General features: G+C 42.0%; 2 protein-coding genes, 2 long non-coding RNA genes and 1 other non-coding gene across 12 annotated transcripts; 3 read left to right on the top strand and 2 right to left on the bottom strand.

Annotated features, from left to right (window-relative positions):
• Window positions 1-4,521: 4,521 nt before the first annotated feature.
• On the bottom strand, window positions 4,522-12,963 carry LOC119826290. 2 transcript variants are annotated; one of them, XR_005287394.2, is made up of 5 exons: window positions 12,735-12,963; window positions 12,490-12,647; window positions 9,333-9,402; window positions 6,161-6,232; window positions 4,522-5,281 (listed from the first exon to the last, which is right to left on the bottom strand). It is a non-coding gene; the product is annotated as an uncharacterized LOC119826290 (long non-coding RNA). The 2 variants fall into 2 exon arrangements; XR_005287395.2 differs by lacking the exon at window positions 9,333-9,402.
• Window positions 12,964-20,942: 7,979 nt separating this feature from the next.
• Window positions 20,943-92,639, bottom strand: Lin54 (lin-54 DREAM MuvB core complex component). Of its 5 annotated transcripts, none has more exons than XM_038339988.1 (13): window positions 92,507-92,639; window positions 70,453-71,168; window positions 65,507-65,630; window positions 48,713-48,855; window positions 41,676-41,892; window positions 33,864-33,937; window positions 33,385-33,582; window positions 30,752-30,843; window positions 30,075-30,146; window positions 28,866-28,968; window positions 28,572-28,709; window positions 26,571-26,773; window positions 20,943-23,539 (listed from the first exon to the last, which is right to left on the bottom strand). In XM_038339988.1, the coding sequence occupies exons 2-13, from the start codon at window positions 71,134-71,136 to the stop codon at window positions 23,338-23,340; spliced, it is 2,250 nt and encodes a 749-aa protein (XP_038195916.1). In that variant the 5' UTR covers window positions 71,137-71,168; window positions 92,507-92,639; the 3' UTR covers window positions 20,943-23,337. The 5 variants fall into 5 exon arrangements, with proteins under 5 accessions (XP_038195916.1, XP_038195908.1, XP_038195932.1 ...); XM_038339980.1 differs by lacking the exon at window positions 92,507-92,639 and adding an exon at window positions 90,351-90,676; XM_038340004.1 differs by having other exon boundaries at window positions 20,945-23,539; window positions 71,116-71,168.
• Window positions 51,158-51,282, top strand: LOC119806111. The gene has a single exon (XR_005284142.1). It is a non-coding gene; the product is annotated as a small nucleolar RNA SNORA40 (small nucleolar RNA).
• Window positions 92,640-92,808: 169 nt separating the features above from the next.
• Window positions 92,809-94,236, top strand: LOC119805953. Its single transcript, XR_005284045.1, has 3 exons — window positions 92,809-92,927; window positions 93,748-93,840; window positions 93,939-94,236. It is a non-coding gene; the product is annotated as an uncharacterized LOC119805953 (long non-coding RNA).
• A 13,137-nt stretch (window positions 94,237-107,373) lies between these two features.
• Window positions 107,374-135,788, top strand: Cops4 (COP9 signalosome subunit 4). 3 transcript variants are annotated; one of them, XM_038310560.1, is made up of 10 exons: window positions 107,374-107,517; window positions 115,955-116,034; window positions 116,701-116,852; window positions 118,259-118,362; window positions 121,376-121,529; window positions 122,105-122,255; window positions 127,073-127,243; window positions 129,479-129,594; window positions 132,278-132,362; window positions 135,176-135,788. In XM_038310560.1, exons 1-10 carry the CDS (start codon window positions 107,444-107,446, stop codon window positions 135,307-135,309), a joined length of 1,221 nt encoding a protein of 406 aa, XP_038166488.1. In that variant the 5' UTR covers window positions 107,374-107,443; the 3' UTR covers window positions 135,310-135,788. The 3 variants fall into 3 exon arrangements, with proteins under 3 accessions (XP_038166488.1, XP_038166500.1, XP_038166494.1); XM_038310572.1 differs by lacking the exon at window positions 132,278-132,362; XM_038310566.1 differs by lacking the exon at window positions 115,955-116,034 and having other exon boundaries at window positions 107,404-107,517.
• Window positions 135,789-136,239: the final 451 nt, after the last annotated feature.

Genomic DNA, 136,239 nt, shown 5'->3' with positions numbered 1-136,239 from the left:
TCGAGAATCCTGCAGCCTCTTCTGGCCTCTAGCAGTATCTGCATGCACGTGGGGCACAATCATACATATAGGCACTCAACGCATAAAACACACAAAAGAGAAATTGGTTGCTGGAATTCCCTATTAATCTAATAGTTAATGAGCCCTATCTCTCTACTTAAGCTAATTCTATCATCTTTCTGTAATTTTTAACCAAACGAGGCTGGGTTCATATGGTCCCAAACACTTCAAATGAAGGGATATTACTCTCTTCCTTAGAGCTCCCAATCCTAATAGTGCCGTCTCATTGTACTTTTCACTTAGGGAGGAAACCTCTTGCTATAAAGTATTAGTACCTGGACTGAGTTCCCCTAACTTTATATCACACCTGTTGACCACACCAACTCTTCTGTAACACTTTTCTTAGCCTCCTTAAAGTAATATTTTTGTTGCTGTTTTATTTTATTTTTTTGAGACAGGGTTTCTCTGTGTAACAGCCCTAGATGTCCTGGAACTCACTCTGTAATCAGGCTGGCCTCAGACTCCCAAAGATCCACCTGACTCTCCTGGGATTACTGAACACAAGCGATAAGCAAGCTGGATTTTGGGACAGAGGCAGGAAGATTGTGAGGCCCGCCTAAACTATATGATGACACCTTGTCTCTACAGCTGAGGATATACTTCTAAGAGTGTTTCCGTAGTGTATTAGGGTTCTGTTCGATCCTTAGCCACAAGCCAGTACTCCTAAGTACTGGAAAGTGAAAATGTTTTTAATTTACCCTCAGTATGCTACATATGTATTTCACTTAAAAAAGCAAGGTTACTGTCTGAGAAAATGGTAGCCCGCCCCACCTCCCCACCTCAGCATGAGGACAGGACCTGCAGAACAGCTTAGGGCAGCAGCCAGCATCTGTAACTCCAGCAGTGGAGGGACAGTGATAGGTTCATAGACACTGACTTCCAGGGTGAGTTAAAGGGCAGGCCCACCCTGTGTGGGTGGCACGATCAAACGGGGTGGGGACAGGTGGGTTAAAAAGGAGAAACAAGGCACAAAGCAGATAAGTGCATTGCCACCAAAAATATCTGCAACTCATTTTTATTGAGACAGATTTTCGCTAAGCTGTACGAGCTGGCCATGAAGTTGATAACCTTAGTTTCCTCTGTAGCTGGCGTTACAGTCCAATACTGGCATTGACTCGTGCAGAACCAGAGCTTGCAAAGGACCACCTGCACCTAAAAATGAAACTTGTATCATTCACAAGTCTACTTTTAGTGAACTACATACCAAGCCTTATTCTGGATCAAATGAAAATGGAAGCTTTCTGAGACAAAGTTCATTCCCAGACTCTGAAGCTCAGAAAATAGAGGTAACCAAACACATGTGATTTGTGGAGTCACGGGCAGTAAAACTCACCCAGGGAGCCGTGGCAGAAACGCCTGTTGCACACAGCTTTTTGAATCCTGGGATGCAAATAGAGCAAGTCTGACTGGTTCATGTTTCCTGGACAAGGGCTGGACTCTGGCATTGCTGTCACGTCCTACACACCTAGGCCTGTTGTAGGCCAGTCGTGGCAGTTTAGATCCCTTCTTGAGCTCCAACCAGCATGAAATCTTTTTCTTCTTTATTTCTTTTCAAAGGCTTATTTTTAATTACGTGTATATGGGGGGTGGACATTGAATATCGGCACCTGTAGAGGCAGTGGTGTGTCAGTTCATCCTCGTGGGTGCTGGGATCCGAAAGAACTGTATTAGTTCTTAGCTCTCAGGCCATACCTCCAGCCCCTGCATGAACTCTTAATGCTGCCCTTCCTGTTGAGGAGTCAATGGATGACAGAACAGTCATGAAGGGACAGTTAAGAATGGTTGTCAAAGAGAACCTAGACAACAATGAGGACCCTAAGAGAGGCATACATGGATCTAATCTACATGGGAAGTAGAAAAAGACAAGCTCTCCTGAGTAAATTGGGAGCATGGGGACTATGGGAAAGGGTTGAAGGGGAAGGGAGAGGCAGGGAGGGGAGCAGAGAAAAAAGTAGAGCTCAATAAAAATCAATTTAAAAATATTTAAAAAGATAATGGCAAAAAATAAAAAGAATGGCTGTCAAGAAATCCTGGTGGCCTCTTCTAAAGGGCCTGCTGATTATCCATTCTTTGAGGATACTGGCTAGAATCCATACTGAAAATCAGCTGAACCTAAAATTGCTGAATCATAGAGATGAATAAGAACCTGAAAACACCAAAATGAAACCTATTACTTTATATACTAACTTAAAGATAAAAATAGATAAGGACCAAATCTAAGATGCCAACAGCCGTAAGTAGTTCTAGACAGAAAGGTACCTAGGACGGCCTTGGCCAGACACTTTAAAGCCCACTTATTCTGCCCCTGAGCATGCCCATTTTCTCTGAAATTCCAAGACATCAAATGTATTCATCAAGATTGGCTGATCGCCGGGCGACAGTGGCGTATGCCTTTAATCCCAGCACTCGGGAGGGAGAGGCAGGTGGATCTCTGTGAGTTCGAGGCCAGCCTGGTCTACAAGAGCTAGTTCCTGGGCAGGTTCCAAAGCTACAGAGAAACCCTGTCTCAAAAAACCAAAAAAAAAAAAAAAAAAAAAAAAAAAAGATTGGCTGATAAATGAGCAGTATTCTTCCTCTATCGGGGTAGGGCCCCGGCAGTTAATTTGTGAAATTTAACTGTTGCTTTCAAGTGAATTCGCTATATTGCTAAAAGTTATTGGGGTAGAGTATTTCTAAGTCCTAGGGACATTTGGGGCAGTAATAGTGGCGTTCACAAGCCCACTTCTGTGCCTACATTAAGGTTGAGGTCCCAACAATAAGATAGGTTCAGCTTCCACTCAGATGGGTATACAAGGGTTCCATAAAGGATAGGTGCCAGGCCACATGTGTTCTGTGGGTAAAGATAGGCACCAAGGCTATCAAAGGAAGCATATGGGGTCCTCAGGATTTCAACACAGTAAAGATTGTCTGAGGAATGCTTCCAGTAATGTCTGCTCAGGGGCTAAAGGGAGAATAAACAAAGTTTGAGCCCAGATGAGGTTGAGTGGGGTTCCTACCCTAGATCCCCACTGAACATGTAGTCTGCATGTTTTTAGGATTGAGCCAATTTAGTGGGGTTTGGACAAGCTAGGGTGCCAGTGAAGACTGCCCGGTTTTCAGATTTGGAGATTTTCACTGGCCATTCCTGATGTTGACAGCAGGAATCTCAGTGTAGGTCCACGGACAAGACGTGGAGTTAAGAAGGTTTGCCTACAGTTACAACTCGTGAGTACTCTTTCCAGGTTTAACTGGATTGTCCATAGCTGTCCTGGTCCTGAAAGAAAATCCTTCAGACTTTTGGTTTCATTTTTGGTTTTTGGAGACAGGGTTTCTTCTGTAGCTTTTTGGAGACTGTCCCGGAACTAGCTCTTGTAGCCCAGGTTGGCCTCGAACTCACGGAGATCCGCCTGCCTCTGCCTCCCGAGTGCTGGGATGAAAGGCGTGCGCCACCACCGCCTGGCCGACTTTTGGTTTCTAACTGGCAAGACTGGTGCGGGGCTCATTATGTACCTTTACGTCAAGCGATCAAGTGTGACCAAAAAAAATGACACCTTTGGAAGCTTCCTGCAGTTACTTTAGCACAAATTCTAAAACTGGTTTTGTTGAACCCTAGGGTTTCAGTTTTGCAAAATAAGGAGTAATTTAGGGGTGCAATGAAGGGAAAACAGGAGTCTTAATTTAAGAGATGGGCATGGTGGCACATGCCTGTATGCCAGTACATGGGAGGTAAGGGCACAAAAGATCAGTTTGAGGCCAGCCTGGGCTGAGATTCTCTCAAGAAAACAAAACAAAGACAATTTTTATAGCACCCTCAGTGAGTTAAGGAACATAAGCAAGCAGCCTGTTAATAATCAAAGACCTAAGACTTAAGTTTGTACTGTGGCATTTTAAGGAAGCTCCAGAAACTAACACCCCAATGAGTCTACAGCAACAGACTGACCCCTGGTGATAAAGGGGAACAGTGACCCTAATATCTCCACGAGAATAAGGGTCCAAACCATATCCATGCTACAACTCTCTAAAGGAGAGGTTCATCTTATTGAAGATTTCTGGCAAAGACCAACAGCTAAATGGCAAGAAACCTACAATTTCCCAGCTATTGGATCAGATGTCATGAAGAAATCACTCTCAGAATGCAGGCTGGTATGACAAGAACTGACAGGTTTGGAGACTGTTTCTCAGTGGCTGCCAACTCCAGAAAAGCCTGAAAAAGAGCAGCCAACGTACAGATTTGCCCCGAATGGGCTGCCTGACAAAGGGTATCAGGAATAACACTCTCCTACAGACACTAGTGATGGTAATTGAACAGCTGGGGAACCTTTCAACACCATCAAGGTTGCCCTGACCACAGGCCATGAACTGTTTCCATGACTGAAGGAGAGTCTCAACACAGAGAAACAGGAGGTTTGAGTCCCCTTTTTTTGGTGGCCACCCAATGTTGTGGTTTGGAGTAGCAGGCAGTAAAAGAACTCACCAAGTCAGAACAGTTGAAAACAATGTTTATTGTATACTACAAATGAAGCACAGGTCAGACAACAAAGTCAGAACAGTTGAAAACAATGTTTATTGTATACTACAACAAATGAAGCACAGGTCAGACAACGGCACAATCGGGTCTGCAAGAACAAACGCTTTTATTGGGCAGCTACCCTCACTTGGCACAGCTTCTGAAATGTTTAAAACGAAAGTGGGCTGGCCCTCTATCGGGAAGCAACAATTTATTTTGATTGGCAGCCATAATATTCCAACATGGCACATCTTACTCTTGCTTTTTCTCTAGAATGCAAAAGATTTCACATTCATAGCCACAAGAAGTTGGGCAGGAGAGGACTCAGTACTCGCTCTTCAGAGTTGAGCTTCCAGCACCCACACCAGGCAGCTCACCACCCTATCTGCTCTGAGGGCACTGCAAAATGCCATTACAAATAACGAGTTCAATTCCTTTGACAATTTTAATCCCTTTCTCATTTCGGAAAAGAGTAAAATTTTGTACAAAACTATACAAAGCATCCAGATGTTCCATAATCACTTGCATCACGCTTACATTTCAGTAAAATAGCATTCTAATGTTTTAATTACTATTTTGATTTGTAAAATTTACTTTAATTTTCTTATTGTGTATATGTGATCTGAAGATAACTTTCGGGAGTCAGCTCTCTTCCACCACGTGGGCTCCAGGAATTAGTTCAGGCCATCAGGCTTGTATGAAGAGCACTTTCTTAGAGCAGGAGGAGAACGGGACCTACAGAATAGGCGAGTAAGTATTTATCTGACAGGGTCTTGGGTCAGACTCTCCAAGAGCTTGGGCTCTGGTCTACAGGCTTTGTCCTGCAACATTTATTACAGGCTGTTTTGCACAGATCTTTTTACTTTTCCATCACGAGCAGAAACAATGGTTTTTTTTTTTATTTCAAACCAGCTGTTTCACAGATTTTAGTTTTGCTTCCCAATTGACTTAGTTTTCTCACCCCCCTTTATGCCCTCTGAACTCTTCTTAGAGGCATCATTTTTTTCCATATGGAAACAGGAGTGGCATCGGGAAAGGGTTCTTAGTGGATGGAGCCAGAGCGTCAAACGCCAAATAGTTTTGCTCTTGTCCCCCCCTTCAATCTGTCCCTTTAACTGCTAGGCCATCTCTCTGATTACTCCTGACTTGCTTCCACAGAAGTGACATTCTTCACCTAGGAAGAGACAGAATCTCCCTTCAGCAAACAGATTCTACCTCACCTATCTTGTAAAACACCAGTCCATCTGGTCCTGCATGGCCATTAGCAAACTGCTAAGAGATCAAAGAGGCCAGACCCTCCACTACCGTCCCAGCAGTGGTTCCTAATCCTGGCCTGACGAGGAAGTAAGTTTTCTTCCACATATAAAAAGCCCAGGTATGGATGACACCAGGGCAAGACAGTTACTAGCCCTTACACAGCCCAAGGTTTGGTTACACTGATCACCAGTCAGATGTCCTATGTACTGGTTGTGTTCCCTCAGTTATTTCTACATATCAGAGGGAGTCTAGGGAAATCCCAGGTAGCTGAAAGGCTGAGGCAGAATTAGAGATGAAAGCAGCCTAATAACTTACAAGTTCCTAACTTTAAATAAATAACATCTTAAAATCCCTTACCTTATATAAATCTTCAAATTATTGAATAAATTTGCAAATGGCACACTCTTAAGCAAAACATCCTTTTCTTTCCTACAAAAAAACCACATCAACAGGCAAATCAATGCAGAAGTTACACTGTTATTTAAATCATGACTTTGCAAAATGTCCTCACATACATTAATCACACAAGTTAGCATGTGAACAGCAGCGGAGAAACCTAATCACTACCATCTGCATCCGCTTTTCTTAAGCTCTACTTAGAAATGCTTTGTTCTTGTTGCCTGAGCCCTTTAAAATGTAAATACATGGTTTATAAATAAGTACTAATTATCTAATATAAACGTCAGAAAAATTCAGTTTCAAATGTATTATATTTATTTTGTTCAATCTCCTGTCTCCTAAGTGGTGTTTTCTCATCACCAAGCAAGCGTTATATGGGAAAACCTTACCATGTAATAAAACCACTTACTCTGTGCTTTAAGTGTGATATGTTTTCTTAAGTCTATTTACTATATTATAGGTAAGAGTGGCTTGCATGTGTATCATGTGCATGCCCAGTACCTGAAGAGATGGCTTTAGATCCCCTGGGATTAGAGTTGCACACAGACGGTTGTAAACTGCCATGTCAGTGCCAGGAACTGAAACCAGGTCTCCCGAAGAGCAGCTGACCCATCTCTTCAACTCCTTTAAATGTGTGCAGTATTTTTAAAGGTTTCCAATCGTCGAGAACTAAGATAAGATCTTCCTAGCAGATGTAGCCCACCCTGCAACCCCCATACGGCTGAGAATAGCTATGAATATAATCCAATTTACTTAAACCATTAAGAATCATGTGTGTTTCTTTTGTTTTTGGCAACTCAAGCATCAACTTTGAAGGTGACAACATTGTGCCTCAACTTCAAAGCCAAGCCTTATCCGTAAGTGAATCACTTCTGTGTCCAAGGAAGAGTGATGTTACTTGTGTCAGCTGTCTTGGGTTGCAGCCTGACTAGGCCAGGAACAACTAAAACCCAGCAGCTGGGCACACCTGAGAGATCTTCTGGGTGGGAAGGCCACACAGAAGCCTTTGCTCCACCAGCTTGCCCCACCTCTTGCCGGTATCAGAACCTACTTCCAAAGCTTCCCTGCCACATTGGAGCTGCTGAGATACCCAATCTCGGAACTGAACAACCACCAGATTCCTGGCCTCTCCATTGTTTGGCTAGCTAGACCACAGTCCCAGAGGTCCTCTACAACCAACCCTCTTTGATAAATGTCATCACTTCTGATCCTTGAAGAACGCTGACTGACACAGCGTTCTACAGATCAGGAATATTCTGATTCCCTGACAGTCCACCTTACTCATAGAGCTCACAAAGGGACAAATAAGCAACAAGGAAGAACAAGTACCATACTGCACACATCAGCTTTGAGGGAAACGTGAACATACTTCAGTACTGTTAAATATTTGTATAACTGAGCCAGGTGGTGGTGGTGTACGCCTTTAATCCCAGCACTCGAGAGGCAGAGGCAGGTAGATCTCTCAGTTTGAAGCTAACCTGGTCTACAGAGCAAGTTCCAGGACAGGCTCCAGAGCTAAACAAAAACCTGTCTCTAAAAACAAACAAAAACAGCAAATTGTATAACTGGACCACAGTTCCATCCCCAAAACCCCTAAGCATGAGGATTCCTAATTTTTAATTATAACTAGTTCCAACCAGCTTTTCCAGCAATCTCCAGAGTTAGGAGGAAATCTAACAGGGAATAAAAGAAAAAAACAAGGAACATTCTGACTGAAAAAACTTTAATGCCCTAGGAACTTCTTGTACTAAGGTACATAATTATATGTAAATGTTGGCAAGCAAAAGAGATCATGCACCTCAAGATCTGTAAACTGGAGGCCAGTTGGGGCTACATATCGAGTTCCGGGCAGCCAGGGCCAAAGAGAAAGAGATGGGTGTGGGACCACCAGGCTGGAGGGATGGCACAGCAGTTATGAGAACTAGATGCCCCAGCAGCATCTAACACCAGTTCCAGGGAAATCTAATGGCCCCTTTTGTCCTCAGGTACCAGACATGAATTTGATACACAGACGTACATATAGGCATAAAACCCATACACAGAAAATGCTCATTTACTAGGTTCAAATACTAAATATGAAACGGAAACTTTAATTTTAAAGAAGCTAGCTTATAGTCACCTCCAAGATACTGTCCCGACCTCTCCACCTCCTGGTATCCTTACAGCCTCTCTATAGTACTTAGATATGGCAGACTTTCTGAACCACATTTTAAAGATACTCTTCTACCTTGGCCTCTTTCCTCAGAGGAAGCTGGCTGCTACAGCCTATGAGAGGTTCATGAGAACAGAACTGGACTCTCCAGGTCACCAAGTTCAGTTTGGATGCTGATCAGACAATCAACAGCCCGTGAGAATACCTACCCCTGGGTACCTGACAGAGAATGTAATGTCTGTCACTTTAAAACACCCGATTTTAACTGAAAGGCTCAATTCATATTCATATCCAAAAAGGGAAATATAACCTCAGAAGACTTGGGACTATCTAAAATTGGTCACCAGAAACCCCAGATCTAATACTTTCTAGAGAAAGATGAGAAGCGGGGCACCTCGTGACCATCTGAGCTACAGAACACAGAGCAGAGCTAGCCAGGAATCCGAAGGACCAGAGCAGAGGCTCAGCAGGCTCAGCACTAAAATCCTCTAACAAAGTTGGTGGTGCCCCACAGGGCCACTGTGGGAAACAATGCTGCACGAAAGCACAAGCTGTAGCAACGCCTGTGCTTTTATAGGAAGCAGAGCTAGCCCAAGTCTTAGCCGGGTTTGCTGGAGACACCCACATAGCAGCTCCACAACTGTTTGCAGCTGCAGGGGATCTGATGTCCTCTTAGCCTCTGCAGGCACCCATGCATGCACACGGTGCAGACATACACGCAGGTGAAACACCTGTCACTACACTGAGGTACACTGAGCAGGATACCCGAGACCAAGGTCAGAGAAGAAAGCAAACTCCAGCTGTTCTCTAACCTCCACACATCAGCATGTACACAGTACATAAATGGAAAAGGGTTTTTTTTTTGCCATTTCAAAAATAGGAAAGTAAGATTTCGCCAAAGCCTTTAGAATTCCAGTTTTACTTCATTTCAGGCAGTATCTTCCAGAATATTTAATTCACACAAACAGATTACTGTACCTTTCCTGTGTATTTCACATCACCCTCCAACGCCACACACCTCTTCCAGACATCACCCTTAACACAAGCCCTGAAAGAGAGATTTCTTTTACATCACTGAGCAAGGCACAATGCCTGAGCAAGAGCACCTTTAGCAGAGCTTACATATCCTCATTAATTCCTCGGTAATCACAGCGGCTCATTATGTGAACAGCAGTGAAAGGTTTAATCATTGGATATGAAGCTACTAGAGGAAACAGTAGAGACCAAAACCACTTGATATAAATCTGCAAGTGCTCTAATATCTGGAGCAGACACCACTGAGTCTATGACATAATTACATGTGTTTTGCAATTCCCCATTTGTAATTAGTAATTACAAAAACACAGTCAAAATTCAGATAAGACGAGGAACGGTAGCAGTGTGTCAGGCTATCAGGAACCCCTTACCTGGCCTAGAAAATCCATAGCAGCCAGAGTCCAGTTAAGCACTGTAGATGCTAACCTGCCTTTCTGCTCAGCTGAATCCCCTCCCTTTCCCACCATGACTATCCTAGGTTATACTCCTGAAACGACTTAGCCTCTGTGGTGAGGATTAGCCCCCACAGGCTCATCTATCTGCATGCTTTGCCCTCAGCTGAGCTGTGAGGGAAGATTAAAAGGTTATGTAGCCTTGTTGGAAGAGGTGCCGCGGCAGCAAACTTAGGCTTTTCAAAAGCTCTCTGTTGGCACATCAGGATGTAAAGCTCTCAGCAACCGCTCCAGCACCTGCCTTCCTGCCTGGTTCCCAAGCCCCACTAAATGGTTTCTTTCCTAAGAGCTGCAGTGGTCGTGCCTCTTCACAGCAATGGAAACCCTCTGCTATGATAGTGTCAGAGTGCTCGTCGGTACCTCTCATTCTCTTAATACTTTTAACGAAGGTATTCAAGTACTAATCATTTCACATAGCTTTCTTCAATTATAATCTGTGTATTTTATGTTTATGTATAGTCATTTTACCTGTGCGTGTCTATGTACCACCCGCATGCCTGATGCCCAGAGGCCAGGTGTTGGGTTCCCTGGAACCAAAGTTTCGGCTACATGGATGCTGGAAACAAACCTGAGCCCTTTACAAGACCAGCAACTGCTCTTAACCACTGAGCTGTCTCACCGGTAACATAAGCAGTTATGTCTTATTTTTGAGACAAAGTTTAATTATGTAGCCCAGACTAGTCTGAAATTCTGCATGTTCTGAAGTGCACTCCAACCTCACCACCCAGAGAGAACACTGGGAAGGGCAGAGTCTCAAGGAGACAAGACTCAGAGGAAGTAACACAGGCAGTGTACAGAGTAAAGGTAATAAAGCCATTAGACAGAAAGTAGATTAATAGAAATGGGTTAATTTAAGTTATTAGAGCTAGCTAAAAACAAGCCTAAGCCATCACCTGAGCTTTCATAATTAATAAGTCTCCTTGTTATTCCTCATCTGTGAGCTGCGGTCCAGCTAGTCCTCCCCGCCCTCCTGTTCTGGAACTGACTCGTGCCACCAGGCCTGTGCCAGTGTTCTGACCAGAGCCGTCTTGCTCGCCCTTGCTTTTTGAGCCTGGCTTTTGTTCACTGAGCTACAAACTGAAGCCAACATGAAGATTTCCCCAGCAACAAAGATTTCAATAGAAGCACGTGTGCCCAGAAAAGAAACGCATCCTAGTGTGCCTGTGAGACAAGGCCTGCCTGGCTGTGCGATGCTGCCAGGACTGAGCTTGATCCACCTGCCTCTGCCTCTCAGGTTACTTCCCATAGGTTTCTTTCTCACAAGCTTCAGGGAAGGAGACTCACTACAAGCTCATTTCGCACCTATAAACATGTGACAAAAATGGACCGTTTACTCTCAGTTGGTAGCCAAGTGGGGACAGGAATTTGCGAAACAATTCCACTAACACAATCTAGAGAAAGAAATGTACCCACACTTGTTCACACTCTAAGCATCACTATTAGTAACACTCAAAAAATGAAAACAATGTAAATGCCTGGCAACTGATGTCTTACACATACAAGGTTACACCTAGGCAATAAAAAGAAAAAGGTCATCTTCCAACATTGTTTTACAGAAAAAGCCAGCCACAAAAATCCTATGCACTAGCTTATTATTCCATCTTAAACATACAGAACAGGTAATCTATAGGGCACAAAGCTGCTTCTAGGGACAAAAAGACAGGGAGTTTCTCTGGCTAGAGATGAAGCGCAGTTGGTAGAGCGCTTGCCCAATGTGCACGACGCCCTAGCAACCTCTAGAACCATTAACCGGGCTTAGCTGGAGCACACCACTGGGGAGGTGGACAGCCATCTTAAGCTACATACAAGCCTAATGGTGCCTAGGCAACACAAGGCCCCGCCTTAAAAGGAATAAAGTTGTCTTTAGAGGAGACGTAAAACTTCTAAAACTGACCTGAACCTTTATTCCCAGCCTTTCGGGAGACCCATTCAGAAAATTATCAGAGAATTGTAAACGTTCTAAAAACAAGTGCAGGTTGGGCACAAGAGCCGGGGATTGAATCTCAGATGTGCTGGAAGCTGCTTCTCTGAGGCTATACTACTGCACTGAACTGTAGATTTAACAGTGAGGTGAAATAACTCACTCAAGAAAACTGACACAAATGTGCCCTGATCTTAGCTATCAAGTAAATGATACACCATGTCCTCCCCCAGCAGCCGGTGTCCCCAAAGTTCATGGGCTTTCTTTTAAAATTAAAAGAGCCGGGCAATGGTGGCGCTCGCCTTTAGTCCCAGCAATTGGAAGGTTGAGGCAGGCGGATTTCTATGTGTTCGAGGCCAGCGCGGCTGAATGGGCAATGCCTCGATGATCTGTAAGTCGGCCAGGAGGGGGGAATCCTGTTTGACTTGATTAGTATCATTTGATGGCTACAAGGAAATGAAACCTTTACATGCTTCTAGAGCTGGCCTGCACCATTACTCAGAAAAGAGGTAACGAATACGCTATAGACCTTGAAAAAAAATAAAACTACGCCTTCAGCTGGCCGGTTTTTTCGTTCTGTAAAGTGTAAATAAGAGGAACTTGACTTGTTTTCTTGTAAGATCTTCTCAACCCTGAAAGCTATCCACGCTGCCCCATTCCCAATCCCAAACAATGTTCGGCCTGCCCTTTCTCTCATGTCTCCGCTCAAGGGCCCACGAGACCTTACCTTCTTTCATGAACTAATTCCCTCATCGAGGCAAAACGTTTTCAGAAAGAGATTCGCTAAATTAAGATTCCGGGACATCCTCGGTCAAGCTCCTGTGGCATCACATGCATAGAGCCAAGTCACACCAAAAGGTCCTGCGTCACCTCCGCATCAGTGAGCTACAAAAGAAGACACGAGGCAAGGGTTTAAATCTTTTGTCCCAGCTTGGTTTGCAACATTCAACGGACATCGCGCCCTGTCCCTACCCGTCTCCTGGTGTCGTTCACCAATCGGTCCTCCAGAGCGCGCGCCACCATCGCCAAAGCCAGCTCGGCGTCGGGTCGATTCCCGCCTCTCTACTATCCATTGCAGCACTCGCCCAAAACGCGATGGCGTCGGATTGCACGGAGCAAGCGAACACGCCACAGAAGCCACTGAGCTCTAACAAAAGAACTTCGGAGAAGGGAGAGGCAAAGGCCCACCGCACGTCTGAGAGGCTCCGGGCCTCTCCGATTGGCTGCTGCGACACGATGTGGTCTGCGATTGGCTAGACGGTCGAAAGCGGCGCCTACGGAAGGCAGGATTGGAGGTCCGTGCATCCAAAGCCCGCCCTTCCGGTCCTCCCGCCAAGCACTCGGGCGGAACCGAGTTTACCCCAGCGCGAAGTCTCGCGGGAGCTCCACGGGGCAGGGTGCACTGCAGAGGACTACGGTCCCGGGGAGTACGCGTGGAAGCATCGCGACCGGTCCTCGGGCCTCCTAAGGAAGCGCAGCCACCGAACTACTGCACGGCTGCGGGACCGAAAGGGTGGGGCGGTGGCACTTCGCGTGGCATCGGTGGGTGTGCACAACCGGAAGTGGGGCGGGGCGCGACGGCCACTAGAGACCTGTCTTGCTCGCTGTGTTGACCGGTCTGTGTGAGGTTCCTCCAAAGACTTTCGTTTGCCGTTTTTTAATTTAAAGTGAGGCTGTAGGCGGCTGTCGTGGTTGTGAGCGCCAGTAATCCCAGCCTTTCAGAGGTGTGGTAGGAAATTCCCGAGTTGGGGACCATAATGTGAACCCCGGTTTCTGAAAGTCATTCATACCTTGTTCAAGGCATACCGAGGAGAAAAGTAGGACCTTTTGTGTTTCTGTCTAGTGCCCCCCTGTGTAGATCAGGCTGACCCGAAAATACACATGCAGCCCAAGCTGGCCTTAAACATTACTGCATCCGCGACCCTACACCGTGTCCCACACGTTGCGCATTTTTTTTAGTTTCAGAATTTGTTGAGTAACAATAAATTCACATGTAAAACCAGTTTTGTTAGGTGTGACTTACCAAGTAGATAATTGGTAGCTTGTCATTGGCCATCACGGCTGCTTTGGTTTTATTCTTCGTGTGTGCGTACACGTATATGTGTAAGTGCGTGCCTGAGCACAAGTCAGGTCCCCGTGGAGGCCAGAGGTCAACCTCAGCTGTCACTCAAGGAACCAGCCACGTTGTTTGAAAGTAACTGAAGATCGACGAATTAGGCCAAGCTGGCAAGCCAGAGAGCCCTCAAGTTCCACCTTTCCCCACCTCCCAGCACTGGGTGTATACACAGCACGTTTTTAATATGATCAGCTCACGGTGTCCACGTTTATACTGTTCAGGAGTCCCCTCCCACAGTAGATGAGTCTTGCTGGTCACTGTAATCCTTCACAGACATACTCAGTTCCATCCCTGGATGATTCTAGATTGTGTCAACGTGACAACAAACAAATGACCATCAAGTACTAAATGTTACCTTCTGAACATTTCCTGCTTGAATCTGTTTCTGACTCCCTATTCCCCTGGTCCATCTCCCCCCCTCCCTGAAAATCTCAAGCTTCTCCATGCTAGTTGGGAGGTATGTTAGACCAGATCTGTGTGCTGCTTTGGGAAGCAGCTTTCTTGGCTCTTAATAAAAATAGCAAAAGATAATTTGGCTCTGGACCTGTAACATTCCATCCCTCAACAATCTTGGAAATTCACTCAGCCTTGTGGAATGTCTAAGACAGGTGAGGTTCCCCCCGCCCCACCCTCGGGACTTCAGTTTGTTTGGTTTTGGTGTTTGTTGCTGTTATTGGCCTTAAGCTCCCAGTATAGCTGAGGATGACCTAGAACTCTTGATCGACTTTTCAGCCTCCTGAGTGCTGGAATTAGATGCTGGTACCATTATAGGCGGCTGATCAGTGTTTCTAACTACTCTGAAATTTTTTGGAAAACCACATATATTTATTTCCTTACGAGCAATCAACTGGCTATTTCCTAGCTTTTGTGTAAAATCAACACTAACTTCAACTTATCAAGATCCAAAATAGCCCATGGAGTTATACAAATTGTGTTATCGTATCCTCCAACCAACTTTGGGTCTCCTTCTGATCTCAGCTCTTGATTTCTTGTAATTGCCAATTTAGGAATTCAGGTGAGACTCAAGAGCAAACTGCTGAAGATAAAGGGGTTCAATAGTGTATAATGAAGTACATACTCAAAGGAGAGTAAACCATGGCCCAAGGGACCACTGGCATAAACGCTCACTCAAAGGGGGTGAGAATGGACACTGGTAAGAGATTATTTTACCAGCCTACATTTTAGGAATGCTTTTATAAAAAGTCTCTACAACAGTTTATTTTTGTTCCTCCTCAGGTGATTGACAGGCCCACTTGGAGTAACTTGAAAAATGGGTGGGGATGATGAGTATACCAGACATGGCAGAGTATGCCTTTTGTCCCAGCATTTAGAAGACAGGCCGGTGGATCTTAAGTTCAAGGCCAGCCTGGTCTTCAGTGAGTTCCAGGATAGCCAGGGCTATGTAGATAGACCCTACTAAGTGCTGGCTAGTTTTATGTCAACTTCACACAAAAAAGAATCATCAGAGAGGAGGGAGCCTCAACAGAGAAAATGCCTCCAGAAGACTGGGCTATAGGCAAGCCTGTAGGACATTTTCTTAATTAGTGATTGACATAAGAGGTCCCAGTCTATGGTAGGTGGGATACCGCGTGACTAGTGGACCTAGGTTCCATAGAAAGCAGGCTGAGCAAGCCAATAAACAGCAGTCCTCCATGGCCCCTATCAGTCCTGCCTCCAGCTCCTGCTCTGCTTGAGTTCCTGTCCTGACTTCCTCCAATGACGGACCACCGTGTGCAAGTGCAAGCCAAGGAAACCCTTTCCTCCCAACTCTCTTTGGGTCACGGTGTTTCATCAGAGCCCTGCAGTTTCGATCCAGTTTTACATGTTGCTAATTGTGAGGGAGAGACCCATCCTGTGACCTCCAAGCCTATGAGTTTCTGACCAGCTATGAAACATGTATTAATTATCTTTTATAGGTAAAGACATAAATGATTGTAGAGCTTAAAGGACAGCTAAGAAGTGAGGAATCAACTGGGAGATAGCTCAGTGGCCCTACAAAGAATGTCTGGAGTTTGGGTCTCAGAACTTAAGTAAAACCTGGGCAGTGGCTCCCAACCATCTGTAACTCCAGCCCGGGGATCTGATGAGCTCTTCTGGCCCTGGAGAGCACCAGGCACACGTGTGATCTCCAGACACAGATGCTGACAAACACCCATTCACATAAGCAGAACTGAAGAAAGGATAACGCAGGAGGTCAAGGAGATGGCGCTGTGGGTGAACCTCTGAAAAGCTGCATGTGACAGCTGCCATCTGTAATCCTAGCATGGCTCCCGCACCAGGGGAGGAGAGACAGGAGTCACAGGGGCTCTTGGACCTGCCTGCAGCATTGTGACAGAACAAGTAGCACCCTTCTTCCTAAGTGGAAGGAAAGAAGCAACTCCTGTAGTTATCATCTGACCCTCACACACGGACACCTGCACGCTTGTCCAAGGAACCCTGAAACAGAAGTAGCAGCAGGCAGAAGACAAGTTCCTATGTAGGAGAGCCAGCCTTTTATTGCGGACAGGCTGGGGAATGCAGAACACAGCGGTTATACAAGTTCCACCTTCAAGCATGTGCCACTATAATCAGCTCAGACAGATTTTTATTCTTTACTTTCAAAAGGGGACTCCTGTGGTCCAGGCTGACCTTGAACTCCTGATCTTCCTGTCTCCTGTCTGAAATTACAGGCTTTGGCTGCAGTGACTGGCACACCCCCTCAACCACCACTCCTCCCTGTTTTAAGATGTGGTCTTGGTATGCAGTCCTGGCTGGCCCAGAAATATCTGTGTAAACAAGTGGCCCAAAGTTTATGGCCGTCATCCTGTGTCTCACCTCCAAGTGCTGGGATCATGGGCTGTGCCCTACACAAACTGTGCTTGTGCTTTTATTGTCGTCTTCCTAATGGCTAACGATGCTGACAGCATTTCTTCTGCGGGGTTAACATTTAGCTCTTTGGATGCAAATGTCTGCTCAATCTTTTTATTCACTTTATTTATTTAGTATTCACATTTGGAAGGCTGTTTTCTTATTGAACACAATATATTCTAGATATACATGAAATTTCATGTGTTTTACAATTTTCAAGATTGTGCTATTTTCATGAAAATGTCATTTGGAAAACATTATTTTTATTGTAGGCCTGGGGGAGTAATTCAGTTTGTACAGTGCTTGCTGAGTGTGCACAGAGTTCTAGATTTGATCCCCAGCACCATATAGGAGAGGCATCCTTTCCCCCAAGAGTTTATCTGGTAAAGGCACCTGCTGCCAAGCTTGCCGGCCTGAGTCCAGTCCCAGAGACCCACATGGTAGAAGGAAGGAACCAGGTCCTCTGACCTCCATGCACATAGACAGAATAAATGAATGAACCTCTAATCTCAGCACTTGGGAGGTGGGGCAGGAGAACAAGAAATTCAAGGTAGAGGCTGGTGAGAGGGCTCCAGGAGTGAGAGCACTGCCCTCGAGCTGACACCCAAGTTCAATCCCGGAGCCCATGCGGTGGAGACCAGCTTCCTCTCACTTCACACTCTGATCTCTCCCTGTTCACATACACTGCAGCTCCCAGTACGCTCCAGGCCCACCTGGCCAACATTATATTCTTTAGTCTAATAAGGCACCAGAGACTTTTCTTATCATTGTTTTGCTTCTTACTTAGCAGTTTAGGCTTTACATTTAAATTACTGTTTTCTTTGTTTCTGTCAGTTTGACACAGCTACAGTTGTCTGGGAAGAGGAACCGTAAATGAGAAAACACATCCATCAGACTGGCCTGTAGGCAAGTATCTGGGGGCATTTTCTTGATTGACATGGGAGTGCCCAGTTGACTATAATAACCCCTGGGCAGGTAGTCTTGAGAGGGATAAGAAAGACACCGACCCATGAGTGTGGGGAGTAAGCCAGCTTTCCCTCACAGCCTGTTTCAGTTCCTGCTCAGTGGCAGACCTGTTGCCTGGAAACAGAAGATAACTTAAACTCCTTCCTCCTCAAGTTGCTTTTGGTCAGTGCTTTATGGCAGTAATAGAAAGCAAGTCATACAGTTACAATCCACTTCTGGGTAACTTAGCTGTGAGCAGACATGCCAGCATCAATCACTTCAGACTGCTTTCCACATGAACTTACTGTGCTGTCAAACGCTGACATGAACACGAGTCACGTCTGCTCCCCTCCGTCCTGCCCTGTCACCAACAGTCCTAACCACCGCGGCTTCGTACCAGCTCTGAGATCAGGCCTGAGTCCTCCTACTGCCTGGTTACCTGTTTGGGGCACTGGTTTTTTCCTTTCCAACTACTTGCTAATAACTACATAAATCCTACAGGGACTTGATCATAGTTCTACTCAATCTATAAATTTGAGAACTAGTAGAACACTAAATTGTATAAGACATGACGAACCTTTCCTTTGTTAAATCAATGTTTTCTAATTTTCAGCATATAGACTGTATCACACACACACTTCATATTTTTGAAGCTATTATAAATGATAATTTTAAAACTTCCATTTCTTTCTCTTTATTTTTTTTTTCAAGACAGGGTTTCTCTGTGTATCTCTGGTTGTCCTAAAACTCGATCTGTAGATCAGGCTGGCCTTGAACTCAAAGAGATGCGCCCCTGCCTCTGCCTCCCGAGTGCTGGGATGAAAGCCATGTGCCACCATACCCGTTTAAAACTCCCATTTCATAATGCTTATTTCCAGTTTATAGAAATACAATTGTCTCTTGCATACTTGCTAAATTCAGTAGTAGCTTTCATTAAACTCTTTGATTGTTCTGTGCAATCCATCCCATAATCTAACCACAGGCTTCTTATTCACTTTCAGTCTGTGGGCCTGCTCCTACCCCTGCCTTATTGAACAAAGGACCTTTAGGAAGTAATGAATAGTAATGTCTTGTTCCCAGTCACATAGTGAAAACACCTGACTTCACCATGAGTGTGGGTCACTGTAGCATTCTGTAAATACTCTTTATTTGGTTATTCTTAGTTTGCTAAAGAGTTATTTTTTTTATTAAATGGGTACCCATTTTTCTGCATTTTTGGCAAAAAAATTATGAAATATAATAATTCACGTGCCATAACATTCATTTGGATTTTTTCTATATTCACTCACCATCACTTCCTGCAACTTTTAGGATGCATGGTCACTGATATATTTTATTTATTTATTTATTTTTTATTTATTTTTTCACTGATATATATTAACACAGTGAACTGCACTGATTAAAAAAATACTGGCTCACTCAATCTTGGTATGATGTTTTCTTTTTATATATAGTCAGCTTTTATTTCCTTATAGAATTACAACTTGCAGTGATCTTATAATAACACCCTGAATATACTTAATATTTAGCAATTAAGAATGTCTTAAATGTTACCACAAAGCTTTATCATTTAAGAAGTATTAAAAGCCTTTGCGAGCATGGTGGCACACATCGTTAGTCCTCAAAATTGCAGAGCAGAGGCAGGCAAAGGTCTGGGGGTCTAAGGCCAGTCCAGTCTATACAGTTGAGCTGCCTGCAGGAAAGTGAGACCATGTCTCAAAAAAAATTTCAAATGGTAGATCTAGGAGCCTACCTCAGAGGGTAACATACTTGCTTAGCATGTGGGAAGGCCCTGGATTCAATCAAGGCTTTAAAAACCACTTGAAAACAAAAACAAACAAACAAACCAAAGAACCACACACAGCTAGGGCCAGAGAGAGCACTCAGTGGTTAGGAGCTCCTACTGCTCTGACAGAAGACTTGAGTTTTGGTGCCACCCCTAACTCCAGCTTCAGGGAACCTGACAACGCTGCTTTGGGGCCCTCATACCCATTCACATATTTCACTCCACATCCCCAGCCACATACACACGAAAACAAAACAAACAAAAAAACAACCCACACAACACACTGAGTGTGGCGGTACACATGTCACAGGCTGGGAGGTGGGAGAGAGGAGGACCGGGGTTCAGCACAACCCTTACTTGCTAGAGCCTGCCTGAGCCACAATGAGACGATGCCTCACAGTTATCAAATCAACCAAACAAAAAAGCCAGGTGATCGACTCACATCAATAATTTCTCCCAGAATCTTGGAAAGTTGAGGCAGAAGGACTGTCATGAATTTGAGGCCAGCCTAGAATAAATAGGGAGACAAAAGGAAGGAGGGAGGGTTATGGGAGGGAGGGAGGGAGAAAAGGAAGGAACAGAGGAAGGGAGGGTGGGTAGAAGGGAGGAATGGAAGGATGGATAGAGGGATAGGAGGGAGGAAGGGAGGGAAGGAAGGAGGAATGGAAGGAGGGAATGAAGAAAGGGAAGGAGGGAAGGAGGGAGGGTAGGATGGAGGGAGAGAGGAAAGGTAGGATGGAAGAAGGGAAGAGGGACAGAGGGGAGGAAGAGGAAGGAGAAGGAAGGAAGGAAGGGAGGGAGGGTAGGAGGTAGAGAACCAAAACCCTCACATCTGACCTACAGATAAAGAATTACACAGAAACTAAAGAACTAGAAGGTAAATAGCTTCACACCTGGGGGATGTAGTTCAGTAGCAGAACACTTGACCAACATGCATGAGATCTTAAGTTCAACCTGACAGAAGCAAGCTAATGAATAAATAATAACAACACCACAGCCGGGTGGTGGGGGCGAACGCCTTTAATCCCAGCACTCTCCCAACACTCGGGAGGCAGGGGCAGGCGGATCTCTGTGAGTTCGAAGGCAGCCTGGTCTACAAGAGCTAGTTCCAGGACAGGCTCCAAAGCTACAGAGAAACCCTGTCTCGAAGAAGAAAAAAAAACAAACAAAAAAACAAAAAACACCACATTTGGTGCTTAAGATAGGCTGCGGCTGCAGCCCAGTGACAGAGTGCTAGCTCGGCCTCCCAAGGCCCAGAGTTCATCTCCCACAGCACAACAACAAACCAGAAGGCTTAAGATTTGTCCCAGGAGAGCTGAAGGGCCTAAGTAGGCTTCAACGATGTGGTGAGTATTCCTTTTCTAATCTCCATTACAGAAAAAACTGAAAAACTTTCTGAAGCTATTTTTTTATTCACATTTTACATAAGATTGCAAAATGTCAGTTATGAATTACCAAAAACCGGGGACGCTAAGCCAGTCCATCCTCCTCCCTCAGCCAGGGCTCTGGACTTCAGTGCCTACAATGCCAAGCTTCCATCTCCATGACAAGATCTACATGCTGCTTCTACGACCTCAGAGCCACAGAACTAAGGAAGGTGGTGGTGACAGCATCCTGCATCTAACAGAGCAGACGCATTTCTGCCATAGACATGGGAAAGCACAGGCATATTCTCATTTCAGTGCAGTTCATGCTAGTGAACTGTGCAAAGATAAGAGCCTTCGAGTTTTTTCAGAAGTAATGTCAAATGTACTTGAAAATCAGGCAACTAAAAAGGCTTATTGCATGGTAAATGGTTAAAATTGGTATTATTGAACTAAAGAAAAAATGCAAAACCTTTTTTTCTTACAGAATAGTATAAATGTTTATTTTCTGTATGATTTATTCTTCTGCCCTGTTTTTACAATATAGAAAAGTGTACTTTTTGAATAGCTCTAGTAAATATAATCTTTCTACTTTGGGATGTAATAGGGCTTAAAAATTATATACCGAACCCTCCCCAGGTAATCTTTTAAAATTGGTAAATTAACGTGGCTATTAATTTTGTTCAGGATTTGATGCAAATGCCTAATACAAAAGGTTGCTTAGTGAGGACCAGACAGAAAGAAAGGGCTTGATACTTTAGAGAGCTTCTGAAAAATCAAGACTAGTAGCATTTGATTGCACCTTCAAAGTTTTACAAGCAAAACATTCTTAAGCAATGCCATCATACATAATCTACAATCATAATCAAAAATTCACAAACATTTTGTGCACACTGTATATAAATACACATCACAATTGTGCAATTAAAATTAACACATAATATATACAAAATGAACAAAGTTTAGGTTTAAACCAAAAACTTATTGCAGTCTTTTGAAAAATAACTTGATTAGATACTATTTTGTCCCTTTAGACTAATTTACATTTATACAAAGTTTACTTCAACACACTAGACTGAGGTGCTAAGAATGTCTGCATTATCTACATTTAAAGTTACTGCACTATAATTTATAAATCCACAATTTAAAAGGAGGATACTTTAATGAATAACGGAATCCTCTTTGCATTAATTTCTATTGCCTATAATATCTTTCATGTTCATATGAACATATATACACACTACATACAACTATAGAATCCTTGTAGGCAGGGTTATAAGCATATGCTAATAGTTACCGAGGATTAAGGTACCATACAAAATGCCTCAATTCCAACATAGTTTTTCCCATTGTCAAACACTCAAGAGTCCTATTACATTAGGCTCTTAAGATTATACAGTTTTTATTACTAAAAATTATTTAGGTTATTTTTGCAATTATGAGAACACACACACCTCAGCTTACCAAATCACTGGCTAAAAACAATGCTGTATTAAACTGCCTTTATAAAAAGATAGCTCACTTCAATCGTGAAAGCTGCTAGGAGGCCCACTCCAGTAAATCAGGTAACACACACTGATTCAAACTTAGTTCCAAAGTCTACAGAGAACTGTGTGGATAAAAACTTCATCGTACATAATCTCACAGCTTTGTACCCTTGCTTCTCCATCCAAGTCCATTCTCTACTTGATACTTATGAGTCCTATATTATCTTGGCATAAAATGTTTACTCCAATTCACACAATCTCTCATTTTAGTAGTTATCCATAAAGACTTTGACAATTATTACAAAACATACCACCCCCTTCAAAGGAATGAAGACACCCCAGAACACGTTAGGCATTCCTTATCATAAAGACACTGCCCATCCTCTGAAAATTACTGTCCCTTGATATTTTGTTTTCTTTAAAGAAAATACAAACTTCATAACTGAAAAGTATGACTGGGATTGTTTCCCCTTCTAATTTCCCAAAGACAAAAGATAATATTACAGAATCCACCCAAAAAGGCTGATTTTTTTCTTAAAAGGATGGTGTTTTCTAGACAAAATGTATGTTTCATTAAGAATCTGGTCATGTGACATTCTACCTGTGAAGACTCTGGATCTGGAGCCAAAGGATGGATAATACCCATGCTGCCTTGGCTCTTTCTACTGAACAAAGTCATACAACACCATACATCATAAATGGTATTACAATAATTTATGAATGTACTTTGTCAATAGAATCAGGACAGAACATCTAATTCTTAAGAAACCCAAGCAAATTAAAAAAATATATAATACAATAAAGGAAAAAATTTTAAAGAAAAAATTTAGAAGGGACATAGGCAGAATTAACTAAGATTTAAAATGTACCAATTTCTTCATTTAAAATTTCTTCTCATTCAATAGTATAGTTTCTGGTCTCTTAAAACAAAGGCTGAATTAAAATACAGCAATTGTTATCTTCTAGAAAATCAAGTGTCCTGGCACCTTAAATTTTCTGTACAGTTCCATGTCCGTCTTTTGTGCAAGAGTTAGCAGTGCATGGCACAAGGGTCACTTTTTGCTTTTCCTGCAGAGTTGATGACGCTCATCAAACACCGTCCAAATTCCTCAAGTATCATCCGTTCTGCCGCTGCCTTTGATTTCCCCTTCTTGTCTGCCTGCTCTGCCTGGGCAAGAAGGCAATTACACGTGGCTTCAGCTACTTCCTTAGTTACAAACGTAAATGGCAACCTGAAATGATTTTTGAGAGAGAAACACAGATGATCATGAAGTTAATCTTGGTTTCTACTGGCACCTTCATGCTGCACTAGCCTAAGGGACATCGGTTTGTGAGTCAAACACAGTCTCAAGAACTCTAAGATACAGGTTTGGCCTCAGCAAGCATATCTAACAATATTTAGCAGGAAATAAGTTTAACCTGAAACATATGATTTACTTCCCAGACAATGTTATCTGGCTAAATAAATGATGCAATGTGCGCCTGTACTGGGTGTCTCACCACTCACATCTTCCCAGTGAGCAAATGCTCCGCGAGTGCCGGTCTGATTTCTGTCCTCTTTCCTGACACACAAAGGGGTTCCACAGCCATTCCTAGGGACTGAAAGAACTCCTGACACCAAGTTCTACTACACTCTCTCATGTTAGCTATTAAAAAGAAAGAGCAAAAGTGTGTGGCACACACATCCAGTACCAGCACTTGGGAGACAGAGGCAAGCAGATCTCTTCAAGTATGAGGCCAGCTTGGTCTACAGAGCGAGTTCCAGGACAGCCAGGACTATTATACAGAGAAACTCTGTCTCAAAAAAACAAAACAAAACAAACGCAGGTATGACATCAACTGAGCATACTGGTGTAGCTTTTCAGTCTCGCCTTTCTCTTAGTGTATGCACATGGGCATTGATGTACGAATACATGTGCACACAGAGGCAAGAGGAGACAACCTGCATTATTCCTTGGGTAGTCTACCTAGAGTCTTTTGAGGACTCAACTGGCCTGAAACTCACCAAGTAGGTTATACCTGTTGGCCAATGAGCCACAGGGATTCTCCTACCTACTTGCCAGAGTACTGGGTTAGCAGGATCACCACGCCAGCCTTTGTTTTGTTTTGGTTTTGGTTTTTCAAAAACAGGGCTTCTCTGTGTAGCCCTGGCTGACCTGGAACTCAGAAATCTATCTGCCTCTACCTCCGAGTGCTAGGCCTTTAAGGCGTGTGCTACCACCACCCAATAAAATGTCCAGTTTTTTGTTTAAATGTGGGTTCTGGTGATCTAATTCAGGTACATCTTTCCTGAGCTATCTCCCCTGCCTTAAGCAATTCTTTTAAAAACATAGCTTTAATTACAGTGTGCAGTGTGTGTGTGTGTGTGTGTTTCAGGGAGTTAAACCCAAGACCTCCTCATACATACAAATGCTCTATCACTGAGCTGTATTCCCCACAGCCCTACAGTGTGTAACCTTGTGTTTACACTTACATTATGAACATGGGGGGTTTACTGTAGTAATATCTTTAATATCCAGAGATTAGATTTAGTAATCTTTAAGAATCATTAAAATATTATACAGAATCTATATCATAACCCTAACTAGGTATCTGCCCCTTTTTAACACACTTAAGAAAATTTTGTAAATGCTATTATCCGTTCTAAGAGGCTATCGTGATAGCCAGTCTGACAACCAAAGTTCCGTCCCTGGACACAAGACAGGCATAAAGAGAGAACCCACTCCACACGGCTTCCTCTGACCTCCTCAATATCACACTCATACACGTGAGTATGTATAAATGCACAGGTGAGTTGGGTGTGTCAGCACAGGTGTGTAACCCTGGCTGAGCTGGAAGGAGTGTGAATTCAAGGCCAGTACAGGGCTGCATAGTAAGATCCTGTCTCTAAAAATCAAAAAAGGAAAAAAAAACCTAATAACCAAACTACTTTATACCAAAAAAGTTACAAATATTGTACCTTTCTTCAACATAAGCATTTAATAGATCTTCTCAATCTTCCTAATGCTAAGACTCTCTAACACAGTTCCTCATGTTGTAGAGATTCTCCAACCACAAAATTATTTTCATTGTTACTTCATAACTGTAATTTTGCTACTGTCATGAATTATAATGTAACTATCTGATATTTAGGATGGTCTTAGGTGACCCCTGTGAAAAGGCCATTCAAGCCTTAAAGAGGTTATGACCTACATGCTGATTGCTATAATAGATCATTTATAAGGTTCATCTTCTTAATTTCTCAAATTAATCTCTAATACACTGTCTAATAATTTAAGTCCAAATTACTGTGTTAAAAGCAGACCTTGAAAAATACTGCCAAGAGAAACTCTTCATGCAGTTACCAGGAAGCTGAGACCAGAGACACAGTTGTTTTTTTCCACAGACTTATAAGTAACTCAGATAAAAAATACAGGTCTACCTATTTTTATCCTTTATTATTTATTTTTAAACACTCTGGCATATATTCTTTTCAGGTAATTATGTTATATACTTTATATACAATACCTTTATTTTTATTTTATTAATTATTTTGATTTTACTTATTTATTGGTTTTTCAAGAAAGGGTTTCTTTGTGTAGCCCTGGCTGTCTTGGAACTTGTTCTGTAGACCAGGCTGGAATCCACTTGTCTCTGCCTCCTGAGTGCTGGGATTAAAGGTGCCACCATGCTCAGATGTTTATTTTTTATTTTGTTTTGAGATGGGGTCTTGCTCTATTGCACAGGCTGCCCTGGAACTCTTAACTGATTCCTGCCTCAGCTCCTGAGCAGTAAAAGCAGCCAAGACTGTACCTACTGTTTGACTTAGGACAAGCTGCTCTACAACCAAGCTCAGCAGTCCAGAAAAGCAGAAATAGGGGCGTGGACTACAGAGGGCAATTCGGGGTCCACTAGCAGGAGGAAAAGTCAGAACATAGTCTCACAGTCTAGCCAAGAGCACAAGGAAATGAGGAGCAACACTGGAAAAATAAAACCCTGCTTTCTCAAGAGTTTCTCACATTGCATACTTACCTCAAGTTGGTAGGGAGAAATCCAGTTACTATTCATAGCAAACCAAAGAACTTCTGTGTGTTGTAGAAAGCACAGAATCTGAGAGTAGTTTTCCTTCAACTAACTTAAAAGGTAGGTAAGGTGGAGGGAAAATGGAAAATTCAGGTTGGCAACAGTGTAGAGTCCGAATTTAACCATCTCCCTCAAAAGAAACCTTACTAAAAGCGAACATCTGCGAAAGAGATAAAAAGGCTTTAAGAAGTATTGACTCACTTTCCTCCTCCACTGTTCAGAGCTGGGGTTGGCCTGGTCAGCAAATCTGAGATCTGAGAGGACAGCTTGGTCTTGGCTGCTGTCTGCTGCTGGACCCTCACTTCAGCTGCGTCTGCTAAGTGCATCAAGGTCTTCCGTTCTGGGCTTTCTTCAAAATTCTTACAGCCAATACATTTACAGATTGAGGAACACATTATTTTTGCCTGAAAGATTTACAAAAGTTTCCAAATCAAAAGGAGAAAATGTTATTTTAAGTAAGTCCACAGTAGAAAAGTAATAGCATTGTCTTGTCAACTGAGGTGAGCTTAGATGGAAGCATGTCTGCTAACAAAGGCTGTGCCTGCGGATAAATCAGGATTAGTTGAGAACAGTGCTTGTCTCAAGGCATTGCAGCTCTTTGACTCTGACTACAGAGTCTCACCCAGATAGGACTAACACTTTCTTCAGAATGAATATAAAGAAGATATGAAAATATTTTTAAAAGGTTGCTAAGAATCCAACCTCAATCAAATCACCATTAACACTCCAGTGACCTTAGTTATGCAGAGAAACTCACAATTTCACATTAAAGGGATTTCATGCCTAAGCTTGATCAGATGAGGCAAAAAAAAAAAAAAAATTGTCATGAATTTGAAGCCAGGCTAGGTTACAAGTGTGAGATCTCATCTCCAAAGGACAAAGGGAGAAAGGAGGCCACATGCAGTTTCCCCTCTTCTACTCAATCAGATTCCCAAGCCCTTCAATAATCTAAATCCATAAACTAATATGCTCTCCTATGTAAAAATATAAAATATATTTACACGAAAACACAGACTGAAGCTAGGTGTGATGGCCACAACTATAATCCTAGCGCTTGGAGAACAGGAGCAGGAGGATTAGTAATTCAAGGCCAACTTGAGCTAGCTAGTGATTCAAGGCCAATCTAGGCTATGTGAGACCCTGTCTCAAACACAAACACACACACACACACACACACATACACACACACACACAAAGTAACCCCAAAAATCCAGACTTTCAGTATACACAGCAACAGGAACGCAGGAGAGGGACCCATTAGCAGTACTGTTTGCCAAGTGAAAGGATGGGCTTTCTGTCAAAACTGGGGATGGGAGAAGTTCCTCTCTGAAAATGGCATTTGAAAGAATGAGAATGTAGACGATCTAACTATAGGAATGAATCAATACAGAGGGTTAATATCAGGCATGGGAAGATTGTCACATTTAAGCTTTGAAAATAAAAAAATAATAAGTTTATGACCATGTCTGAAGCAAGAAGCAGGTGATTTTACATGTGATTCTCCAGAGAAATCAGCAGGTCCAGGAACAAACCCAGCTGGCTGAGTGTCAGGAAGCAGTGGGAGAGGATTTGGTGACTCAGCAAGCAGTGCCTCAACTGGAGCAGTTGGGGTTCCTCCTGCAGAGCAGCCCTCCTAGGGCACTACGGCCAGGCTAGGAGAGACAACCTTTTATTTCAGGTTTGCTCCAGGATCCACGTCTAAAAAGCCCCTGGAGCTAGGTGGGTGATATTGTGCCGTGGCCTAGAAGCTCTGCTGTCATTATTCTGTGGCTATGTTACTATTTTAAGGGAAAAATTAGCACACTAGTATTCTGATTTACACAATTCCAAGTAATGACCTTTGAGTCATAGACTTGTAGCCCAGCTAATGAAAGTGACCATATGGAATGAGTCTAAGGAATGTCTCTTCTCTCTCTCTCTCTCTCTCTCTCTCTCTCTCTCTCTCTCTCTCTCTCTCTTTTTTGGTTTTTAGAGACAAGGTTTCTTTGTGTAACAGCCTTGGCTGTCCTTGAACTCTCAGAGATTTGTCTGCCTCTGGCCCCAGTGCTGGGATTAAAGGTGTGCACCACCACCGCCTGGTAGGAACAGCTTTCTCAAACCCTGCTTGAAAGGTCCCCCTGCACTAACTGCATCTTTTCAATGAAGCGGCACAGAGAAGTCCTGTCAGCAAGGTGGGTAGGCTGTGTCCACAGCCGCGCTTACCTCGTAGCACTCACAGTAGTTCTTAAGACACCCTGACCGTTTGCAGTTACACCCTTTGCTGTGCCTCCGATCCGACTCCCCCTCTTTGCCTTTCCCTATCTTCGGCTTAAAGGCTTCTGGATTTCTATCAAGGCATGCCTTTTGGAGCAAATCAAACACCAACTGAGGTTAAATCATAAATTCAATTTAAATACTTAAAAAGTATAGAATTAATATTTATCTTTATAAAGCAACAAAGTTCTTTAGAAATAGGCACAAAGAGATTTTTCTAAGTTAAATGAGAAAAAAAATCACCTTTATTGCTTTTTGTCTTTCATTTTCATGTTCCAAATTGTTGTAACAATTGGTACAATTGCAGTTGTTGCAAAACTCACCATTCGCAAAACAATCACAGTATCTGGAGACAAAAATCAGACAAGATTAAAAAGTCATTTTAAATAAAACAGCAATGCTCTGATTATGTATGTGTACACCTTCTCCACCTGTGATAAACGTAGTACATTTCAGGAACATGCTCAGAGCTCCTGAAACAGAGTTAACTAACAGCAGCGCATTCAGACTGCCAATCATGCATCAGAACTCAAAATCTAAGCAAGTCACCAACTCTGGAATTTTATCCTAAAAACTCAACTAACAGATGCCAACACAAGAGCTATGTAATTTAATGTGCCCTGAAGTGAGTTATTTCAAAATGCTGAGAAAAGGGGCCGGCCTTCACTCTTACTACAGACCCCAGAGGCTGGAACAGTGCTGCTTGGAATCAAATCTCCAAAAGGACTGAGCATTTCCATGTCAAACATTTTAGTTTAATCCTAATGAGAACATTAATCATCCAATTAACTTTTTCTAATTGGTTTTTTATGTGTTTTTGCTGCATGTATGTATGTGCCTGGAGCCCATGGAGGTCAGAAGAGGGCATTGGATGCCCCAGGATGGAAGTTACAGGTGACTGTGAGCAACCATTGGGTGTTGGGAATTGAACCCCAAGTGGTTGTTCTCTGCAAGAACAACTAGTGCTCTTAACTCCTGAGCCAGGTCTCCAGCCCTGCATTCAAGGACTCGCTTGGCGGACCACATAAGGTCATAAACAAGATCAAACTTGTTAATAAGGACACATAACCTACGTCTCATTGTGTTGGGTCCCCAAGCCCTACTGGTGTATAGAGGACTAAAATTAGTTTCTTCTGTTTTTGTTTGTTGTTTTTATAGACAGGGTCTTACACTGTGGTCTAGGCTGTGCCAAACCCACTACCATAGATTGTACATGATGGTCTTGAACTCCTGTCAATCCTCCTGCCCCAGTCTCCTCAGTGCCAGGATTATAGGCATAGGCTACCATGCTCGGATTAATTTCTTCTAAACCAATGGAAGGGTGGTTTTTAAGCTACAATGTATGTTCAACCATTCACATATTATGCACTTGTACTACCATGCCCAACTAGCTGCATTTAATTCCAACATTCTTAGGTGTATCAAATAAGCAAAGAGCAACAAACTACTCACAATTTCAGGCACAGGGACTTTGTACAGTTACAGGGTTTTCTGGGCCGACTGGCAGACTCTGATGGTATTATGCTATCCAGACACACAAAAAAATAATTTCAATTAATTAAAATAATTGCTAAAACTAGGAACAATTTCAATCTATAAATTCCTTCTAAAGTAAAACTATTAGATGCATCCATTTCTAGCACAATTTTGCTAGATTATTCCATTTCTATTTTTTAAAATGTTATCAGAAGCTGTTGAAGACTACATCATACACATTGTTCCCTCTAAAAGAACAGAAGTAGAAACCAGCTTTGAAAACTCTTAGGGTTTACTTATAAAAGGCAGGCAGGAAGGAGAGGTTGGTGTGTGGAAGGACAGGCAGCAGGGACAGACCGCACCCTCTAACTCACTCCACACTGCTCGCAAGCTGGCAGAGTAAAGGCAGCAACCAACAGCTACGCGATGACAGTGAAAAACAACAGCTCACGTCAGTTTACAATGTTCAGAGCGAGCGGCAGGCCCTCACTGATGGTCTCCAATCTTGTCCATTTGAAGCATTTCAGAACACAGTACTTTAGACAAATACACAGCTTTAAAGGGAAAACCAAGTGCAATGTATTTGGAATAAATCTATTTAATGCTGTACTTAAACTGATCTAATTTGATTTATATATTTTAAATATACTCACCCATTGAATGGAAGTCTTGCCTGTGTCTGGATACCAGATGTTCCAGTAAAATTAGAGCTGCTTGCTATAGACACATATGAAGACTGCTGTAACTGTAAGAAATAAATTCATTCATATAATATTTGCAAAAATGGATAGCACTCTCAGACATAATGAGTAAGAAGTACAGGAGAAACAGTGGAGAATCTCATATAAACCTCCTGGTGTGTTTCCAAAACCCTCCGTTAACACCAGTGAAACAGCCTGACTGCTTCTCAGCTCTGACTGTTACAGCCTGACTGCTTCTCAACACTGACTGTTACAGCCTGACTGCTTCTCAGCGCTGTTACAGCAGGACTATTTCACAGTGGTGACTGTTACAGCGTGACTCTTTCACAGTGCTGACTGTTACAGCGTGACTCTTTCAGTGCTGAGAGTGTGACTGTTTCACAGTGCTGACTGTTAGTGTGACTGTTTCACAGTGGTGACTGTTACAGCGTGACTATTTCACAGTGGTGACTGTTACAGCGTGACTATTTCACAGTGCTGTTACAGCGTGACTGTTTCACAGTGGTGACTGTTACAGCATGACTGTTTCACAGTGCTGAGTGTGACTGTTTCACAGCATTGTTACAGTGTGCCCACCTGTAAGAGAGGTGCTGTGTTATTTACCAAATTACAAATAATAAAAAAGGAATTTGCCATACAATAGAGAAGATCAAGCCAGGCAGTGGTGGTGTTCACCTTTAATCCCAGTACTTGGGAAGCAGAGGCAGGAGGATCTCTGTTGAGTTCCAGGCCAGCCTGGTCTACAAGAGCAAGTTCCAGGTCAGCCAGGGCTACACCAAAAAATACTGTGGTAGTCTGAATGTAATTTGTCCCCATAAACTCGATGGGAGCTGTAGTATTAGGAGGTGTGGCCTTGTTAGAGAAAGTGTGTCACTAGGGGATGGGGTTTGTTTGTTTGTTTGTTTTGTTTTGTTTTCTGAGACAGGATTTCTCCTTGTAACAGCCTTGCCTATCCTGGAACTTGCTCTGTGGATCAGGCCTGCCACAAACTCACAAAGATCTACCTGCTTCTACATCCCGAGTGCTGGGATCTGCCACCATTGCACAGCGGGGATGGAATTTGAGGTCTTTTTTTGGCTCAAGCTTCCCTCAGTGTACTTCCTGTTGCCTCTGGATCAAGATGTAGGAATTTCAGTTCTGTCTCCAGCACCATGTCTGCCTGTATGCTGCCATGTCCCACTATGACAATAATGGACTGAATCTCTGAACTGTGAGCCACCCAATTAAATGTTTTCCTTTACAAGAGTTGCCATGGTCCTGATGTCTCTTCACAGCACTAGAAACCCTAACAAAGACAAACTCTGTCTCAAAAACAAAATAAACAAAGTGTGAGGTATTAAATACCCAGTTGCTGAGTTCCTCTGCTGCCACTGATGCAATAAACCAAATCAAACCAAATTAATAAATTCAGATTTAATAAACAGGGCAATGCAAAGTAGAGCACCCCCAGGAGATTCTCAGGAAGGCAGGAAAAGAGAACACATGGCAGAACTAAGAGCCAGGTTATAAATAGCCGGTAGGCATGGTCCCATGCATCTCCGGGGGAGGAGCCACCAAAGGCAGACTTTCTCAGGGGCGGAGTCTGGAATGAGGCAGCTTCACGAAGCTGCTGCTAGGTGTACTGAAGGTGGGGTCTGGAACGTGCCCCACCCCCAACTGGAGATTCCAAACAAAAGGAGTATTGGAGTTTGGATACCCAGCACTGATGTAAATGCCCAGCAGTTGTGGTGGCCCAAGCAAAATCCTAGTGCTTGGAAAGTAGAGGCAGGATCCAGGGCTGGCTAGCTAGATTAGCTAATTTGCTACATTCTGAGTTCAAGTAAGAAGCAATGCCTCAATATATAAAGTAGAGAGGAATGTAGGACAACAGCCTTTGGCCTGAACACGTGAGCACACTCATGTGAAGTGCATACTCACCTGCAGACATGTGCGCCTCATACATGCACATGCATACCATATGCACACACAGTGTGTGTATGTGTGTGTGTTAGCTCATGCCCATCCTCCCAGCACTCAGAAGGTGGAGGCATGGTGAATTCCAAGTCAACCTAAGCTGCCTGTCTCAAAGAGTCCCCAAGTAATGTAACTTACAGCTATTTAAGCACAAGCCAGTGGTGTCGTATTAGTGTGTACAGATGAACATTCATGTGGGCACAGGTTCTCCTAAAACTCACTGGGATTTTGATTTTTAATGTCAACTTTGTTTGTTTTTGTTTTCTCAGACAGGGTTTTTCCGTTAGCAACTCTAGCTGCACTGGAACTCTCTGTATAGACCAGGCTGACCTTGAACTGAGAGATTCACCTTCCCAAGTGCTGGGACTCAAGGTGTGTGCCACCACCTCCCCAGGGCAACCTTTTAAAAGCCCTTGTCTATAGTCTTGTCCTTTTACCAATCTATTCCAAATTACCCAGCTTTTAAATCTTATTTGTGCTGTATTTCTAAATTCTAAACAAAGAAATAAATGTTGGTTACTATTTCGAGCTTTAGAGAGAGCTGTGTTTCTATTAACCTTAGAACACAGCAGAGCTAGACCCTGTAATGCCACAGGGCAGCTCCGAAGCATAGGTCTAGTCAGCCCACGTACCTGAGTAACGTACTGAGCTGGAAGCACTGCATAGCCCACGTTCCCTGTCCCTGGAGCAGGGGCCAGCACAGTTCCTGGTGGCAGGTTAGTGAGGTTGGGCTGGATCTGAGGCAGGGGCGTGGCAGGCATGATAAGCCGTTGCTGTGGCTGGCTAGTAGTTACAATTTGTGAAGCTGAATTGATTGGTTTTGGAACAACCTAAACAATAAAAAAGAAAGTTTAATTAATCAACTAAGGTTCTTAATTCAGTATAAATCTCTTATACATAATTTTTTTTTTCTCTCTGTAGCCTGGCTGTCCTGGAACTCATTTTGTAGATCAGGTTAGCACTGAACAGCAGAGATCCTCCTACCTCTGCCTCCCGAGTGCTGGGATTAAAAGTATGGGCCCTCGTGTCCAGCTGCTTATAACTCAATCCTAACTTTGAACTTAAAAAACAAATTGCCCTTTGGGAAACAGAGAAACTGTGTAATACTCACTTGTTTAACGGCCTGAGTTGGGACAAATGGAACCGACATCCGTACGGGGGTTGTATTAACAACCACTGGCTTTGCTTTTAAAAGGGGAAAAGAAAAAGAACAATTTATTTACAGAAAGCACTTAAGAACATTAACCCTTCAAGACATGCTGAAGAAACAGTGTAAAAGCGTTCTACTTCATTCTCATTTTGAGCAATCTTTAATCAAGATAGTTACCTTTCTTTGGAGGATCTCTGTGAGTTGGAGGCTAGCCTAGTCTATATCATGAGTTCTAGGCCAGCCAGGGTTACACAGAATGACCTGGTCTCAAACAAAAACAAAACAAACCTTTCAAAATTGCTTACCCCGCCCAGCAAATTTAAATCTAAGGTGAGTTATGCACCCAGCTAAGGGACCCTCTGCAGGTTAAAAGCACGGCTGGAATCCATTCCTTCAGCCTGTGCTCAGAAGGCGCATGCACAAACAAATGATCTGCCATTTCTTTTTTTTTAAAAAAAGATTTATTTATTATGTATACAACATTCCTTCCATGTCTGCCTGCATGCCAGAAGAGGGCACCGGATCTCATTATAGATGGTTGTGAGCCACCATGTGGTTGCTGGGAATTGAATTCAGGACCTCTGGAAGAGCAGTCAGTGCTCTTAACCTCTGAGCCATCTCTCCAGCCCCATGATCTGCCATTTCTAAGTTCAGCTGAGGATACCATTCAGCACTACCATTCCTCATTTCTGAGTTCAAGCTAGAGAAAAGATCATCTTTTTTTAAAATGCTTTTTTAAAAGATTTATTTATTTATTATGTATACAACATTCTGCCTCCATGTGTGCCTGCACACCAGAGGAGGGCGCCAGATCTCATTAAAGATGATTGTGAGCCACCACGTGGTTGCTGGGAATTGAACTCAGGACCTCTGGAAGAGCAACCAGTGCTCTTAATCACTGAGCCATCTCTCCAGCCCGAGAAAAGACCATCTTGTACAACTCAGTATTTAAAATCGACAGCAGGGCAAAAGGATTAAGAATCTGAGTTCTTTGAGAGCTGACAAGATGGCTCAGCAGGTAAAGACTGAATTCAATCCCTGGGACCCAATGATAGAAGGAAAGAACCAACTACTACAACTCTGACACATACACATGTGCACATAGCACGCACTCATGAACACAAACATACATGCCATGTACACACATGCATGCACACACCTATGCACAGATAAGCATATAGGCACACAGTACATACAGGAACAATAACTCATATATACACATGTGCATGCTCTGGCATATATGAGCATACATACACAAATATACTCAAATACATGCACACACACTCGCATGAATGCATACACACATTAAGAATTTTAAAAAGACTAAGTTTTAAAGTCAGAGAACCCAGTGGTTCTGCCACTTTTAACTACATAGTCTCTTTGCCTGCAATTTGAACAGTGAACATCCAGACAGGATATAAGGATCATTAAAGTGGACTAAAATAGTTTCCATCAAATAGCAAGTGCCCAATAAATGTCCATTACCATTGCTATTGCTATTACTATAGCCACTGATAAATATAAATGATATTCTGGTCAGTGCTCCCCAGGAACTAAAATATAAAGCATTTGTTCTTAAGATTATATTGTTGAACTGATTAGGTAAGTACCCAAATAAAAGAAAAACTATTATTGTTTTAGATTTATTTTATGTGTATCAGCACTTTGCTGGCTTGCCTTTATATCTGTGTAGCACATACATGTCTGGTGCCTGTGGGGATCCAAGTAGTTGTCAAATCCCATGAAAATGGAGTTACAGACAATTGCTGAGCTACCTACAGGTGCTGGAAACTGAACCCAGGTCCTTTGCAAGAGCAGCGTGCACTGCCTGTTCTGTTGAGTCATCTCTCAGGCCCACAGAAAAGCTGAAATCATAATCATACTTTATAGGAACTGAGCAGGTTATAGTCGTGACTGTGTGGGGTGTATGCACGCACGCGCAGCGTGTGTGTGCATGTGTGTGTGTATGTGTGTATATAACAACATTTAAAAAAAAACAGATCCAAGCCGGGCGGTGGTGGCGCACGCCTTTAATCCCAGCACTTGGGAGGCAGAGGCAGGCGGATCTCTGTGAGTTCGAGGCCAGCCTGGTCTACAAGAGCTAGTTCCAGGACAGGCTCTAAAAAAGCTGCAGAGAAACCCTGTCTCGAAAAACCAAAAAGAAAAAGAAAAAAAAAAGAAAGAAAGAAAAAAACAGATCCAATGAATTTGAGAGACAGCAAGGGGGGATGCATGGGAAGGGATGGAGGGAGGAAAAGAAAACAATAAAATGATGCAATTATATTCAAATTTTAAGAAATAGCTGGGCAGTGCTAATGCATGCCTTTGATCCCAGCACTCAGGAGGCAGAGGCAGACGGATCTCTGTGAGTGGGAGGCCAGCCTGGTCTACAAGACAGGACAGGCTCCAAAGCTATAGAGAAACCCTGTCTCGAAAAAAAAACCAAAAAAACAAAACAAACCAACAAAAAAAAAGAAAGAAAGAAAAAATACTACTAAGAAGATAAACTGCCTTGAGATTTCAAAGAAAAGGAAATATCTATTTGTTGGCAGAAAATGAGAATGCTGACCGAGTGTGAGGAGGACACCATGAGAGCCCAGCCATGATGCAGGGGTGGAGGCAACACTGGGCTGTGTCAGTTGCAAAGCACACGCAAGCCAAGCGGTCAGGAAATACAACAGTCTAAGCAGACATTAGGCTTGAAGTAAGACAAAAAGAACACAAGGCAGGTTGCTGAGGAACCTTGAACATTAAGGTATTAGGTGTATATTTATCCTGTTTTTTGATTGTTTTGTTTCGTTTTATGGTTTTTTTTGTTTGTTTTTGAGAGAGGGTTTCTCTATGTAGTTATGGCTGTCCTGGACCTTGTTATGTAGACCAGACTGGTATCGAACTCAGAGATCCACAAGCCTCTACTTCCCTAGTGCTGGAATTAAAGGTGTGTGCTACTATTACCCAGAAAGGGCTTATTTTCTTAAATTTAATTTAAATGTTTGAGACAGGATCTCACTATACCGCTCTGGCTGGCCTGGAACTTGCTATATAGACGAAGCTAGCCTTGAACTCAGAGATCTGCCTACCTCTGCCTACCCCAGTGCTGGGAATTAGAGCCATGAGCCATCATGCCCACTCTTAGTCTGTATTTTTAGTTCTATAGCCAATGAGAAGTTTCTAGGGAGTCTAAGGTACCTAAATATTATTAAAACAGCACAAAGGATATTTTATTTGGTAGCAGTGTATAAAAAAAGAAAACAATCCAACTCACATTGCAAGAAACAAGACAAAGCAGGAGAGTGCATGCATGAAGGAGTGGTTGGGTGCCAGCATGGGAGAGTGACAGAGTGCATGCATGAAGGAGTGGTTGGGTGCCAGCATGGGAGAGTGACAGAGTGCATGCATGAAGGAGTGGTTGGGTGCCAGCACAGGGAAGGGTGACAGAGTGCATGCCAGAAACCTGGTAGGGGTGAAAGGAAATCACAACCTCCACCCCGGCGCTAGGAACAGTGGGTATAAGGGAAGAGCAGACCAGTCATTGCCAGGACAGCTGTTAGAACTAAAACCTTAAGGGGAGCAGTCTTGCAGAGGATAGAAACCTGATGTGGAGACAATGGGTAAACTCAGGAAACAAGCTGGCAACAGACTAAAGAACTTGGCCCAGAGCCAACTAGGTGTACCGATGAAAACTGCTTACTGCCATTTCCATAGCCTTCAAGGGGGTGAGGGCAGGAAGAGAGGAAAGCTGTCACCTGCAGTTTCATTTATGCAAGAGTAAAGCTCAGAGCCTGGTCTCAAGCAAGGACAGTATTGTATTCTAAACAAAAAATGAAAAAGCCTTCTTTGTATATAAAGGCCATCATGATATCAATGCAATTCTTTCTTCTTCTATTGTTGGTGGAGATTGGCAGGCTAATAGCTAAAAGGCAGAGACACTGATGGCCCTAAATGACAGCTCTAGAAAGGATACTCTGATTTCCAAGAGAGTGGACTAGTACAAGGTACACACTAGGGAGGACACACTAGTGGAAGCACAGATGTGCCATCAGTGGGATGAGCGCACAGCTCTGTCTGGGCTCGGAGATACTGGCTTAGTGGGGCTAAGAACTTGCCTCCTAAGCATGAGCACTGCAGACCCACGGAAAGCCAGATGTTGTACAGGGCCCTAATTCCAGCACTTCTGTAGTGAGATGGGAGGTGAGACGGGAATCCCAGAAGCTCAGGGAGCCAGCCAGCCTGTTGTACCGAGCAATAAACAGGAGCTCTCAACAAGGTGAGAAATGAAACAGGCTGTCTTCTGACCTCCAGATGTGCACTATGACAAACACATGCCTGAACTTACATGTGCATGCATGCACAAAGATAAAAGTGAATTTGAAGATGTATATATAATATTTCAATAAAGTTATAATACAAAAAGTGCATAGCAGTACAGAGTGGTTTGAAGAAGAATGACCCCACAGCTCATATATTTGAATGCTTAGAATACATAATACAAATATGTAGATCTTTTATGGAAAGGACAGACAGAAAACTAGGTGCACATGAGAGAAACTATATACACAGTACATGCATGGGAATGGGCTGGAAGAGGGAAGAGCAGGGTGGAGGAGGCAAAGAAGTTTAGAAGCAGGAGTCAGAGCAGAGACTGTAAGGACAAAAGGACAAGAAATGGAATACAGAAATGCAGAAAGACTTGTGGGATGTCCAAGTTTACTCCGCTCCCTTCCTGCACCTTCAGGTCACCGGTTTTTATTCTACCCATGAATAGATCACTGGGTATGTGTTACACTGGGAATGGAATCATGCACACCACACACATTCAAACACCCATGAAACACAACTGAGAGTAACTAGCAAGTGCTTTATATCACCGCGGGATACATGGAGACTGGATCTGTCCCTATGAAGTTTATGTACTGAGAATACAAAATTTGACTCCTTTAGCTCATGAAGTTTCATTTTCCTTTCATTAAGAATGATATGATAGGAGCAGTGTTGTAGAATATTATTTTAAGGTGCATTACCTTTGTTTATGCTCTGGAACACATGTTTAATAGTGCAAAGATGTGCTTAATTAAATAAAATTCACCTGCAGTCAGGAGGCTGTGTCAGATGAAGGGTTTTTAAGGAGCGGTGAGGCCAAGCATGAATTGAGTTCTTTAGAGGGACAGAGACTTAGATAAGTTCCCTTGGTAACCTTGAAAGAGTTGGTGCCTTAGGGAACAGAATTTACTCGCTGCAGCTAAGGAACAGCTGCCAGTAGCAGCAGAATTGCAGTTGCTGATTAAGATAGCTATAGCTTAATGGGAGGAGTGAGAATATGAGCAAAGAGGTCAAGATCTTGATGGGGACACCCACTAAAACAGTTTACCTGAACTAATGGTAGCTCACCAACTTTAGCCAGACAGGGAAGGAAAAAGCATAGATCCAAACTAGTACCTCTGAATGTGGGTGACAGTTGTATGGTTGGGGCAGACTGCGGGGCCACTAGCAGTGGCATCAGGATTTATCCCTATTGCTTGTACTGGCTTTTTGGAACTTATTCTCTTTGGATGTATTCCTTGCTCAGCCTAGATATAGTAGAGAGGGCCTTGGTCCTTCCTCAAAGCAATGTGCCTTACCCTCTCTGAGGAGTAGATAGGGGGTAGAATGGGGAAGTGAAGGAATGGGAGGACAGGAGGGAATGGGAACTGGATTGGTACGTAAAATGGAAAAAAAGTTTGATTTCTATTTAAAAATAAGTAAATAAATAAATAAGAAAACAATTGGCTCCAACGTGGGGCACAAAAATGTTATGTGATGTTTTACTCTTTTGTCATTTTGGGAGGCCCACCACCCAGCTCCCAAATAAATCACACATGGAGACTTATTCTTACTTATGAATGCCCAGCTTTAGCTTGGCTTGTTTCTTGTCAGCTTTTCTTAAATTATCCTGATTAACTTTTGCCTCTGGGCTTTTTCCTTTCTTACTTCTGTATTTCTTACATTCCTTCTTACTCCATGACTGGCTGTGTAGCTGGGTGACTCGATGTCCTCTTTCCTTGTTCTCTTGTCCCTCTCCTTCCTCGTTTCTCCTATTTATACTCTCTGCCTGCCAGCCTAACCTGCCTTGCTTTGTTAGATCATCAGGTGTTTTAGACAGGCAAAGAATCACAGCTTCACAGAGTTAAAACAAATGCAGCATAAACAAAAGTAACACACCTTAAAAATATATTCCCAACACAGCGGTTAAGAGCACTAGCTGCTCTTCCAGAGGTCCTGAGTTCAATTGTTGGCTCACAACCATCTGTATGGGATTTGATGCCCTTTTCCGGCACACAGGCATACATACAGGAGAGCACTCATACATAAAAAATAAAAGAAGGAAATAAAAGAAGAAGAGGAAGGCTAGATGGGGCCAATGAGATGGCTCAATGGATAAAGGTCTTCCTACCAAGCTTCAAGACCTGAGTTTGATCCCTGGGAACCAAAAAACAGGAGGAGAGAACCAGCTTCCACAAAAGAACCTCCACATTAAGTGTATGACACTTGACCCACCACCTTCCAAAGGGAACTAAAAGTAACTATCTGGTATGTGATTCTTCTATTTATTCCTGCATTTGGTTTTGTGATATTGGGGATCAAGCTGAAAGCCTTCCTTACACAGTAGGTGAACAATCCACCACTTAACCACATACTCATTTCTTTGGCTTGACATTGTTGAAACATAAAGCAGTTTTCCAAAGAAAAATAGGCTCTAAGCTATAAGCTATACTGAACCTTTCATTCTCTTGATGAAGGAGGGTTATCTGTATATCTGTTGTTTTATTGGTTAATTAATAAAGAAAATTGCTTGGCTTGATAGGTCAGGACATAGGTAGGCGGAGTAGACAGAACAGAATTGTGGGGAAAAAAAGCAGAGTCAGGCAGTCGCCATAGGCAGTTGCCATGCCATGCCTCTCTTCTCTGAGTCGGATGCAGGGTAAGATCTCTCCTGGTAAGTGACCACCTCGTGGTGCTACATAGATTACTAAATATGGGTTAGTCAAGATGTGAGAGTTAGCCAATAAGAGGCTAAAACTAATGGGCCAGACAGTGTTTAAATGAATACAGTTCCGCCGTTCCTTCAACACATTCTGCTCAACTTTTAAAAAGTAACCAAATTTGAGAAGTTACATGTGTATGCATATATATCAGGTTTGTTGGCAGAGTCTTACTGCAGGCTGGCCTTGAAATTGCCTGTAAATGAGGACCTTGACCTTCTGCTCCTTCTGCATACACCTCCCACGTGCTGGGTTCACAAGGCGTGCACAGCCACACCCAGTCTGTGGTACTGAGAAGCAAACCTATGGCTCTGTGCAAGGAAGGCAAGCACTCTACCAACTGATTGATAGAGCACCAATTATAACCTTAAAGTAAGTACAATTCAAAAAAGATTAAATTGTTACATTCTTATTTATACACTGACTGCTAGTCATTTCAACTGACCCAAGCTTTAGCAAAGAGCTGAATTGTCTAGAAACTAAATAAAGCTATCCCATTGACATAAATAATAGGGGTTTAAGCTGGCAGTAAAATGGCTGATTAAGTACTACTCATGAATCTCTGGTATTACAGCAGCTAACTTCTCACAGAATGAAGTAGCAGTTACATACAATCACACTCTTACTTCGTTGTCTTCTGTAATCACTGCTCATTCACACTCTCAGAGGAAAGGCCAGACTTAAAAAACAGAAGCAATGTTCTTTAATGATGTTAAAAGCATTCATTGCTGTTAAAAGAAACATGGTCACAAACCTTGCTGAAGAGGCTGACTGTTTACACTGGGATTCTGACTAGCTGGCTGGGCTGAGCTACTGGCTGTTGTGGCTGTAACAAGCCGGACATAATGGAACTTGCTTCCAGGCACTTGGATCTGCTGGACATTGGGAGCAGTTGCCAGAGGAATGATGGTCTTAAACTGTGATGTGCTCATCCCTCCAACAGTGATGGTCTGCACAGCCGATTTCACTGCCTGTCAAATAAGACAGAAAACATGCCTACCATTAATCTGTTAACTTTAATGTGCTCGTAAGCTGCATCAACAACTTGTTCAGAAAGAAATGAAAGAAATATTCATCTGGAGCTGGAGAGAATATGGCTCAGGGGTCAGCACTCTCCAGAGAACCAGAGTTTGGTCCCTAGCATCAACTGCAACTCAATCTCCAGGGACCCGATGCACTCTTCTGGACCCCACGGGCACCTGCACCCATACACACAAAACCACACACACACAACTTAAACACTTTTTAAAAATCATTAAAAACACAGGAGAATAAGAAAAGTAGGGAGGGAGATATGGAAGGGAATGGGAAGAGAGAAAGGGAGAAAAAATTATAATCTCAAAAAAAAAGATTTTAAAATAAAAAATGCAAGAATTCACACAATTTTGTTGATATTAGATAAAATTTATGAGAAAGGTATAATTTTTGACTCTCAGAATTAAAAAGAAAATATAGATGTTTTTACCAAATAAACTAACTATATTGTTTTTCATTGAACATATTCTAAAGAAGGACCATTCTGTCCCCATATCAAGTTTAGTTGATTCTGAAAGACTACAACTCTGACTACCCCCGCCACACAAACCTATAGTGCCAAATACTGTTCAAAATTATTCAAGTTAATCATTATCGAGACTCTAGACAAACTAACTGATTTAGGTATAACAAATCTGACTAAAATTTTACAAATCATTTCAATAATTTTCTCTCCCAGACAGTAAGCTGACACTTCCCAGGAAGCTAACAAAACTTTGGAAGCAGTCCATAAAGCAACTAGTCTCATGAGATGCCCTGAGTTTTTGTGACTCATGATTAACACGCACTTTAACACAAGCAAAGGTGAACTGGCGTGCAGGATGGACACTTGGCAATCTCAGCAAGCAGAGGCTGAGGCCAGAGGTGAGTTTGTCAAGACCGCTGTGGGTGACAGTCAAACCCTAACAGAAACAATAGATAAATAAAATAAAGACAATTTGATCTCTTGTAATCTATTATTTCCTAAGGTATTACATAAATCCCCACTTAGTCTACAGAAGTCCTCCATACCATATGGACAACCACCATATGGCAAAAAATATAATTCACTTATTTACACTTTCTTCTGTCTCAAGGGACTCAGGGCAGAGCTCGGAAGTAGAATGCTTACTTAGCAATGGAGAGGCTTAAAAACAGGGTGGGGTAACTATAGAGATAGGTTTGTAGTTATGAGCACTTGCTCTTCTTGCAGAGAAGCCAGCTCACGACCTTCCTTTATAGGGCCAGTTCCAGGGAATCTGCGGGCCTCTTCTGGCTTCTATGGTTATCAGGAATACACACAGTGCACAGACATACAGAAAGGCAAAACTCTCAGACACATAAAAAGAAAATCTTAAAAGCAAAACCTTAGAATTTTTAAATATTAAACTTTTATCTTAAGCTTGAAGCTACCACTCTTACAAGTCATACATAACTGGTTTTAAACTGAGTAAGTCAGCTCTGACTACATTTTACATCAGTACACAAATCTGTCTACATTTTAAAAATACCTATCTATTATTATTACATATGTGTGGGTATGATGTGTGTGCCTCTATGTGCACATGGACACCCGTGGATGTGGACGTCAGAGGTCAGGGGGTACAGTCAGTTCTCTCCCTCGTGATCAACTCAGGCTGCAGCACCTGTGCAGCCAGCACTTTAACCCACGAAGCCATCTTGCTAGCCCACGTCTGTTTACATGTTGTACATGCACACATATGTAAAAGTTACTGTAACCTCGAATCAGATCATTTAACCTTTTTTTGTTTCTCTCTCTCTCTCTCCTTCACCTTCTTTGGGAAAGCTGCTTAGCGGCACAGTTCTTACTTGCCCAGCATGTACAGGACTAGACTTGATCCTGACATGCTCACACATAAACATTAATATGATGTTAACTTTGCCACATCTACAAACTTATTTTTATTGTCCTATTTTCTCCATGTTTCTTACTTTACCTTTTGCCTCAAGAATTTACTGTTGCATTTTCTTAAATGTGGGTCTAATGACAGAAAACTCAGAAGGAAGGATCCTTGTTCTTAATATGCATCTAAACTGCTGAATTCTTAATCTCAGTTTAAAAGTTTTTGTTTCCAGATGGTCATATCAGGTCTAGGACATAGTTCAATGGTCAGGAACTTGCTGAACATATGTGAAGCTCCCAGCAAACTGTCCTCTAACTTCCATGCACACTCCAACACACACACAAGCGCACACACTAAATACACTGCAATAAAAATTAAAACACCAGCAAAAAAAAAAAAAAGTTAAGGGCAGGGCTAGATAGCTTCCCTGTAAAATTCAACTAAAACATTTATACACACCAATTTTACTTAAATTAGTACAAAAATAATATAGGAATAATAAAGGAACAATAACTATAATAAATAATAATAATTATAAAAATAATAAAGGAATTCTTCCAAAGGTATTCTATGTGGCCAGTATTATTCCAACACCAAAATCAAGTAAGAATACAAAAAAAAAAAACCTATGGGCAGGTATCTTTGACAAACATAGATGCAAAAATCCTCAACAAAACTACTAGCCCTCCGAGCAAGGGGTACGGGTCATTAACACAGTGTTTGCCTGGCCCCAGGACCATGAAACAGTAACTACAACACTAACAACAGACTCCCTAGAAGTGTTGTCTACAGCACTCGGGCAGAGAAGAGGATGCCATGGGTTGAATGCTAATCTGGGCAACACAGAAAACTCCAGACAGCCTGAACTACAAAGTAAGACAGAAACTACAAAAACATACAAATCAGTAACTGAATTGCAACCAACCATGTGATCATCTCAACAGACACACAAAAAACAATGTTATAAACTTAGTAACCCTTTGGAATAGAGATTTCAGGGAACAGAAGTAACTTACTTAAACATATAGAGCCATGTCCAAATTCCAAGAGCTAGTTCTGCTGATAAGGAAGAACTGGGAACTTTCTAAGAACCTCAGACAAAAAAAAAAAAAAAAAAGAAAATGTTCACTGTCACTATTTTACTCAATGCAGTGCCAAGTAGAGCGACAGGGAAGAGAAAGACACACTATACACACTGGGGAAGAGGAAGTCAAACTGTCACTGTCGGCAGATGACACGCTCTTTGGCTCTACCAGAAAACCTGCAAACCTAACCAACACTAAGTAAGAAATCAAGCGTTTCAGGACGCACTGTCAACAGATAAAAGGACCAGCACTGCTACCGGCTAACAGTAGCAACTGTCCGAGACCGAAATCAGGAGAGCCATCACATTGACACCAGCCAGTAAAACAGACCCCTCAATACTGATCCATATATTTAGCCTGAAAAGTGAGAGCATTCTACAATAAAAACTATAAAGCATTGGTTAAATGAAGCTGGAGCATAGCGATAGAACATGGGCTCAGAACATATGATGCCTTTGGTTTAATTCCCAGTACCAAAGTATATGTAATGCGCTCACATGGGGGAGGGGTGTGTGCAGACACACACAAACATTTTTTTTAAAGACATGATCCCAAGCTGGTGTCAAACTGAGTCTGGGGTTGACCTCCAGCTTGTAGGCCAGCAGCCTCTACTGAGATTACAGGTGTGTGTGACCATGCCCCGTTTTATTCTCTACTTTCTCTACTGCAGACTGAATCCAGGGTTCAGGTACGCTAGGCAAGCACGGGATCCACTGAACACATTCCAAGTCCTGAAAGAAACAGCACACACTGGTCATCTTGCTAAACTTAAACTTTAATTCTAATAGTTCAGTTGTGGTCTTTGTGTTTTGTAATTGCATATGACTGTAAATGAGAGAACTGTGATACGTTTTCATATTCATCTTAATCCCTTATTTCATTTTCTTGCTGGGCATTAATTCAGATCTGCAGAATTGATCAAGTATCAAAAGTAGATATTACCATTCAACACTGTGCTGGTACATGGAATCTAAGATTTTTCTTCCTTTTCAAATTGTGAGTATTGTATTTATGCAGTTTCAAATTTCTTTTTTTCTTGTTATCTTTTTTCCAGACAGGATTTCTCTGTGAAGCCCTGATTGCCCTGGAACTCACTTTGTAGACCAGGCTGGCCTCGAACTCACACAGATCCACCTGTCTCTGCCTCCCAGTGCTGGGATTAAAGGCGTGCACCACCACCACCTGGCTCAAATTTCTTTTTACCAAAGTAGAAGATGAATATCATCAGGGATTTTATGCATCAGCTGGAACTGTGGCAATTACTCTCTGCTGCTGCTTCTTCTAATTAGTTTTGTATGTTAAAACACTGGATTTAGGAAATTGAAATATAACGTAACAAATAACTCTAAAAGGAATACCAGGATTTCAGAACAAAAGATACACTAAAGGACAGAAAACAGGATGAAATTGGTAAAACTTGTCTACAAAATGAGTTCTAGGACAGCCAGGACGGTTACACAGAGAAACCCTGCCTTGAAAAAAAACAACAACAGCAAAAGTAAAACATAAAGAAGAAGTGGTTCTCAACCTTGGCAACGCTTTGGCCCTTTAATACAGTTCCTCCCGTGGTGAAAACTCCAGCCACAAAAGTATTTCATTGCTATTTCACAACTGGAACATAAGATAAATATCTGATATGCAAGGTATCTGACGTACAAAACCTGTGGGGGGGGGGGGGGGTTCAAGACCCATAGGTTGAGATTCAATGACTTAAAGCAAGGAGAAATAAATAAAACAGAATATTTCATTAATTCAGTGTTTGCATGTCTAATAAATACAAAATTTCACGATTACTGAGAAAACACAACAGAAGAAATTTGTCTTGCAGTGAGAAACAGCTGCAGTTTTCAAGGGAGTTGAGAAAGTACTGGCATCTCGATTTCAGCAGTAATTTAGTCTCAGAGACGGAGAAGAGCGTGAGATCTGTCTGAAACGTTAACAAGGTTGCCCCCCCCCAAAAAAAAATGAATAAGCAGCCTCCCTCAACAGAAAGAAAAGAACTTAATGAAAGAGCCCTGACACGCACCACCGGGTTGGGCGGGAAGCAACGGCAGATAAGGACGAGAACTGCCAGAAGCCAGTTAGCTACTTTTCTTAATTCCACTCAGTGATTCTCTACTCCCACCCACAACATGAATGAAAATATCTAACCTAGCCTACAGATTCTAATTTAAACAGGGTATGGAAGGAAGTCAGACATTAGTTTTGGGTTCTTTTTGTTTGTTTTGCTTTGTTTTTAAAGAGGGCCCTTAGCGACTCTGACCGATCTCCCTCAGATGTTCCTCAACGTCTTCTACCAAACTGTCTACTACAACTCAGCAGGTCTCCTTTATAAAAACGCAACCTCTTATTATTCAGAACAGTGGCTCTCAGTCTAAGTGCCCATTTGAATCACTCAGGGGCAGCTTCAAAATCTTGATATCAAACCAAACTGCAGAGAGAATAAATCAGACACTCTGGGATGAGAATTTCCCGTGATTCTAATGTGCAGACAAGGTGAGGTACACTGCCAACAACAGAAGTCCCTGAAGACAGTAATTCTTCCAGTAGAGCCTTCAAAGCCAGGTGTGGTGGCATATGCCAGTAATCCCAGCACTCAGAAGGCTGAGGCAGAAGGATTGCCTTGAGTTCGAGGCCATCCTAGGCTATATAGAAAAACTTTGAAGACAAAATAAAACAAGAATACCCTTCTCTGTTTAAATCTTAGTCATAAACACACACACACATACACACGCACATATCAGTCTGCCTGCAATCATTAAGATTCTGCACACAACTTTCACTGTTTCCATCTAAGGTTTTTATCTTCCTCAACTCCTTAAAATTAAACCCTTACTTGTATTTTAGCCCCAGTGTTCATCATTATGCATGGATAAGCTGATTTCATTTGCACGTGGATGCCTACTTAAATAAGTTGTATGACGTATCATAGTTACATATTATATAGAGCAAACATTCAATTTTTTAAAATTTATGAATAATTGCAAATCAAGGAAGAAGCCAGGGAAAAAGATAATGTCTTTCCAGAGTCATAGGGTGGCATCTCATAGGGAAAAAAAATGTTTTCCACCCAAGTGACTTTTAAAATAAACCTGCTTTGTATGTTTTTCTACACTGGTATAATGACATTAATATGTCTTAGGGAAGTAAGTTAGACACTTACCTTCTTAGAATGAAAACAAATCATGAAAAGTTTTCAAATACTTCGAATAAAGTGTAGTTTAGCTCCAAGAACATCGACAATATGCTTGGCAACATCTAATACTCTTTTCTAGTACTGATTGGTAGCCAGCAAAAACTCCCATCTCCATCAAGAAATGGCTGCTTAGCGTTTTATAACTGCAAACCCACTACATGTGTTTATTATTACCCAAGAGTAAATGTGTTATATACGAACTGAAGAATAACTAAGTGCATTACATATTTCATTAAAAAAAAACCTATCTATATTCACATGGGCCATAAAAATCACCAATGATTACTCTGTTACCAAGTGTTTAAAATAAAATCTTTACTAGCAAAAACTCCTTGCTTGTGGTTGAGGGTGTCGCTCAGAGAGACACAGAGAGGGGAAATATGAATCCTTCATCACAATGCTTATAAGCACACCTTGGAGGCAGAAGCAGGAGTGCTACAGAGTAGATCCAGTATTAAACAAACAAGCAAAAAAAGAAAGAAAACAATTTGATTACTAAATTAATTGTGTACTCACTGAGTGCCTATTGTCTGCTTGGGAATATATGAAAACTAAAGTACTTGAAGTTACTTGTAGACAACAAATGCAGCAACCACAGTATTTGGCATTTGTGGCTGGTTTCCTTTTTTACCTTATTTGGTGACTTCAAAGGTGAGATGGCTATCTTATTTGGTGTCTGTGTTGTAGAATTTAAAGTTGATCCAATAACGCCACTTTCCGATATAGTTATGGTCTTTGATGGAGTTCCAGGAGTAGACTGTGGAAGAACCCTACCTGCAAGTGAGAGGCAGCACACCAGTTGACTATTGTTAATAACAGTTTAAAACCTTACATGATGATAACCTATATATACAAGGACTTTAGTGTCACATATATCAATAGATGACTTTAAAGACATTAGTTAGACCCTAAGGAATACAATGAACCTAAGAATTATCAAGAATATGCTCTGAAACATAGCTGAGCTATTTCTATCAGAGAGTAAGCTTGGAACAATTCAGGACTTTTGCCCCGGGTCGCTTCAGCTGTACTTTTCGTGTACTACAGCTGATTTCTCATTTGAACAATTTTTCAGGGCAAAATTGAAATCCACAGTTCTACTGGGACACAGCTTTGTTGGTAGAGGGCTTGGTTAGCATGCAGGAAACCATGGATCTCTCCCTAAAACCTCATCAACCAGGAAAGATGGGACACCACTTGGAAGGCAGAGACCTGAAGATCCAGGATCATTCTCAGCTACACAGCAACAGGCTAACCAGGAATACATCAGACTTTGACTCAAAAAACAAAAACAAAACTCATACAGACACTTATAAAAACAGCTACTGGGGGCCAGAGAGATGGCTCAGTGATTAAGAGTACTTGCTATTCTTCCAGAGAGCCAAAGCCAGAGCCCAACACCCACATCAGGTGGCTTACAACTCTCTGTAACTTCAGCTCTAGGGGATCCAATGCCCTTTCCTGCCCTCTAAAGGTACCCACACAAATATGACCACACACACACATATAAAAGCTATAATTGAATGGACAAACCCGAACACTAATTTTAGAGGCACCGAAGGGAAAGAAAATTTCATCTAGCTGCTCTGGCCAGATTCCACACTTCGCTCTATCTTGCACAATAACTCCTCTGAAACGACCCTGGGGAAATGCAAGGGGCCTGGATGACTTAGGGAACTGGAAGCCATATTTCAATATGTGAAATATCAGAAAGTTTTATACTGGGCGAGAAAAGAATACAAAGCCATTCTAACTTTCTTTCCTTCACCTACCTTTACCCATGGTCGGCCCCAGCCCTAGATCTCTACATTCTTGAAGGAGTATATGGAATAGTCACTACTGCTGTTCACAAGAATTCTGATGCACACGGTAGCACTGTACTCTGGCTTGATACCCTTCCAGTCTTGAGGCTAATTAGGGTCATGTGACGACCACTGGCAACTGAGCTATGAATTACCCCTTCTAGAGTCCTTTCCTCTGCTGTGTCTGAGGTGGGAGTGACCATGAGGGGAATCCTCTGAACTGCAAATGGACATTCAGATTCTTCTGAAGTATGAATAACAAACAAAAAAACTTTTCTTTGAAACGATTTGGAGATTATTTTGGCAGAAAATCAAGATTATCCTGACTGACCCATGCTGCCAGGTTGAAGAAACAAAACCATATCAAATACACAGAAGTAGGGGGGGAAAGCCATTAAGTCCAGCACTATGAAAGAATTTCTGACAAAAATTTCATACTAAGAGCACTCTCTCAACAGAAAGGAGCCTGAAGTCACCGAGGGTGGTATAACCAAACCCACTGGCAAGGAGGGAAGGTGTAAGGATTTAAGAAGTGGAGACAGCACGGAAATGCCCTCTACAGTTCCTCTAACCCAGGTGCTAGGTTCAAACCTCAGCTAGCGAGGGAGAGAGAAGATGCAAAAGCTAGCGGGATGATAACAAGGATGGCTTCTTTACACAAAGGAACTGAGCAGTTCAAAGCAGGAACGTCTCTAAATGGGAATCAAATTTTTCTTAATTTATTAATTTAAAAACATTTTAGGACCTATGAAATGGCCCAGTGGGTTTGACTCCTGGGACCCACATGGAAAGCAGAACACCAATCCCCACAAGTTGTCTTCTGACCTCCACACATCCACTCCATCAATCAACCAACTTAAAACTAAGGTAATTTTTAATTTTTTTTTTTTGTGTATGTGCTTTGCAAAGTAAATGCCTGAGGAACAAGCCTAAAGTTCCAACAACCATCATTATGAAGTTATTATAGCAATGCAGCTTCATAAAAATGTCCATTGTCTTGGGTATTAATATTTCATATTAAATAGGTATTATCTTTCAGGAAACATTCGTTTTTTTAAAAAAGATCTTATTTTTATTATTTTTTAACAATTATATGTATTGTAGCATTTGGGTGAGGTTTTTGGGTTCTGCTCTGTTTTCTTGAGACAGGGTTTCTCTGTGTGTAGCACTGGCTGTCCTGGAACTCAAATCTGTAGACCAAGCTGGCCTCAAACTCAGCTCTGCCTGTCTCTGCTTCCTGAGTGCTGGGATTAAAGGCTTGTGTCACTACTGCCTGGCTTGTGTGAGTTTTTGTTTAACTGGTAACCAAAGACTAAAAGTTAAGTACAAAAATAAAGCTTCCTTTGCGATACAGAACTCATTGTTCAGCATGAGTTTTGATATGCATGATAAAAAAATGTGGTAAAATTTTTAGAACTTGACAAATTAAAAACAGCATAGTCAATAATAATAAACACTAATTATTTGAAAATATTAACATTAAAATGATTTCAGTTAAACTGAAATTGACAGCAGTATTTTATAATTCTTAGAAAATAATATTAAGGTCACTTTTTTATGAGTACTGATACTGTTATGGTTAGTTTTATAAATATACTTATTTATGCTATAGAGTAAGGCTGAAATATTTACAGGTAAAAACTTTAGTATCTGAAATTGCTTTAAAACAAACCTGGATGAAAGGGATAGAGTTTATGAAATAAGATTGGTCAAGATCTAATGACTGGTTAAGCTGATTTAAGAATGTAATCAAATTTCATCAAGTTAATTTCTTTAAATAAACAACTGTATGTATACAGGTGTGTAGGAATCTGCCTACACACCTGTCACTAGGCTGCATCTCCAGCTGTGTGTGTCTAAGTATGCATTTGTGCGCAAGAGTGAATGCCCCAGGCCAGAAGGCTAGAGGTACGTCCTATGTGGATGCTAAGAGCCAGACTGGAGCAGTGTGCACTGAGCTCCCTCAGTGAGTACTGAGCCCCTTGGAAAACACTTGTATAGGCAATCTCAATTCTTAAAGATAGTTAATACTAGAGGGGAAAAATCACTTAAAGTGAACTCATTTTTAAAAAGGCAAAAATTATGTTGGAAAGGGCTGGCAGGGTGGCTCAGTAGGTAAAGGTGCTTCCCACACAAACCTGATGACCTGAGGTCAATCCTCATTTTATTTTGCAAAGAAAAACCATATCCTGAAAGTTGTCCTTGATTTCCATACACCCACACTACTAACACAATAACAATTTAAAATTTAAAGCAAACTGTGGAGAAGGAAGAAAACTGAAAGTGTAATTTCTTTCCTGCAGTCCACTGTGCCCTCATCACATCAACTCCAGGTGTTGCGAGTCAGGGTCCCCTGGAAGTAAGGCCACTGAGAGTGATGCTGGGCCTCTCTACACATCTGGAGGTTGTCCCCGCGCACTCAGGAACAAAAGGGACTGGGAAGTGAGAGTGGAAGTCCCTGACAGCAGCTGGGTATCCCGGAGGCCAGCCTGGGCAGACATGCCAGCTGAGGTGCCAGGGCTTGGGCACAGCCACATGGTCAGATGCTTCAGCAGCAGTAGCCTCAGTCCCAGGTAGGGACTGACACTGAGAGTCCACTCAGTGCTCCTGCTCACAGATTTCACCTTCTGGGATAGAGGTGTGCGTTACTGTAGAGCAAACCTAGTGTCTATCACCAAGTTATGTCCCCGCCTACCAACCCTGCATTATTGGCTACTGTTCCCAATATTTAATGGAAGCTATGAGAATAATGAACTCTCATGTGCTTGTGGAAGGGGTGAATCCCTCTGTCCCAGTGGAAAGTTATTCCATTTTGTGAATAAATCTCCAGGAGCCCTGTTTGGATTTTGGAAACGCCAACTAAGTTCCACCTGTAATTCCTTCACTTTCCTCTTAGGTTTATTATGGTTAGTGAGATGGCCTGATGGTGAGGTGCTGCTGCTGCTGAGCACTTGAGAATGGTCCTCGATCCCACATGGTGACCTCCACACACTCTAAGGTACACAAGGACTTGTACTCACCTTGCATGCATGCATGGGCACACACACCCCCACACAAAAATTAAGTGTATAATTTTGCTTTTAAAGTAAGATTTATTATTTTATGTGTGTACAAAATGTGAGCGTGAAGGTCTGTGTTCACCTATCTGTCTGAGGACCCAGGTAGTACACCTCCCTCCCAACAAGCCTTCCAGGAGCTTGGTCTCAAGGCAATTCAAGGGGAAGGTCAGTACATGTGTTACAGTGTGGGTCTTCGGGGAAGGTTAGTACATGTGTTACAGTGTGGGTCCTTGGGGAAGGTCAGTACATGTGTTACAGTGTGGGTCCTCGGGGAAGGTCAGTACATGTGTTACAGTGTGGGTCCTCGGGGAAGGTCAGTACATGTGTTACAGTGTGGGTCCGATGTGGGGCGGGATGGGGTAGGAGGGAATCCTATCTCTTCTACTCCTGTGCTATTCCTGAATGGACATTAAGTGGGGGAATAACCCATACAAAGACCCTAAGCTACAAACAGAATTTCAGGTTTCTAGTTTAGGGTTTGAGTTGAAGACAGGCTCTTGGGTAGCCCAGGCTGGCCTAGAATCTTACACAGTATAAACAAGGATGGCCTTGAGCCCCTTCATTTTTTTCCATCAGGTAAAAAATGAAGGTATGCCTAGATATTCTCCAGATGCCTATGCTGGCTCCCAAGAGCCATAGACATCAAATTTAAACCCAAAAATGACTCTGGTTCTTAAGTATCAAGCAGAGAACACAGGCTGTTTAAATCCTGGTGCCTACTTGGCAGTTTAAATCCTGGTGCCTAGTTGGCAGTTTGGGATAGCCATCTAACTGGCCAACAGAGCCCTGATGTTCTCCTAGGGTAACAAGTACCACCCTCTGAGGAAGACAAACAAGCAGCCTGTTGATGCTGTGGCGGGGAGATGTTCCTTCCGAAACCCTGCACGATACAGCACAGGAGCAAATTCAGCTTGATGCAAACTCTGCCCAAATATTTGAATATTTCGTGATATATTTCAAAATTCAAGTTGTTTTTTTGAGTAATCCACTAAATTTTTCTCAAGGTAGCATTTATGACTTTCCTCTTCTTTAAAAAAAATATTCATTTAGTGACGAGAATTTGGTTGCTCACAGGCCATGATGTGCGTGAGTGAGCTCTCTCCTTCCACCGCCAGGGTCTCAGGGATCAAACCCAGGTGGTGAGACTTAGTGGCAGGAGCCACTGCCCACTGGTCATCATGCCAGATGCTGCCATTTCTTTTCTTTTGAGACAGGATAATACTGCTGGGTCCTGGCTGGCCTACATTCCACAACAACCCTCCTGTCTCAGCCTCTAAAATGTTGGGATTAGAGACACGAGCCACCATATTCAAGGCATTTATGATTTTCTGATCTAACCCTTAACCCTATTCATCTTAAACTCTGTAAATTCAAGGAAGTATACAAGCAATGTAATTTTGTTTCTTTTTGATTTGTTTGGTTTTTTTGAGACAGGGTCTGTCTGTAACCCAGGTTGCCCTGGAACCCTCTGGGCTCAAACCCACAGTAATCCTCCTGGCTCAGCATTCCAAATGAGAATATAGACATACGGCACCATGCCCAGCTAAGACCAAATTCTAAGAGAGATCAACTCATTAGTGAATATTTTTCACACAACAATAAACTATACTAACATAAAAATACCCTGCATCTTAGAAGCTTTCATAATACAGACCTCTAATCTCATTAATCACGTGAGGTGATGGCACTCATATTTTAAAGAAGACAAGCAAAACTAGGAGTATACTATCATACACCTCTAATCCCAACAGTTCAAGGTCAGCCTCAGCTACACAGTGAGCTCTGAGCCCCACCCAGGCTAATTAAGACTATATGTAAACACGCCTCTCTCATAAGATAAATAATACATTTACCCAAGATCATAGAGAAAATCAACTCAAGAGCCATGAATAACAGTCCAATCTCCCAATAGCATTTACATATTACTCTACAGTCTTAAAGACACACATACTCCCTCAATAGCACTCACTGGCAGAACAGCTCCACTGACAATGCGACAAACAGAAGAGTAATCTTGTACAAATACAGAATGTACTGCTCTGCCTTCTAAAAGAGGTCATTTAAACACACCGTCACAGATGGACCTGATGGCATTAGCACATGAAACCAGCCAGTGACAGAGCAATGCTACACGATTCATCTTGACAGACACACAGGACACTGAGAGTTACATGAAGCAGGACAGTGGGTGCCAGGTGTGGAGACAGGGAGGAATGAGGAATAACTTTTAATGAGTCTAGAGTTTTCCAAGTTAAAAATTCTAGAGATGAAAAGGGCTGACATCACATTGTACAACAATGTGAATGTACTCAATGCCACTGAGCAAGCCACTTATGTGGGAAATTTTAATATGTATTTATTGTGTATTGCACACAAACACACAAGCATGTGCTATAGCACACATTTGGAGGTCTGAGAACAACTTTTAGGATTGGGTCTCTCCTTCAGCAACACTGATCTCGGGCTTGGCAGCAAGAGTCTTTACCTTCTAAGCCATCTCACCGGGCCCTTACTAGGAAAACTTTTTAAAATAAAGTAATCCTTAAAGAACTAAATGGTAAAGGAAGAAAAAATTACTATCTCCCAGCAGTAGTTGTATACATCTTTAATCCTAGCACTTATAAAACAGAAGCAGGTTGATCTCTATGAATTCAAGCCCAGCATAGTCTATAGAGCTAGTTCTAATACAGATATGGTTACACAAAGAAACCCTGTCTCAAGAAAAGAAAAGAAAAGAAAAGAAAAGAAAAGAAAAGAAAAGAAAAGAAAAGAAAGAAGGAAGGAAGGAAGGAAGGAAGGAGAAAAAAATACTATCAAGAAAAAACCTAACTGCAGTAGGGGAGACCAACAAGGACCCAGGTATAAAAACAGAGTATAACTAGGGGGCAAGTTATAAGTCAGTGTAAAAAAAACCAAAACATACAAAAAAAAATTTAACTAAAGTTAAGTATGTGTCTCCCAGACAGAAATTTAACAGAGAAATAAGGGAACTAACAGATGTTAAGACTCAAATGGACTTAACAGAAATCTACAGAACATTCCATCCAAACATAAAAGGATATACCTTCTCAGCACCTCACGAAACCTGCTCAAAAATTGACCACATACTAAATAACAAAGCAAACATCAACAGATACAAAAAAAAAAAAATTGGAATAACCCCTTCTATCTTATTGGATTACCATGGCTTAAAATTAGAATTCAACAGCAACACTAATTCTAGAAAGCCCACAAACGCATGAAAATTAAACAGTGCTCATCAGAATCACCAATGGGTCAAAGAAGAAATAAAGAAATTAAAAACTTCCTAAAATTCAATGAAAATGACCACACAGCATACCCATTTAGGAATACAATGAAAACAGCGTTAAGAAGAAAGTTCATAACACTAAATGCCTACATAAATAAGCTGGAGAAATCCCACACCAATGAGTTAACAGAACAAAAAGAATCAAACTCATCCAGAAGGACCAAATGGCAGGAAATAATCAAATTGAGAGCTGAAATCAACAAAACAGAAACAAAGAAAACAATACAAAGAATCAATGAGACAAAGAGTTGATTCTTTGAGAAATATCAATGAAATAGACAAACCTTTATCTAAACAGACCAAAAGGAACAGAGTATATTTAAACTAATAAAATCAAAAGAAAGAAATTAAAGTCTTTCTTGAATTTAATGAAAACAAAGACACAACATACTCAAACCTATGGGACACAATGAAAGCAGTGCTAAGAGGAAAGTTCATAGCACTAAGTGCCCACTTAAAAAAAAACGGAGAAAGCACTCATTGGTGACTTAACAGCACACCTGAAAGCTCTGGAAAAAAAAGAAGCAGACTCACCTAGGAGAAGTAGAAGACTGGAAATAATCAAACTGAGGGCAGAAATCAACAAAATAGAAACACAGAAAACAATCCAAAGAATCAATGAAACAAGAAGCTGGTTCTTGGAGAAAATCAACAAGATTGACAAACCCTTAGCCAAACTAATCAAACGGCAGAGGGAGAACACACAAATTAATAAGACCAGAAATGAAAAGGGGGACATAACCACAGACACAGAGGAAATTCAGAGAATCATTAGATCTTACTACAAAAGCCTGTATGCCACAAAATTGGAAAATGTAAAAGAAATGGACAGTTTTTTAGATAAATACCATATACCAAAGTTAAACCAGGACCAGGTAAATGCTCTAAATCGTCCTGTTAGTCGCGAAGAATTAGAAACTGTTATCAGAAACCTCCCTACCAAAAAGAGCCCAGGACCAGATGGTTTCAATGCGGAATTCTACCAGAACTTCCAAGAAGACCTAATACCTATACTCCTTAAGGTATTTCATAATATAGAAACACAAGAGTCACTGCCAAATTCCTTCTATGAAGCTACAGTTACCCTGATACCTAAACCACACAAAGACTCAACCAAGAAAGAGAATTACAGGCCAATCTCACTCATGAACATTGACGCAAAAATTCTCAATAAAATACTGGCAAACCGAATCCAAGAACACATTAGAAAAATTATCCATTACGATCAAGTAGGCTTCATCCCAGAGATGCAGGGCTGGTTCAACATACGAAAATCTATCAATGTAATCCATCATATAAATAAACTGAAGGAAAAAAACCATATGGTCATCTCATTAGATACTGAAAAAGCATTTGACAAAATTCAGCACCCTTTTATGATAAAGGTCTTGGAGAGATTAGGGATACAAGGGTCATTCCTAAATATAATAAAAGCTATTTACAGCAAGCCGACAGCTAACATCAAATTAAACGGAGAGAAACTCAAGGCTATCCCACTAAATTCAGGAACACGACAAGGCTGTCCACTCTCTCCTTATCTCTTCAATATAGTGCTTGAAGTTCTAGCAATAGCAATAAGACAACATAAGGGAATCAAGGGGATTCAATTTGGAAAGGAAGAAGTTAAACTTTCATTATTTGCAGATGATATGATAGTATACATAAGCGACCCCAAAAACTCCACCAAAGAACTCCTACAGCTGATAAACTCCTTCAGTAACGTGGCAGGTTACAAGATCAACTCCAAAAAATCAGTCGCCCTCCTATACACAAAGGATAAGGAAGCAGAGAGGGAAATCAGAGAAGTATCACCTTTCACAATAGCCACAAATAGCATAAGATATCTGGGAGTATCTCTAACCAAGGAAGTGAAGGATTTATTTGACAAGAACTTTAAGTCTTTGAAGAAAGAAATTGAAGAGGATACCAGAAAATGGAAGGATCTCCCCTGCTCGTGGATTGGGAGGATCAACATAGTAAAAATGGCAATTCTACCAAAAGCAATATATAGATTCAATGCAATCCCAATCAAGGTCCCATTAAAATTCTTCACAGAGATTGAGAGGACAATAATCAACTTTATATGGAAAAACAAGAAACCCAGGATAGCCAAAAAAATCTTATACAATAAAGGTACTTCTGGAGGCATTACCATCCCTGACTTCAAACTCTATTACAGAGCTACAGTATTGAAAACAGCTTGATATTGGCATAAAAACAGAGAAGTTGACCAATGGAATCGTATAGAAGACCCGGATCTTAAACCACAAACCTACAAACACCTGATTTTTGATAAAGGAGCCAAAAGTACACAATGGAAGAAAGAGGGCATCTTCAACAAATGGTGCTGGCATAACTGGATGTCAACCTGTAGAAGAATGAAAGTAGATCCATATCTATCACCATGCACAAAACTCAAGTCCAAATGGATTAAAGACCTCAATATTAATCTGAACACATTGAGCTTGATAGAGGAGAAAGTGGGAAGTACTCTACAACAAATGGGCACAGGGAACCGTTTCCTACGCATAACCCCAGCTGCACAGACATTAAGGGCAACATTGAATAAATGGGACCTCCTGAAGTTGAGCAGCTTCTGTAAAGCAAAGGACATTGTCACTAAGACACAAAGGCAGCCTACTGACTGGGAAAAGATCTTCACCAACCCTGCAACTGACAAAGATCTGATCTCTAAAATATATAAGGAACTCAATAGACGGTAAAATGCCAATTAACCCAATTAAAAATTGGGGCGCGGAACTGAACAGAGAATTCTCAACAGAAGAAGTTCGAATGGCCAAAAGACACTTAAGGTCATGCTCAACCTCCCTAGCTATCAGGGAAATGCAAATCAAAACAACTTTGAGATATCATCTTACACCTGTCAGATTGGCTAAAATCCAAAACACCAATAATAACCTTTGCTGGAGAGGTTGTGGGGTAAGGGATACACTCATCCATTGCTGGTGGGAATGCACACTTGTGCAACCACTTTGGAAAGCAGTGTGGCGGTTTCTCAGGAAATTCGGGATCAACCTACCCCAGGACCCAGCAATTCCACTATTGGGAATCTACCCAAGAGATGCCCAATCATACTACAAAGGCATATGCTCATCTATGTTCATAGCAGCATTATTTGTAATAGCCAGATCCTGGAAACAACCTAGATGCCCTTCAGTGGAAGAATGGATGAAGAAACTGTGGAATATATACATGCTAGAATACTACTCAGCGGTAAAAAACAATGACATCTTGAATTTTGCAGGCAAATGGATGGAAATAGAAAACACTATTCTGAGTGAGGTAACCCAGACCCAAAAAGATGAACATGGGATGTACTCACTCATAATCGGTTTCTAGCCATAATTAAAGGACATCGAGCCTATAAATTTGGGATCCTTGAGAAGATAATAAGAAGGTGAACTCCCAAAAAAAGATATAGTAATCCTCCTGGATATTGGAAGTAGACACGATCACCAGGCAAAATTGGGAACTTGAGGGTTGGGCGAGACTGGGCCAAGGGAAGATGGGGAGAGAAAAATGTGAAGGGGAGAATGGGGGGAGCTCGGAGGAATGGGATGCTTGGGATACAGGAAGGGTGGATATGGGAGCAGGGAAGCTTATATCTTAATTTAAGGAGCCACCTGAGGGTTGTCAAGAGACTTGACCCTAGAGGGATTCCCAGGTTTCCAGGGAGACGCCCCCAGTTAGTTCCTTGGGCAGCTGAGGAGAGGGAGCCTGAAAAGGCCAGTTCCTATAGCCATACTGATGAATTTCTTGCATATCACCATAGAACCTCCACCTGACGATAGATGAAGAAAATGACAGAGCCCCACACTGGAGCACCGGACTGAGCTCCCAAGGTCCTGATGAGGAGCAGAAGGAGAGACAACATGAGAAAGAAAGTCAGGACCGTGAGGGAACCTCCATCTGGCAATAGATGAAGAAAATGACTGAGCCCCACATTGGAGCACTGGACTGAGCTCCCAAGGTCCTGATGAGGAGCAGAAGGAGAGAGAACATGAGAAAGAAAGTCAGGAACGTGAGGGGTGCGTTCACTCATGGAAACGGTGGGACAGAACTAATGGGAGATCACCAACTCCAGTTGGAATGGGACTGATGGATCATGCGACCAAACCCGTCTCTCTGAATGTGGCCAACAGCAGGGGCTGACTGAGAAGCAAAGGACAATGGCGCTGGGCTCTGATTCTTCTGCATAGACGGGCTCTGTGGGAGCCTTCTCAGCTTGGTCGATCACCTTCCTGGACCTGGGGGGAGTTGGGAGGACCTTGGTCTTAGCATAGAGTAGGGAACCCTGATGGCTCCTTGGCCTTGAGAGGGAGGGAGGGGAGGTATGGGTGGAGGGGAGAGGAGGGAAGGGGGAGAAGGAGGGGAGGGAAGGGGGAGGAGGAGGGGAGGAGATGGAAATTTTTAAATATAAAAAAATAAACCACGAGAAAAAAAAAAAAAGTGCAAAGACCAAAAAATAAATAAATAAATAAATAAACAAATAAATAAATAAACTAATAAAATCAGAATGCAAAGGGAGACATAAGAACAGACAGACTCAAGGACACCCAGAGAATCATCAGGTCATATTTTGAAAACCTGTACTGCACAAAATTGGAAAATGGAAATGGACAACTTTCTGGATAAATATCACTTACCAAAATTAAATCAAGACCAGATAAGCAAATGAAATAGACCTATAACCTCTAAAGAAAGAGAAACAGTCATCAAAAGTCTCCCAACCAAAAAAAGTCCAGGACCAGATGGTTTCAGCGCAGAATTCTACAAGATTTTCAAAGAACTAATACCAATACTCCTCAAATTATTCCACACAATAGAAACAAAAGGAACATTACCAAACTCTTTTTACAAGGGTACAATTACACTGATACTCAAAACAAGAAAGAAAACTACAGACCAATCTCACTCATGAATGTTGACACAAAAATACTCAGTAAAGTACTGGCAAACTGTTTCCAAGAATGCATCAGAAAAATCATCATGACCAAGAAGGTTTCATCCCAGAGATGCAGGGATGGTTTAACATATGAAAATCTATCAATGCAATCCACTATATAAACTAACTGGAAAAAAAATCCACATGCTCATCTCATTAGATGCTGAAAAAGCCTTCAACAAAATACAACATACCTTCATGACAAAGGTCTTGGAAAGAGCAGAGGGACACAAGGAATATACCTAAACATAATAAAGGTAACATATAACAAGCCAACCACCAAGATAAAACTAAATGGAGAGAAACTCCCAGTGATCCCATTGAAATCAGGAACAAGACAAGACTATCCACTCTCTCCATATCTATTCAATATAGTTCTTGATGTCCTAGCTAGAGCGATAAGACAACAAAAGGAGATCAAGGGGATACAAACTGGAAAAGAAGAAGTCAAACTCTCACTATTTGCTGATGATAGCTTACATAAGCAACTCCAAAATTCTACCAAGGAACTCCTACATAAACAACTTCAGTAATGTAGCAGACTACAAGATTCACAAAAAAAAAGCAGTAGCCCTCATTTATACAGATGATAAAAATAGGCTGAGAAAGAAATCAGAGAAACATCACCCTTCACAATAGCTACAAATAGCATAAAATATCTTAGAGTAACTCTAACCAAACAAGTAAGTAGAAGACCTGTATGACAAGAACTTTAAATCTTTGAAGAAAGAGACTGAAGAAGATATTAGAAAATGGAAAGATCTCCCATGTTCTTGGGTAGGTACCATTAACATAGTAAAAATGGCAATCTTACCAAAAGCAATCTACAGATTCAATGCAATGACCATCAAAATCCAGCAAAATTCTTCAAAGACCTCGAAAGAACAGTACTCAACTTCATATGGGAAATCAAAATAACCCAGGATAGCCAAAACAATCCTGTACAAAAAAAGAACTTCTGGAGGCATCACAAACCCTGACTTCAAACTCTTCTACAGAGCTACAGTACTGAAAACAGCCTGGTACTGGCATAAAAACAGACAAGAGAATCAATGGAACCGAATAGAAGACCCAGATATCAATTCACACACCTATGAACTCCTGTTTTTTGACAAAGAAGCAAAAAATATCAAATGGAAAAAAGAAAGCATATTTAAAAAATGGTGCTGGCATAACTGGATATCAACATGTAGAATGAAAATAGATCCATATCTATCACGATGCACAAAACTCAAGTCCAAATGGATCAAAACCTCAACAAAAAAGCAACCAAACTGAACCTCATAGAAGAGAAGTACACTTGAACGTACAGGTACAGGAGACCACTTCCTAAATATAATCCCAGCAGCACAGACACTGAACAACAATTAATAAATGGGATCTCCTGGAACTGAGAAGCTTCTGTAAAGCAAAGGACATGGTCAACAAGACAAAATGGCAGCCTACAGAATGGGAAAAGATCTTGACCAATCCCACATCAGACAGAAATCTGGTCTCTAAAATATACAAGAACTCAAGAAACTAGTCATCAAAAGAACAAGTAATCCAATTTAAAACAAAACAAACAAAAAACGGGGTATAGACCTAAACAGACATCTCTCAACAGAGGAATCTAAAATGGTTGAAAGACATTTAGGGAAATGCTCAACATCCTTAGCCCTCAGAGAAATGCAAATCAAAACAACTCTGATATTCCATCTTAACATCTGTAAGAACAGACGAGATCAATAACACTGATGACAACTTATGCTGGAGAGTATGTGTGGTAAAGGGAACATTCCTGCATTGCTGGTGGGAGTGCAAATTGGTACAGCCACTTTGAAAATCAGTATAACAATTTCTCAGAAAATTAGGAAACAACCTTCCTCAAGACCTAGCAATACCACTTTTGAGTGTACACCCAAAGGATGCTCAATTGTACCACAAGGACATGTGCTCAACTATGTTCATAGCATCATATGTGTTGTAACCAGGACCTGGAAACAACCTAAATGCCCCTTGACCAAAGAATGGAGTCATTTTTACATTTATACAATGGAGTATACACAATGATTAAAAAAAATGACATCTTGAAATTTGCATCTGGATGGATCTAGAAAACACTGAGTGAGGTAACCAGACCCAGAAAAACAAATATAATATATACTCACTCATAAGTGGCTTTTAGACATAGAGAAGAAAAAAACCAGCCTACAATTCACAACCCCAGAGAACCAAGACAACAAAGAGGACCCTCAGAGACACATACACGGATCTAATTTACATGGGAAGTAGAAAAAGACAAGATCTCCTGAGTAAATTGGAAGCATGGGGATCATGGGAGAGGGCAGAAGAGGAGGGGGAGGAAAGGAGGGGAGCAGAGAAAAATGTATAGCTCAATAAAAACAGTAAAAAAATATTTAACCATATGCTAGGTGTGGTGGTGTACGCCTTTAATCCCAGCACTTGGGAGGTGAGTCTGAGGCCAGCCTGTTCTTACATAGTGAGTTCCAGGCCAGCAAGAGCTACATGGTAAGACCCTCAAAAACAAATAAACTGCAATGTAAGGTAAATACACGATAGAAATAATCCATCCTGATGGGAACACATATAAAAACAATTACACGAAGACACCTCATTAAACTTCAATAACGTCTAAGAAGAGTGGCCAAGAGGTGAGAGGAGCAAGGCAGTCACGAGGGTGGCAAAGAGAAACATTGCTAAGACATTCGGTTCCAAGAGAGCATGACCTAGTTGCTATCTCTTAAGATAAGTTAAATAGGTTTGGGCTGATAGGAGGCAAAATAAAAAGGCTATAAATAGATCCTAATGGCTAAGACAATACTGTCATAAGTCAAAGCCAAGAATAAATATTTTAAGCATGGATGTGATAAGTTCATTTTTTTTTTGAGAAACCAGCTATACATAGGTAAATCAATTCAATAAGGACCACCTTATTTAAAAAGAATCTTTAACATTTTGAAACAGCATTAGCTACAATAAAAAATGATATAATCTACTATTTATAATATAGGACAACTACTTTTGTAGCTTAAAATGTGATATATAAAAAATGTAGGCATTATACTAAAGAAGGAACTAAGCTGGACATGGTGTGAATACTCAGAACCTCAGTCCTTGAGAGAAAGACTACTGTGAATTCAGAAGCCAGCCTGGCCTACAGAGCTAGCCAGGCTAGCCAGGGCTAAAGAGCAAGATCCTACCCCTTCCTCCATAAAAGACGAAATTATCTCTGCAAACTGAACTTAGCACCAACAGTTCTAGCAACACAACAGGTATCTATCTCTATGCTTTTGTCTGCAATTCCAAGGCAAACCTGTGATTAGTTGTGACATACGATAAATGACCCAAAGACCGAACAATAGCACCCATGGTACTAACTCATGATGATCAGGGAGAGCTGCACTGTTGGAGATTTTGTCGCTGTTTTGTATTAGTTCTGTATCTCATGAATTGATACCAGAAGGTCTTTAGGCATAGCCAACCTTTCTACTAACTGAACCACAATTACCAACAGAATACTTGAAGGTTAAATAACAAAATTGATAAAGAGTTACTTGTTTTTTTTATTTTTATTTTTTGGTTTTTCGAGACAGGGTTTCTCTGCAGCTTTTTTAGAGCCTGTCCTGGAGCTAGCTCCTGTAGACCAGGCTGGTCTTGAACTCACAAAGATCCGCCTGCCTCTGCCTCCCGAGTGCTGGGATTAAAGGCGTGCGCCACCACCGCCCGGCGATAAGAGTTACTTGTGATGACATGTTTTAAAGTATATAAAGAACTGGGTCACATTAGAGAGTACTGGTAGACATAATACAGCTTAAATTCTGTTATTATTTAAGTAACTATCATTTGGTAACATGACAATTTTCTGCTCACAAAGAATTGCATGTGGGGGCTGGGGAGGGGGCCAATCTCCCATCTTGTGTGTTTATAGATTTTGTCTTGTGTGTATGTATCTGTGTATGTGTTTATTGTGCTTTCTGTTGTTTTGTTTTTCATTCTGGTTTATTTGCTTTTTGTTAGCCTACTTTTCTAAAGAGAGAGAAAGAAAATTGGAATGGGGGAATGTGAATAATGTGGGAGGGTTTGGAGGGTTGAGGATTCAGAAGGAGTTGGGGAGAACTGCAATCAAGAGTACAGTGTATGAAAAAATTATTTTAATAAAAGAGTACAAAATACTAATAAATAAGCTGATTGCTACACTGAAAACATTTTAAAGTGGCAGAATGAGCTTTTCTAAATCTAAAAGAAAGACATACATGTAGTTCGATCGACTATAAAGGAATATAACCTGTGATGACTGGTGGTGGCACTTGAGTTGTCTGTCCTGTGACCGCTTTACTATTAATTGGTTTTGCAAAGATCAGCTTCGTGATCACTGGACCAGAGGTTGGTGTTCGAGGCTTCTTAGCAATCTGAAACATATAGATAACTATGAAGACATGTTTCCATAAAAATCTATGAAGGAAAGTTAAACAAGATTCATACATAGTAGTACATAAAGTCAGGTTATTTACCAAATTTATCTATGTATTAATGTATAAAACATTTAAAACAAAATCAATTCACCAAAATATTAATATGATCATATCTATAAGCGCATATGTCCTAATTCCTCTACTTTCATGATAAATCCCTGTCTCTGAAACATGCAGATGGTGAACAAAATAGTAAACTTTAATAATAAAAGTGTTTAATAGTGAAACACTATGCACAATGTTAGTTTCCAAGGAAGCTATTCAATAACAAAAAGACGGAGTTCAAAAAGTACAATACAATGAGGTACCACTGCACACATATGCATGACCACATTCATCTATGATCCAAGATATAAATTATTACATATTACAGATTTTCAACTACATTTTCTTTCTTTTCACTTTCTCTTTTTTTGCTCATTTTGTTTTTGAGATAGGCATCAGTTCAGGCTGGCCTGGAGCCCACTATGTAGCCCAGGCAGACCTTGAACTCATGGCATTCTCCTTGCCTCAGCCTCCCAAGTACTGAGATTACAGGCATAAGCCACCACGTTTAGCAGACTTTCCGTTACACACACCCCAGGAGTGAAAGAAGAACTGAACCAGTTCAAGTCAATTACAAAGACAGTTTTGTAGAAGATTTGTAAAAGGCTTTGAAACATATTTACTAAAATAATATCTATTGTACTTTAAACTACTGGAAGGGACTATCCATACATTATTTAACTCATCTCCAATATGAAGTTAAAATATGGGCACACTGTTGACCTGAACTAAAATTTGCCACAAGTCAAAAAAGATAGAGGTACCAACGTGGTACAGTTATTTTTTGAGACAGGGTCATTCTTATGAAGTTAACTTCATAAGAGACCAGGCTGGCCTCGGACTCCCAGGAGAGATCACAGGTGTGAGCCAGTGTGCCCAAGACTGATGTTTTTATACTGAAATTATCAGGAAAGGCAAAGGAGTAGCTGATAAAAAGAGCGGAAACTTACCTGGCATAAACTCAAAGTTGAGTGTGTGAGGAACACTGACTATTTTACCTTTTGACAGGCCCTAACGTACTATTTATTACTGGAGGTGACAAAGTGAGTACGCATGACCAACAATAGCAATCCATCAGAAACAGTATTGATCACAGCCAGGCATCAGTTCTGTGTGTTCAAACTACAAACAGCATGCTATCTTACACTCACAATGTTACTTTCTTGCACTCAGAACTTATTAGTGACACAAATACCTCCAAGAGAAAGTCGTATTTTCACAAAAGGAAGTCCATTAGTGTATAACAATACATCCAGCTTGCAAGCCATGACACAGCTGCGTAAATTCACTGTGCTCTGGGAAGCTGATGTAGTCCTGAGACATGAAGGGAAGCACTCCCCAAGTGCTTACTAAAGCTCTAAAGCAAAATGGAATCTCACATATATATATAGTATCAGTAACCACAGAGGTAGACGGTCTTAGAAACACCTAACCTTAGCTATTAAAAGTAAGACTTGAAAGTATCCCCGCCTCTTTCCTGATTTTCATCATTATATACTATATGCTTACCAAACAGGAAAAAAATCCAAACACTGGAACCAAAATTACATTAATTATTCAAATGAACGATCTCATCTTGCTCTTATGGTTATATTCCTTTACTGGAGCTCTGTTCAAAATAACAATTTCCAGATCCATTAAGGAACCATAATTAGTTTTCAAAACAAAGCCCTCACACTGTCTAGGCTGGCCTTGAAGTCCTTATCCTTCTGCCTCTACCCCAAGCTCAGGGATTACAGACATGCACCACCACACCTGGCTTTATGTTCTGAATATGGAATGCAGGACTTTGTGCATGCTCCTGAAAATGATTCTTGATTTATTAATTAAGTATACAGTGTTCTGTCTACACGTATGCCTGCAGACCAGAAAAGGGCACCAGATCTCATTACAGATGGTTGTAAGTCACCATGTCGTTGCTGGGAATTGAACTTAGGGCGTCTGAAAGAGCATCCAGTGCTCTTAACTGCTAAGCCATCTCTCCAGCCCCTTGAAAATGATGCTTTATGCTTATTTTACTTGCACTTTTGTTCTAAGGTGGCTTAGGATGTTGCCTGGCCTGGGTTCATTTGCTGGAGTGCTTGCCTGGTATACACAAAGCTCACCAGTGTTTAGAGTACTTACTACTCTTGCAGAGGACCTTGCTTCCATTCCCAGCACCCTAAGAAAGGCTCAAAACTATCTGCAACTTCAGTTTCAAAAGATCTGACGCCTTTTGGGATTTGCAGGAACAAGGTACACACATGGTATATATACATACATACATGCATACATTTAAGCAAAACATTCATTCACATAAATAAAAAAATTTAAACAAAAGAAAACCTTAAATTTTTAAGAAATTTTCAATACATTTATGAGTCTAGCAGATTAATACAAAAAAAAGAAGAGAATTTACAAATAAGGTAGAAAAGCCAGCCCAATAACTCATACAAATGGCTCTCAGCATCGTGCTGTCCCAGATCTGCTGGCTGTTCCCACACACGGGGCACTACAAACACGGGACAAGGGTAGCATCTGGAATCGGGATGTCTACACACCCATTGTCACCGTGCTCCAGTCAATACCATGAGCCTTCACTCTCACCTGCTGTCCATGCTCAACAACCTCAGTACTCTAAACTCAAAACAATGCTGCAGACTACACGGGGGGAAATCAGATTCGTATGCAATAGGCCTTGAAACATATGTATCATGGGGACTAATGTAGAAAACTCTAAGTGTGTAGTTACTTATTTTTTTTAAGTGTTTTAGGGTCTCAGAAGTTGCTCCTGAATTATAAACATTTGAGCTACCTAAAATCAACTGGATACTTAGAAAATATTCTAATATGTTTCCTTGGTTTTCTACTGTTTATTTCGATCATTTAATTAATTAATTTACTTATCTATTTTTTTTTTTTTGAGTTAGGGTCTCACTTTATCGTCCTTCTCGCTGTCCTGGAACTCATTATGCCGACCAGGCTGTTCTCAGACTCAGAGATCCACCTGTTTCTACATCCTGAATGCGGGAACTAAGACACGTTCCTCCACGCCCAGCTCTGTTACATATTCTTTTAAGAAACATAACTTTTAAAACAAATGGAATCAGTCTTTATAAAACCACCAACAATAAAAAGGAGTGAGTGTTAGGCCAGAGTCTTTTACTATCAATACTTAGAAAATAAGAGTAGGAAATTAATGGATAGAAATAAATTACTTATTAAAACTGTACATTGCTCTCATGAATAAAAAAAATCACTTTGATTTCTATTGTTAGTTCTTTGAGACCATGATAATGATCCACACTGCCAAGGCCAATCAAAACAGGCTTCAATACTAAGGACAGGATACTTCACAGTAATAGGCTAGGCTATCTCATTCAAGAGCGCCTCAGAAAATAAATAACTAACTAACTAAATAAATAAATAAATAAATAAATAAAATAATCAAAGCATGAGGTAACAAAGATGGAGAACGTGAACTATTAAATAACAGCAGAAAGGATACAGTAAGTTACAAGACTTGAAAAAGCTTAAGCTTCTTAATGCAAAGTTCCTGAGAATTAACATTTCTAATTCTTTCCCAACACAGTAACCAAAACTTGAATGTAAATATCAGCTAAGAGGAAACACCTCTCCCAATTCCTTACACTCCTTCCTTTGCTACTTGGCTCATACTTTCTTGTCTTTCTTTCGTCTTTTTTTTTTTTTTTTTGGGGGGGGGGGGGCGGGGGTTGGTTTTTCAAGACAGGATTTCCCTGTGTACTCCTGGCTGCCCTGGAACTCACCGAGATCTGCCTGCCTCTACCTACCAAGCGTAGCCACAGCGGACTGCCTTTTGGTTTCTTTTAAAAGACAACCTTCCAAACATGGAATGTACTATGTTTTCCTTCTCCTAAGTGAATCACTTTATTTCTAAGCATTCTGCTATCCTAAAGAGGCTTTTTTGGACATTTAAAAAAAAAAAAAAACCCAAAAAACATTTCATGTATGCCCTGGTAATCTATTATTTGAGGTATTTGAGGGCATTTTTCATACCATTAAGTGCTATTCTGAAGGATCCTCAATGCTTTAAGAATTGTGCAATGCTATATTGCTTTTTTTTTGTCTTGTTATATGATCAAGTAGCCATCTTAAGCTAAGGTAAAACTTCAGAGAGGAAGCTACCCCTAGTTCCACAGTCAGCAGGACAGCACAGGGGAGACAAGCCCAATGCTCTGCTCCATCCCATTCACCCACCGTCTTCCTCACACTGCAAACATGAATGATGGAGATGGACAAAAAAGCTCCAAGTAAGATAAACACTGGTGAGCATCAGCTATCGCTGCCCCCAGTGGTTCTCAGAGCAGCAAAGTTTAGCCTTTAGTCATTAATTAACCAAGAAAAAAGAAAGGTTGATTACTTGATGGCTCTGCAGTAAATAGGGCATTTTTATGCCAGCAAAACAATACCCTTGTAGGCAAACTATCACTATGCATAAAATCTTTAAAAAGCTATAAATAAACAATTCAGAAATTTAACCAAAATTTAGTCTGCTGTTAAGTTTTCTGGTAAAAAATTTCATGAGCAGTAGACATACCAAATTTAAAAACAAAACAAATTCATACAATTATTTTAAAACATTCAAAAGAATTCATTAAAAGTTATGCAATTAACAACCCTATAAACACAACTTTGAGTCAGTTTAATTTTTTAACATGCACTTTAAGTAATATGCCCCCTTTGTTGCTTTTACCTGTACTGTTTTTAACTGTTGGGTCTGTAACACAGAGGGCTGACTTGCAGTATTAATCAGTTGACTTCCTGGGGTCAATGCTGAGACACCAATGACAGGTTTCACCTCTGGCCCCCCTCCAATGGTAACTACTTTAATTTGCTGCGGTGGCAACTTAGCATCTCCTGGCTGGGCCTGAGCTGTAACTTTCTGAGCCTGGGGTAGTTGGCTATGGGGTAGTGCTAAAACAATTGGTGAACCAGATTTGCCCAGAGTTGTTAAAATTAACTTCTGTCCATCTGGTTTAAGGGTCTGATTGCCAAGTTTAAGATCAGATGTCTGTGATACTTTGTTTAGAATAATCTGATTGGCTGATATAGTCACAGGAGTCTGAGCACCAAGTTTTTGAAGGCCACTTGGAAATGCTGGTTTCACTGTGGTATTAGAATCTGCTTTAGTAACTGTGGTATTCACTGCAACTTGGTTAGTGTGGTTACTGTACACTGTGATGGGTTCCGTGGAAATGGGCGTGGCTGTAGAGTCACCAGTAGAATTTATGTTGACAATTTCTTCCAGTTCTGTCTCCATGGGAATTGGGGACGACACAATTACAGCCTCAATACTATCCTCATCCACTAAAGTTATAGCAGTGTCCATTATCTCCTCTGGAAGCAAGCTATTCACCTCAGCCGGCACCACCTCCATGGTCGCTCTGCTTCTAGGACGGTGCCCAGGTGCTGGAAGAAAGGAGGAAAAATTGTTACCAGATTTTAAAGCAGAGTTTCAAAAATACATTCAGGAAAAATGTAAATAACAAAACCAACAGTGCTGAAATTAATAATTAAAGGAAGAACATTCTGTATATTGATCTAGACTTCACCATTTTCACAAATCGTAGCTTTTAAGAATCTAGGATATGGAAGCTGGAGAGATGGCTCGGTGGTTAAGAGCACTGACTGCTCTTCCAGAGGACCCGGGTTCAATTCCCAGCACCCACATGGCAGCTCACAACTGTCTGAAGATCTAGTTCCAGGGGATCTAACACCTTCACACTGATGCACATAAAATAAAGTTAAATAAACCATAAAAATATTTTTTAAAAAAATCTAGGCAGCTGGGCAGTGGTGGCGCACGCCTTTAATCCCAGCACTCGGGAGGCAGAGGCAGGCGGATCTCTGTGAGTTCGAGACCAGTCTGGTCTACAAGAGCTAGCTCCAGGACAGGCTCTAAAGCTGCAGAGAAACCCTGTCTCGAAAAACCAAAAAAAAAAAAAAAATCTAGGATATGGAATTATCTGTAAATCTTCAATGGTCTATCTTGGTCCTACATAGGACACTACTGTTAGAAACATCTACTAAATGTTAATGGAGTTTCTAGACTTTGGGGCCCAAGTCTAATCAATTAGCTTCACACTAAGGGAATTTTTCTTTGGAAAGATTTTCAAATCCTCTGCCATTTAAAGTGTCAAAGGGGAGTGTTTACTTAAGAATTTACACATCTAGAAATCTGGCTCAGCAAGTAAGAGCAATTGTCGCTCTTGCAAAGCACAGTGCTCAGTTTCCAGCACTCACATGGTGGCTCCTAACATTCTGGAACTCCAGTTAATGATGAGCCAAAGCCCTCTTTTGGCTTCCACAAGTACCAGGCACACACATGACGCACATATATACATGCAGACAACACATACATAAGAAATAAAAATAAATATAAAAAGAAGAAAATATATACAGCAGTCAACATCAAGGAAAAAAAGTAAGTCCAGATTATGGACAAATCAGCTGTAATGCTTTTAGCTAAAATCTTTAGAGTGTTCAATAAAAGAGTGAATTCCGGTATCAGCATGTATTAAAGCAGCCCAGCATGTCAAGACTAGACAGCAGTCAAGTGGTTGCTCAGAGAACTTCAAAACCCCTTAGAACCCAACCAGCAACTCTTCCTCTTCTTGGAGGCATGATGTCATCTCACCACCTGGCTCAGTCCTTCAGCTTCCTGAGTGCTAGCATTGCAAGTGGCATCACCACACCCATCTTATTTTCTTTAAAATATATAACAAGCATTGAAAAATGAAGAGTAGCACATATAGCTGGAAAGGAACATGGCCTATAATCTCAGCCCTGAGAAGCTAAGTAGGACTGCGGCACATTCCAGGGCAGCCTGTGTTACACTAAAGAGAAACACATACATACTACAAACTGTATTTAGTAGTCATGGCAAATATTACTGCTGCCAAAATAAGCCATCAGTATAGAGCACTTACAATGGCAAAGATGGCATAAGTTTCCTCCCCAAATCTCTCATTCATGTAGCATAACCCTATTTCATAGATTAAAAAATGTAGAAAGGTTAAATAATTGTCCAAGGCAAAGTGAATGGTAGAGGCAGGAGTCAAACTCTGGTTTGTATGGTTCCAAAGTTAGTCATTTTAACTGCAAAATTATACTATCATAAACGTTGTACCACTGATGTTTTTAAATGGAGACTAAAATAAGCCTAAACCTTCACAGTCAACTCACTGTCCTGAAAGCCCATCCTACATAAGTGTTGTCCATCACAACAGCTTTGTGTTTTTGCTCACACTAGAACTTCATGTACAGGAAATCGTGTACAGATGTTCCTCAGTGAAAGACACTGCCCCACAAAAACAATCATAAAATGCTTGAGTCAAATATGTAATCCATCAACCAAACAACTAGATGGCAGAATATCCGACCCCTGGAGGGAATCACAGGCTGCTGTGGGCCATCCCACATGGTTGTTAGAATGAACTGCAGTTCTCGGGAAGAACAACTGGTACTCTTAACCTCAGCCACTGAACCCTCTTCCCAGCCCCACCTTAGCATGTGTAAAGCAGTGCTTCTCAACCTGTGGGTCGGGATCCCTTTGGGAGTCAGATGGCCCTTTATGGTCTCAAATCAGGCATCTTGCATATCAGATATGTACATTAATATTCCTAACAGAAGCAAAATTACAGTTATAAAGTAGCAACAAAAATAGTTTTATGGTTGGGGGCCACCAAAGCATGAGGAACTATATTAAAGGGTCACAGCATCAGAAGGTTGAGAACGACTGATGTAAAAGAAGAACGAAACAACTCCGCTGAACTAGTTACTGAGAGTCGCCCTTCTGTGGCAGACACCTGTGCACACACAGTTGTATCGCATGCCCTCCTCACAGCACAGCATGACTCAGACAGATCCACACTGCTGCTCTCAGCACCTGCTCTTCCTTCTGACTGTTACATATGTCCTACTGCACAGCTCTCCCACACTTTGTGTATCCGTCCACTTAGTACTGGGCATTGGAACTTTCTCAGTCTGAAACTGCTATGGTAACCCTGCTGTAAACATTAAGTTCAAGGTTTCATGGCTATGTCTTTCCATTTCTTTTGAGGAAGGAGTCAAACTTTTATGGTTCTGTTGGATGCAGGCACTCAGATTACCTCATTCAGTAGGGGTAGAGCATCCAGGTCATGAGCACATCTGTAGTAGGATGAAGAGCCTGTGTGACTGTGGGTGGGGCCCTTCGTGGGTGTGGTAGAGACTATGTGGCTATGGGTGGGGCCTTTTGTTGTGTGTGGTAGGGACTATATGGCTATGGGAGAGGCCCTTCATTATGTGTGGTTAGGATTTTCACTGAAACATACGTCACTGGTGTTGGTATTCTGTGAGCCTGTACTGTGAATGCCTGTAAACCTATCAGTATCCATGGGGTGTTTATAGCTTTGGCTCTGTTCAGCATCCAGTTCGTGTGCCATGCCTCACTTCTCCATTTTCCCCAAAGTTTGCAAACCACAGTAATTATTTTCATCTACATATTATTGTGACTGATGATTTTCCAGCATATATAAAGAACTCATTCAGCTCAATAAGAATCCTAAAAGCTAGCATCCCCCTCCAAAAAGGTCTTAAGGCTGGTGTTGCTGAAATCATAGGCATGTGCCACCATGTCCCTGCTATTAAGTCACTCAAATGCACTTGTACATATTCTTACACACACATACACACACGCACGCGCGCGCGCATACAATTACACATGAAAAATTACACATGAGGAAGAAATGAGAGAATCAATAGCCACAAATAGCATAAAATATCTTGGAGTAACTCTAATCAAACAAGTAGAAGACTTGTATGGCAAGAACTTTAAATTTTTGAAGAAAGAAATTGAAGACACCAGAAAGTGGAAGATCTCCCATGCTCTTGGGTAGGTACCATTAACATAGTAAAAATGGCAATCTTACCAAAAGCAATCTACAGATTATACACAACGCCCATTAAAATCCCAGCAAAATTCTTCAAAGACCTCGAAAGAACAGTACTCAACTTCATATGAAAAAGCAAAAAACCCAGGATAGCTGAAATAATCCTGTACAATAAAAGAACTTCTGGAGGCATCACAATCCTTGACTTCAAACTCTACTATAGAGCTACAGTACTGAAAACAGCCTGGTATTGGCGTAAGAACAGACAGGAGGACCAATGGAACCAAATAGAAGACCCGGCTATTAATTCACACATCTTCGAACACCTCATCTTTGATAAAGAAGCAAAAAATATCAAATAAAAAAAAGAAAGCATATTTAACAAGTAGTGCTGGAATAACTGGACATCAACATGTAGAAGAATGAAAATAGACCATATCTATCACCATGCACAAAACTCATGTCCAAATGGATCAAAGACCTCAACATAAAAGCAGCCACACTGAACCTTATAGAAGAGAAAATGGGAAGTACACTTGAACAAATTGGCACAGGGAACCACTTCCTAAATAGAACCCCAGCAGCACAGACACTGAGAGAAACAATTAATAAATGGAACCCCCTGAAACTGAAAAGCTTCTGTAAAGCAAAGGACACGGTCAACAAGATAAAATGACAGTCTACAGAACGGGAAAAGATCTTCACTAACCCAACATCAGACAGAGGTCTGGTCTCCAAAATATACAAAGAACTCAAGAAATTGGACACCAAAAGATCACATAATCCGATAAAAAAAAAATGGAGTACAGACCTAAACAGAGAACTCTCAACAGAGGAATTTAAAATGGCTGAAAGACACATAAGGAAATGTTCAACATCCTTAGTCATCAGAGAAACGCAAATCAAAACAACTCTGAGATTCCATCTTACACCTGTAAGAATGGCCAAAATCAAAAACACTGATGACAACTTATGCTGGAGAGGTTGTGGGGAAAAGGGAACACTTCTGCATTGCTGGTGGGAATGCAAGCTGGTACAACCCCTTTGGATGTCATTCTGAGATTTCTCAGAAAATTAGGAAGCAACCTTCCTCAAGACCCAGTAATACCACTTATGGGTATATATTCAAAGGATGCTCAATTGTGCCACAAGGACATGTGCTCAACTATGTTCATAGCAGCTTTGTTTGTCATAGCCAGAACCTGAAAACAACCTAAATGCCCCTCAATTGAAGAATGGATAAAGAAAATGTGGTACATTTATACAATGGAGTGCTACACAGCAAAAAAAAAAAAAAAAAAAAAAAAAAAAAAATAACAGCTTGAATTTTGCAGGAAAATGGATGGAGCTAGAAAACATCATTTTGTGTGGGCTAACCCAGACACAGAAAGACAATTATCACATGTACTCACTCATAGGTGGTTTTTAAGCATAAAGCAAAGAAAGCTAGCCTACAAACCACAATCCCAGAGAACTTAGACAACAATGAGGACACTAAGAGAGACTTAAATAGATCTAATCTACATGGGAAGTAGAAAGTAGAAAAAAAAACAAGATCTCCCGAGTAAATTGGGAGCATGGGGACCTTGGGGGAGGATTGAAGGGGAGGAGAAAGGCAGGGAGGGGAGCAGAGAAAAATGTAGAGCTCAATGAATGACAATAAAAAAATAAACAAATAAATAGTTTAATTGAAAAAATAAAAGATAGTCACATTATTGTTATAGCTGTCAGTGTTAGAGTACACACTAGGCACTGTATGTAGATGATGCTATTACATACATGTAGACAAAACACTCATACACATAAAGATAAATATATCTATAAAATAAAAACGTAGCAATTCTATATCTAGTTATACATATCTGTGTATGCCACAGATATCTAGCACAGAAGGTCCCCGACTCTCAGTAGTTCAACCGTGTTTTGTTTTTCCTTCTTTACAATGTGCAAACAGAGCACAGACACTTCCGTATGAACTCTGATCTTTCTTAAGAACAGGGACACTCCATCCCAGCCTCCATTCGCCTTTTTCCTTAGGATCGTGACATGGATGGAGCTAGGGACTCCACATTTTTTCATAAATAAAGGTTGGTATTTCCTGCAATCCTAAGAACTCATTCTTGCAACCCAACCCAACTCGTGTGATTTTCAATGAGCACAAAACTCCATGTCCTCACTGCCATCCTGCCAAAGTCCCCACACAATGAGGGCTCCTCAACTCACATGGATCTGAGTGTGTACAATGACAGACGTGTCGTCCTGTGGGCTTACATTCCTCAGCTAGGGGCATGGAATTCAGTGTGCAGTGACTAAGCACCATCCACTGGGTTGCCACTCCCCTCCAAGCTGCTCTTGTCTAACTCAGACGAAATCATTCACCACCAGACACATCCTTTAGCCTAGCCCACAAGGGCCCATCTTTCCCTTCCTTTCCAGGAGCCATGGCCCAAACTGAGATGGGAGATTTTTTTTTTTTTTAATAGACTATTTACAAGCAAGGAAACAAAGTAACCAATTACTGCTTCAGAGGCAGAAAACACAAAGTCCTGAGGATGAAACAAAGTTTGTTTTTTAGTAGTAACAGGAAAAGCATGAGAATCATGTGGAGGCCAGTTCCTCTAGACCCTAAGTCCCACAGAGAAGACAAAGAGGTTGCCCAGGCTGACGCCCAACATACAGAGGGAGTTGGCATCCCAACTGCTGGAAGAGGGAGACAGTGTTTTTCTTAAGTTGAACAATAATCAAAGCTACCCTTCGCTACAGCAAGGGCTACTATACCATCCAAAGCCATTTTCTATATAAGCCCCTTTAGATTTTGGACACAACCCAGACTCAGGTACATGTCAGGCAAATGCTCTGCCTCTGAGCTACATTTCTAGCTCTATTTTATTTTGGACAGGGTTTGATTAAGTCACTCAGGCTAACCTGAAAGTTGCACTCTGTTGGCCTCAGCCACCCAATAACTCGGATCACAGGCATGCACCACCATAAAGAGATCTTTCAAAACAAGAGCTCATGAGGAGCAATGGTAGCACAGAGGACAGAGGCAGATCTCTACGAACGAGTTCAAGGTCTGCCTGGTCTACAAAGCAATTGCCAGGACTGTTACACAGAGAAACCCTGTCCCAAAGAAACGAAACTCGGAGGTGGTGGCGCACGCCTTTAATCCCAGACAGAGGCAGGCGGATCTCTGTGAGTTCGAGGCCAGCCTGGTGTACAGAGTGAGTGCCAGGACAGGCTCTCAAGCTACATAGAGAAATCCTGTCTTGAAAAACCTTTTAAAAATTAATTAGTTAATTAATTTAATAGAAAAAAAACAACAGCTGTCACGGACTTCCTTGCAGCTTGTACAGAAATGCAAAAGCAAAGACCCAGAGTCGTCTCCCAACAGGGATCTCATCTCAGCAATGTTCTGTCTTCAAGTGTATACGTCTGATACATACTGTCTAATCTAGCCCTAAGTGCTCTGTTTTCAAGGTGCTATAAATGGTTTCCCCTGCTTTCCAAATGCTTGTCATGAATACAGAGGAACAACTTTTTCATGGATGCTGTCCATGTATCCTGCATCCCAAGCCCACTTACTCACTGTAGTAGCTTTTCAATGTACATTTCTTAAAATGTTCAACTTATCTGCAAGTCACAACGGTAGTTCTTCCTTTCTAATCTGCACTCCTTTTATTTCTTTTACCTTACAATATTTGCTGTGACATCACAGAAAATGATTACTTAAGGGAATGAAAACTTGCCTGTTTTCCAGTCTCACTTGCTTATCTGTAGGTTTCTCAGATTTCCTTTATCAAGTTGAAAAGTTAGCTTCTATTCTGTTTTCTGATTTTTTTTCAAAAGATCATTTTATTGTTATATTTGTGTGGCAGGCAATGAGGTGAGTGCACAAGTGCCACTGTGCAAGTATAGAATCGGAAGACGAAGTGATTCTCTCCTTCCACCATGCGAACGGCAGGAACAGATGTAGATCATTAGCTTGGCCAAAAGCACCATGATCTATGAAGCCATCTTGCCTACTCTTTAAACAAACAAACCTAGGCCTAGAGAAATGGCTCAGCAGTTAAAAAGCATTGGCTGCTGTTTCAGAAGACCGGGAATGGACATCCAGCACCAACATGGCAGCTCACAATCACTTGTAACTCAGTTCCATGGGATCTGATGCCCTCTTCTGGACTGAGGGTACTGTACATATGGGTACATGGCATACACACAGGTGAGACATCCATATATATGAAGTAAAAATAATAAATCTATAAAAATTTCAATGACGTCAAGAATGGTGGTTGTGTACAACCCAAGGATTTAGGAGAATGAGGCAGACAGACTGTGATTTCAGGACTAACCTGGTGGTGGCTTGGATGAGCAGTGGCCCCCACAGGCTCACGTAAGAACAAGGAATCCCCAGCCGTTGGGCTGTTTGGGAGAAGTTATGGAAACTTTCATGTGTACAGCCTCATCGACTTCCTGCTTGTTCTCTGCACTTCCTCTATATGGAGGGAAATGTCTTCAATTAGCTTCCTGCCCCTATGCCGTGTATTCCTTGTCACAATGAACTTTGACCTGGAACCGTAAGCTAAAATAAACATTCTTCTTTAAGTCTCTCTTTGGTCATGGTACTGTATCATAGCACCTATGTCCACATCAAGTCACAGTCACAGAAGGGTGAGGGGTGGAAACTGAACTCATTGGAACAACACTGGCCTGGGATGTATAAGGCCCAATGTTCAATTTCATGCGAGCTCACACATGTGAGTGCACACAAACGTGCGTGCGCACGCAAACACACACATTTAATTCTGCCATATGTTTGCTTTTTCTATACCTATCAAAAAAAATCAGATGGTATTCTACTTTAGTCTACAAGTTAAACTGACTTTTATTACCAATCCAGTTCTACATTCCCAAACATCACTTCACGGTGTATCACGCTGTGTATAAACTGCTGGATTCTACTCTCAATATTTTACTAAGCATTTTGTCTATATTCACGATAGGTATTAGTCTGTGCTTTCTTTTCTTGCAGCATTTGCCTGGGATTAATGCTAGCTGCCAAAATGAAGTGGAGCTCACTCTCTGTTCTGGGGAGGTATGCACGGAATTATCCATTTCCTCCTTACATTGCTGAGAATTCATCAGTGGAGTCATATAGCTTATAGGAAGCTCTCTTTTGTGTCAGCTCTAGGGACAAGGTCTCACATACATACGGACAGGCCTCAAGTGATCCTGCTTCAACTTGTCAAGCCTCTATAGAAAGGAACCACTGCCTGGCTTACAAAAAGGGTTTTGTTAAACCAAAAAATTTAATATCTTTGATAAACTCTTTATGAGTCACTTTGATATTTAATAGTTTGTGTCTTTGAAGGAATTTGTCTACAATTCTTTCCCTTTACCGTCTGCAGGCTCTGTAGGGTGTCCTCTGTAGGGTGTCCTCTCTAGTCCTCCCACTGATGTTTTGTTTTCTTCCCCCTTTTCATCATTGATCTGGTTAGAGATGTCAACTGTCATCTTTAACCTAGTTAAATGCTATCTCAAATGCTTACCTTTTTCTCTTCCTTCTGAGTGCTTTGGGTGTAATCTGACCTTCTTTTTCCAGAATCTTAAAATGGCAATAAGGGTCAGGGTTTAGTAAGCCCAGCCTGGCCCACAGTGCTATTCTACATGGCTCTCACCCTAAGGGTGTTCTTGTTATTGTTTGTTACATTTCTAGATGGTTGGGGGAGAACATATATGAGCAATTTTAAACCTGCTATTTGTCCTTCTCCAGAAAGACATAATTTTTCAAACTGTGGTTCAGATCACTGACACAGCTTTGTTTTGTTTCTTCCCCAAAGTGGCAAGAAAACATCACTAAAAAGCCAAGGGCAAGATGGTGCAGTGAGACATGCAGTGGACCACACTGGCTCCCACAGCCACAGCTCTCAAGGGCAGGATGGCTGATTTTCAAGCCTTCTATATATTCAATAAGCCATTAAGACATAAAAAACCAAATTAACAAAAACAAACCAAAGAATTCCAATGCTACTTTAAATGCATTCCATTAAGGTCAATTTTTACTATCATTTATTCACTTCAAAATATTTTCTAATAGTCCTTGTGATTTCATCTTTGACACACAGATAATAGACAACATTCAATACCTAAACATTTGGAGATTTTCTATGTATCTTATATCAATGTCTAGCTTAACTCTTCTACTGTCTGAAGCAGAAACTCTAGCATTTCCATAATTTGAAATAAGAGACTTGAGCATCAGTTGGCATCTGTTGTGATCCAGCTGCCCTCACTCCCCGACTGACAGCGGAACTTCCTTGTGGTCTGTAATTGACAAGGATGCTTGTGTTCTTTCTGGCAGATGGGTCTCCACAGAAGGAGTAGAGGTATAAAAGGTTGCTGTTCTTTCACCTGAAAAGCGGCCCCTGACAGTCCGGCTCTCCAGGCTGCACAGCGGCAGCAGCACTCCTCTGTCTTGGTCAGAGTTTCGCCTGTGCACTGAACGCATGTTCTGTAGACTGAAGGCAGTGTTCTAAAATGTTAGGTTAAGTTGACTTTGACTATTATTTGCATAGTCCATATCCTTATTCATGTTTAGTCAGGCGAAGTGGACACTTACTCCTTTAACCCCAGAACCTGAGAGATTGCTGGGTCTCAGGCGAGAAAGGAGAAAAGGAAAGCAACTTACTGAATAAAAACAAATCACTGTTCTGTTGTGCTAACAACCACTGAGAGCAAGTGTTAAAGTTCCCAAATATGATTGTGGGCCAATCCTTTAAACTTCTGCTATTAAAACTGTAAGTCCACATTCATCCTGTTAGGGACTTGGAGCAGCAAAGAATGGTGGTGCATGCCAGATGTCCCAATACTTGGAAAACTGGAGGGTTTTATTTTGAAGCAATTTCACTGCTAATTTTCTGTCTGACAGACCTATCCAGTGGTAAGATTGTGGCGTTGAAGTCTCCCACTATTAGTGTGTGGGGTTTAATGTGTGATTTAAGCTTTAGAAGTGTTTCTTTTACATATAGGTGCCCTTGTATTTGGGGCATAAACATTCAGTATTGAGATTTCCTCTTGATGGATTTTTCCTGTGACTAATATGAAATGTTTTTCTTTGGCTCTTTTGATTGATTTTAGTTTGAAGTCTATTTTGTTAAATATTAAGATAGCTACACCAGCTTATTTCTTAGGTCCATTTGATTGGAAAATTTTTTCCCAACCCTTTACTCTGAGGCAGTCTTTGAGGTTGAGGTATGTTTTCTGTATGCAGCAGAAGGATGGATTCTGTTTTCACATCCAATCTGTTAGCCTACATCTTTTTATAGGTGAGTTAAGTCCATTTTTATTAAGGAATATTAATGACCAGTGATTGCTAGTTCCTGTTATTTTAGTTTTTGCTGTTAGTGGTGTTATTGTGTATGTTTTCCCTTCTTTAGGATTTGCTGCTGTGAGATCATCTACTGCCTGTATTTTTGTGAATGTAGCTAACTTCCTTGGGTTGGAGTTTTCCTTCTAGTACTATGTGTAGCGTTGGGTTTGTGGCTAGCTAGGTATTGGTTAAATCTGGTTCTGTAATGGAATATCTTGCTTTGTCCGTCTATGGTGATTGAAAGTTTTGCTGGGTATAGTAGTCCAGGCTGGCATTTTGAAGCAATTTCAAAGCTAGCCTGAGTCACATAGCAAGACTGCTTCAGAGTGGGATAAGCAGAGGAGGAAGAGGGAAAGGAAGGGAGAGGAGAAGAGGGGAACAAGACAGAGAAGACCCTCGTGCAATACGTAGTATATATAGGACTAGAAGCCTATGTATGCCTTTTTGAGCTGGGAGCTCAAACTTCTAGTAAGAAACAATCTAATTGGTGCGGCCAGTCTGTAAGTGATACGGGACTGTGCAAGGCTGTAGAGCCAGGATGGCTCAGAAACCACAAGTCTATGGGGCACCTCACATCCTTACATATTTCAATAGGGTCAGATGCAGGGCATACTAACCTTCACTACAACAAATGCTGCAACACTCGTGACCAAGGCAGGAAAAGGGCTTGGCCCTTTAGTGACATGACTCATCGCCCTAGTTTTTTCCCTTAGGAATGGAAGCTATGTGCTAGCATATGTGTCTTCATCAATGCTCAAGTCTATTCCAAGGAAAGGGCATTTTCACAGGCCAGGAAATTAAGGAGTTTCAGTTTGCTCACCCACACAAGAGTTACCACCAGCCAGTGTATGGAGGGAAGAAACCAGAACATTAAGAGCGATCACCAAGGCCGAGCAGTGGTGGCACACACCTTTAATCCCAGCACTTGGGAGGCAAGAGGCAGGTGAATCCCTGTGAGTTCGACGCCAGCCTGGTCTACAAGAGCTAGTTCCAGGATAGCTAGGACTGTTACACAGGGAAACCCTGTCTCAAAATACAAAAAACAAAAACAAAAAACAAAAACAAAAAAAGAGCGATCCTCAAGCCTCCAGCAGTTTCACAGCTCATAGCAAGAATGTTCTAACTATCTAAAGGCAAAAATGCACTCCTAGGAGTAATCAATATTTTACTCCCTCACAGTTGAAAGTGGCTGAATGCTTTAAGTCCAACCAGAGTCACTCAATTCTAAGTCTAATGATTTCTATCTCTGTCGCAAAGCCCTTTGTTAAACAGCACCTTCAGCACCACCAGGCACCATATCCTACACCTGGCTGTCCTCACAGCATCTACTGCCACCAGGAAGTTTGTGTCTATTTGTCTGAGACTTGATCACCCTCCCATTTCTTTAGAATGTGAGTTACAGGGGGTGGGACTTGTTGGTCTTCCTCACCAAAATCCCTTCCTGTCCTAGGGCCAATGGAGCTGGCTAACAACAGCCTCTCAGTAGAAATGTGAAGAATGAATAAAGCAGCCATGGAAAGGTGCCATAAGGGCTCTACCATTATTTATACTGAGGGCTGCAAATAGCCGTCTGGGTAAGGTGGGTTTCTATAATACTCTGGGCCTGTACAGCACTTGAAATAAGAAATCCACACCACTATAAATCACGTTAAACAAGATGAGAAACTGTTCAAGTAAACTTTTCAACAATGTTGTCTGAAAATACTTTCTATCTAAAAATGTACAAGGTATCCTTAACTTTCAACTAACTTACAGTTCTGTCAGTAGTTTAACTAAAAGGTATTCATTGTTTTCTGACTTTGAGAAAGTTTTGGAAATTCAGCCCTGAAGAGCATGAAGCTCAGCAAACAGAACAACTGCAGCTGTCAGGGAGAGGCGGCCTCATCTCAGCACTACAGTGAGCAGACAGGTAAAGCACTGTCCCAGTACAAAGTCCACAGCAGAGATTTGGCACTGAAAAAGTAAACTGTATCTAAAACTTTACAATAATATAGATGGAAATAAAAGGCTACATTTTTACATTTTCAAATAATTTATTGCCAGGTGGTAGTGGTGCATGCCTTTGATCCCAGCACTTAGGAGGCAGAAGCAGACAGAGCTTTGTGAGTTCAAGGCCAGCCTGGTCTACAAGAGCTAGTTCCAGGACAACTAGCTGTTACACAGAGAAACCCTGTCTTGAAAAACCAAAATAATAATAATAATTTATTATAGAGCATTGCCACAGAAACAGCACACCTGAATGCTGAGGCAGGAGTACCATGAATTCAACACCAGCATGGATTATGTAGGAAGACCTTATTTCAAACAACAAACTATTTATTAGAATTTCACGCAGAAGACCTACTTTCCAATCTTGGCTCTACTCAGCGCTTACTGTGTTGTCTTAGTTAGGGTTTCTATTGCTGCGACAAAACACCAGGACATAAAGCAAGCTGGGGAGGAAAGGGTTTACTTGGCTTACATTTCCAGATCCTAGTCCATCACTGAAGGAAGTCAGAATAGGAACTCAAACAGGGCAAGAACCTAGAGGCAGGAGCTGATGCAGAGGCCATGGAGGAGTGCTGATTACCGGCTTGCTCCACGTGGCTTGCTCATCCTGTTTTCTTACAGAACCCAGGACCACCAGTTCAGGGATGGCACCACCCACCAAGGGTTGGGCCCTCCCCTACTGATCACTAATTGAGAAATTGCCTTACAGTTGGATCTCATGGGGTATTTCCTCAACTGAGGTTCCTTTCTCTCTGGTGACTCCTGCTTGTGTCAAGATGACACACAATCAGTCCGTACACAGGTAATCTCACACTCACAAGGTCACTACAAAGACGTGTGTGCACTCTAACTCTGCAGTCCTTCTTGCTTCCCTAAGCAGCTTCTCCCTTTAAATTCTGTTTTTACGCATTTAATATTCCATCAGAGCTTGCCTCTGCTTCCAGACTGCTGATGCAGTGTGGCTCCTGCTGCCCTGCTTTCCTCACCATGATGGACTGTCCCCCTTCTGGAGCAGTCTTGGGCCCGTAACCAAAGCTGCTCCATGGCACCTCCAGAAAGACAGCTAGAAACAGGGACTCTTAGTGTAAGCAGTTTGAGATGGGATCCCCAAATACTGGAGAATATGACTGGCTGCTTCAGGGTCCCACCACCTTCACTATCCTGCAATGACAGACTGGAGCCTAGAATAGTGAGTCACAATCAACGGTTTCTTTTCTTTTTTTTTTTTTTTTTGTTTTTTTTGTTTTTTCGAGACAGAGTTTCTCTGTGGCTTTGGAGCCTGTCCTGGAACTAGCTCTTGTAGACCAGGCTGGCCTCTAACTCACAGAGATCCGTCTGCCTCTGCCTCCCAAGTGCTGGGATTAAAGACGCGCGCCACCACCGCCCGGCACAATCAACGGTTTCTTCAGGTATCCTAACACAGCAACCAGACCAAAAACTAAGACATGCTAACCTAAGCCGCTTGGATTCCCATGTTCATAGCCTTACTGACACCCAGTAAGGTCATCACTGTGAGTCCTAAATAAATAAAAACGAAAATAACACTGGTCAATATTTTCCACATAATTTTCTTCAAATGTTTTTTTAAAACTGTTATTTCAAATAGAAGTCTCACTGTGTAGCCCCCTAGCTAGCCTATAGCTTATTCTTTAGACCAAATTGGTCTCAAACTCACAGAAATCCACTTGTCTCCTGAGTGCTGAATTTAAAGGTGAGTGGCACCAAACCCAGCTGAATACCATCACCGTTAAATTATATTCATTTCTTCAGCCATTGATTGTGTATCTTTTCTCAATTTCCTCTTTATTTTTATGTTTTTCTCCTTTTGCCCCATAATTTTCTGTATTTCTCAATAAAGCATGCCAAACTGTGATGCGGGAAAAAAAAAAAGACAAACTCTTTTAATCTGGGGCTGGAGAGGCAGCCCAGCTAGTTGATAATAGTTGATACCATGCCTAATGACCTGAGTTTGATCCATGGGTCCACATGGTAGGAGAACCAACTCTCTGTTGTCCTCTGATCTCCACATATGGGCCACAGCACGTGAGCTCACACACAAAAAGTAAATTAATTTTAAATTTTTGACATACCTCCACAGAAATACTAATCTGTCATATAATATGTGAATCATGTGTGAATTACTCCATCCCTTTGCAATCAACAGTACCAAAATCTCCAGCTTGGAGTAAACTATGGTGTTTTTTTTTTTTTTTTTACTTGTCCCCTCTCAAGTACACTACATCTTACGTAAACATTAGTCCCTAGGTATATTTGTGAGGCTGCCATTCTACTCAAAAGCTGTATGCAACTCAAAGCCTACTGTAGTAAGGCCCTTTCAGCCTATAGTTTCAGTTTTACCTCCAATGATTCTTAAACCAAAAGCCCTCTGGGGCAATAATATTTAAATCAGGTTTTCCCATATTCCTAGCATATAGTATAGGGCTCACAGACAAACCCTAATACAGTCTGACTATCCCTTATTCAAAACTCTTGGAACCAGAAGTATTTCATATTCTCAAGTTTCACATTGGGGATATATATATATATATATATATATATATATATATATATATATATATATATATATATCTCACATTGGGGATATACTGCAGGGCCTGGGTCTACCCTTGTTCCTGGGGTCCATCTTGAGGACAGTTTCTGGTCAGCTAACTAAGCATTCTGTTTGTTCCTGTGCTCCCTCTGCCCTGCCTGGTGATTAGCTGTAGGGCATTGTTGACTCCATCTTTGGTGTGGTAATTTCCCACCTGCCTGGGTGGAAATCCTTGTGCAGCAGCGAGATATATAAGGATTTCCCCAAAGCTGAATGAACGGCATTCGGCTGATCTTTCGAATGACTTGGGTCTCTTTGTGTTCTTTCTCGCGTAGGGTACAGTGGCGCACAAACTGTACCGAGGGGGTAACACAGAATCCGGTATTACAATATATGTACAGTTTTTCCTCCTAATGTTATTCTATGTCAATATCTGAAAAGTTCTAAAATGTAAAAGTTTTTGATCATTTTGGACCAGATTAGGGATCAACCTGTTTGACAAATAATGATGGAACTCTAAAGTAGGTGTGATACCAAACACCTGTAATCCTAGCACTGGGGGAAGTAGTGAGGCAAGAAAAATCTCCTGTTCCAGACTGGCTTGAGCTACAGTGAAACCCTGTCTCAAAAAAAAAAAAAAAAAAAAGCACCCAACCAAAACAAGCAAAACATCTAAACATCTGTATTGTTCCTCTCCAAACAAAGCAGACACCTGACTTTCTCCAGAGGCAAATGCTTCTTTCAGTCATTCTATCACACTTAAGTTACCAATAGGCAATTTTCCTCACTAAAATGATCTAAAAACTGAGCTTTAGTGCCAGGCAATGGTGGCGCACTCCTTTAATTCCAGCACTTGGGAGGGAGAAACACAGATCTCTGTGAGTTCGAGGCCAGCCTGGTCTACAGAGGTTGTTCCAGGACAGTCAGGCTACACAGGGAAACCCTGTCTCAAAAAATAATAAAACAGAACAGAACAAACAAAAACAACACATTGAGCTTTAAAAGGTAATTACTCCCAGTCCACAAAGAAAATTTCAGGACAGCCAGGGATGTTACATAGAGAAACTCTTCTCAAAAAACTAAAAAAAGTAATTACCCTAAGAAATGTTGAGATTGGGAAATAGTCTTCCCTAGAGAATAGAACACCGGTTTTAGCCAGTAACAAAAGGTCAGCCCTGAAACATACACATATACACATACAAAAAACTTAATTATATAGACTGAGTGGGTTGTACTTATGTATTTAGAAATACACACACACATACACACACACCCTCCCCTATGTAACAACTATTAATGAAAAAGATCGAGGAGTATATGGGAGGTTTTGGAGGGAAAAAAGAAGGAAATGATGTAATTATATTATAATTTTTAAAAAGAAAAAAATGTTTAAAAGTAATCACAGTTGTAATGGCACACACCTTTAAACCCAGCACTCAGAAGCAGGTGGACCACTTTGAGTTCAAGGCCAGCCTGGTCTACATAGTGACTTCCAGGACAGCCAGGGCTACATAGAGAACCCATCTCAAGAAAGAAGAAAGAAGAAGGAAGGAAGGAAGGAGGGAGGGAGGGAGGGAGGGAGGGAGGAAGAGGAGGAGGAGAAGGAGGAGGAGAAGGAGGAGGAGAAGGAGGAGGAGAAGGAGGAGGAGGAAGAAACAAAAGGGGAAAAAAAGGTAGTTTAAAGTTTTCACAAACCAGGCATGGTGGCTCATACCTGTAATCCCAGCACTTGGAAGGCAGAAGGACCAGTCTGAGTTAGAGGCTAGTCTGCACCACTATGAAATATCAGGTCAGCCTAGCTACACAAAAGATTATCTTAAAATGGGGAGGGGAAATAATCATTAAGAATCAACTAAAAAGACAACAGAGTTGGTAGTTAGAATGAGCCTGAGCATGGGCTTAGCAGTTAGGGGCAGTAGGTGCTATTCCAAGAGACTCAGTACCCACATGGAAGCAGCCCCTAGCCTTCTGCATCCCCAGCTGCAGAGGGTTCAAGGCCTGTGGACACTGCATGCATGCAGTGCACAGACATGCAGTCAAAACATCCACCCACACAAAAAGTTAGCTTGGGCTACACAGCAAGACACATAACAAAACAGAAAACCAATGACAAAGCATTTTAAGTTATAAAGATTCTTACTCTAAGCTAGTTGCTGTGGACCAAAAAAATTGCAGCGCAATTTAGTTTAAAAAAACAAATTTCTACTGAATAATTCAAGATCAAATCGTGTGTATTTGTAATGTTTTTTTTTTTAAAAAAAAGATTCATCTTTTATGTATTGTGTATATGCATATATGCGCAGGTTGTCAAGGAGGCCAGAAGAGGGCATCAGAATCCCTGGAACTGGAGTTAAGAGGCATGAAGCCCTGTCCCATGGGTGCTGGGAACTCTGGACAAGCACACACACTCTTAATGGATGAGCTACATTTTCAGCCACAATTTTGGTATTTTTTACATTTGTTTACTTGTTGGGAAGCACACCTGCCATGAGTCCGTCGGAGAGCAACCTGTGACAATAGTGTTCTCCTGTCACCATGTGTGTCCCAGGGGACTGAACTCAGGTTCAGAATCGCTGGCATGGCCGTGCCTTTACCTGCTGATACATCTGACTGTCCCCTCAAATTATACTTTTAATGAACAACAATCATATATCTTCTAAGTACTGTTCAGATATTTACTCTAAAACACTCTTTGACTTCTCGTTCTTGTAGTGAGTCAAAGTCCAAACTACAAACATTCAGGCAGAATATTTGCCCTGTGTATACACAATATACCATATGCTAATAAACATTACTATCATATCACTTCTTAGACAGCCTGAGAAAGTAAATCTATTGCAACTCACAAATACTTGTAGGCATTTCTTTAATATTAACCTGTTTACTCTCATAATGCAAGGTCACTGAACCAACCCTTCTACCACTTAAGCTGAAGAAAAAAGGAGGACCCCAAACTGGTGTATAAAATTTCGTATAACCTGTAACATGTCAGTATTATTCCTACTGTCGCAAGGAAGCTGCCTAAGGACCCTCAGATGACAAAAGTAAGGTCAATCAAGCCTTGTAACTAAGGAACCAAGACGCTGCATCTGCACTGTAACAGGTGTCAATCATCAGCAATGCACTCAAAGCTTGCATCAAGCCATATCTGAAGGTAAGGGTGAACTCAGAAGCAGAACAGTGCTCCCGAATGGAATTCCACTTGTAGTATTCAGTCTATTATAAAATCTTCCATAACTTCCTTCTCTGAATTCATGAAATTAGATGGGTCAAAGAAGAAATTCCCTTTAAAACTGAGCAGAAAATATGATTACAGTATCGATTGTTATTTGCCAAGTGGCATGTTCAAAGGTGCCACCCTAAGGATGACAGCGCCGTATAAATTTTTTTTGACTGCTACACTAGTCCATATGCTCAAAAACAGGTGAGGATCCACACCCCAACAAGTTAGACTACGCTCTGTCACCAGCATTAAATGTGGAAGAAAATGCCAATGCTCTGCCTCCCCAAAGAAGCACAACTCCCTAAACTGCTGAACACCATCAGCCAACCCCCACCGAGTGGTATTTTAAGTATTCTATCAGGAAATCATGATAAATACTAGCGGTTCCTCTAGGCCTCAACAGCAGCCTTAGGTGTAAGCGAACTCAGCCCTTGATACTCAAAAAAATAATGTTGATGTCATTATGAGGCTACTGATTCTTTGCACTCCGGACAAGTCATTCTTGATCCGCGACGCATTTCCTCCCCCAGCTCCCAAATAAAGAGCTCTGCAGACAAGAGAACCCCCGGGTAACCCGCTTCTCCTCTACCTCCAGAGGCTGCCGCTTTCTCCACCCTCCGGCTCCGAGGAGCGGGCTCCAGAAGGTCCCGGGCAATTCCGAGCCCGGGCAAGTGCTTGTTTTGCCTGTGCACGGTAGCTCTGTCCAGCTGCTTCCTTTCCCAGTTTGCCCGAAATGGAGCACTACAAGGTACCCGGGGGCTCAGGAGGGAGCCGGGGTGGTGATGTCGCCGCGTCCGCCGCCTCTGGTATGTCAGGGGCCGGGATTGTATTTCGAAAGATCCGCCATTTTCACCTCGTCATCACCATCACAGCTCAGCAGCTTCCCCGACAGCCGAGCCCCGGCGGCCGCCGCCGCCACCAGTCACCTCCCCCTTCCTCCTGCTCCCGCCCCGGCCCGCCCTCCCGAGCAGCACACACCCACATATCCGGGGAAACCTCCCGCCCGCCCCGCCAACCTTCAAACGCACACCGGAGGTTCTAGCGCTCACCGGCGAGCCGGGCCAGACCTATCACCCCAGGACCAGACACCCAGCTCCCGCGGGCCCCGCAGGAACGCCAAGGGAAGTCGTGAAACCTGCGGGATTCCAAGTGCTAGATACTTGCGAGGAGGGCAAGTCATTCGGAATCTGATGCAAGAAGAGTAAAGACCCCAAACTCTCATTTCCAGAAAAACACTGGAGATGGTAGACCGTGTTTCGGGTACATTCAGAGTCATTGGACACCTCTAACGTCACTCACCAACTTTGGCATTCTACTCCACCCACAGAATACTTTGACAGTATAGCTATTTCCATGTGCATGCCTGATTCTCAGGCACCCTTAATTACAGGCGCTGACCCTACACATAGTGTTTTTGGTTTCGGTTTTTGTCTTTAATTTTTAAGAATAAAGTTTTGAACTATTTTTCCTCTCTACCTAACTTTGGGCATTTCTGTCCATGAACACCATTACGTCAATCTGTCGTTAGTTTAAGTTGTACAAGTGCCACTAAGTTTAAAATACATTGATTCCAACTGTGGAGACAGGAATGATCAACTTCTAACATACAGAAAACACAGCTCTTCGCTAGAATCTCTTGCCAAGTGGTTTTAGGTTCTAAGTTTCCAAATTAAAAACCATCTGCTGCTGACACGCTTGTACAACGCGGTGAGAATACAACAGTTTGCTTTAGATCAAGATTCCGGAATTACCTATCCACCCCTTCCAGTCCCTCTCGTCGTTTAGTTTAGTAAGTAGCAGAAAGAGGATACAAGTAATGCTTAATCATCTCAGGAAAAAGAACACATAAGCTGCCAAGACTTCTTAACGGGACCAGCATTCTCCAAAAATTAGCTGTTTAATTTCAGAAAGCCTTAATAATTGCCAGTTCAAAAGCTGTATTCTTTATCATTCAGCTACAATATAAGGTGTAAAAGACCTATTAGAAATGAGCAAACTGAACCTCAGGATTGTGAATAGGGCTAGCCTACTGTCTTAGGGTTACCTAAGAATAAGGTTGAAACAGAAGCCATTTCCCTACCTCGTTTGAATGACAACTCCATACAAAAGTCAGCAGGCGGGGGCTTAACCTAGTGCTGTCTCCCACCCACTCACAGCGCGTTTTTATATACAGCCCGCTAGAGGCTGAGCGTGTAAGGGGTTCCCAGCTTCTTCATCTTTCAACTTTATTCCCCCACCAACAGCCGGGTTGTTTACCGTTGCTTGGCCAGGCTGTGTCCCAGCCCGCTCCCTTCCCCCGTGCACCGCGGGGACATTATGACATTTGGCTGGTGGGCTTCGCGAGGGAAACGGACACACACCCTGAGGAGTCCATACAAAGGGGCGTAGGAAGAACGCGGCGGCGGGCAGCAGCGAAAGGAGGCGCTGGTACGAAATGACACAGCAGCAAAACCGGTTCCCAGAAGCCCGGGGCCGCCGGCGGCTTCCCGGGCCGCGCCGAGAGCCTGTCAACAGCCGCCGGGCCCTTGCTCCCGAGCGCCGAGCGGGCGGCGCCGACCCCGCCGAGTGACAGCCGCGCTCTCGGGCGCCAGCGGCTCGTGGCCGCGCCCCGCCGACCCTCCGCCCGCCGCGGCCCACCGGCCCAGCTGCCCGGGAGCCGGCCGGCGCTGTCCGGCCGTGCGAGCGCCCCGCGGGCCCGGCGCCGGTCCCCGCCGCCCAGCCCGGGTCTCCGGAGCTGACACTCACCCGAGCCGGCGGCGCCGCCGCCTCCTCCTCGCGCCGCGCTCCCGGGGCTCCCAGCAGCCGCGGCGGCGGCGGCGCCTCCGAAACACAGACCCGGGTTTGTTCAAAATCACGCGCCCAGCGCCATTCCACCGCCGCATCCCATAATACGCCGGGCGCCCCGCCCCGCCCCGCCCCGCCCGCCCCTGCGCCGCTCCGCCCGCCCCCGCGCCGCTCCGCCCGCCCCTGCGCCGCCCCGCCTCCGCCGGCAGCCTCCCCCCGCCCCTTCCGCGCGCCGCCCCGCCCCCTGGCAACCCGAGGCGCGTCATCGCGCAAGGCTGGTGAAGCGCTCTCCGGGCCCACGTGACTCCTCCCGGGGCCCCGTCAAAAGAAAGGCGGGGAACACCCTGTCGGTTCCTGTTTCTGGCTTTGTGACAAGACCACTGTAGGTGCTGTTTCCAGCACGCCCCCGCTTGGTGATGAGCCTGACTGAGCAGGGAGTCGGCGTGCTAATCTTGCCCGGGTGTTAGACATGAATTTTGCAAGGGGCGCCAAAAAGCTCCAGAGAGGAACATGCAGAGTTAAACTTATTTTGAAAGGGAGTTTTTGATGTTTTGTTTTGCAGTACAGTACACATACGAATACAATATGGATTCTTTGCATTCTGCCGTTGAGGAGTATAGTTTAAGATATATTACATCGTTTACGCTGTGGAATATTTAATGATGCAAGGATGTATTGCAGTCGTTTTTTGTTGCATTTGTTTAACTCTGTAAAGCTGTGTTACTTTGCCTGTCTAAACCATCTGATTGGTCCAATAAAGAACTGAACATCCAATAGCTAGAGAGGAGAGAGAAATAGGCGGGGCTGGCAGGCAGAGAGAATAAATAAGAGGGGAAGAGAGGGGGGGAAGAAAGGAAAAGGAGGATAGGAGTGATGTGGGATTTCCTTCCTTATGCTATGAATATGTTTTATTACCATTGCTTAATAAAAAAGCTACTTCAGCCTATAGCAGGGCAGAATACAGCCAAACTGGAAGAGATATAGAGCGAGAGTAGGCGGAGTCAGAGAGACGCCATGTAGCTGCTGAAGGAGACATACAGCAGAACCTTAACCGGTAAACCACGAGCCTCATGGCAATACACAGAATAATAGAAATAGGATAATTTAATTTGCAAGAGTTGGTTAATAAGAAGCCTGAGCTAAAAGGGCAAGCAATGTTTTAATTAATATAGTTGGTGTGTGATTATTTTGGGTCTGGGCAGCCAGGAAACAAATGAGCACTCTCCACCTACAGAAGACGATGCCCAGAGCAGTCTCATACTCTGCTATGGAGGAAGAAGACTGGACATTCATAAGTAAAAATAAGTCTTTGTATTTATTTGAGAACTGGGTGGTGGGGCCCAAAGAGTAAAAGAAAAAAAATCTACAAATCATCTTTTCTTTCATTTCCTAGGGTATTTGTATAAATCCAAGATATAAAAAGGCCTTGAGAGTATTCCGTAAACTACTCTGCCAGACGAGAACTACACAGATGAAATAACAGAAAACCAGACTGTGTAAATGTGCAACTGTGAGGTGCATCACTAAAGAACTATGGAAGACACATGGCTAACACAAGAGTACCTGGGGAACAGCATGGAGGAGACACACAGGTAACATGAGAAGATCAAGCAGCGACCCCCATCCACGGTGTCTCAGTGTCCTCACCCCCAGTTCTTGGGTTTCTGGGGTTTGTTTTTCCAATTATTTTTCTCTTTGTACTTTTTGTGGTTTACTTAAACACAAATAAAACATGTAGGTGAACCACATGCTCATTTCCTCCACTGTGCAGCCCACCGTTGGACTGGTGACTTTGGTGGTCAACTGCATTTTCTTTGCACGATGGCTTTGCAATTCTTGGAGGAAACATTGTTAGCAATCTTTAATTTCTTGAAAAAGGAAAAAACACTGGTGCTGAGGATTGAACTCGCAGCTTATTAAGTGCTTGGAAACAATGCTACCAGGGAGCTTAACCCCTCAATCCAACAGATAGCGATTCTGAGGAAAATAGAATAGAAAAAAATAAATATATAGGAATATATAGGTAAGAGGTAGGGTTATTAGAAAACTAAATTATATTACTGAGTACCTATTTTGTATCACATGCAATGCTAGTCTCGAAGTATCTGAGTTAATAAAACACCCTTACCATGGGCAGTTCCAAAAGATAATCCAGAATTTCCTTAACTTGTGCCTGCCTCTGTCCGAGATGTTTCTAGAGAGGCAGTCAACAGAAAGATGCTATCTTCCACCACTTAAACTTTTTTTTTTAAACTGGCCTCTTCTTGGCCATAAAAAAGGGGCCCTTGAGCCCCATGTAAATAGCTACGCACATGAAGGATTGGCCCTTTATCCAATCAAACTGCTAATCTTTATCCCTCTCATATAGAAATTCTGGAGCTGGCTTATTGGCCTGGGACCTATGAACTCAAAGCTGCCGACAAAGCTATCGGCTGCATAACCATAGTTCAGTATTGACAGTAACTAGACTGCTCCCAACTATAGTCATAGGAAGTCCAAGCAAGAGCAGTTCACATATTTCATGACGATCTTGTGCTGTGTAAAGTATTATTTTCTTTTTTTTTAAAGATTTCTTTATTATGTATACAACATTCTGCCTCCATGTATGCCCGCCCGCCAGAAGAGGGTGCCAGATCTCATTACAGATGGTTGTTAGCCACCATGTGGTTGCTGGGAATTGAACTCAGGACCTTTGGAAGAGCAGGCAGTGCTCTTAAACACTGAGCCATCTCTCCAGCCCCTAAAGTATTATTTTCTTAGCTAGCTTTTCTAGAATACTCATGAAGAGAAACTCTGTCATCGCAGAGGCACCAACCAGGACATGGCTGTGTCCACTTGCAGTCATTGCACCAGAGGGGGATAAAAATAGGAAGGTCAGGAGTTAGAGGCCAGCCCGGTTCAAAAAATAAAATAAAATAAAATGAAAGAACCATAGAGAGAAGAGCCATCAGCTCAGCTCTACACTCCATGAGACTACCCTCTGGTGTGGGAGAATGGTCTGTATTTTGTCAATTATACTTTAAATAAACGCTAATTGGCCAGTAGCCAGGCGGGAAGTATAGGCAGGACAACCAGGAAGTAGAGGCAGGGCAATGAGAATGGGAGAATTCTGGGAAGAGGAAAGCCCATTACTCTGCAGTCCTGACCCGACTACAGAAGAAGCAAGATGTGACTGCCCCACTGAAAAAGGTACTGAGCCACATGGCTAACATAGACAAGAATAATGGGCTATATAAGTTATAAGAGTTAATAAGAAGCCTGAGCTAACGGGCCAATCAGTTAATAACTAATGTAGACCTCTGTGTGATTTTTTGGGGGGACTTAACGATTGTGGGAACTGGGCAGGACAGAAAACTCAGTCAACAAGCCTTAAACGTTTCACCTTTGTTCTTGGTAGTTTATGGCTGGCCCCTCCAAACACATAAACTTCACACTCAATGTAAACGCATTGGCTACAGAGCCAAGGTATTCTTTCGTGAACCTCTTCAAAAGCAACTTAAACGTCCTCAGACAATTTCTATTCCTTTGACACTGGTGAGGCTTGACCACGTAGTTCTTCTTGAACCATTCTCTAGAAAAGGGGACTCCTCAATAGCAGGCCTCAGCAAACCAATGCCTATAAACCAAGTTCACTCGTTGCTTTTCTCTCGTCCCACAAACTAAGCGTGGCGTTTTCTGCCCTCGTTGCGTGAGCACCTGTCTTTATCTGCTGAGCCATCTCACCAGTCCCCAAACTACTGTAAAACTTATTTTTATTACTTTCAATTATGTGCACACATATATTTGTTGGGGGATGATACATACAGGTGCCTGGAAAGGCCAAAGGTGTCATAGCTCCCTGATTCTGGAGCTGCGAGCAGGTATAAGACACCTGAAATGGCTGCTGGGAATGAAACTTAGGTCCAGAACCATAGGAGCAATACTCAAAAAAAATTTTATTTATTTAGCCAGGCGGTGGTGGCACACATCTTTAATTCCAGCACTCAGGAGGCAGAGAGAGACAGGTGGATCTCTGTGAATTTGAGGCCAGCTTGGTCTAAAGAGAGAGTTCCAGGAGAGGCTTCAAAGCTACAAAAAAAACCTGTCTCAAAAAGCCAAAAAAAGATTTATTTATTATGTATAGTGTTTTGCCTACTTGAAGAGCAGTCAGTGTTCCTAACCTCTGAGCCATCTCTCCAGTCCCAATGCTTACTTTTAAGTTCAGAGTCATCTCTTCAGCCCCGCAGAGTAACTCTGATTTTATATCATTATAAATTAGTTTCGTGTGATTTACAGCTTCACATAGATAGACCATTACTGCAGTTTTTCATTTTTTACTGTCTGGCTTCTTTCACTCAGTAAAATACTAAGATTGTTACTGGAGCATATGTTTGTAGTTTATTCGTTTTTAATGCTGAGTGTTTGCCTGGATGAATGTACTGAACTTTGTTTCTTTGCTTTCCTGACAATGAATATCCAGGCTGTTTCCACTTATCATTATAAATCGAAATGCATTTCTATGAGTACACTTAAGGAAGTCCTTATTTTTTCTTCAGTGCGTATGTCTGAGTGAACACCTTGATCTTGGGGGAGAGCGCTCTTCACTGGACTGGGTCTCACCAGTTGAGCTAAGCTGCCACCCAGCAAGTCTCCTAAATCCTGTCTTAGCCTGGCCAGTGCTGGTATTGCATGCACATCCTGCTGTCCCTGGTTTTTATGTGGTTGCTGTGGGTCTGCTGAGTTCATGCTTCTGTGGCAAGCGCTTTACTGACTGAACCATCACCTTTGTCCCCCACAAATCTGAATAATAATAATTCTTCTTCTTCTTCTTCTTCTTCTTCTTCTTCTTCTTCTTCTTCTTCCTCTTTTTTCTCCTCCTCTTTCTTCTCCCCCACTCCCCTCCTCCTTCTTGTTCTTCTTCATTCTTTTTGGTTTTTTGAGACAGGATTTATCCTGTAACAACCCTGGCTGTCCTGAAACTTGCTCTATAGACCAGGCTGGCCTTGAACTCACAGAGATCCACCTGCTCTGCCTCCCAAGTGCTGGGATTAAAGGTGTGCGCCACCACTGCCCGGCCAAATCTGGATTTCTAAGAAAAACTTCATTCATATGTTGAAGGAGAATTATTGAATTCTCCTTTATAGGTTGATGTTGGAAGTCCCTGCTGCTTAAGGTTGCAGTCCACCAAGTCCGGACAGCTCCCTGAGAGCTAGACCCTAACAGGAAGTCTATTCTCTGCCTGACCTCATTTGGAGGCTGTCCCTGAGTTTAGTTGCCTGACTTGAGTGTGACCTTTGACACAGTTCCCGGGAAAATGCTCTCCTGTTGCCTCCCATAAGATAATTAGGTGTTGTGCTCCCATCTGCATGGTGGGACAGTGCTGCCAAATGCAACGAAACATACTAGGAGCACCTATTAGGTGAAGTCCCAGCTGCTGTCCCTGTCCTGTATATTCCCCTCATTCTGGAATGAAGTTAGCTATCTCGCTGTAGCTGACTACCATACTATTTCTGCTATACTCACAAACTACAAAGCCCTGCATCCCATTGTCCTTGAGGACTGCTGCTCATAAGACCACCAGGAAATGGGAGATCCCATGGTTGAGACCTGGAAAAGATTTCTTTTTTTGAGATACAGTCTTAATTTGTAGCCCTGGCTGGCCTGGAACTCCCTTTGCCCATCAGGCTGAGTTTGAACTCAACAGATATGTGTCTGCCTCTGTCTCCCTAGTAATGGGATTAAAAGTGTGTGCTATCACATCTGCCTGGAAAAGATTTCTTAAAACACAAAGCAGATGTGTATAAGGTGGAAATTAGGTGAAGAATACAAGTCACTAAGAAGATAAATCTAAATTGCCCAATATATGGTTATCTGAAAAAAAAAGAACAGAAATAGAATGCTGAAAATTAAATGTGAAGAGGCCTAATTTAGCATCAGTGCAGCCATGACAGGCTGCAGACTAACACTACTGGACTAGGCCTCACCCTTACAATAATCAGGAAAAGCCATAAACTGTACCCTGTGGGGAACCAATCAGAATCGAGGCAAACAAGTACTAGATACTCTAGAACATTAAGAACAGCCTTCTTAGCCGGGCGGTGGTGGCGCACGCCTTTAATCCCAGCACTCGGGAGGCAGAGGCAGGCGGATCTCTGAGTTCGAGGCCAGCCTGGTCTACAAGAGCTAGTTCCAGGACAGGCTCTAGAAACTACAGGGAAACCCTGTCTCGGAAAAAAAAAAACAAAAAAACAAAAAAAACAAAAAACCAGCCTTCTTAACCTGTACATAGGTTGCCAATTTCCTTGCAGCAACGCCAGTACCAATCCCTGTTTGACCAGACTTCTGTTGCCCCACTCCTGCCCAATTAGGAGTTTGACCCGCATCTGAATCCCTAATTCCCCTGTCCCCCATCCTTTACTTCTTAAAAACTGTCCCATAGCTGAGCTCAGTGCTCTCCCTAATGCAGCCGCTGTGTGGGAATGGATGGAGGGCCCAAGCTCGAGTTTGCAATAAAGGCTCTTCGCTTTTGCATTCAAACTCGAACTCCTGGTATGTAGGCCCATATTTCTACATGGTGTGACAGCCAAGTTCTCGAGCCATGGTTGGTATCCAGAGCAATCACACAGCCTGTAGACAGGCTGTCACTACCTAACAAAGGCTCCGGATGTACTGCTCTAGATCGCCTGAGAAGAGGTGTGAGTTCCGAGCTAGTAGTGGACTGCAATCCAGCATCCCCTCCCCCCCAGAGAATGCTAATGAACTTCCACCTTAGTTTACCTTGGGGAATAAAAGGTGTTTGAAAAATAAACGTGGGTGATTCTCAGGAATGAATGAAGCCTGAGACTCCCTTCCGATATTGCTGTGTGACCTGTGTCTCAATTTTTCCCACGCCTCCACGCCAGTCCAGAGAGGGAAAAGTAGTTTATGTTGGGGCATCGGACCCCAACACTGGTAGTCTCTGGGGGCTCATGACAAGGGCATAACAAATGCTTCTAGCAAATGCCCGTCCCTCATGAAGACTTCCATCTGTCTGTGTTCCGGGCAGGAGGAGTGAGAAGGGACACAGCAAAGTATGCTCTGGGTAACTCTTTGTACACAGAAGAGCTTTACAATGTTAGAAAACAGACGGGGCTTCTGCTATGTGAGGCAGGGAAGGGGCTGGTGAGAGACAGGACAGCACTGGGGCTGGGTGGCTGTGACTTCTCATCTGAAACCCTGGAAGCCACAAAACCCAAAGGCATGAGGGAAAATTCCATTAACTAGTTAGGGTGACAGACGTGTGGACATGCAAACCTTCACAAACACACTTCTCATGGACATCCTGTTGGGGATCGCTAAGACTGAATGCTAAACCAGCTGTGCTAGCCAATTTTATGTCAGCTGGACACAAGCTAGAGTCATCTGAAAGGGGAACCTCAATTGAGAAAAATGCCTCCATTAGATCCAGCTGTAAGGCATTTTCTTTTTCCTTTTCTTCTTTTTTTTCCCTTTTTTCTTTTTCTTGTTTTTTTTTTTTTTTTTTTGTTGTTGTTGTTGTTTTGAGACAGGGTTTCTCTCTGTAGCTTTGGAGCTTGTTCTGGAATTCACTGTGTAGACCAGGCTGGCCTCAAACTCACAGAGATCCACCTGCCTCTGCCTCCCAAAGCCTGGGATTAAAAGCAGGTGCCACCACTGCCCAGCTAGAATTTTCTTTATTAGTGATTATGGGAGAGGGTTCAGTCCATTATGGGTGTGGCTATCCCTGGGCTGGTAGTCCTGGATTCCTTAAGAAAGCAGAGTGAGAACTGGGCAGTGGTAGGCAGAGTAAGTTCAAGGGCCAGCCTGGTCTACAAGAGCGAGTTCCAGGACAGCTAAGCCTGTTACATAGGAGAAGTCTGTTTCTAATAATGAAGGGGAAAAAAGGAAGGAAGGAAGCAATCAAGCAAGCAGACCCAACAAGCCAGTAAGCAGCACCCCTCCATTGCCTCTGCATCAGCTCCTGCCTCCAGGTTCCTGTCCTGCTTGAGTTTCTGTCCTGACTTCCTTCAAGAGTGATGGGCCACACAAGATTCTTTGCTCCTCAACTTGATTTGATTTTGGTCATGGTGTTTCGTCACAGTAACAGGAACCCTAGCTGGGACATGTTGTTAATTATGGAAGTCTAGTCGAGGCCCGAGTATCATGTGAGGCTACCTGGGGCCTCACAGCAAGACCATGTGTTGGGACCAGTTGATTCAAATTGAAACATTACTTCCTTGAAGGTAGGCTCCCTAAGACTCACAAAGTAAATGAAACTTTTACAAATCTCAGGAAATAAATAAAACTCTTGGGGCTCAGGAAGCTGCGGGAACTGACAAGATGCCCCAAGATATTCGCAAGCTTGCCTTTTCTCTCTCAGTGGTATAAGTAAGATCCAGAAATAGAGCTTTTTTTTTTTTTTTCAGGCATGAGGCCCGAGGAATAAGTTGTTCCGGCAGCCTAGGGAAAGAAATGCGTCCTCCTCTGCAATCCTGCTCTGGCCTCCACGGGACTGAGCCTGGCACTTTGCATAACCTAAGTTAGCTCTACCTCCAAGTGTGCAGTCCTCTACATGAGAAAATACTTAGTAAAACTGTTCCTACCTTAGTGAGGGCCGCCGGACAACCTCACTCTCGGGGTGGGAGCTTTTTATCAGGAAAGAATTCCCTGGGACTGTGGCTGAGTTCTTGTTCAGCAAATTACCACCAGTTGCATCTGAAGTAAAGATGAAAAGAGACTAAATTATATCTCTACAATTCTGGATCTTGACCACAAAAAAAAAAATCAGTTGTTTATATAATTCTAAATGTGAAGAAATTTGGGTTAAGAGATTTTCCCCCTAGGTATTTTTTTCTTTAAGATTTTTTTAAGCAAACAGAAGCAAAAAAAAAATCAACAGAAAACAAAGATAAGCATAAACAAAACCAAATTAATAAAGATTATTGTCTTTGGCCAGGTGGTGGTGGCACACACCTTTAATCCCAGCACTCAGGAGGCAGAGGAAAGCAAATCTCTGTGAGTTCGAGACCAGCCTGGTCTACAAGAGCTATTTCCAGGACAGGCACCAAAAGCTACAGAGAAACCCTGTCTTGAAAATCAAAAATAAAAAAAAAATTGCCTCACTTAAGACCACTTTTTCAGATGGTTTCTAGGTTACCACCATTAAAATTAGACATTAAGAATACATCGCTGGGGCTGGAGAGATGTTTAGTGGTTAAGAGTACTGGCTGTTCTTACAGAGGACTCGGGTTCAATTCCCACCACTCACATGCCAGTTCTGCCAAAGCAGTTAAGTTATGGCATTGCCTGTCACCAGGTGCCTTTCCGCCCTCAGCCATGTGACATGTGCACCACTTAAATGTGCCCGCCTGGCACAGCTTGCTCTCTTGCCTCTTCTTTCCTCTCTTGCTTCTTGCTCCTCTCTTGCCTGTCTTCTTCCTCGTTTCTTCCCTGCCTGCCTCTCTCATGTCCCCACTCTGACGTGGCCCTTCACTCTTCCACTGGCCCCCTGTCCCCTCCCCCAAGAAATCTCTTTCACTAACTCTGTTGCACAGGGAGTGTTTGCTTAGTGGCAGACTTTGGCAGGGCTCGCCAAAAGGTACCCACTTCACCTTCCTTTTTTTTTTTTCTTTAAATCCTTTTAATACAGGCAGGCAAAATGCCAATGTACATAAAATACAAATAAATAAAAAGCAAGACTGCATTGCCTGTGACTCAGGAGACAGCTCAGTCAGACAAGTGCCTGTTGGGTCCCTGTGAGGCCCTGACTTCTCAGCCCTAGTGGCCCCACCCCTATACAATCTGAACATGGCAGCAAACATGGTGCTGTGTGTAACCCCAGTACTGGGGTGTGGTTGGTGGACACACACACAATTGCCTAGCTAGGAGCAGTGTCATGTGCATATAATTCCAGCAGTTGGGGAGTGGAAGCTAGAGGATGAAAAGTCCAAGATCATCCTCAGCTAAATACAAATTCCAGACCAGCCTGGGCCACATGAAATCCTAATTCAAAAAAAAAAAAAGAATATATATTGGTGCTAGGGAGATTGCTCAGTGGGTAAGGTGCCTGTCATTTGAACATGAGGACCTGAGTTCAAATCCACAGTCCCTTGAGGACAGAGCAAGACAGTCAAGCCACTTGGTGAATCTTGGGTTCAGTGACAGGCCCTGTCTCAAAAAGTTAGGTGGAAAGTGACAGAAGAAAGATACCATCATTGACCTCTGGCCTCCACGTGAGTGTGCACACTTGCATGCACATGCCCTTTCACTCACACATGCGCACATGTATGTGCGATATGTTGTTTCTCATCAGGAATGCCTTAGATGGAACACTATTGAGAATCTGGCCTCATTCACTACTACAGCACTCACACCTGACCCCAGTGATATCAAAGTCAAGTGTTTAAGACACACCAATGTCCAGATCTGTGCCACATTTCCCGAACCTCCACCCTGTGTCTGTCTCAAAAAAAAAAAAAAAAATCGGGCTGGATAAATGGCTCAGTGGTTAAAAGCACTGCCTGCTCTTCCAAAGGTCCTGAGTTCAATTCCCAGCAACCACATGGTGGCTCACAACCATCTGTAATGGGATCTGGTGCCCTCTTCTGGATTGCAGGCAGAACACTGGATATATAATAAATAAAATTTAAAAAAAAATTCCTGGGGATAGCGCCACTCAGGCAAACAGTGACTGGATGGGTCGATGACAATTCTAAGAGCCCGGATTGAAGTCTTACCTTCTGCTTCAGCCATCACCACAAGATTCCCCCAAGGAACAACCAAAAGGACAGAAATAAACAGAAAACATTCAATGCAGTGGAACTGTTGCTTTTGACAACATTGTCCACATTGTTTGACAGATGTGGCACCTACCCTTAGCCAGAAAACTCTCAGAAACCATAGATTTTGGGAACTCCAAATCTACGGGTTGTAATGTTGATGTTTGCTGCCCTTACACTATTATATTACACTATTATATGGTGCAAGGGCTAACCACAGAGAAAACCGTTAAAGAATGATGGGGATAGAGGGGGAGGGAGGCAGTGTGGATGTGAAAGGAACCAACTAGGGCAGGTTTAACAATTACATCGAGAAAGAACACTGAGTGTCAGGGACTGTCTGAAAGCAAACAGAGCTTTCTGATTAGTCAAAGTAAAATATAACTTTATATTATATTAATTAATATAATATAATTATATATTATATTATAATATAATTATATATTATATTATAGCAAAAATGAACACAGAAAAGCCCTCAGCTGTTCAATCCCTAGTGAACTTCAACGTGCACTTAATTATAGCAGCTCTTAATTTCATCCAACACCATACACACCCACTGCACGCACACACACACACACACACACACACACACACTTGACCCCAATGAAATCAAGGAAGTGTGTTTGAGGTAGGACAGTTAAGGTTTGTGCCACGCCTTCCTGATTCTACCATCGGAGATTTCAATTACCTGCAGCTAATTATAGTCTGAAAACATTACAAGGAAAATTCCAGGAACAAACAACGCCAAGTTTTAATCTGAGCACTATTTTGAGTAGTATAATAAATTCCCTGGCCATTCTTTTCAGGGCTGCTTAGGGAATGAATCATTCCTTCCTCAGCTCCGTGAATCGGCAATGCGGATGCTGCTTCTGCCAGTCACGTAGAAAGTGTCCTGGTTGTCAGCTCCACGGCCGCTGTCCTGCACTCAAGTCGTCTTTATTTTACTTACGAATGCTCCCAGCATGCAAAGGGCAACAGTACTGGCCATTCTGATATGCCAAAGAGGGTTTGATTAGGTGAAAAGGTGAGAGTTATCAAGAAGGAACAAAAATTAATCACGCAAAAACTGCTAAGCTCAGCCGGGCGGTGGTGGCGCACGCCTTTAATCCCAGCACTCGGGAGGCAGAGGCAGGCGGATCTCTGAGATCGAGGCCGGCCTGGTCTACAAGAGCTAGTTCCAGGACAGGCTCTAGAAACTACAAGGAAACCCTGTCTCGAAAAACCATGAATATATATATATATATATATATATATATATATATATATATATATTCCCCAGCAGCCCAGTAGTGGTGGGTAACAATAAATCAGTCAAACTGATATAAAGCCCAGGTTTTAATCTGAGCAAAGCATTCCAGATTCCAGGGTGGTCCCAGAGGAAGAGGAGAAACACAAACCTCATGGGAGAACCATGTTGGGGGCAGGGGAGGAACTAGCCTGAAGGCAAAGTCTTGAGCATCTCAGGGGGAGGAGCCTTTCAGGGGGAGGAGCCGCTGATGGTAGGCTTTCTCAGGGGCGGGGTTTGGAATGGGAGGTCGGGGCTGGGTGGAGCTTCTCAACACATCTCAAACCAGGAGTCTATAAGATTAATCCCTGCACCATTGGTTGCTCTTTTAGAAACTACTCAGTATGTCGTATAAGGACTAAATATAATGTACCATCACTACTTTTAAAAATAACGATTAAATAAAAGGAGTAGACTTATATGACTAAATTGTCTAAAAACTGAAAACATCAAAGGCAGAACAAGTTGTGTTACTTATTGTGAAATGAAGAGACTACAAAGTCTTACATTTGTTTTATTGTATTTTCGGAAAGTTTTGTAAGAATAAGTGCATGACGAATGCAATCTCATGTAAAAGTAAGATGACCATATAACTTGTCATTCAAATAACAGTTTCCAAAGCAACGGCAGCATCACTAAGAGTTACTTTAGGACAATAGATGAAAAAAGAGCATTGTTCTGAACAAAGTGGGATTTATGACCAGTGCTTTTAAAAGATACAGAGTGTAACAGAGAAAGGGAGCACACATACATAGTCAATCTGTAGGGATGTGTGTGCACATCAAATCTATACTGTATCTTAGGCTTGGGTCTCTCGTGTTCCAAGCTGGCCTCCAACTCGCTAAATTCGGGAACATAGTATTGAGCTCCTGATTCTCCTGCCTCCACTTCTGGAATGCTGGTATTACAGCCTGACTTTTTTTTTTTAAAGGGGAATGCACCAGAACTAGTCTATTATTATTGTTGTTATTATTGTTGTTATTATTATTATCAAGAATCCAGTTGAGTTTCTCACAGGTGGGGAAATGCAGATATCAGCACAGTAAACAGTGTAGTGTTATTCTGGGAGGATCACTTGCTTTTTTTTTAATTGATATTTATTGAGCTCTACATTTTTCTCTGCTCCCCTCCCTGCCTCTCCCCTCCCCTCTTCAACCCCCCACAAGGTCCCCATGCTCCCAATTTACTCAGAAGATCTTGTCTTTCTCTACTTTCTACTTCCCATGTAGATTAGATCTATGCAAGTCTCTCTTAGTGTCCGCATTGTTGTCTGAGTTCTCTGGGATTGTGGTTTGTAGGCTGGCTTTCTTTGCTTTATGTTTAAAAACCACCTATGAGTGAGTACATGTGATAATTGTCTTTCTGTGTCTGGGTTAGCCCACACAAAATGATGTTTTCTAGTTCCATTCATTTTCCTTCAAAATTCAAGCTGTCATCATTTTTCCTGCTGTGCAGTACTCCATTGTGTAATTGTACCACATTTTCCTTATCCATTCTTAGGTCAAGGGGCATTTAGGTTGTTTCCAGATTCTGGTTATGAAAAACAAAGCTGCTATGAACATAGTTGAGCACATATCCTTGTGGCACAATTGAGCATCCTTTGGATATATACCCAAAAGTGGTATTACTGGATCTTGAGGAAGGTTGCTTCCTAATTTTCTGAGAAATTGCCACAGTGACATCCAAAGGGGTTGTATCAGCTTGCATTCCCATCAGCAATGCAGAAGTGTTTCCTTTTCCCCACAACCTCTCCAGCATAAGTTGTCATCAGTGTTTTTGATTTTGGCCATTCTTACAGGTGTAAGATGGAATCTCAGAGTTGTTTTGATTTGCATTTCTCTGATGACTAAGGATGTTGAACATTTCCTTATGTGTCTTTCAGCCATTTTAAATTCCTCTGTTGAGAGTTCTCAGTTTAGGTCTGTATTCCATTTTTTTTTTTATTGGATTATGTGATCTTTTGGTGTCCAATTTCTTGAGTTCTTTGTATATTTTGGAGATCAGATCTCTGTCTGATGTGGGGTTAGTGAAGATCTTTTCCTGTTCTGTAGGCTGTCATTTTATCTTGTTGACCGTGTCCTTTGCTTTACAGAAGGTTTTCAGTTTCAGGAGGTCCCATTTATTAATTGTTTCTCTAGTGTCTGTGCTGTTGGGGTTATATTTAGGAAGTGGTCTCCTGTGCCAATGCGTTCAAGTGTACTTCCCACTTTCTCTTCTATAAGGTTCAGTGTGGCTGGCTTTATGTTGAGGTCTTTGATTATGTGGACTTGAGAGGATCACTTTCTTGATCATGGTGTAGTCTCTTCCAGGTAAATCCTGCCCCTCCCCCCCCTCCCTCGCTCTGTGTGTGTGTGTGTGTGTGTGTGTGTGTGTGTGTGTGTGTGTGTGTGTGTGTTGGAGGTGAGGAGTTGTGTTTTTTTTGCTTTTTTTCAGTGTTGGACTATAGCGAACTGGAAATAAAAACTAAAAACAGCCCATTCTTTACTACAGGTAGTTTCAGAGAGGTCTTGAAGACGGGGCGAATGAATCCTTACGCCCGGAACTGACGGAAAACGCTGTAGTTTTGACAAGCCGGGCCCTTACTGAGGTTGCACCAGGTACACGCCTTTAAGTCCTCCAGCCAATCCCAGGTCGGAGCGTGAGAGCCCTGTCTCTCAAGAGGCTTGGGCGGGAGTTTCGTGTCACTCAATCCTGAGGGCGGAGCTAGTTCCGGCTCCCGGACCCGGCGCTCTGGCCCGTAAAGGCGCGACTCTATGGCTCCCCGGGTTCCCTCTGCCGCGCTCTGGAGGACCACACTCGTTTTCTTTTCGGCTGCGCGAGGTCCCGCCCGCAGCCCGAGGCTGCGCTGAAAGAAAGATGGCGGCTGCCGTGCGCCAGGATTTGGCCCAGCTCATGAATTCGAGTGGCTCTCATAAAGATTTGGCGGGCAAGTGAGTATTTCCTAGGAATTCAGAGGCAGGAGGGAAGCCACAAACTGACCTACCTCGGGGTGACGGAGGCTCTCGGGCGTGGGGCGGAGGTGGTAGGCCCGAGGGCTCAGGGGGGCGGGCCTGCAGTCGGCCGTGGCGGTAAATGCTGGGAGCTGCCGACCGTGGAAGGGACGGGGTGCTGGGGTCCTGACCGCCAAGACCCGGGCTGACTGCCAGCTTCTTACGTCCTTCATACCGTCTTCTATGGGCTCCTCCGGCTTCTGGAAGCGTTGCTGGAAAGATGACGGCTCCCTCGGCCGTGGCCACCTTCGTTACTGTGTGCCTGGCGAGCCCAACACACCGGGTTTGACTTGGGTTTGCTGCCTCCTCCGCCCTCGCCTTGGTGGAGATAAATTTATATCCTGGACTCTGATGGCAGAGTTGGTTTTTGCTTTTGTCTTGTTTTGATTTGGTTTTAAGAGAAGACTTTCCAGGAGGATAGGGGCCGAGGAGGTATATGGCCGCTGTCACGCCGTTCAGAACTTCTCAAGTTCATAGCTTGTGTGGGTCCTTAGTGTTCCGGATACTGTCAGCTGTCCCCAGCTCTGTAGAAGAGAACACAGACAGAATGCCCCCGGCCTAGGATGTCTAGAACAGTGATCTTTCCACAGGCCGCTGAGGGATTTTGTGGGAACCGTGGAATGCTTAGGTCCACTCGAAGCCACCATTTGAGAGATGTCGCTTCCCCCAAGTAGTTGAACAGTTCCAGTTGCTCTTTTTCTTTAGATTTCTCAGCCTTGCTTTCTGCTGAGCCTTTTGTTTGTTTTTTTCTGTGTGGCCCTGGCTGTCCTGGAACTCGTTCTGTAGACCATGGTGGCTCCAAACTCAGAGATCCTCCTGCCTCTGCCTCCCGAGGCCTGGGATTAAGGGCGTGCTCTCTCACGCCCGGCTCTTTCTGCCGAAAGTATGTCTCCGATTGATCTTAATATTTACACGTTGACAATTGAGAGCAAGTTGATCTAATTAATGAAATACTCTTGCTCAGGCCCGTACCTTGAAACGGTGTATATATGCGTGCTGCGTGGCGGTTGTGCTGCCTTTTAAAACGCTGCTAAGTTTAGTTATACCCTGGGTTTAACTACTTTATGCTTCATTCTTCTGCTTTAAAAAAATGGCAGTTTAATGGTGAGACTTAGTCTCATCTGATTTCAAAATGAGTGTGTGTCCATGTCCTTACCACACTTAAATAGCTGAATTCAGTCTTGAAATATACAAAATGTCATAGAACTGCTATTGGTAAGCAGTTAGTAAATGTACACGGTCTTATTCCAGGAGTTGGAAATAGTGGACTATGCCTTCCTTGTTTTTTTCTGCATGTATTAATATTAGATTTAGATGAAAGTAAAACTAGCGTATGTATTCTCTCATATTTCCTTTGCATTTTCACTATATTTCAGAAAGTGTAAGGTTATTAGTTATCAGTTATCAGTATAGTTCTTCGAACTGGAAATAATTCTGGAACTTCGGCTTACTATTTTCCTCTTTAGCTCTGAATTGGAGATGAAAAGTAGTATGTCTAGGATGGGTTGTTTCTTTTGTCTGTTGCTGCTTAATAGATACATAGTTAGTGGTGTGAAAGGATTCTGGGTATTGCTTGCCTGGTTCAGTTATGCAGATTAACTTGGTTGACAGTTCAGTTAGGACTGGACTGGTGTAGATATGTAGCTATTGGCCGGGTCTTCTCATTCCATGGTTTAGCATTGGCTTCCACTCAGAGTTCTAACTGGCTGGGAATGGAAGCTGCAAGGCTTAAGGCTGGTCTGAGAAGTCTCCCATCAACTGTGTAATCCTGATGAAAGCAAGTAACAAAACCAGCCCAGATTCAAGGGGATGGAAATGGAATGCACCACCAACTTGTTAGCAGCAACGTGATAGTGTAAGGGAATGGACAAGGGTGGTGTGAAGCACTGGAAGCTGTTACTGTGGCGGTTTACCACATGAGTTTATTGTTCAGAGGAAATGAAATAATTGGCATGATAAGTGGAACTCATGCAGTACTAGCTAGCCCCTCCCTCAGTATTGCTTTCCTTCTTAAGGTTTAGTTTATTTTTATTTATGAGTATGTGAGAGTTAATGCCATCTGAGTGCAGGTGCCCATGGGTGCCGAAGAGGGAGTCATCCTCTGGACTTGGAGTCACGGGTGGTCATGAGCCACCTGACGTGGGTGCTGGGGATTGAATTCGGGTTCCCTGGAAGAACATTAAGCACTCTTGACAGCTGAGCCGTCTCTCCAGTCCTCAGTGCTGCTTTCTGAGAATATTCTTGGCCTTGCCCTTGGGTTTTTACCCAGTACTATCTGGGTAAGAATGTTAGGATGTTTGCCCTCATAACAAAACAGCTCTGCCAGCCACAGAACTTATGAAACACATGTCATCTGTTCATTTCAGGTTTTTATATTGGGAACTGAGAAACAAAAGCTTCTACATTAAGGAATTATGAAATACAAGATTTCTAATACTGATACCCTCTGTTCTCATACAGTATGTTGTTCAAGAAATCAGTAAATAAAAATTAAATCAGTAAATAGCCAGAAGGGGACATAACTTCTATGTGAACCCAGGTTTGTCTCAAAAGCTCACTTTTAACCAATCAAACTATATTGCTTTTTTTTTGTTAAAAACTCAATTAGAAGTGCTTTCTGACAATTGAATTAGCAGTTATCCAAATTTAGTAGAAGAAACTGGCCATCTAAAAAGCATTTTTTGTTGTTGTTGTTGTTGCAGATATAGGCTGCTTTTTCTTTTCATATAAATACATTTTTATTACCTCTTACAAAGCTTTAGAAGAGGGGACTGGAGCAATGGCTCAGCTGTTAAGAGCACTTACTGTTCTTGCAGAGGACCTGGGTTCAGTTCCCAGTATCCACATGGTAGCTCGTAACCCTTTATAACTCCAGTTCCAGGGGATCCTTTTCCGACTTCTTTATTTTTTTGTTGTTTTTGTTTTTTCGAGACAGGGTTTCTCTGTAGCTTTGGAGCCTGTCCCGGAACTAGCTCTTACAGACCAGGCTGGTCTCGAACTCACAGAGATCTACCTGCCTCTGCCTCCTGAGTGCTGGGATTAAAGGCGTGCGCCACCACCGCCCAGCCCTTTTCCGACTTCTAAGAGCACCAGTCACACATGTGGTGCCCAGACATATATGTAGGCAAAACACATGCATGAAAGTAAATTAATTGCTTTTCAAGAAAAGCTTTAGAAGCCACAGGTAGTGGTGCACTCCTTTGGTTCCAGTGCCTGGGGGCTGGAAGCAGACTGATCTCTGCAAGTTCTAGGACAGTCAGGGCTACATAAAGAGACCCTATTTCAAAAAATCCAAAAGTCAAAAATAGAGGAGAGAGAAGGACTGGAGAGGGAGTGTATGAAGGTAATTGTTGTGATAACCTGTCTTAACTCAGTTGGCTAACATACTTGTCCTCCAACATTTGATTTAGATGTGACTTCCAAGACTCTTGCTTACATACTCACCCATCCCCTTGCCGGACCTGGTTTAGTTGGTCTGCTACATAGATTAGTTTGTGTATCTGTTCATTTGTTCCGTGCCCTGACCAGAATATAGTTTTTTTAAAAGCATTATTTTTTTGAGGTCAGATATCAGGACATGGGTTATAGGTCTTGGTTGAATCAATCCTATGAAAATATGACCTTTACAACTTCCTACTTCTAGTTCTAGAGTGCAGGAGGTATCCAGAGCAGGCTGGGAGCTATTTGCAGATTAAACATTTTTGTTTAAAGATTTTATTTATTATGTATACAATACCGTGTTCTGCCTCCATATATGACTGCATGCCAGAAGAGGGCACCAGATCTCATTGTAGATGGTTATGAATCACCATGTGGTTGCTGGGAATTGAACTCAGGACCTCTTTAAGAGCAATCAGCATCCTTAACCTCTGACCCATCTCTCCAGCCTTTGTTTGTTCGTTCTTTTGAGACAGGGTTTCTTTTAGCTCAGGCTGGCCTCGAACTCCTTCCTGATTCTTCTGCCTCAGGCTCTCCAAAGCTGGGTTTACAAATGTGCCCTGCCAGGACCAGCTAACATTTATAAGAAGTTGTTAGTAACAGAAGACCTCTTAGTTACCTTTGCTTACTGAGAAGACTTTCAGAAGAGAAAAATAAGATTGTAATCTGCTCTAGTGCGATAGACTCTGTATTAGAATTTTCTAACAGTAGAGTGGAAAGATAGAGCATATGCATGAGTGTCTGCAGGGGCAGAGGGACAGTAGCCTCAAGGCCCCTTCTAACTCAAGGTTTCTTGTTCTCTGCTACTCCTCCAGGACAGTTTTACTGATTCCCATGTCCAGAATAAATGCTGTTTGTGTGCAAACACTATGTAGTAAATAGATAATGTTATTAGCATTATATATGGAGAAAAAAACCCAGAAAAATATACTTTTTATTTTTTTCAAAGTAAGCAGCTTAATTTAGGAAAAATGGGAAAGAACTTCTGATAATGGGAGGGACTCTAAGGGGAGGAATACTCATAAAAAGAAATTCTGAAGTTACATGTAGTCAAACCAGTATTTAGCCCATGTTTATGAACTCCTAACTCAAAATATAGTTAGTCACCTAGTGACTTAAAACAGTAGTCATTTGCATGTATCTACAGTGAGCTGCAGGCCAGGTGTGTAGGCAGAGACTGCTTTTCGTTTCTGGGCTGCCCAGACCCAACTAATCACACAGAAACTATATTAATCACCCCACTGTTTGACCTATTAGCGTAGGCTTCTTATTAACTAGCTCTTACATCTTAAATTAACCCATTTCTATTCATTTGTGTATTGCCACGAGACTGTGGCTTACCAGGTAAGGCTCTGTTCTGGCCTCTTTCTCCTTCAGCAGCTACATGGCATCTCTTTGACTCCACCTACTCTATATCTCTGTTCAGATTTCCTGCCTGGCTTTATTCTGCTAAGCCACTGGCTGAAACAGCTTTATTCATTAATCAATAAAAACAGCACATACACAGAAGGATATCCCACGTCTCAGGTGCACTGTGTCTACAGTGAGCAGCAGGCCAGGTCTACAGTGAGCTGCAGGCCAGGTGCATGCATCTCCAGTGAGCTGCAGGCTGGGTGCACCGTGTGTACAGTGAGCTGCAGGCCGGGTGCACCGTGTCTACAGTGAGCAGCAGGCCAGGTCTACAGTGAGCTGCAGGCCGGGTGCACCGTGTCTACAGTGAGCAGCAGGCCAGGTCTACAGTGAGCTGTGGGCCAGGTGCACCACATCTACAGTGAGCTGCAGGCCGGGTGCACCATGTCTACAGTAAGCTTTGGGCCGGGTGCACCGTGTCTACAGTGTGCAGCAGGCCAGGTCTACAGTGAGCTGCGGGCTGGGTGCACCGTGTCTACAGTGAGCTGCAGGCCGGGTGCACCACATCTACAGTGAGCTGCGGGCCGGGTGCACTGCTCTGCTTTTCTGTGTTGGTTGGCTATTATGTGACAACAGGATTCCTGTGCACAGTGAACATGTAGTACCCACGGAGGCCTTGAACTCAAAATCCTACTGCTGCTTCTGCCTCCAAGTGCTGGGGTTATAGGCATGTCATCACACCTAGTTTAAGCAGGACATTTCTAATGTAATTCAATCAGTTTAAAACTTTTATTTGTAGGCATGGAGAGATGGCTCAGAGGTTAAGAACACTGTATGTTCTTCCAGAGCACCCAGCACCACATGGCAGTTTACAGTTTCCTGTAACTGCAATTCCAGGGGTTCTGACACTTTGTTCCAGTGCAATTAAATACATTAAAAATAAACTTCTATTTGCTTTTGGATCCTCTTCCTATTGCTAGTAATTGGCCAGACAGATGGCTCAGTAGTTAAGAACATTGATTGCTCTTCCTGAAGACCCAGGTTCATTTCCCAGTATCTGTCTACAGGTGACAACCATCTGTAACTCTGGTTCCAGGTCTGGTTCCCTCTTCTGGCTTCCGTGGGTACTGCATGCTCGTTGTGCACAAACATCTATATAGCAAAACACCCATACACAAAGTAAAAGTAAATAAATCTTAATTTTGTTGGTTGATTGGTTTTTTGGAGACAAGATTTGTAAGTGTAGCCCTGGTTGTCCTGGAACTTGACTTTGTAGACCAAGCTGGCCTTGAACTTATGTAGATCTGCCTGGCTTTGCCCCCCCAAGTACTAGAACTAAAGGCGTGGGCTACCACACCTGGCATCAAAAAAAAAATTTTTAACTTTAGGTTAGGCTTCAAATTTATCTTTAAGTACTCATCTCTGAATATTAGCTGGTATAAAATACTCTAGAAGAATGTAAATATAAGACTTAGCTATAACCTTGATTTAATAAAATATAATTAAATTTGAAAATAAATCAATCAAAAAATAAATGATATATCATTAAGCATTACCTATCTGAAAATGTGTCCAGATCAATAAATATTTAAATATAGGCATAGAAAAATTTTAAATTGTATGTACGTGTGTGAGTGTGTGTGAACCTAGCATGAAATACTTTATTGTTTCTAACACCAGTCCAGTCCCTTCCGGAGTCTCTAAAGTCTTACCGTTGTCCATCCTTCATACACTGCTAGCACATCTGCTTCCAATGTTGTAACTTTGCAACATTGCATGACCAGGGCTGGGGATTTTGGATGAGTTGGGAACAAAACTGGATGGTAGCTTTGAAAATGGTCCCTACAAAATATGTCAACAGTCTGAATGAGTTCGGGTCCTTTTTATGCAAGTTTTTCATTTAAGATTTATTCTGAACCACTTTCTGTAATTGAAATGTTATTAAGTTTGTAAATACATTTGACTAGCCAGGTATGTCTGCAGTTCAAACGCCGGGGAAACTGAGAAAGGAGGATTTCTCTGAGGTTAGCCGATGCGATGCTGAGTCCCTGGCCAACTTGGACTAGAAAAGGAGATCCTAGCTCAGAAAACAAAAATAAAATGTTTTTAACTAATGCTTTTTAAAAGTAATGAGTAAGATGCCAGGCAGTTTGGCACATGTCTTTAATCCCAGCACTCAGGAGGCAGAGGCAGGTGGATCTCTGTGTGATCTTTGAGGTCAGCCTGATCTACAAAGAGATTTCCAGTACAGCCAGGGATATATGAAGGAAACCCTGTCTCCAAAAAAAAAAAAAAAAGACACTTGAAAGAAAATTGGTATTTAATTTTGGCAGTGAGCCTAGCCTTTAATGGCTAAACTAGCTCTCAGTCCCAAAATTAGCATTTTAGTTCTAATTCTAGTTAGAATTTTCAAGAAAAATGCACGTTAGATTCAGATTCAGTTGTATTGAGTTAGTAACATAGAGTTATGAGTTTACTTCTCTTCTGATGGGCTTGAAAATTTTAAAAAAAGTTTGGTACCCAATATTAAAAACTGTAAGTAGCACCTGAGAACTATGGGTTTAGTGTGTAAAAATTGTTAGGATTTCGGCCAGGTTGTGGTGCCTCCAACACTTGGGAGGCAGAGCCAGGCAGAAGAGCGAGTTTCGGGACAGCCAGGGCCAAGAGAACTAACCCTGTCTTGAACCCCTTCCTACTGTTATGATCACATTTGTTTATTACCTTGTGTGTATGTGTGGTCTGAGAACAGATTCTGGCAATCAGTTCTCTCCTTCCAGTGTGGGTCCCAGGGATGGAACTCAGGTGTCATGTCAGAGCTGGTTAACAGTACCTTTATCCGTTGAGCTGTTTCACTAGTTCCGAGGCTTAGTTCCGTGATGGGCTGGAAGCTAAAACATATAGGTGTTTTTTTCAGTGTGCTGTAAAGAAAACTGCCAACTAGAGATTAATGGAAGAAAGTAGGGCAAATTGAAAAGACTGAGTAAATGTCATAAGTAGTGGTAGAAATGAATAAACAGGCCAGGGAATGGTGGCACACCCAGAATCCTAGCATTTGGGAGGCAGAAACAGGAGGATCAAGGGTTCCTAGTATCTCGTCTATGTAGAGAATTCAAGGATGGCTTGGACCCACATTACAGTGAAACTCTGACTCAAAAAATCAGAAACAGACAATAAGAGGGATAAATAAACTTAAGAATTTAATTATTTGACAATATATGTTGGTTTCATTTTTGTTGCCGCTATAAAGTACCCGGAAACAACTTAGGAGAAAGGTTTATTTCAGCTCCCAGTTCCTGGTGACATGTCCAAGGCAGCAGGAGCTTGAGGCTGCTGTACATTACAATCTGGAGTGAGAGACATTAAGTGTTTGGAGATTGTGCTCGGCCTGCTTTCCCCGTTCTTGTAGTTCAGGATTCCATACTTAGGGAATAGTGCCGCCAACAGTGGGTAGGTCTTCATCCTTTAACTAATATGGTCGATGTCCAGCAGGAGTGTCCATAGGCCCATCCAAGACTCATTGAGACTCTTCCTTAGTAATTCTAGATCATTAGAACTAAACATTCATTATTTGTATTTGATACCGTTTTAGATATCGTCAGATTCTGGAAAAAGCCATTCAGTTATCTGGGACAGAACAACTAGAAGCTTTGAAAGCATTTGTGGAAGCAAGTGAGTAGAATGGACTGTCCTGCCCGCCCTGTATTGTGAGTGATCTGCAGAGCTTCGTCAGCCTGCTCTGCACAGTCAGTAGTAAATGTGCTTTGAGAGTGTCTTATTCCAGACTTTAACCACTCACAGTTGGGTTATTTTTCAAATGAGTTGTCTTCAAAATTGAAGTCCCAGTTAAGGTTTTGTGTTCTGTGCTTTTCCTTTGTGCAAAACAAGAGAAAAAAGGAAAAGGGTAAAGTTTTCAAGAAATAATTTTTCCTCAGTCTTTTCTGTTTCTTAGAAAAGTTACTGTGTTTTTTTCTGCCTTCTTGTAGTAGATATATAATCAGTAAAATCCAGCATAAAAAAGCTAATTATGTAGCATGAGATGAGAAATCTCTGAGTAATATATTGAAAACTGCCCTTTGTAGAGTTTTGGTTTTTTGAGACAGGGTTTCTCTGTAGCTTTGGAGCCTGTCCTGGCACTAGCTCTTGTAGACCAGGCTGGCCTTGAACTCAAAGAGATCTGCCTGTCTCTGCCTTCCAAGTGCCAGGATTAAGGGCATGCGCCACCACCACCCGGTTCCTCATGAAGTTTTTAAATGGTAATTTTAAGTAAAATTTAATTCCTTAATGGAAACTTACGATTATTTATGTTTCATATTTCTCATCTTATTTTTTAAAAAGTGGTGAATGAGAATGTCAGTCTTGTGATCTCACGGCAACTGCTGACAGATTTCTGCACACACCTCCCTAACCTGCCAGATAGCACAGCAAAGGAGATCTATCACTTCACCTTGGAGAAGATCCAGCCTCGAGTCATTTCCTTTGAGGAGCAGGTAAAGGTCTAGACTTGTAGATTTTGTTGTTGTTTTGTTTTAAAGTTTCTAATTTCCAGTAATTGTTTTTGAAAAAAAATTATGCAATATATTTGGATTATGTTTTCTCTTTGCCCAATTGCTCCCAGATGCACCCCACTTCCCTACCCACCCAACTTTATGTTCTTTTTGTTTTAAAACGAAACAAAATGTAAAAGCCTCCAAGAAACTGAAACAAGAAACAAACAAAAAAACCTATAAAGCCACAGAAACAAAAATCAAAACAAACAAGCAAAAGATCAATAAGATGGCTCAACGGTTAAGAGCTAACTCTTCTTCCAAAGGGCTTTGGGTTCAGTTCTCAGCATTCACATGGCAGCTCACAACTGTCTGTAACTCCAGGATCCAATACCCTTACATAGACCCACTTGCAGGCAAAATACCAAATGCACATAAGATAAAGATAAACTAAATGCTCCAGAAAAGCAAAATTGAAACAGAAAGTCCACAGACATACCACTGAGTGGGGTATGGGTCTCGATAGATCCAGAGAGATTGGTTTTCCCTTTGCCGCAGGGCATTAGTGTAGGACCACGTGTTTGCTCCACCTCTCGCTGCTGGAGTCCTGTCTGGCTTGAACCTGTGCAGGCTGTGCCATTGCCTCAGTCTCTGTGACTTAATATGTGCACCAGACGTGTTGGGTTAGAGCAGCAGATTTTGATCTTAAGATAATAGATTATTTTTATGATCTGATGTTATTAACTCCTTAAAGGAGATAATTCCTCAGTTTCATATTTTGTATAAAACTGTCAAACAGCATTTACAATGTAAAATCAAATAAGTATTAGGATACTGCAGCTCCCACTGGAGCATTAGTAAAGGTCTTTGTTTAGTTTTCTCTATGATGTGGTGTGTGGGTGTGTAAACGTGCTGCTGGATGTGGTGTGTGGGTGTGTAAACATGGGCCGCTGGATGTGGTGTGTGGGTGTGTAAACGTGCCGCTGAATGTGGTGTGTGGGTGTGTAAACATGGGCACAGTCGGGGTCAGAACAGTGCTGCAGAATTAGCTCTGTTCTTCACCTGCTTGTGCATTCTGAGGATCGAACTCAGATCACAGGCTTTTGTTGCATTGTTCCTTGAACAATCTTAGTAGCCTTGGTAAGATTATTTATAAGTTAAGATTAAAAACATAGGGAAACTCTAATATCATATATTCAGCAACACAAAAGCAAAATTTAATACTGGAAACAAAATGTTGCCAAAAATACACATTATAGAAATGTGTTGTTTCAGTTCAGTGTTTTGATATTCTGTGAATGCAAGCCTTATAAAAAAAAGTGATGATTTACATAAACCTGTGAATTTCTTACCAACTTAATCCATTAGTGAGAGCACTGTTAGAGTAACATCTGTATCTGTCATTCTAGGTTGCTTCCATAAGACAGCATCTTGCATCTATTTATGAGAAAGAAGAAGATTGGAGAAATGCAGCCCAAGTATTGGTGGGAATTCCTCTGGAAACAGGACAAAAGTATAGTAAATAGTGGATTTGGATAGACATGTATAAGTACTCGCTAATACTCTCCTACTCCTTCTGTAGGAGATACAATATGTGTAGCATGGTAGATGGCAGTGAGTGCTTCTCAGAGAGTGACTGTGAGCTGTCTGAGGGCTCAGGATAACAAGTTACCTTGTGTTGTTGTTGACACAGTGGTCTTAAGATACCAGCATACTTGCAGTGTTTTCTTAAGAATGGCCAGCATGGGTAGAGTGAACATGGAGAAAGACAAGAGGATTAAGTCAGTACTAGGGATCAGATCCGAGGGGTTCTTGAAGTCCCTGTAAGGACTTTGAAAGAAAAATGATAGGGACAGGTATGGTGGCTCACACCTTTAACCCTAGCACTCAAGAGGCATAGGCAGGCAGATCTCTGTGAGTTTGAGGCCACTCTGGTCTACTCAGTGAGTTACAGGTAAAAAAGAAAAAGAAAAGAGAGTGAGCCATTGGATGATTTTGAGTCGAAAAGTGACATAATATGACATATGACCCACTGACTACTGGGTGGAGAATAAACTGTTGGCAGCGGTAGCAGAAGTAGCACTGTTAATTAGGAAGCTCATGCATGACCATAGCTGAGGAGGAGGTCCTAAGAAATGCTGTAGTCTGGAGATTTCCTGTGGCTTTGCTTAATTTTCCATGTGGAGTATACAAAACAGTCAAGTCCTGATTTTTTTTTTTAACCTGAGCAGTTGGAAATACGGAGTTGCCGTGCGCTCTAGGGAGTATATTTTAAGGAGATTTCAAGTGTACATTTTGCATTGTGATAATCAGGTTAAGACATCTAGTAGTGAGTAGAATATTTTAGTCTGAAGGTAGTAGAGCACGCTTGGTTACAAGTAGACGTTTGGGAGCCAGTGCCTACTGTCTGGTTTGATGCCTTTCCAAGGGAGGGAGAGGACTGTGGAGGCCTGGAGCGCTCCACCTCAAGAGGCAGCTGGCTGGAGGGCATTGCAGCAAGTGGGAAGGATTGTCCGTTGGGGTGTGCTCCTCCCTAGAAGCCATTTGAGGGAAAGAGCAGGATTCAGACGCTTGCTGCTGCTGAGTAGACTGACGGTGGCTGGTGGTCAGCACTCGGCAGGTGTAGGGTGACACCAGGCATTGTGAGACCTATGGGAGCCGGAGCCTGGTTGGAAAAGGGAATGTAGACAGCTCTTCGGTAGGCTTTTCAACCAGACAATAATTCGTGTAGGAGACCACAGTGAAAGTTAGGGTTTTTATGTTATGGGCCATTGGAAAGCAAAGATTTGATATTAACTCCAGGCATGGTGGTGCGCGCCTTTAATCCCAGCACTCCAGATGCAGAGGCAAGCAGGTCTCTCTGAGTTCCAGGTCAGCCTGGTCTACAGAGCAAGTTCCAGGACAGCCAGGGAGGGATACACAGAGAGACCTTGTCTCAAAAAACAGATATTGAGGAATTGGCAAAGGATTCTCGCAGCAGTGTATAAAAAGAAAGGAATCTAGTAGGAGTGGGGCATTTTGTCTAGGGGCTGTCCTGGGCAAGGTTAGCAACGTCTGGCTCTTTGTCAGGGCATCAGTACTCCCGTGCCTCTTTGTAACAGTCAGAAATGCCAGCTGTCCCCTGGTGGGCAGATGTGTCCTAGGGATGTGAGGAACATAGAACACACAGCACAGCCTGTGTGTTCTGGTGATAGGGTGGAGTTCGTGCAAGTACTCTGATTGCTTCTCTCAGAAAGCTAAATGTAATGAATGGGAGCTGGGAGAGAGGACGGGAATATAACTGGATAAATGGGAGCTTCTTTCTTTAAGAAGTTACTCAGTCTGACTTCTAAAGTAATGAATAGATCATCTGATAGAAAATTGAAAAATTCAAGAAGCTTAATGTGTTATAGCAATTCATATAAATTTGTGTTGTGATTGGGAAAACAAACTATTGATAATAAATAAGCTAAACAAGCAATTTTAATTCATAGTCATCCTTCCCATGATCTATCCCTCCCCCACAAAAAACAAACCAACTAAAGAATTAATTTCAGAGGGGAGCCAAGTCAATTCTAAGTTTTTTTTTTTCCTTGTCACAAGGTATTACTGCTTTTTTGGCTGCAAATAGGAAAGGTTACTTTTCTATGAGAATTAATCTTGAGTTATGAGTTTTGAATTATGTGAGGTTTCCAGTTCTTCATTCCTGGAATAGAATATAAGCAGTGAGGAAGGAAGAAACTGAAAGTCTTTTCTCCACACCATTCTAAGTGAGATTACATGTCGTATGTATGAAAGTGTATTTCATAATTTTAATGATGTTTAATATACTATTGAATTCCACAGTTTGTATTTGTAAGACCTATTTGTAAGACATAGGGTCTTGCTATATAGCCTTGCCTTGGTATGTAGACCAGGCTGGCCTTGAACTCACAGAGTTCTGCCTGCCTCTGCTTCCCAAGGGCTGGGGTGGAAGGTATGTGTCACCATGCCCAGCCATAGCCCACTTTTTAACTTAAAAAAAAAATAGATGGTGTCTGTACGCACCTGTTAATGATTATCATTACATTTTCTACCTTTTTACACACGGCACTTCATTCCTATAAATACTATACAGGGATTTCCATTTTTTCCTAACGTAAGTAATTATGAGTAACTTTACAAATTAGTTTTCTTGTAATATATACATAGGCACATCCCTTATTGTCTTTTTAGGATTTGGTGTCTGGAAGTAAAGTACAGTGGATTAAGGGCATATAAATTTAAAGAGTTCAAAAGGATAATTGCTAGATTCTTCTCTAGGCAGGCTGAGCCTGGATATAGTTCCGCTAGTGGTATCTGATAAGCTGAAACTGGGCACTTGTGTCTGTGATCTTCGTATTATGAGATACCTGAGGATCCGAAGCAGCTGTTATATGACCAGTGAGAATAAAATTTTAAAAGATCAGGGACTCTTAGCTTTTTTTTCTATAACATAATAAGAATTTTATTATTTGTTAAAAGTTTTCTTGACAAAATACTCAGTCTGTTTGTTTTATTTATCCTAGACAATACAATGTAGACTACAAGCTGGAGACTTACCTGAAGATTGCTAGACTGTATCTGGAGGATGATGATCCTGTTCAGGCTGAGGCTTACATAAATCGAGCATCCCTGCTTCAGAACGAATCCACGAATGAACAGTTACAAATACATTATAAGGTAACAAATGAGTAATTTGGAATTAATTTTATATCGATGAATTATGTACCAAGATGTTTCATAATATCTGTTGATGTTTATATATTTTGGAAATTCTCTTTGCTTCTTTTCTCTGTATATACTACTGCTTTTGTGTGTCAACTTGACACAAGCTAGAGTCATCAGAGAGGAAGGAGCCTCAGCTAAGGAAATGCCTTCATGAAATCCAGCTGCAAGGCATTTTCTCAATTAGTGATCAATGGGGGAGGACCCAGCCCATTGTGGGTGGTGCCATCCCTAGGCTGGTGGACCTGGGTTCTATAAAAAAGCAGGCTGAGCAAGCCATGGGGAAGCATGTCAATAAGCAACACCCCTCCATGGCCTCTGCATCAGCTCCTGCCTCCAGGTCCCTGCCCTGTTTAGTTCCTCTTCTGACTTCCTACAGTGATGAATGTTGACGTGGAAGTGGAAGCCGAATAAACCCTTTGATCCCCAGCTTGTTTTTTGGTCATGGTGTTTTGTCACAGCAGTAGAAACCCTAACTATGATATTTTGTCTTTCCAGTTTACCCTAATTGGAGTGTTTCCCCTGTGCAGGTATGTTATGCACGTGTCCTTGATTACAGAAGAAAATTTATTGAAGCTGCCCAAAGGTACAATGAACTCTCTTACAAGACAATAGTCCATGAAAGTGAAAGACTAGAGGCCTTGAAGCATGCTTTGCACTGCACCATCTTAGCATCAGCAGGTAAGCTGTGATTGGTGCTTACATGGCCAGGTTTGTACTCTGTGCAGTAACATTAGGAGGTAACTGTTGGAATAGTTAACAAGGGACTGTCTTCTGAGGGGTGTCTTTGTACAATTAACATGTAAACAAAAATAGAAATAAAATGATTTATCTTAAAAAAATTAAAGTGAATGTAATCAGCCTGTTAACCACATGCTAAGAATAGTTCAGAGGTAACAGAGTTTATTTCTAAAATTTCACCGAAGAACAGAATGGTTCCTAAATTAAACGAGAACTATGGAGGGGGAAACAAAGATTAAAGTCTAGAGATTGGCTAAGGTGACTCCTCCATTAGATGGAGGTGCTTGTTGCCTGACGACCACATGGTGGAAGGAGAGAAAGTTGTCCTCTGATCTCCACTGGTGTACCATGGCACGTGTCTTTTCTCCGTGTCCACAAATAAGTGTGATACAGTCTTTAAAAAGATCTAAAGTGTTCTACTTCTCAAGTTTTTCAACCTTTGAGCTTCAGTTTTAGACCTAGCAATCATTCCTTTCCTCAGTACATACAAGACTTTTACTAAATTGTAGTATATAAATTTAGTACAGCTTTTAAATAGAAAAGACCATTGTGAATGTTAATTCTAAACCATGGCTTTTTTTAATGATTATGAAATCTTCCAAGGACTGTAATAAGTTGAGAGCCTATGACATATTTAGAACTACCATTTAATATCCTCTTTTTGCCACAGGGTTTCTAGAACTCTGTATAAAGACCAGGCTAGCCTTGAACTCACAGACATCCAGAGTACTAGGATTAAGGATTAAGCCACCACTTACTTTTTCTTGCAACTAAGTATCAGTGATTATTATGTTACTATATAGATTCACCATGATTTTCTATTATTTTACTTTATCATTCAGACATATCCAAGCTGTGGTCCATAGGCTGTATGCAGCCAAGGATAGCTGTGACTGTGATCCAGCATGAAATTATGAACCTAAAATATGATTGTTTCTTGTTGTTTATTTGAAACTCAATTGCATGGTTCTCCAGTGTGAACTTCGTAGTTGATAACATCATTTCACAGTGTCAGAAGGTGGAACACACCTGTATGCAGCAGTGATTGTGCACAGGGGACAGTTTATGGTAGGTTAAACTCCTAAGTTCAAAGGTACACATTTTAGCCTTTTGACAGAAAGTGTTCATTGTGCCAAATAACATACTACAAACAGATTCTCATGAGTACCTGACTGTCCACAGGTATTAACAATTGTTTTCACTATTTGCCTATCTAGTAGATGAAAAATGACATTACAATTTGGCATTAATTCCTATTTTATTTATAATGAATGTTAAGCATCTTTTCACGTGTATTTATGAAGCCATTGTTGAACTGGGCAGTGGTGGAGCCTGCTGTAGTGAGGAGCAGCGGGCTGTGTTCCTGCCGCCCAGCTCCCGGCCTCCTGGCTAGCTTATGCCCCGAAATAACAACACACAAACTGTATTCATTTAAACACTGCCTGGCCCATTAGTTCCAGCCTCTTATTGTCTAATTCTCACATCTTGATTAACCCATTTCTAATAATCTGTGTAGCATCACAAAGTGGTGTCTTTCTGGGAAAGATTCAGCATGTCTGACCTGGTGGCTGGCTGCATGGTGACTGTCCCAGAGAGGAGAGGCAGGGCAATTGCCTGAGGCATCTGCCTCACTCCCAGCATCCTGTTCTGTCTACTCCACCCACCTATGTTCTAACCTGTCAGGCCAAGCAGTTTCTTTATTAATTAACCAGTGGAACAGCAGATAGATAGAAACACTCCTACATCAGCCTGCCTGTAATCTCAGCACTCAGGAGGCAGAGGCAGGTGGAGCTCTGTGAATTCAAGGCCAGCCTGGTCTACAGAGTGAGTTCTAGGACAACAAGAAAAGGTCATGTTGGTAACCTTGCATTCTCTCTCGCTCTCTTTTTTAAATTTTGAGACAGGGTTTCTCTGGGTAGCCCTAACTGTCATATAACTCACTTTGTAGACCAGGCTAGCCTTGTTTGTTGGGGATCTGCCTGATCAAAGGTGTGTACCAGCATACCCAGCTCTCCCCATGTGCATTGGCCTTTTTTTTTTTTTTGAGTTGTAAAAACTCTTAACATATGAAAGAAAATTGGTAGTTTTTTTCCCCAATTTATTGCCTATATTGGACTTTGTAGAAGTTTGCCATGTATAAAGTTTATTATTATTTGTATGTGTGTGTATATACATACAGAGAGACACACTGCGAAGGAACCCTAGTGCCTCATACCTGCTAATCTCATCACAGAATTATTCTGCAATTGTCCTGCGGTTGTCAAATGTCTAGGTTAGTAGAGCACAGCTGGATTGTTCTAGGTACTCCTTACTGCTACAGTCACGGTTTGGTGGCCATTTCAGATGAAGTGTGTGAAGAAAACTTAGGTTAACAGGTATATCATGTAACAGGGAGGCACATTTTAAGGACTTTTTAAGGAAATTGTGGGTATTCTCTTTTGATACTATATTTAACCTGGTAAGTGCTGTAATATCATTGCTGTGTGGAATCTGAAACAGCACCAGTGAGCTTTTGTCCGACTTTGTTAAATTTTGGTCTGCCTTGCACTTTCTTTTTTTCTTTTTTGTTTTCTTTGTTTTGAGGAAGCGTCTCCCTGCTTGGACCAGGGACCTTAAACTTGCCCTGTCTTCCGGCTCCTGAGTGTGGAGGTTGCAGGCGTGAGCCCCACCCACCCTTTTTGTCTCACACTTTGAAAGCGTCTATCCTGGCAGAATTTTCTACCGTCATTGACTAGATTTGTAAAATACTGGCTCCCTGAATTATATACTTCCAAATATTGACACACTTTAGTGAACATTATAAAAATTACATTTTAATATATTATTATTGATCTTATCAGAAAAACTTTCAACTATAATAAGGTATCAAACTCATAAAAACAAGGATAGGTTTTAAACTGCAATTGGAAACTCAAATTTTCAGATACCACTGCTTGTTTTAGTATAGTTGCAGGTTCTCTTTGCTCATTTTTGCTTTGGGAAGTATTTTATGGTGCTGGGATTCAGCTTAGGGCCTTCCACATGGTAGACAAGTGCTCTTACTGAGCTGTGTTCCCTCCGTCCCACCCCCTACCCCCAGTCCTATATGTTCGTTTTTAAAAAAGGGCCAAGGTCTAGCAAGGTGGCCCCAAACTGCAAGCCTATGACTAAGGTCAATTCCCACCTAGTGGGAGGAACCATCTCTTGGTGTTCATCCTTTGACCTCTACATTTGTGTGCTGTGGCATAAAACTAGCTAGGACAATACCAAGATTTAGGCACTGGGTGTACCCACTGCCGCTAGGTGTCCTTGTGGCATGCTCTTACTCTGCAAGCCTAGAGCTATATTTTAAAGGAAAGGGGTTGTTGACAATACTATTTCTGTTCATTTCGTGGTTTAGTCATCAGTCACATAAAGGTTCTTAAATGTGTAAATTGAAACTGTGTATTGTGTCTTAGCATAGAAGTATTTGTTGTTGCTGTTGTTTCTGTTGTTTTTGAGACAAGATTTTAGTGTTCAGCTTGGCTAGCCTAGGATTTGCTGTGTAGTTCAGGCTGGTTCTGGGATTACAGAAGGTTGTTCCATGCTGGACATATACTTTTTTTATTAACTAAATAATGCGTATTTGTTTTTTTAAAATATTTATTTATTATGTATACAATATTCTGTCTCTTGTGTGTCTGCAGGCCAGAAGATAGCACCAAACCTCATTACAGGTGGTTGTGAGCCACCATGTGGTTGCTGGAAATTGAACTCCTTTAGAAGAGCAGGCAATGCTCTTAACCACTGAGCCATCTCTCCAGCCCTGCATATTTGTTATATAAATATAAATATGCAAGAAAAAAATAGAAGTCACCTGGGGTTACAACCCCATGGAACACTTAGACCTCTATCCTGGTCTATTTTGTGAACATTGTTATCCTCATTTATCTGTGGTTCTTTGTTAGTGAACATATCTACTTATTAAAATTGATTTTTAACCCAAACTCTCAGCTCTTTTTTTAAAAATTATTTCCAGATATGTGCAGAGTAAGTAGCAAAATCTGAGTTATCCAATTCCAGTTTCCAGCTGAGAGTGATCTTTTTATAGCTCAGCTTCTAAACTGTAAGCAAGCTGCTTGGCGTTTCGTTCTCAATGGTTTTGTGCCCTTTAGTGATGATTTTGCTATTTAAAATGGTCCCCTAACATACCGCTGGATGTTCTCTAGTGTTTTGGGCTGTGTTTGTGTTTGTGTGTGTGTGTGTGTGTGTGTGTAAGTGTTGGTGGGAACTGGAGGTGACCTGACTCCCAGCAATCTTCTTACCTCAGCTTCCCAAGGGTTGGGACTACAGGCATGCATTACCATGTCCTCTAGTGCTCATATGTGCATCCAGCAGTCTGATGTGAAGATTTGTGTGACAAAAATCGTGTCATGTAAACTTCATTTTGGCAGAATTACAGTGTCAGCTCTGAGTTCAAGGCTGATGAGTTAACTAACAGTATAGTTAAGTAAGATTTTAAGCAGAAACATTTGAAACAAAGTTGCAAATTGATTAAGGTTGACAAAAAATTGAGTAGGGGCTTAGAAGATTCCAATTCTGTATTTCCCGTACACACTGCAGCTGAGCATTAACTAAGAGGAGCAGTGTCTTTCTAGAACATTCCATATATTATACACATATATATTAATGGGGATTGCATTTTAGTGGGCAAAAATGGGACCATAGAATGTGATTTTTTTTTTTTTTTTTGTCTTTGAAGAAACAGAGACTATTTGACACACCTATGTTTCCTCTAGGACAGCAGCGTTCTCGGATGCTGGCTACTCTTTTTAAGGATGAACGGTGCCAGCAACTTGCTGCATATGGAATCTTAGAGAAAATGTACCTAGATAGAATCATCAGAGGGAACCAGCTTCAAGAATTTGCTGCAATGCTGATGCCTCACCAAAAAGCAACTACTGCCGATGGTAATGATCATGGTTTATGTGTATGTGGTGGTAAATGTTAGGTGTAGACTAGAAAGTACGTTAATTAGTTTCTTTAGGTAATACTTCCTGATAAATAAAAAGAGGACTGTTGAAAAATGGTGACTGTTGAACACGGATATAGGTTTGTGGTGTATTCTGAAACAGTCCCTGTTAGAAAGCATTTTGTGAAATAATGCTTTTTCTTTTTTTTTTTTTTAAACTTTTGAAAACTGAAAAATTATAGAAAATACCTATGGCACCTGGATTTTAAAAATCTTAAGCCACTGGTAAATAACATTAAGTAACAGATTGTAATAGATCATAATTATGTATTCTTGATTAAGGGCAAAATTTAGCTCAGTGCTTGCCTAAGGTCCATCAGAATTTGCTGATAATCAGAATAGATTTCCTTTTGTAGTTTTTGGTTAAATGATGTGTTTGCTTAAATCAGAATGTCTTTGCCAGGACATTTTTTAAAAAATATTTTCTTCATAAAATAATTTTTTGTACGTTTGTCTACAGATGTTTTAAAGTACTTGATATAGTTACCATGATAGTAAACAACAGATCTAAACATGGAGAAACATAAACATGTTTCAGCTGAATTAGTTTCAGCTTGCCTGTCAGCTAGATCCACTGCCCTGGACTCACGGTTGCCCTGTACCGAAGAGAAATGAGTTGTGAGGGTCATTTATCCTGGGGCTACCTGAAAGGTGACATTGATCCGGTCTGAACTGCTGGGAGCTGAGCCCGATGAGTGACCTGTTATACTCTAGAAGCACTGGGGTAGTTCCCATCTTTCTACCAAAAAGGCATCTCTTTTAATGCATTTTTAAAGGGCTTTTTTTTTTTTAATGTGTATATGTGTGTGTCGTCATGTGTATCCACCAGGTGCGTGGAGGTGCCCTGGGAAGCCAGAGGACAGTGTCGGATCAGCTCGCGTTAGAAGCTGTTGTGCTCCAGCCAGCGTGGCTGCTGGGAAACTCGGTTCCTTGACATGCTGAGCTGTATCTCTAGCCCCAAGATTTCTCCATGTGAAATCTCGGGATAGTGCCTTTATGGTTGGAGGGTTATTTCTGGTTCTTCTGAGCAGTAGGCTTTTATCTTATTTAAACACATTATGAATGATAAAGTGATTCTCTTATTTTGCTTGGCTTCTAGAAATATTAAAATTAAATTTGTGGCCCAAATATGAGTAAAATATATATATATATATATATATATATATATATATATATATATATAAATTTATTCTAAATTATTTCTTTTTTAAAAAACTTTTGATTTTTAACCCTCTATATTCTCAGCAGTCTTTTTTTTGGTTTTTTGAGACAGGGTTTCTCTGTAGCTTTGGAGCCTGTCCTAGAACTAGCTCTTGTATACCAGACTTGCCTCAAACTCACAGAGATCCGGCTGCCTCTGCCTCCTGAGTTCTGAGATTAAAGGCATGCGCCACCACTACTACCTGGGCATTATTTCTTTTTTAAAAACGTCTGTTGTAGAGAGGAGCCTGCTTGTTCGTCCTGGCCACCTGGCTAGTTTAGCCCGAAATAATCACACAGAAATTGTATTAATTAAAACACTGCTTGGCCCATTTGCTCTAGCCTCTTATTGGCTAACTCTCACATCTTGATTTAACCCATTTCTATTACTCTGTATATCTCCACGTGGCAGTGGCTGGTTACATTGTGTCTACAGTAAAGATGCAGAGAGAACACACAGGTGCTCCTGCTGGCTTCCCCTTTTCATTCAGTCCAGGATCCCCAGGTCCTTAGCTCTTCAGTTAAACCTATCTGGAAACACCCTTACAGACACAGCCAGAGATGTTTTTCCATATATGATTGGCTGTTGAAGATTAGCCGTCACACTGATTTTCTAAGTACTGTAATTTATTGTATATAAACTAAAATGGCAAATGTTCCCTGGCATATTGGTGCTTGCTGTTAATCTTAGCACTTCGGAGGCAGAGGCAGGCAGATTTCAGAGTTTGAAACTATCCTGTTCTACAGAGTGAGTTCCCAGATAGCAAGGATTACACAGAAACCCTGTCATGAAAAACTAATAATAATAATAATAATAATAATAATAATTTATGAAATGTAAGGTTTAGTAATGTATTGTTCAGAGGAGTAACACTGATTTTAGTGATTTATTACATGCCTAGAAATAAAAAAGTATATCTTTTTATACAAAACTAGTTTCAAACATTGAATGAGTTTATGTTTTTTATTTAAGGTTCCAGCATCTTGGACAGAGCTGTTATTGAGCATAATTTGTTGTCAGCAAGCAAATTATATAACAATATCACCTTTGAAGAACTTGGAGCTCTTTTAGAGATCCCTGCAGCTAAGGTATTTTATTAATTCAGTACTTTATAACAGGGAATTGAAACCCAAAACTATTGAAGTAATGGAAAACTACATAATTGATAATGCTCGCCAGCACAGCAGAAGCTACTTGTTTAAAGCCTCAGCTAAGTACAAGAGACTGTTTAAGTGCTGAAGTACTGTTGTCATGAAACTTGGTGGTTTTAGCTTTCAGACTGTGATTTCTGATAGGTGTGGGAGTCTCAGAGAAGTCCTCAGTTACACTCTTTCTGTAAGGGTTTCTGTGTTTGGTGTCTTAAGTTTCTGAAGTATTAGATGGAGATTGGTTGGTGCATCCTTGTTTCTCTGCCCTAGATTGACTTTGACCCCAAGATGCTGTATCTTCTGAATTTGACTTGGTTTGAGGAGTTTGACTGCCATTCTTAGGTTTGGCTGGTCACACACAAACCCCTGCACAGTGACAATTGTAATTAGAGTGTTGCTGTTTAGGAAATGCCATCTTAATTTCAAATAATACTGAGAGTAAAGTCATGCAGTTTATCTGATTGTGAGGTTTTGATTTTCTGTTTTCTTTTTCTTTTGAGACAGGATCTCATGCAGCCTAGACTGGTCTCAGACTCAGTAGGATGACCTTAGACTCTGGATCCTTCTGCCTCTACCTCCCAAGTACTGAGATTACAGGTGTGTGTATATCAGGCTTCCTTTAGGATTTTCTAAGAATTCTTTGCATGTATAAGTTTAGTTAAGTAGATTGATGTGGGAACTGAGACGACAGTTGCCATTTAAAAGATGTTTTCTTAGCCAAGAATGGTAGCTCACACTTATAATCTCAGCACTTTAGAGACTGAGGTAGCAGATGGCTGCAAAGCAAGGCAAACAAAGATGCTTTCTTCTCAGGGTTGGTGGTATAGTACAGTTGCTTTTGGAGATTAAGGGAAGTGAATACATTGTTAGTAATAGACTATAATCCATCAATATGATGATGTAGTATTGATTGTGAGGATGTCAGTGTACAAGATGAGCAAATCAGGGCCTGAAGAGATGGCACAGAAGTTAAGCGCACTAGCTTATCTTGCAGAGGACCTGGGTTTGATTCCTAGGACCTATACAGTGGCTCACAAGCATCTGTAACTCCAGTTCCAGGGTTCTGTCCTGGCTTCCTGCAGCAGGCATGCATGTGGTGCACATTCTTGCAGGCAAGACAACCATACACCTTGAAACAAAATGACCAGTTCACAATCTAGTTTGCTCATGTGTACTAAACATTAATAATGTGGCAGTAGGAGTTGGATTTAGAATGTTTTGCTTTTGCCCCTCTTAATTTTAAATCTTTTAAATTTTTCTTTATTTCCTTTTTGAATATGGACATCTGTTTCTTTGGTTCTTGGGCTTTTTAGAAAATAGTATTTTCTTCTGTTTGGGGCTGGGTGTGGGACATCTTGTGATCAAAGGACTCAGGAGGATAGGGCAAGAAGGCAGTAAGCTTTTCCTGGCTACATAGGGAGACGCGGTCTCAGAAATGAAACAACAAAATATTTCGTAGTAGATACACTGAAATTGATATAGGAAAAACAAGTTTCTGTGTTCCCCCAGAATTGAAGGTAGTGTTGTTACTATTTATACATTTACTTTAAAATATTTAGTTATTTTATATGTATGATTTTTAAAAAATCTATTATTTTTATTTATGTATGTGTCTGTGTCCATGTGAGAGTATGGTGTGTGTGTGTGTGTGTACCCAAGAAAGCCAAAAGAGGACTTCAGATATCCTGGAGTTAGAATTACAGTCAGTTGTGAGCCACCTAAACTGAGTGTTGGGAACCGAACTCAGGTCCTCTGTAAGAGGGGTGTACGCTCTTCACCACTGAGCCCTCTCCCCAGCCCCCGGTGTGTGAGTGTTTACCTGCATGTGTGTCTGCACCACATGTGTGCTGGTGCTTGTAGACATCAGAAGAGGGTGTTGGGTCCTCGGGACTGGAGATAGGACTGTTGTGACTGCCATGTGCTCTGGGGAGGCAGCCAGTGCTCTCCACCACTTGGCTCATGTCAGGCATTGCAGGGCAGCCAGTGGGCAAAGGCAGTAGTAGAACTACGCACCTGCAGCTTTTAATTTTTTTTTTTTTAGATTTAAGTCTCAGTGTAATTTTGAGACTTATTTTGTATTTTGTGCGTAGAGTGTCTGCTTAGCCTACACAAGGCTCTGGAGTTAGTTCTCACCTGCAAAACTGGACTGATGTATACTCCTGTAATCCTAGCACTTGGGTAGTGGAGGCAGGAGGATCAGAAGTTCAGGTTCTTCCTCAGCTGCATAACAACTTGAGGTCAGCCTGGGACTTGTGACTTTTCATCCAAAAAAAGAAAAAGAAGAAAATAAAATTGGTTATTTTGATTTTAAGTAGAGGAAAAAGTTGGTAAAAATGGCTAGATTCTTGCCCAACAAAAGTCTGGCAAGTCTGTATTCTCACCACTTGAGAAGCCAGAGGGTCCGGAGTTCTAGTCAGCCAGGCTATATAGTGAGTGAGACCTTGTTTCCAACAGAGACAGCCCCCTGCAAAGTGAAACAGAACTCATTTAACTTAAGCAGCGGGGTCAGAAACTAGAAATGCATGCTCCTCAGCAAATGACAGGCAAGGCTTTCACTTGATTATATGTGAATGGTTGTTAAATATGATAAACTGAGAGATTGTTTTGTTTTTGTTTTTAATAGGCAGAAAAGATAGCATCGCAAATGATAACAGAAGGACGGATGAATGGATTTATTGACCAGATTGATGGGATAGTTCATTTTGAAAGTAAGAAGTTTTATGCATTCTCATCATAGTGAACTGTTGTATGTTTATGATTAAGATATGTTGAATTGTTTCTTTTGACCCAGAATTATATTACTTATGAGCGTATTTCCAACAGAAATAATTTAAAATAGTTTTAAAGGTTATATTTATGAATTATTTATTTCAATGTTTCTAAGCTAAGAAAAAGATGAACTGAAATTGTTACCAGTTTAGTCAGTTAGTCCCCTGACCTTTGTTGAACTCAAACCATGGGTAGGGCACATGGAATGACAATTGCATTTCCTGTTCAGAAGCTCCGAGAACCAATGTAGGCAGGCAGGTAAGTGGACAACTCGACTTCCCACATAGAGAAACCCTGCTCCCCACCTCAAAAAAGTCCACCTTCCCTGTTGCCATCTTCGTCCCTGTGTCTCAGTTTGAATCAACAGTTGATGGTGATCTTCCAGTCCCTGCACATAAGGTACAGTTTTAAATCATGCGCTCCTGTGTCACTCTGAGTTTCTCCGTAGAATAATCTTATTTTAAACTGTGGCACTATCTGAATATCTGCATGTGCTCATAAGCTAGGCTCCCTGGGTAGTTAGTAAGTCTGACTGTCTTTCCATGGCATACCTAGCTGCAGTGCCCTGCTCCTGGGGAATAAGGATAAATACATGTTATGAGTACTAGGGCAAAGGCGTCGTGTTTATGTCGGGTTGGAACCAGGGAGATGGCTTACAGTGAGCCCCAGCACCCAGATAGAAGCAGGGCAGCTGTGCACCTGAAATCCAGTGCTGGCAGGGGCAGGGGTCAGAGGTGGGAGGACCCTGGAGTCTTGACGGCTAGTCACAGCCAGTCTAGCTGCATCAGCCCCTGTCTCACCAAGGTCGAGACACTAGTGAGACGGTTGGGGATAAGGAGTCTGCTGTGAACGTGGAGAACAGCCCCACAAAGCTAACCTCTGTGGCATCTACCCTGCCCCCAGACACCATACACGTGTGTGAGAGTGTGCATACACACACACACACACAATTTTCTTAAATTGAGCAAGATAATCTTTCTTTTAAGATTTGGTTTTTATTTTTTTTTTTCATGTGAATGGGTGTTTGCCTGTGTACCCTGTGTGTCTGCTGTCAGTGGAGGCCAGAAGAAGGCAGCCCTTGGAATGTGAGCTGCAACCTGAGTGCTAGGATTCAAACCCAGGTTCTCTGGAAGAGCAGCTAATGCTCAACCACTGAGCCACCTCAGGGCCCCAAATAAACTTAAAGATTGGAATAGAGAGCAATAGAAGACATCCTATATGCGAACATGCGTGTGGACATGTCCTCATTCATGCCTCACACGCAAACAAAATCTAAATAAAGCTAATAAAATAGAGAGTTTTTTAGTTGTTCAGATAAAAATGAAAAACATATGAGCCAGGCAGTGGTGGCGCACGCCTTTAATCCCAGCACTCGGGAGGCAGAGGCAGGCGGATCTCTGTGAGTTCGAGACCAGCCTGGTCTACAAGAGCTAGCTCCAGGACAGACTCCAAAGCCACAGAGAAACCCTGTCTTGGGGGAAAAAAAAAACAAACCAAAAACAAAAAACCACATGTTCAGAACAGACTAAACCTAGAATGACAAGGGGAAGCTCAAGTCTCTGCATTACCACCCCATCCCTCAGGCCTGAGGTAGCTGATCATCTCTGCCAGGCTGTGTGTCTTTATAGATGTCAGTGCAGATTGGTAAGATATACAGTTTTCTAGAAGGTAGGAGTATGGGACTGTATTTTAAACTTCAGTTGCCTTTTAACTCATTGTACTGTAGACACGCTTTCAAGTCAGTAAGCAGCAGTCTGATCTGTTTATGGCTGAATAAGAAAATGGAGTTCACTTTTCACCACCCATTCTGTAGAGAAGGCTGGCGCCGAACACGTGGATCTGCCTGTTTCTGCTCCCGATCGCCGGCATTAAAGTGTGTGCCACTATATACCCAGCTTCATTATTGTTATTATTTTAAGATAGGCTCTCTCTATCTATTTTGGAACTCACTATGTTGATCAGGCTGGCCTTGAATTAAACGGATCCACCTGGCTCATGCCAGCTTTTTAGCATTATTTTTATTTTATTTTATTTTATTTTTTTTACCTGCATGTCTATATGCCAGAAGAGGGTGCTGATCCCGTAGAACTGGAGTTGGGAAGCACCATGTGAGCTCTGGAAGAGCAGCCTCTTAACAGCAAAGCATCTCCAGCCCCCAGGCTGTGCCTGTAAAATGCTCTTTTAAATGAGACTTCTTCCTGGCTCTCATTTCTGACTATATATTACTCATTTTTTTTTAAAAAAAGTTGTAGATTCAAGATAGTGTTTTGAGTAGATTTTACTTTTATGTTTCTTTTCCCTTGTATTTTTAGGTTAGGTAGGCACATTCTTGTATGTACATCCAGTGCTCTCCCAGTAGATGGCGGCGTCTCCTACCTGTAAACTCTGGTGAGCCCTCGTGATGCTCTGGGGCTGTCTTGATGAGTGTTCAGTAGGGGAGTTTGTTCTCAAGGGCATTTTATTATGTTTTATATTTGTTGTTAGTGGTTTGAGTTTTGTTTTGGTTTTTGAGATAGTGTCCCTTTGTAGACCAGGCCAGCCTTAAACTCACGGAGATCCTACTTACTTCTGCCTTCTGAGAGCTAGGGTTAAAAATGTGCCACCATGCTTGGCCTAATTTGAGTTCTTAACTATTGCGTAATTAATATTTTTAGAATAAACTTTTTTAAAAATTAGAACTGTTGTAATTTGTCTTTTAACTTGGATTTGTACGTAATTGCTATTTTTTTTCCCCATTGTTATCTGTTTTTAGCACGAGAAGCCCTGCCAACATGGGACAAACAGATCCAGTCACTTTGTTTCCAAGTAAACAACCTTCTGGAGAAGATCAGTCAGACAGCCCCGGAGTGGACGGCTCAGGCCATGGAGGCTCAGATGGCCCAGTGAGGCCTTGCGGAGCTCTGTGCACGCTGCCTCCCTGCCACTGTGCGGGTGACTCCCCTGCCCCTCCACAGCATTTGCACCATGACCTTCACATTTCAGTCTTTTATGCTGGGTCCCTTTACAGAAGATGCTCGAGCAGGGAGGTCAGCACTTAGACATAGTAGTTCCCATACGCTCTGGTCTGTGCATTAGACATAGTAGTTCCCATACGCTCTGGTCTGTGCATTAGACATAGTAGTTCCCATACGCTCTGGTCTGTGCATTAGACATAGTAGTTCCCATACGCTCTGGTCTGTGCATTAAACCAACTCAGATATTTTGAAAACTTGTTCTCTAAACAGAAGTGGAAGCGCTGTGATGAAAAAGTTTGGAATTTGTGATCTTTGTAGTCATGTAAAACTTAAGTACTTTGTGCCTCTCCAAATGTGGCTATTCTAATAAACAGAGCAATGAACCAAATAAAGGTAGTACTTTGTTTTTAATTAGTTGAAAAGTGTTTTATTTCTTTTCCTTGAATTTAGAAAATGTTAGCTTATATCTTATGCTACAAGTACAATAATTAGTTATGTATAGCGCCTGCCCTAAGCCTCCTGAGTCACAAAGCCGAGGGAGTAAGGTGAGTGCTTGGAGCTGCACATGGAGGAGCTGGGGTCATGTCAGCTGTGGTGACTGGAGAAGCAGACAGGGCTTTAAAAGGGTGCGGATCGTGACTGGAGGTTTCTCATCCCACCTGGTCCTACAGCTGCTTTTAAAATAACCACCTAGAGGCTTAATATTAATTACAAACTATTTGGTTTATTAGCTCAGACTTATCATTAACTGACTCTTAGAGTTTAACTCATTTCTGTCTGTCTGTATTTTACCATGAACACTTTGAATTGTTACCTCACATCTTGCATCTGTGGCTGCTCTAGCATCTCCCAGACTCTGCCT

This window comes from Arvicola amphibius, chromosome 1 (genome assembly GCF_903992535.2).
Source record: "Arvicola amphibius chromosome 1, mArvAmp1.2, whole genome shotgun sequence".
NCBI classification, from domain to species: Eukaryota; Metazoa; Chordata; class Mammalia; order Rodentia; family Cricetidae; genus Arvicola; species Arvicola amphibius.
This window is presented reverse-complemented; position numbering and strand designations above follow the sequence as displayed.

Excerpts from the sequence above, each read along its gene's own strand:
- Cops4 (XM_038310560.1), top strand. The coding sequence starts at position 107,444 with ATGGCGGCTGCCGTGCGCCAGGATTTGGCCCAGCTCATGAATTCGAGT. Across the intron at positions 107,518-115,954 it reads CATAAAGATTTGGCGGGCAA|ATATCGTCAGATTCTGGAAA; the intron begins GTGAGTATTTCC and ends ATACCGTTTTAG. Across the intron at positions 118,363-121,375 it reads CCTCTGGAAACAGGACAAAA|ACAATACAATGTAGACTACA; the intron begins GTATAGTAAATA and ends TATTTATCCTAG.
- Lin54 (XM_038339988.1), bottom strand. The coding sequence starts at position 71,136 with ATGGAGGTGGTGCCGGCTGAGGTGAATAGCTTGCTTCCAGAGGAGATA. Across the intron at positions 48,856-65,506 it reads GCCACCACCAGTCATCACAG|GTAGGGTTCTTCCACAGTCT; the intron begins GTTATATTCCTT and ends TCTCACTTGCAG. Across the intron at positions 23,540-26,570 it reads CTGAACAGTGGAGGAGGAAA|GTTGCCATTTACGTTTGTAA; the intron begins GTGAGTCAATAC and ends AAATCATTTCAG.